Source organism: Lycorma delicatula, chromosome 6, assembly GCF_047948215.1.
Source record: "Lycorma delicatula isolate Av1 chromosome 6, ASM4794821v1, whole genome shotgun sequence".
In the NCBI taxonomy this organism is placed as follows: domain Eukaryota; kingdom Metazoa; phylum Arthropoda; class Insecta; order Hemiptera; family Fulgoridae; genus Lycorma; species Lycorma delicatula.
Genome location: NC_134460.1, coordinates 132009959 through 132154137, shown reverse-complemented (window position 1 = coordinate 132154137; position 144179 = coordinate 132009959). Strand labels below are relative to the sequence as shown.

The window sequence follows — 144179 nt, the reverse complement described above, 5'->3', positions numbered from 1 at the left end:
TCTTCGAACTTTTACTGGCGAAGTTCTAATGAATTTCTTGATAAATCACATCAGTAATATATAGGTGTGCTACACTACGATTAAAAAGAGGAATACCCCAGCAATTTGCTGAAAATGATCAAAATGAAATCGTAGGAAAATCTTGATCAGAGTAGAGTTATATAATATTCAGGATTAGTTACATGAAAAAAAGAAGTATGGTTATAGTTCATATAACAAATAAGGTAATATCTAACAACAGCAAACAAATTACAAACAAGGGATCGAGCGAATCGCTCAGGGAATACAATTGTTCTAGATTCAAATTAAGAAATTTTTACATTAATATTTTGCCATCGAATTTTAAAACTTTTTTTTACTATTCTTTGAACTCTTCTCATAACAATTAGAGAACTGATTGTGGTACAGAGCTTGGATCTACCGTTTTACGAATAGCATAAATAAATAAATAAACAAAACTCATACACTATTACAAACAGAATAAACTCTTAATTTATAGAAAAATAAAATAAAAAATTGGAGGGAGTTAATTGAAATAATCTGCTTTTATATTATTTTTACACTATAAATGAAACTACAAAAAATTAAATTTTTTACATTATTAGTATTATTTAAAAAACTCACCGAAAAGGTAAAATAATATTAATATTATAAGAAAATATTTTAATTAAATTGACGAGAAAATGATATAAAATGGGTTGGTGTAATTATAATTATTAAAATTATATAATACATCATTAAAATGATACTACTATTATTATTTTATGATTAAGTTAGATTATATTAGCAAAGATAATGTAATTATTAATATAAACACTTTAAAAATTTAATATTTTAAATTTATTACTAAATTAATACTTACGGACGGTAAACACTGTTTTGATGAAAGCTTATATTTGTATGCAAAAAGCCGTTAGAATACTACATTTTAAACGATAAATTGACATGATAATTAATTAATATTGATTATAATCTTACAGTTTTATTAAGACAATTCGAATTTAAACAGGATGATCAGACTTTGTTGTAGATCAAGCCAACTTGATCTTCTCACAAGAATTTATTACACAATTAAAAGCCATTTTTTTTTTTTTTTTTTTTTTTTTATGTTTTAAGTTATACATTATTATATAATTATTTATTGTATAATGGGAGTTCTACCTGCTAGCAGTGTTATGACTACCTGAGAAGCACATTATAATGATTTTATTCATATTTAAAATCATACATAATTCATACAATGAATAATTTTTTGAACGGGTAACGTATCATTTTTAAACCTGCCAAATAAATCTTTGAGTTAAAAAAGAGCAAGGGACCAAGCACTTGTTCAATATGACATCCTGCGTTCACGTCTTGACGTAAATATCAACGTTTAATATTGTTTTTTATTGAAAAATTAAGCTTTAAGCGTCTAAGACCTTATGATGTATGAATAATCAGCCGTTGAATTAAGATTATATTTTAGTCCAATATTTAACACAAAAAAGAAGTTTCAAGTAATGTAACACGATAAAGAAATTATTAATGTATTGAAATTTATGTAATGAAATAATATATAATATCCTAAAAATGATACTGTGTACAAATATACCCACTCGTGTGTTCATCTATTTATAACATATGTTTTAATTGTTGGTAATGTGAAGACAAGAAAATAGATTAATTTGAATTTCATTTATAAATTTCTCCTTATAAATTATTTAAATTAATTCTGTCTTTTAATATCATTCTTTGTTGTAGTAATATAAACCTTTTTTTTCCCCATCTACTAGCCCCAAGGATAAAAGAGGCGTGTGACTTCTTTAGTAGCAGTAACTTGTTAATTCACTGAATAAATAAACATTTTTATCAAGTAGATATAATTGTTTTATATCTTTATGTTCCGAATATATAAACCCAATTTTACAATTAAAAAAATAATAATAATAATAAGTAAATTGTACATATACATTTTAACGAGCAAATTATACAATTTTTTATTTTTATATTTAATGCAAAATCGTTTTTTATGTACCTCTTTGGCAGTTTAAATTCCCAATTTTATTTGATCTTATCAAATTTAATCTATCAGTCTTTGTTCGAGAATTTATTATGTACTGTACTTTTAAAACATCAATAAATTTCTTCATTATAAATCCGTTATAGTCACTACGACTTTTAATTCAGCATTCCGTTAACTCGCAATAAAGTTTCTCATTATATAGACTAAGCAACACGAAATTTATACGAGAACAATAAAAGGTATTACGTAAATCATCTCACCAAGAGATGTGTTGAATTTTTCCTGGAACATTTGCATGAAGCTTACAACTTGATTAGTTTCCTAGAAGTGTAAAATCTATTTCTATTCTTATGACCTTATGACCTAAACTAGAAAACATATTTAAAGACTAATATTTTTAATCAATTCAAATTTATATAAAATTTACAAATTAAGCCCTATAGGTAAATTCTGATTAGAATGTACCTACATTCTGCATAATGTTTCTATATTCTGTACATACGGTAAAGATAAATTCTGATTAGTTCACGTAGAATTAAAAAAACTTCAAAATATTATCTTCAACTATTTTAATAAAAATATAGTTGAAATTTGAATAAAGATGTTATAAATAGAGAATCCAAAATAAGGTGTTATACATACTATTATAATATCGTAATTTTTTGTATGGATTTCAGGTGTGGATATTAATATTAACAAAACTATAACACATGAAGAGATTATAAAGAGATTTCTACATGTAAAAATAACTGGAAAGAGATGTATTATGATGGACATGTGTAATATTGGGATTATTTAATGGTTACGATGAATGGAAGGATGCATGCAGTCTTAGATCGAGACAGAGAGAGGAGAATTATTACTTCGGTCAAGATTCCATACTGCTTGTGAACAATCGGATAAGTAAGTATGTATTATTTTCAATGGTACTTTAGATGAAAGTAAAAAAAAAAGCGTATGAGTAAAACTTTAATAAAGTCCAATTTCATTCAAGATAAATATTTCTCAATATTACATTTTAAATTTGATTTTCCCCGAAAATTTTTCTGTTTTTTTAAAACGATTTATGATGAATGGTATGTATATCATTAACATAACCCAACTAAACAGAGCCTACGTTTGCTTCACTCGCTAATCTAGTTTAATTAACTTTATTTTTTCCAAAATAATTTTATCTAATCATTAAAATACATGCATTTTTAATAAATGATGATATTTCACAATATTACAAGTATACATTTAAATAAAATTAAAAAAAATTGGGGGAAAATTCCGAAAGAAAGAGTGCCGAGTAACCGGTGAAGAAAAACATAAAAAAAGTGTTATGCAACAAATTATGTTTAACAAATTTCCTCAAGTAAAGTTTTCAATAAATCTAACACTCCCTTCAACAAAGGTTTAAATAAGAAAAAGAAAATTTTCAAAAAACTTTTCGCGTTTTAGGACCAAGGCCTACAATTTAAAAAGGCTGTAGTCATTTCTAGATAACCTTACATAGAGTGTATCACGAAGTTCTCCTGGGACTTTCATAACCTATTCTACTCGTAAAAATTACGGTAAAAATTCATATAAACGTATGTCCTAAAATGCTTTGTTTGGGACTTACGGCTAATGAAAGATTTCGCTTGGATTTTAGCTATCCCGTTAAAATGAGGTCGTAATGAAATTTTTAGGATGTTAATTAAAGGATAGAATTAGTGATTTCTTACCGTTTTTGACCTGAAAAATCGAATAAAGTAAGCTCCATATGTAAGAAGATCCAGAACCAGCGGGCCAACCTGCCATGCCGGACCTACTGCCGGCAGGCGGGGAGACCCGTTACAGTCACAAGGACACGCCCCTAAACAGAGTTATGCTTCACTGCAGATCCGGTCCTGGGGGTGTAGGAAAAAAAAGGTCTCATATCTCCATTAATTTTTGAGAAATCCGAATGAAAATCAATAAATTAGAGCAAAAAACCTTTTTTTTATGTTTGACGTACAATAATTTGTACGTTGAAAAATGTTGTATACAAAACAAAAATACATTTCCGTGAGAAATTAATTGTTCGCATTATGGATGCGCTGAGCAACTTAAGGATAGCCCTGAATGATTAAAAAGAGCAACAAAAGCTGTACAGAAACGTGCCAATGTATTGAAAATGGCGGGTTCATTTTTGAACATTTATTATAAACTGGTACGTATAACGCATTTTGGTCTAGTAAAATGTTTCTAAATAAAATTCGAAATTTTTTAACTTTTCTTTGTTTTATTCAACTCCCCTTACATGATTTTGTTCAGAATTAAATTCTCTATACATTTTGCTTAAAATTTTTACGTGTAAATTACTCATTTAACAAAGTTATTGTATGTCAAACATAAGAAACAAGAGTTTTTTAACCCCACTTTATTGATTTTCTCCCCAGATTTCTCAAAAACTACTGCAGACACCATTCTTATTCCATTTTTCAGATCATTTAAAAAGTATTGTTTATCATAATAAATATGTCGCTCAATATATCGATGATCTACAAAATAGAATTTGAGAATTAAATCACCACAAAATATCACAAGGGAATCATTGAATAACACAGTAGCATCCTTTTACAACAGACTGGTCCACTGTCAAACAACAGAAGGAGGAATGGTTTTTGAACATTTATTAAAATGAAATATAAGTAAACAAGCACACGTTATAGTTAATAAATAATATTTTTTTAAATAAATTTATTCGATAATATCCATTTAATCAAATTTTTAAAAAAATATTTATATGCGATAACACTTCCTTAATTTCTCAATGTAATTTTTTTCCAAGTCTATAATTTATACCGCAGCCATTTTGGGTACAAATATCGTATCAACGTTTTATTTATACAATTTTTCTTGGTTTAAAGAGACTTTTAAAATGATCTATCACACAAACGGTATTACCATTTAAAATATTTGAGTTACAACCCCTGGGCCACCACCAAGAAGGGATTGAAAATTCTAGTTCTCGCTAAAAAGTAAATTAATTGATCGATACCTTATCCAAAAAATTACAGTATTTTATCTGGAACTGTTTTTAAGTTGTTGAGGTGTTTTCATACTTTTGACTCGCTCTATATGCATTGTAGGTAACAAATTCGCTATAATAAAGCTTTCTATAAAATGTCTCTGAAGAAGTTTTCTCGCGATATCTCCCAACCCCTCTACGAGTTTTGAAAGTAAAATTAATATTATTCAGTGCCCCATACGTAGAAATATTTAAGCCAAATTAGAAGAAAATCGGTTCCGTCAATCCTAAGATATAAGGCCAAAAGAAGTACGACATCCATACGAACATATGTGCGCATATTCATATGTTTTTTCTTGGTTTGATGAATTAGTTGGACCCTAAAACCCTAAAAGTAAATGTTTCCAAAAAAACCCGATATCCCATTTTTGTCATGATCACAATACTTTCCCCTTTAATAGGTCCTATTCTAAACTAATATTCGTCGGGAAAGTAAAATATAAGATTAGAAAATTAAAAATCTAATTTTTATTAAAAGATGAGAAAGGTTTTCGAATTTCCCTCGTGTAGTACGAATATACCATGTTATAGGACACCTAAGGTTTATAAACATCATTAGAACCGTTCAAAAAATAAAAAAAGGTATCAGCTGTTAACACTCATCACTAATGAAAATAATAGGTGATGATTATACGACATAAACATATTATTTAGATGAAGTAAGAAGTAATAATTTATAGAAGATATGTATAACGAAAAGGAATAGACAATCATTTTAAAATACACTAAACTTATAATTACCACAAAGGTTCCTAAGGTTATGTAAAATACATTTGATTTCAAAAAAAAAAAATGAATCTGTCCATACTTGAAAATTTCGATTTTGAGGCAAGTTCAGATACACAAGTTTTTGAAAGTAAATAAATACTTTAGCTAAACTGGATTTATTTAAAGATTTTTCAACAGAAATTCACAAAAACTGTTGAAGAGCAGTTTTAAATTAAGTTTTATGTTCCACAAATTGTTTTAAAATTATTAATTATTGTTATTATATTATTATTATTAATTGTTTTAAATTAATAAAATATTTATTTACAGCGATTTTTTTCTGGATAATTATTTGCGAAACTATAAATACAAATTAATAAAAAATATCAAACTGTTCTAAAACGTTTTTATAATCATTTCATTTTTAACGTATGTGTGCATGCGTGCGTGAGCGCGCTGTTGTGTGCACATACATGTAGGTATACGAATTGTTATATATCTATAAAGAATTCGCTGCTCATTTTTTTAATATGGATTCAGGAATTTCTCGAGTTCAGTATACGTATATCTATATATTTGTACACCGGTGCATAATGGCATTTGTGTGGACTGAGAGGTTAGGTTTATTTACTATTGGCTCTAGAGACCATCTTCTAACCATATAACCCAAAACACTAGCTTTCCTTTATTAATATTCATGCTTAATTATAAGTTGTATGATATACACAGTTACCAGTTTATAAACAATACAATTACAGTATCTTATAAGAATATATTGATAATTTTACAAATATGTAATATCTGGATTCTATTTTTACTTCAACATCTGTTGTGCAATAGTTTATTATTTGCAATACACTAATGTATTAATAAAGTGTATTTCTATTAAGAGTAATTGAATAAAACAAAATCACCTATTATATAACATTTAAGTAAATAAAATATAATTTAAAAAGATCTTTTTCTTTTGTACTTTTGAAACTATTATTTTCATTATTTTATCTTTTATTTTCCATTATCTGCGTTACAAATTTACATCGGTACCTTCAAAGTAATACATATATTCGTAATATTAGTCTTGAAGTCTTATTGGTTTTTTTATTTTTTATTTTTAACTGAAGAATTAAGCTATAAAGGTTTATCAACAAAATGAAAAAAGGCAATCGATCTTTCAGTTTCTTAAGAAACCTGCATTTTTATTTTTTATATTTTTTTTAATAATTCGTTATTTTTATCATTATTGTTAGTCACAGAGTCGAAAAACGATACCCCTAAAATAGAATACAGTTTCTCAGTTGATTAATTCAGATATTAATGTAATTAAATTAATGATCCTATTTTCATATCAAGTTTTACCTATCCGTAGTCTGAAGATATATGAATATGATTGAAGTAAAAAAAATAGGCAAAATTAATACGTAATTTTGCTGCTGAAAATCAATTAGGATGTTGAACTGACAAGCTTGCCAGTTACAATAACACAAAAGCTTAAAAAATAAAAGAAGGAAATATACATATTATTTATATACCACCAAATTTAATACATCTTCCTAGTTATTTAAATTTTTATTTTTTTGTTTTACAAAGTCGTATAAGTAAAGGTTTTTAAAACCGGTTATTTGGCAATATATATAAAAAGAAAGAAAGTTATATACATATATTTTTAATTTTATAAATTAGTGAACGAAAAAATTAACGATGAAAAGGCAGGTTGTAAATATTGGAAGTCTCAATTATCGGAAAAGCATCATTAATATTTTTAATCGATTCATATATTCTGCACATTTTTAATAATAAAAAAAACCGGTCTCAATTCATAAAACATTATTAATTTTTTCTATCTAATAAATTATCAGAATTTCTAAAAAGTAATAATCTTCAAAATTTCACCGTTGACTATATTTATGCAACTGATACTGTGCGGAGTGATTGGTAATTATGAATTGTTTATTATGGGTTCATTTAATAATAGTATTTATTATTTTAAGTAATTTGATGCTCTTTTTGTGTGGTTGTAAGTATTTTTGCCCACTAAAAACAGGTCCTAACTTCAAAATAAGTAATGTGAAAAGAGATTAAATAAAGAAAAATCTTTTTAAAACAGTCTGATTTATCGGTGTAAAGGACTGATTCAACTGGTGTGTAATTCTTTATATGAGATACTCCTTTAAGTAAAACTAGAATATTTGCCCAGAAGAGAAAGTCGAGATTGTTGAGAAAATATAAATGAGCAAGTGCTTAAAAATTTAATTTCGGTTGTAGAAGAAACTGTTCTATTATATTCCATTTATTATTTATTTAATTGTATTATAATCCACTCGCATTCTTCCTAACTTATGTTTTCACGCGAAGAAGGTAATTTAAAGGTTGATGACATATAAAAAACAACAAAACGTTTGTGAATTATTAATATTTACATCTAATACACAACTTTACGACATTATAATATAAAATATATTTTATAATGTAATAACAGTATGATGTTATATAACAAAAAAAAAAACGAATGTAAAAATACTGGATGTTTACATGAATAACATATTATAGACAATGTAACTGAGCTAAAGAAACACCGTGTTTTTTCTTATTGTTTACTTTTGTTAGAAAGATAATTTTATAAAGATTGATACAGTCACGTTCCTGAATGTGTATGATTTGGTTATACCGAATTTTTGTTTTCTAGAAAAACAAATTTATTCCCACCTTACTATCACGTAATTTTTAATTCATGTTTAATAAAAATGTTCCTTGGACTAATTCATTAAACACGCACAAAATACTGATTTTTATTATAAAAAAAATTAATAATAATAATGCCCTGAGATAAATAATCCCCACGTCCGGAACATAACATCTACGTTCCACTTCCAGGGCGGAAACATCTGTTCTATTCATAATGCTGGCTAACGTGGCTCCGAGTGTTTTCCCTTGAAGATGGAATTTTTTTCGGCCCGATTCCACCTAGGGCCGTAATACAAGGACTGGATTTTCGGCCACCTGCAGATATGAAGAACTTTAATGATTAAGGAAACGCATTTACACCATCTTTAGAGCTGGCGATGTGGCGGCTAGGGTCAAAATGATTGCAGGTGTAACATAGGCCCTTCCGCTGTCCATATGCCCCCCGCCATGGAAAGCATGTAATTAAGGTGCCCATGTATATCGGTACATGGGAGCCCTGAAAACTTCGGTATTTAGGGACCTGGAGTCAGTGCAGAGACTGCGCCTCCGCTCTCTGCCAGGACATATGCCGGTTCCGCTAGAGTACCGGACTGAACCTCCAGGGTTGGTACCGCTGGAGTGGGGGTGTTACCCGGCGACTAGCCTTGCTACAGAAAGGGCCAGAAAATCATGCAAGTTGAACAATCTGCAAACGTGACGGAGGGTTCACATAAACAACCTCATCCTGAACCACCCGTTTCGCCTGAAGTAAAACGGAGGAAGAGTTTTGAGACCGCAAGGTTAGAGAAAGAGGCTAAAAGTATCCCGACTGCTTTGTACAAGAGTAGTTTTTGTAAACCAGAATATCTGGTTATTAGTAAAGAGGGTGGTCATTTTTCGGGATAAGCTCGTTCCTTATCGCTCGAGAGATAAATAATTGTGCTGGAGGCCCAGTAAAGGAAGTCCGTAAAACTTACAACGGACTCCATGTAGAGACAACTAATGATAACCAGGAGCACAAGATACTTGGGCTAAAGAAGATAGGTGAGTTTATTTTATGGATCGATCCTCACAGTACCTTCAATACCTCAAAGGGTGTTGTGGTTTGTTGGGATCTACTCAAATGCACGGAGCAGGAGATTGTAGAAGAGTTGACACCTCAATGAGTCGTTGAATGACGAAGGCTAAACATGAGAAGGAACGCCGAAGTTCTTTCATCTCCCTCTCCTGTCCATACTTTTAACAAACCAACCCTATCGGAGAAAGTGCGTGCCGAGATACACAGATTAGATGTGCGGGCTTTTGTGTCGCAACCTATGAGACGGTTAAGGTGTCAACGTTTTGGCCACACCGCTGCTCGTTGCGAAAGGCCACAAATATGCATGTGTGGTGAGGAAATTCATGAAGGAGAACCATGCAAGGATAGCATTCTTGTATAAACTGCAAAGCATAGCATTCATGTAGATCGAGAAACTGTTCTACTTACAAAGATTACGTGGCTGTGCAAGAAGTTAAAACCCTGCAGAAGGTCAGCTACTTCAAAGCAAAGAAGATTGTAAGCGCACGCAAGACTAGAGCAACAAAAACTTATGCTCAGGCTGCGGTTGCAATTCCTGCTCCAACAGCTGTTGATACAGATCAGCTTCTACGCAAACTTGCGCTCAAATTGGTTACCATGATTGAGAGAATAATAGACAATAGAATGAAGTCTCTCACTCATAAGGAATTTACAAAACCTTTGATAAAAGAACAGCCTCCAGAGGATAAGTCAACAATGAGCAAACGCTACATTAGAACAGAAGAAGAAAGTGCTAAACCAGAGGTTCCAGTAAGTCTTCATAACATTTTGGATGACGGTGCGAGAAAGATGGTTGCTTCGAGTCTTCTATGGAAGCTTCCAAGACTTCTAAAACTGAGGTGGTCTCCAAGCCACAGAGACCACCAAAAACCACACAGGGGGGCCTGATTCCCTCCTGCCTAAGGCGGTGACTGGAGTGACTACTCTTGCGGGGGTCTCCCAGGTTCTCGCCTCTCAATCGACATCTAAATTAAGCGGACTAAGCGCCGATCCATCTCCGTCGTCGTCCGCGGCCTCGATGGTCTCCGATTCGGAGGCCAGTAGCTTCACGGACAATTACATACTTATCAAGCACGAAGCTGTTCGAAAAATGGAAAAGAAGAGGAAAAAAGGTTGTCCGAAAGGCAAACATAGAGATTAACTAGTATAAAAATTAGCGAGTCGATCCTTCAATGGAACATCAACGGATGTTTGTCAAACATCTATGAACTCCAAAGCTTGGTACATGATGTAGACCCAATTTGAACATGCCTGCAAGAAACAGATTTCTGCTGAAATGAAAACTTACAACTAAGAAAATACAATACATTTAGGCGCGATCAACCGCCAAATAGAACAGGTACAGGTGGAGTAGCTATATTAACATCGACTACAGCTACCACCGAAGCGGTTGAAATAAACACAAATCTGCAAGCGGTCGCAATCAGAATGAAGCGACCGCTGCAGATCACTATCTGCAGCATATACTTGCCGAATTTTGATTGGAAGGAGGATGACATAGCACGATTAACTGCTCAGCTTCCCCCCACCCATACTACTTGTGGGTGATTTCAATGCACATAATTCTCTTTGGGGGTCGGATCGAGTAGATTCCCGTGGAAGAGAATTGGAACGAATTCCAATTCCCGTGGAAGAGAATTGATTCCTATTGAGTTCTGATTTAATTACCTTAAATGATGGTTCAGGAAATTTTCTTTAGAGAGACGGCAGACAGGATAAGTAGGGAAGACACAATGAAGCTCTGGAACGAAACATGGAGCAACGGGAGAACAGGTAAATGTACAAAAACCTCCTCGGAACCCTGGATAAATCGAACACAGGAGGAATTTAATTATTGTACGACCCAATTCTTGATAGGACATGGGCTTTTTGGGAACTACCTGCATAAAATAAGTATAAGGTCGACTTCCTACTGAATATGGTGTACAGGAGAAAAAGGTGACGCAAATCATATGTTCTTAAATACTGCGACTGGAAAAACGAGAGGAAGAATCTGCAGGACCTTCTAGAAAAAATGCACCTGGGGGGGGGGGGGGGGGGAATTGTAGAAAAGATACTGGAAAGCAAGGAGAAATAGGATTTAGTAGCGAACTTCGTTCCAAAAATAATGAGGTAGAAGAAAGAAAAATGGAATGCAGTGGATCATAGCGGAAGAAAACCAAGCAGAATAATGGAAGAAATGGAATAAAACCGCTATAGGATAATTAAAGCCTGAAATCTTGTGGAAATAGTGCTGGAGTGGAATAAATTCCTGATGAGGAAATGGGGTTTTAGTGGGAATGCCAGCCGAGCCGGAGAGTCCCACACCGGGGAGAGCCAGTCCCCTAATGGTGCATAAAGCATTCCCCCCTCAAAAATATATCATCATTATTATTTTATTATTATTAATATTATTGTTGTAGGTAACTGAGTATATAAATAAATAACAATTAACAGTAAATAAACTATTACTGATTAAAAATAAAGGAATTTAATTTAATTTCATCTTACACTATGTACTCGTGTTATAATTCATTTGCATGCATCGTGAACAAATATGCAAATAAGGCGCTAACTATAGCTTAAATATGTTGTTAACAATAAAATGCAAAACAAGCTTTTATCATAGAGTATTTCATTATATATTTTTAAAATACCTGTTGCCATATTTAAATACTGAAATAATGTAATTACGAACTATTTATACAACGCAATCAAAATAGATTATAAAACGCGAATTATTCTGTGGAAATAACGATTATTATTTCTTAATGTAGAAGGAAGAATACCGTTTTGTTAACAAATGTTTCCAAAATAAAATTGTGAAGAAACTTTTTATTTCAATTATTGATTAATTTATTTTAAAAAGAATATCTTAATATAGCAAATTGTTCATAAATGAAGAAAGCTAAATTAGATAATTCTAAATATTATATTCTTTGGAGGCTTATTACAAAATAATTAAATATTAATCAAATACCTTACGTAATGTTTAAAATTTTTGATTAACATGTAATATATTCATAATGTAAAATAAGCGATGTGGAAGGTTGATGATAAGATTATATATGAAATTTTGGTAACCTAAATGTCACTTAAGTTTACTTAGTCTATGTTTTATGTATCTTACTTAACTTAAAAAAAAAAAAAAACAACCGCTACAGCTATTAAATAGAGAATATAATTAAATCAACATCAACAGCGGTTGACATTTTGAGGTTAAACCAGAATGAACAACAACAAATAATTTCCCTTAACGCAAACTCTTTCATATGCTAAACTATGAAACAATGTAAGACACACATATACACACACTCACATAGATTGATCATAAGAAAACAATCATGTCAAGATCCAATGATTAATGTTTAAACATCTAAACCTTTTTTCAGAAAAATTAAGAAAGCCTGTAAACAAGATATAAAACTGATATAATAAATTAATATTATTTAATCAATGACATATTTAATATTCTTTGGAACAATGACCCAATTTTCTATTATTATTAAACTCACGTTTACTGCATAATTTACTTGAAAGAAAATTTCCATTTATTAAACCGTGACATGTTTCAACTTCATTAACATGTAGCAGGTATTTTAAGATAACGCCTAATAATAATAATAATAATAATTTATTTATTTATTTTTATTCTGCTCTACAACAGCCGTAAGCCTTAGTATAGTGTACAAACAGAAAACTATCTTTTCTAGAATGCACACATACACCCACATCCCCCCCACACACACACACACGCACACTAAAATTTAATATTCCTTCTTTATCGTCATATACTAATAATCATATACAGTAATCCGTTCCTAGAAATGATTTCAAGTTGCAACCATTATTGAAAAACTAACAAAAAGTAGAAAACATGTAAAATATTAAGTAAAATAGATTTCTTTTATATTTTTCGAAAATTTTAAAAAAGGCTGAAAGAAATTAATTCCATTTCACAAACGAGACGCTTGATTTACACATTTATCATAAGGTGAGATGAAGTGGTTTTGCAAGATGTAGAGGCACATATTACGAGAAATCTAACGAGGAATCGCAAAGAGTAGTAGGTGAAGGAAATTGTCCATGAAGATGCTTTTAAAAGAAATGGAGATCAAAAATTCCCTTCAAGCTGTTGACTTTGGAAGACTGAATAGATGACGAAGTTTGGTGATATTTAAATCGAGAAGATTGAATTTAAAAAGTAGTCGGAAGAGAAAATTATTCTGAACTCTATCTATTTTTCAGATGTTTTACCTCGTTTTCTGTTCCAAATACAATTGTTGTATTCAAGAAGGCATGGAGCCTTCTTGAGGCTTCTTTAAGGCTTTGTTATGGACCAAAGCCTTATACAAAACCACACATGTACGGTCTTGCTAGCCATTTAATAAGGCAAAAATTACGTCTTGTTCTATCAACAATTTTGCCAATATGATCAGATAAATAAAGCTTGGAGTCCAACAAGATACCCAATTACATTATAGCATATTCTCTATGTATAATATGTTTACCCAAAGGGTATCCAAAAAACGAGATATTTGTCTTTCTCGATAAAGATACAAACTTAATTAATGAAAACTCAAAGGTCTAACATTTTATTGAGACCATTGGAGAACAGCGTCTACAATCCTCTACAGTAGGCGGTGGTCAGCAAGAAAAGATATACTCAGAAATATCATTAAATCGTCGACAAACATAGCGAAAACAACGGAAATGACATCAGAAACATCATTCATGAGTAGATGGAACCAAGATTATTAATAATTTTGTGTATTTCTTTTATTTAAGTCCTTAAACACACATAAATATTCAGTATTAAAATCAAAATTAATTCTATGAACCTAAGAACACAATAACGTATTACAATAAATTGAGGAGGAGACTGTATACTGGGGTAGACCGTCAAAAGTCATTCGAGATGATGATCACTGTGTGGCAGGTCAGGTGGGACGCCTCTCATAAGGGCTGGTGGACCCAATGACTCATTCTGTGCATCAGGACATCGTACTGGAGGAAATTCGGTGAGCAAAGTCATTGACTCACCCAATTTCTGGCCGGCCACGGAATATTTAGGATTTACCTGTACGGGTGGCGGAGAACGGAAGATGAGGGGTGCCCGTACTGTGGCGAGACGGAGACCTCTGAGCATGTAATTTTTAAGTGTGACAAGTGGGCTGGTGAACGGTAGGCATGCGAGTTGCTGGTGAGTCCGTTGAACACTGAGAAAATTGTCAGCAAGATGTTAAGAGAATAAATATTGGTTCTCTACTATCTCACGTTATGTCGCTGGGGTAGTGCAACAAAAGGACTGGTGAGCGAGGGGTTGAGGGACAGCCCTCTGTGGAGTCGCTGTTCGTCCAGGCTTGCACGGGTGGGCGGTGGCAAGAAAACAGGGGGATTCCTGATCCACGAGATGAAAAGATCGAGACCCGGCGGGGACGCCCTTGTTAGAGGCAATGACAATAAAGTATTGAGTCCCGGCTACTGTGGTGGGGCGGTTTGAAGCGGCATAGCCGGGCTTGGCACTGCTCCATCCTGGTAGTTAGAGGCGATGGCAACTCCCAGAGCCATGATAATGCTTAATTTTGGTCCGGCCCTGGGAGGAGGGGATGGTGAGGTAGGAGGTTTAGTCGGTAGGTCGCAGGTACACATACGCACATCTAATGACATCTTGCGGAACCTGTTAGCGAGTCCGATAATTCGCCCGTTAATGGGGTTCCTCCTACTCGCCAAAAGAAAAAAGTATTTATTACAATTAAAATCAATAATTATTTTGTATTTTTTGTCATATCAATCTAAAAACATTAAAACATATTATTTTAACAAAAGTTAAGATATCATGTCAAGATTGTTCGGAACATGACAATAGAATTAATTTATTGCTCGATATTTTCATTGTAGAATAATACAGAAGAAATCATTCTTATTTTTATTACTGGGTAAGTGATTTCGTTGTAAGGATTATAATTAAAATTTCCTCCGAAAACATTTTTATTTTATAATCTAAGCAGTGTGAATTGGGATCCTGCTAAAAATTCAGTGAGCTTAACATTTCTTAATAATAAAAAAAAAAAATTGTTAGATGAATTTACTTTTTGCTAAAGCTTAAATTAACTTAAAGGAGAAAACATTAAATTTTAAATGTGATTGGAAATTGTCGGTAAGGACAAGAAATCTTTAGCGAATTAATTTGGTGAATTAATCATAAGTAGATTACAAAATTACCTTAAAAGTAAATTTAATTAAAATTTATTTATAAGTAAATATAAAATTTTGGTAAATTAATCATAGAATCATAAGTAATATAATTCTGAGCATAATCAGTCAAAGAAACTACTTTATAAGCGAAATTGTTTTAAAAAAATCATTATTACTGGTGATTTGGATATATAATATTTGATGGATTTTTGATGAGATCAAGAATTAAGTCTATAATATGAATTTCTAAATTATGGTTTTTTTTAATTTTATTTACTTTCATGCCTTTATTTCTCAAAATTATAATCATTTATTGCAGTTAATTATAAGAAAAAATATCATTTAGATGTTACAATTTTGTTATATTTTCAAAATCAAGTTTAGGATACCTTACACCTCAAATGTGTACTCATTACAAAATCGATGCTCAGATCTCACTAAATCTAAATCAATTAACATATATTTACAACAAATAAAGACCACTCCAAAATTGACCTTTTTACTTAATAAAACCAGTAAGTAATATATAAAAATGGCGAAAAAATCTTCTATAAACATTGGCAAAAGTCAACGATGATTTCTGAATAAAGAAAGTAAGCAATAATTCAGCACCCACCCATTAACTGAGCGCATATTCACGGCTGTATTAGTAGAAAACAAGTCGAGTAGGTAGTGATATCTCCTCCTCGCTGTTGTTAAGACAGGCATTCAAAAGGATCTGACAGTTAGAAACAGGAAGATATAAATCTACTTGTGTAATGATGTGACCAGTCTTAGCATTGGCCAGAACTCAACAATACTAAGTTTCTTAATCGAATGTACCATTAAACGAGTTTATATTATTAAAGTTATTTATTATTAATTAAAAACCCCTGTTATACATATTTTAATAGAAATGAATTTAGTTTACATGGTAAATTAAACTGCAAAAAGAAATGATTAATTTCTGTGTCAGTAAAGAATTTCAGACTGTCAGAAAAGAATCAGATGCTAGAAAAAACACTACGAGTTTACTATGTATCTTAAAAAAGTTAGAATACTTAAAAAAAGGGATAAAAAAATGTCAAGTTTTTTAAAATTCAAATAAACTGATTTTTTTTTTAATAAAAATTAATTTTTATAATTATAAAAATTAATAATAATTATAAAAATTGTTATAATTTTTATAAAAATTTCCATTTTAATAGCAGCTTTTACTATGCTGCTATTAAAATGGAAGTTTTTATGAAAACACAATTGAAATTGCAGCTACTAAAGTGTCCAATGACCGTATTGGGAGTAATGTTTGAATACAAACAAACGTCTTTCCTAGTTATTTATTTTTTTAAAAGGAGTTTATATTTAAAAAATATATTTAGACGATATCAGACAACAATTCAATTCAACACATCTATTTAATATTTCATTACCATTAAAAAAAATTAAATATAAGTACTTTTAATACGTGTATATATATATATATATATATATTACTTTATTAATAAAAAGATAAAAAATACAAAACTTCGTTAAAATTATAAATATCTGTCAGTGACGGTATAATTAATTTTAATATCATATCATAATATATTTTAACATCATATTATTTATTTCGTATCGTCCATTTTGTACTGAATTTAATAAATTGTGTTGTTAACGATATTGAATTAATAAAATAAAGATTAAAATAAATTAAAAAAAATCCTGTAATCAAAGTTGATATTGGTTGGATTAGTTAGCGCAAAAAAAATGCCTTCTTTAGCTACATCATAAACATCGTTTCCAGGGACACCGGAAATTCCTAACTGCTGATTCTCGAGGAGGAGGAGGTACTTCTACATTCTTTGTGTGTATATATATATATATATATATATATATATATATATATATATATATATATATATATATATATACAGTTGTACTTTTTAACTTAGTTATTTTTATCACAAAAAAAGATAATAAAAATAAAATTTTCATTTATGATTAAATACTAAGTTATTATAACATAACATGTATAGTATTGATCCCAAAATATAATTAAACCTAACCTCAATAGGTTAGGTTTTGAACCTTGTTATTGAATAACCTAGTTAGTTTCAATAACCTAGTTATTGAACCTTGGTTCAATAACCAAGGCGGTATATTTTTCGACATTACAAAATCTGGTCGCTGAAGTCAAGAAAATATTTGCTGAATCGCTTGTAATTTGGACTGAAGATAAATATAACGATATATAAAATTGAAATACAAGCAGTACAAGTTGTATAGAGGTTGTTTATATATTAATTTAAATACCTATCTCTTCAGATGAACTAATATTTATAAAATACTGCCTAAATTAAATGAAGGTTCGTGCGGAATTTCAATGCAGCTGCATAATCATATGAGACCTTAACACCCCAAAAGAAAAGAAAAAAAAGACCAGAAAGAAGAAGTTAAAACAAAGATGAGAAGACGTCACGACTAGATAATTTGATAAAAATGATACCCGTATGCAGGCGGTTTGATGTAGTCTGCATTCGACATAATTCTGCACATCTTTTACTACATATTCGCATGTACAGAAACAACAAATATCTAGTCTCTGTAATACGCGTATTTTTTCAAGCACGCACGCATACCACACTCCTACCCACGCAAAAACGAACAAGTAAGCGGTTTTTAAAATTTTAAAAAATTCATAAAATGTGTTTTTAAAAAAAATTGTATTTAGTATTAAAGTGGATGTAATATTCATGATATTACGACGTATTTTATTTAATAAAAAATTTATTAAAAAGGTAGAATTTCATTTTAACTGAAACTAAAATTCTACGAGTATTAAGTTGCAAGTTTTTACTTCTAAACTCTTAATGCAGTCTTATGCATTACTTTAAAGAAAACTGTTGCAGATATTTGTTGCAGATTTTAATAAATTATTCATAGACTGACTGACTACCTTATCTTATTTATTTTTCTAATAATTTTACTGCAGCGATCAATTTACAAATTTAAATAAAGTATTTTAAATTATATAATATACATGTATGAAATCATGTACAATAAAATAATTTTAATTATTTTAAAATTACTAAAATTTTACAAGAAATTTAATGCTGCTAAAGCAGCATTAAATCTATAATGCTGCTTTACTTTTGACCAATATGAGGCTTTTTTTTAGTTCCTTGTACAAAGTAAAGGAAGTATTGTGATCGGGAAAAATTTTGATTTTCAGTTAACAACGGAAATATCCATTTTGAATATTCCTAAAGCCACTTTGACTAGTTTTGAGTAGTGAAGTTTGTAAATACGTACGTACACGTATGTATCTCGCATAACTCAAAAACGATTAGCAGTAGGATCTTGAAATTTTGGGTTTCGACATTCTACGGCTAAAAAAAAAATATGAAAAAAGTCAGAAGTTATTAGTGAAATAAAATTTTATGTACTTTTAAAGATGTGTATATGTAATTTAATAGGCGTACAAGGAAGTCATATGGTGTCCACATCAAATTTTTTATAAAATATCGTTAATGTTAATGTTTTATACTAAAATTTCGAGTAGATTTCAAGTTAAGATTTAATTTTTTTTTTTAATTTGATGTGTACACCACATGACTTCCTTGTACGCCTATTACATTATATATACATTTTTTTTTTTAAATGAAAAGTACATAAAATTTTATTTCATTAAAAATTTCTGATATTTTTTTTTATTATTATTTATTATAAAACTTTTTTTACAATCATAGGTATATTAATAAATTAATATATTTAAATTTAAAAAAAAAAATTTACAAAAAGGGATGAAGTCTGATTCTAACCGATGTGCATTCTCCTTATAAGATCCAAATATTTCATTAATTAAAATTTCATTTGGCTATAACTCCTGAATCAATGAGAATAAGTACCACTTATAATACATAGTTGAAAAGCTTTCAATGAGGGCTTGTTACTGCTGGTAAGAAAATTTTCAAAATCCAAATTATTTGGATTATGGGCTTTTTTGGGCACTCTTGGTCCAGTCGATTGCAATCAAAGGGGAAGGTGCACAACTAGGTGTTACAATAGTTCTAAATCCAAAATGTCCACATTCTGCGGCTAATCATTTTTGAGTTATGCAAGATACGTTCATACGTATGTACGTTTAGACGTCTCGCCGAAACTAGTCAAAATGGAGTCAGATACGGTCAAAATGGACATTTCCATTGAAATCTGATAACCGACATTTTTCACGATTACAAAGAAAGAAAGAATTAATAAATCGGTTTTTTAATAAACTAATCTAGTTATAAAAATATTGTAAAATTATTCTATGATGACATATTATAAAAAGAATTCATATGCTTTATTAAGAACTCCACATTGGGTAATGGAAAGGTGTACTTAATTATTTCAATAAATTGAAATAATTTAGCTTAATTTTAATAAAAAATAATCTAAAATAAAATCAGGTTGTCCAATTTCAAGCATAGGTTTCTTTACAAAAATAAAAAACTTAGAACTTTTAAATTATATGTGGATTTCTTCTAGTTAGCTCAGTTAATAACACGTTTACAATCTAGAATCTAGAAAGTAGTAAACGTGTTCTTCTACATCCGAAATCACCAAGAAAATTTAACGTAAACGGTAATTTGAAGTAGTTGTCTTAGCTTAAACTAAATAAATATAATTTTCGGCAACTTCTTTAAAAATGGCATAAAAATGGATTCTACATTATTAATCAATATGTTTATATATTTATGTAAAAACTTTCAAAAAATAATATTTTATAATATAAATTCTAATGCTACTTTTAATAATCTGTACACATAAGCAGACAGAAGGTAAATTATTTTTTTTTTTTAATTTTTATTAAGAGTTTTAGTAAATAAAACAGATAGTACAAAAGGTTTTTATTAATCTGTATCATAATACTTTCATTTTCTATGGAATACAGAAATTGAGATAAATAAAGCAAGAACTTGTTCATGCTTGTAGCGATAACACGTACAAGTAATTAAAAAACTAAAAAAATAAAGTAAAAATAAGTAAAAACTGTTAATTAACTAACAGAAGCAGTATAAGTAGTTCGTACGTGAAGGATACTTCCTTCACAATTTTCTTAATTATATGCGTTAGTGTAAAAGAATATAACTTTATTTCTTTGTTCCTTAATATCGCTAACAGAAGAAAATATCGAAGGAATTAATTCTATTGCTGTATTATTCAGATGATGGCGCTACCAGTCACTTTAAACTTAGACGTTTTCTCAAACGTTTTCATTAAAATTGATAAAACACTTTAAGGAAGTTCAATAAGTCTATATATTATTGAAATTATAAAACGATTAAAGAAATGAATAGAAACACTTAAAAATAAAAATAAAAATACTATCCGTAATGCAATAAAATCAATCTGAGAAATAATAATGTCATATAACTGCTCATTATTCAAATTGTATAAGTGATGTTATAACTTACTATCATTAATGAGTATTTGAGCACGCGCGTTATGTATTCAGACAAATGGATTCATAAACAGGAAGAAAACAACAAGCATCACACGTACAGATGTTGGCAGGAGGTGAAATAAGAAATAAGTCGAACTGATGAGTCAAAGATTTACTTAATCAGTTGATATTCGCCAATCTTATAGATTTTATAAAGTTAAATAAATAAATATTACAATGATTTATTCTTCTTCTATAAATGGAGGAAAAAATACAGCTTGGAGTGCCGCAGGGATCCATACTTGAACCTATTAATTGTTTTTACAGATGACACATCATTAGTGAAAGGTAAAGGATGCGATGGATTAAAAAACTGAAATTAAAGTTGCATAATTCAGGATTTTTAAAATAAATTAACGTTAAATGGCTAGAACTACATTGCTCTAAAACCGTGAAATAAGATACAGCTATTTAAAAGAAACAGAATTGCTAGCAATCATTTCAATTGATGAATCGTTTAATTCTGGCCAGATCATTTTTTACAATTGTAATTAAAAAAAAAAAAAAAAAAAAAAAAAAAAAAAACATTCAGTCTGAAAAGAATACATCATGTAATTTTTGTGATTAAGTATAAATAATTACGTAGTTAAGAAAGTAAGATTAAGCAAATCGTGAGAACCGTGTCCCAATAAAAGTATTGATATCAGACTTGATTTTCATTCTGCCACCCCAATTGATATCATTTTCTGAAGGGGGAAAGACTTAACAATTGTATGAATAATATTATTGTCTTGTAGAAACAAACCACGCGTATGTAGAATAGAAACAACATGAGTCAAATCAAAACCAGAGAAATGTATCTTTAAAAATGCAATTTTCAAGCTGCAACGCAAGTAAAAATATATTTTTTTAATTCCCATCCACTATACTACCGTAATTAGTTTTAATTACTTTTTTAAATAGGTTTTTGGAATTAAGTTGACGGCAAAAAATGAAATTGATTAGAGACAAAGAAGCGTAAAGTCCAATATGTTTATATACCTTTGTACTAACACTCACTAGCTTAGAAGCAGTCAATCGCCTCCAATCACCACATACATCTTTCTCTACAGTGGGTATATAACACTCACCACAAAACTAGAACCCCCAACAGGCACACTCCTATTAGACCGAAAGTTAGCAGCACTGAACGGCCTTCAGAGGACGGACTGAAAAGGAATGGAACTGGGAGAAGGTCGCATGTACTGCAAATCTCCCAAGGACTAACCCAAATAAATTCAACGTTCTATGATCTTTTATTATATTTTATATTTTATTTTCTACCAGTGAAGAAAATATGATGAAGGTTCAGAATCTTTTACTTATAAATGATAGATTAGGTAGCTAAATGAGCAACTGTAGTTAAAATAAATTACTTGACTATATTAAGGAATTGAGGTAGGTAAGTTTTCTATATAATTTTTATTATTTAAAAATATGAGGCACATTTATTATGAAGTATTTACAGCAGATTTTTCAGCTGTGATCTTGTAAGGTTACGGAAAATTAATTTATTTATTATCAATTTTACTGAACAGGCAGTTCGTAGAAAAAATTATATAATGAATTATTTGTTTCTTCGCTATATTTTATTTTTAAAAAAATTATCTGAGTAACAATGAATATATATCGTATTAATAATAATATTACTATTATTTTACTTCGCAAATTGAAATGACATGTTTCAGGAGCTATATTCTTTAGATGTAATTTTTGTTTGAGACGAATAAATAAACATATATATATATATATATTATATATATATAAATATTAGGTGGCTAGGAATTTTTATCAGGCTTCACATCTACAACAAAAAAAGATCACTTTACAGTTGCGTATGTAAAAAAAAATATTTTATTTGAGATCTTTTCCATTTAATAATTAAAATTGTCGGTATAGACTTGAGGAATAAAGAAAGAAAAGGCTTAAAAGTAGAAAATGATCCGCAGTTTAAAATTTAAGTATAAATTGGACTATGAAAAATAAATATAAATACGGTAGATTATCATTACGTAGGGCAAATTATATTCTGCAATTTTAATAACTGACAAAAAAAAATTCAGCATAAGGAACGTGAAAATTGTGTAAGAGCCTACATATTATATCAAAATTTATATCAATTTTAAAGTGAGCGTATGTATATTGCGCTTAAAAAGGAAAAGGACACTATTTTAGAAAGCGATTCTAATGCTGAAAATAAGAAAAACGTTATATAAATGAGTCTGGAAATGTTATGTACGGGGAACCCGAGTAACAGTATCCCAAACTACAGTTCGACGGACAAACTCTACAAGTACAGATAAATACTCTTCTCCAAAATAAAAATAAGATTTTAATGAAATTCTGGGGACCCAAATTAAGGAGAAATTTTAGTGATTTTGTACGTTATTGAGCTAAAAAATTGAAATCGTAAAAGAAATTTTTACGATTCTCGTAAATTAAATTGTAAATAAACGAACAATACTTTGCAATAAAATTTGTAAAAAAAATATATTTCTTAGAAAATTTATGTAAATAATCAATAGAAGAAAAATGTTTAAAAGAATAAATACAAACAAATTTAATTTAAATTAAAGCGTGGCAGAAAATTTTACCCTTCTAAATCAAACTAAAAATCAATATTATTAATTTTTTAGCATTTAAAAATGTTAAATTATTTCCGGTTGTAGTACTTTACACGTATTAAAACATAAACATTGGATTTGTAAAACTTATGAAAAAAAAATTGTATTTTTATGTTAAATTTTAATAGTTAATAAAAAACTGTTACGTTATTTCAATTTAAAAAAGCAATCATACAGGAAACAAAAAAAGTGCATATCAGAGACAATAAAGGATGCAATAGAGATGAAAATAAAGCTTACTGTAGTGCTAAAATCACTGTGATATGTCTCGTTAAAGAAAAAGAAACAGTCTTAACAATTAATTATTATTTTTAGAAAATTGACATAAAAATAAAAACAGAATGACTTAACTACCAGAATTCACGTGAACTAAAGCTATTATTTTCTTCTCGGTATAACTGTGGGAAAGACCTTCACCGTAATATAGTATCAAATATTAACAGCAGTATTCGAAAAGTCAGTTTTGCCGATGAATATAAAGAGTTATAAACAACACATTTTGATACGTAAGGTGTTTATCAAGTGTGAATTTTAATAGGTAACCTCGTAATATACTACAACGTATCGTATTTGATGTGGCACCGCGTTACGGGTGGGGTAATAGCTTGAAGTAGTTTGCGACGACGAACGAGCTGTGAAAAGGAAGAGGAGAACGGCCCGCGTTGTTCCCCTGACCTTGGTCGGTTTGCTCCAGACTGGAGTTGAAGGCTGCTTTATGAACTCATTCAGGGTTAAAGAGTGCCGTCTGCTTTTTTCAGTCGCCGCTCTGTTGTGTTGAGCTGTTCTTTAGTTAGTCGTTAGCTATGCAGTTGTCCTGTCTTAACTCACGCCGATTTAGGTTAGGATAGAATCTTTATTTATTTCTCTCTCAACTCATGTCGTAACGTTTGTCTTTCTTTTATCAATACTACCTTATCCGTACAATTCAGCATTATACAGCCAAATATCAGCTTCCTTTTTCTTTCTCTGTTCTCGCAAAATTACGGAAATAATTTTGTGTAATTTCCTATCTTTTTCTATTACAATTATAATTTTTTATTTCTTTAATTTTTTTTATAAATTTTTTTACAATTATTTATTTTTTGATTGTGTACAATTTAATAGCATGCAATTTAGTTTTATTATTATGACTGCCAAATGACAAATGTTTTTGTTAAAAATATAGTTTTCGAAATTTATTTTTTAGGAAAAACAGAATAAATTATTAAATAGAAAAAAATGTCTGATACTAGTAAAAAAATATATAATTTCAGAGGTTATAGAAGTAGCCTCTTTGTGGAAGCAATATTGGGAGGGAAAGTTACAAATTGCTTTTCTAGCAGAACTTATAATCAATTATTTTATTTTAGATTATATAATACTCTTCTGTAACTGTTTTGTTGTCTGTGTTTGTTTATATATATATATATATATAATAGTAAGAGAAATTATTAAAATGGTTCACAATTTTTCATGCTTGCTTTATTAATATGTCTTTATTAAAAAAATCTGATGTGGGCAGCACATGGACTTACTTGAACGCCTATTAAATTACATATACACATTTTTTGCTGCACTTAATTTAAAGTTGAGATACGATCCTCCAATTCATTAATAAAGAATTTTTTTTTGTTATTATTGAATTATTATTTATTGTAAATTTGTTTTTTACAATCACAGGTTAATAATTATTAATAAATCAATATAATTAAATCACAATAGAGTGAAAAAAAGGAAATGAAGTCGGATTTGAACACATCGGCCTTCCCCTTCTTAGACCCAAATATTTCATTAATTAAAATATTATTTGGCTATAACTCTAGAACCAATGAAAATAAGTACCACTTATGACATATCGCTGATAAGTAGCCGGGTTAATTTTCATATTAATATATAGTGTTATTCTCATATAAATCAAATATAGGTGGTTCATGACATCATGATAACAAGTAATATAAATATTTGCGCTAAGCTGCTGACCGACATTGATGGGCAGGATGGTGTTCCTAAGGCGTGGGTGTTCGACTTAAGGTTAAATGTAGGTCACCCTCGCCACTCCCGTGTTCAGAAGCAGGTAGCTTGGGGGCTGGAACGAAATGATAAACTTCAAGCGGGACGGGTGCTCATCGTAGAGTCGAGCACAGCTAATTTATCCGGTGAGGCTATTACTGTTAGGCGAACCGGTTATAGTACAGTCGTCGACTCGGTAAACGATGAAAATGGAGTGATCCGCAACCTTATGAAGGCGATCCCGGAAGTTGTGGCGGTAGACCGTGAGGTTTGTTTCTGAGGCCCCGCTGAGCGAGTCCGTCGATATTTGTATCGGTTAGTGGAACAGACCGCCAATAGGTGTGCTGGAAAGCTCCTGGTACATCTCAGTGATGGTGTGTTGGTGGATCAACAGGAGATGGGTCCCCCCCCACAGAAGAGGACGGTGGGACCTCCCACGCCCACGGTCGTGGTGAAGGCGGAGATAAGGTCGTATGCAGACCCCCTCCGCCATGTCAAAAGTAGTAGTAGCCGCCGGGGGAGACTCATGCCGCCGTGTCTGCGCGTCAAGGTCAGGGGGAGGGCCTCTACATCCGGGTGCGAGCCGAAGGGGGCGCCGCCGAAGAACTCAGAAAGTGATTTCGGAGAAGGTAGAGGGCATCACCATGATGTTAGCGGGAAGGGGTGGTTGGCGGATCCACATGCTGATAAAGGATGTGGATGCACTCACGACCAAAGAAGAATTTGTGAGCGATCTTCGCCAGGTGACGGACGAAGGCGATGTCGCTCGACGTTTTGTCCATGCGGCCGGCCTATGGGGCGAAACAAGTGGTAACGGTGGCCATGCCAGCCATCCTCGCCGGCAAGCTGTTGGCTGACGGTCGGGTGCGTATAGGATGGGTGGCCTGCAGGTGGTGCGGCGATCCCTGAAAGATCGCTGCTTCCCCTGCTGACGTCCGAGGTACCGGGCGAAATCATGTGATGTCTCGGACCGGAGCGGCCACTGTTTTAATTGTGGGAAAGCTGACCATGTCAGAAGGACTGTTGCCGGGAGGTTAGGTGTCCATCCCGTAAGGCGCACTGGCATCCCCCCATGGGCCGGGGGCATGAGGGATGGAATGTTCAGGCGCCTCACCTTCGGTGATCAGGGGTGGATTCCTTCTGGAACGGGGGGGGGGGGAAGTAAACACCGGAATGCCGGTGGGGATCCCTCCGGGGGTTCCTCATTTGAGCCAAGGCACTTGAAGACCATAATCTCGGTGAGGATCCTCTTAGGGATCCGCACTTAAAGTCAGGCACTGTAAGACCGTAGTCCTGATAGGGGGACCCCTTTATGGGGTCCCTTTATAGAGGCATGGCACAAAAGATCGAGTCCCGGCTGTCGGGAGGTAGGGGCCTTGGGAAGGCACAACCGGGTCCAGGGCTACTCCCAGGCAGTTTGAGTCGATGGCATTCCCGGAGCTGTGTTTATACTTAAATATGGGTCCGGCTCTGGGAGGCGGGATAAAAGAAAGAGGAGATAAAAAAACGTTACTATTAAAAGTAAATAATTACCTTTACTTCTCTAAGCACTATTTATTTTTTGAATAAATTATACTGTAATCTAAAAAAAGACGTAAAGTGCTTTCAAGGATTATCAGAGAGATTATCCTATATCAGGATTAGGATAGGAAAACTTATCCTCAGAAAGCTGTTTTGAAAATTTGTTGGGCATTTAAAAAAGTCCACAAAGTATTCTTTAATGGGAATATATCTCGGAGGCTTGGTGATTATCGAGAAAACAAACTTGTTTGAAAACTGTTGGGAATCGTACAAACTGGAAATGCTTAAGAGTATTTCGTCTAGCCAATACCTAGAACCTATAAATTATCTAACTAAAACATTTTACAACTTCCTGAACACCAGGATTGGCAAGAAAGTTGAGATAAGTGAGTGAGTAGTTAGTGGTAGTGGTACGTGGCACATATGTGTGAGTATATATATATATATATATATATATATATATACATATATTACTCACACATATACACATAAAATATATGTACACGTGTTGTAAACAACCTCGTTATTTATAATACAGTTAAATAAAAAGTCTACGTTATCCTTTTCTGGAGAATTATATATGAAAATGCAAATTCTTTACATTTCTGTAAATTAGATTATCGTAAAAGAGTATTAAAGATAATAAATAAGTAAAATAAATAGTCTCTAAACACGAATACTCTTTAAATGGTTTTCATTTACCTTACCTAATTATTTATTTTTTTTAAAAAATATATTCCCGCAATAATCGAATGAAATAGACTCATTAAAAATTAATTATATACATTTTGTTATAGATGATTAATTTCACCAGATAAGCTTAAAAAGCTTGGAATCATGAAAAGGATTTTTTTTAATAGCGATTTATTAAAAATGGCAAGCCTAACCGGAATTTGAACCCGGAAACTTCCCGATTAATGTGCGAGACTCTACCAACCAAGCCATAGAGTTCAGCAATTAAATAACTTACGTTCTGTTCACACATTATACAGTATTTTATTTATTACATACTCGTGTGTGTGTGTGTGTGTGTGTGTGTGTGTGTGTGTGCATGTGTGTGCGCGCGCGCGCGCACACGCATGCGAAGGATAAGATAGAATCCTAACAAAAAATATGAATGAGTAAAACTTTAAATAAAATTTAATTTCGCAATGATGCTACAAAAAGTGAAATTAAAAATAAAAATGCTACATTTTAAAAAAAATGTGATGTGGACACTACATGACTTCCTTGTACGCCTATTAAATTACATATACACATTTTTTTTTTACAATTCGAAGTTAAAAATTATAAAAAAAAGGAATGAAGTGGGATTCGAACCGATGTGCCTTCCGCTTGTATGATCCCAATATTTTATTAGCTAAAATTGTATTTGGCTATAACTCTGGAAATAATGAAAACAAGTACCACTTATGTTATATCGTTGAAAAAATCTCAATAAGAGCTGATTACTGCAGTTAAGAAAAAATCCAAAAGCAATTTTTTTTAGGAGATTTGGACACTTTTGGTCCAATTGATTGCAATCAAAATGGAAGGCGCACAACAAGGTGTTACAGTAGTCCTAAATCCAAGATTTCAATGTTCTACGACTAATCGTTTTTAAGCGAGATACATACGTACGTACAGATGTCACGCCGAAACTATCAAAATGGATTCAGGAAATTGATCACAATACTTCCTTTACTTCGTACAAAGAAGTAAAAAGTGGAATATTTTAAAATTTGTTTGAAAGAAAACAAATGCAGTAAATTTAAATTGAAATAAGTTGTTTCAAAGAAACAATTTTTTTCAAAAAGAAAAGTTTCAAAAAACAAGTCACTGAAAATCCTAATCGGATTATTTAATTTTCAATCTCTTGCCCTTTAAAATACTCATAAAGTTAACAATTTTTATAGATTGCTGGAATGATCTACTGATGAAAGATGACACTATATATAATACACAAATTCCCGCAGAATGTGGGAACAGTAGTTCGTACTTCAAATTACCTGCCTCAAGTCTTTCTTATCGTTATGATGCATGTAAATCATCTGAGCTATAAGTGTAATTAGTAATAGCTAGTTTCTCTGAGAGTAATGATGTTCATTATATAAACAGCTCTTTTGGAAAGCAGTGTGACAGTTTTAAACACATTTCTGGAATATCATCTCTGTTTCACTGGGCTTGTAATGACGATAAACTACAATAAATCAGATTCAGTATTGATAATGAGAAACCACTTTACAAATCAATTTTCCAGCTATGCTGGTACGGAATAAATGTTATTGTTGGGATTGGTTATGCCATTTTTATGAGTGGTATGTGTTTCGTGTTAGGCTGCCTAAAACAATTAGCTTATGTCACACGACATGCTTACATGGAAATTTATGTAAAATGTAGATATTTATAAATTTAAAAAATGTGTTAGCAAAAATTCCAATCATGTGCTAATTATTTTTTGTTCTGATCTTAATAGTAGTTAACTTAATGTGTATCTTCATGCGGCATAAGAGATTTTTTGTAACGGTTAAAAGAATTCTATTAACTAACCAATTATAAGATTATTTGAACGAAATCTTAAATAACAATTTTTAAATCAATTTATCTACTTAAAATCTGATAGTAACAAAAAATACACTCTAGGCATTGTATACAGTAACTGGAGATATATTATTACTATTTGACTACGGTAAAATACTGCAGTTGTTATTTAACAAATTTTAATTGCAACAGAAGAGAAACTAAAATATATAATTTCTATTGATAGTATTCTTAAACCGATAATAACTACCAGATTTCACGAATATTAAATAATGATTTAAAAAATTATCTTGTATCCGGTATCAGTATCACGATTTAGTTGAGGGAGTAATATCTTATTTATGTGAATCGGTACAGCCATTCTCAAGAGTTACCCTGCCATTTATGTACATACATACAAAATAGGATTATTAAAGTCAATATTCTCTACTTTTGTAGTAGAGGAAAAACGAGTTTAACAAGAAATGGAAAAAGATCAAATTTAAAAAAGGAATAAGCTTTATTCGTTTATTATAAGTTTTATTGTTAATTACTTCGATGGCAAAAGGTTTTTTAATAAATTAAGATTAAATTATTTCAGTGATAACATTTATTTCGAGAAACAGTTTTTTGTTTATTTCCATGGCGAAGTGGTAGCGACCTATCATCCGCGGGTCCCGGGTTCAAATCCAGGTCATGCATGCCATCTTACATAGCTACAAAATTCCATTTCCATATTCGAATGCGTACAAGCTTCAATGCTTCTGTGGTGAGTTAATTTATCAAGCAAAAAAAACTACATATACTTATGCGTCTAGAAATAGAAATAATATAATAATTTCGTCTGGAGTAGTTTAAAAAAAAAAACACAATTAAAAAGTTAAACTTTAAACATGCGGGATTAATAAAAAAGAAATTACTTAAAATATAACTATAAAATTGTGTGTTTGTGTACAGGAAATATAATAACACGGCTTACAGAATAAATAACTATAGAAAAATCGATGGCTTTGCTTTTTTATACAATGTAATACCGGATTCAATCTATTATGGTGTGGGAAAAACACTAGGGAACGTTTTTTTTTGACAAATAAATTTGCATTTATTTTCGAGGGTTTTCAGTTCACTTTCTATAGCATAGTTTACTATTGTATTTTACATTCTTTTTTTTTATATAACAATCCGTTATAATGGTAGTGTATTTTGGTAAACGAGTTTTTCTAATACGAGTTGCAATTGAGTCATCTAGTTGTGGCTAGCGGGTTGTTCACATTCAGAATCAGCGGCGAGTGCAACGGTTTATCAGTGTAATACTAATACTACTAATATTGTAGGCTATATAATATATGCATACGCGCGCGCACATACACATACCTACACACGAACGTGAATGATTCGGCAATTTTTTTTTATATATAACTTACATGATTCGAAACACTTTTGTTCTGCTTCATTAACACGTAGGTAAGTTGTCAAATAACAACGAAAACACCCTTTAGGCAAAACTTTAAGAGTTAAACAATAATAAAAAAAAAGACAGATTGAATTAGAAAGTATATTCTATAGTTTTATAGGTCACGCGTTAATACTTTAGTTACATTCAGTTAAACTAGAGTAATTTTCCTTTTAATTTATCGAAAACTTCTCATAATATTTTGTAGAAATTGTTTGGAAATTATAGAAATAAACTTAATTAAACGTTTCTGCTCAGAGATTATTAGATAATTACTAATGAAAAATTAAAGAATGATTTGCAATTCTTAACATCAAAGGTTTGAATCTCTTGGCAAAAGGTTTTTTTTAACAATCAAATAATTTCAGAAGGAATCTGGCCCGATTCGTTCTTCAGATCTAAACCCACTATATTCTTAATTTTAAAGAAGATTTTAAAAAATTTAACAAGAAAATGCTCATAAACTTTAGAAATTTTAAAATTCTTTCCCAATTTCACGAGGAAGTATTACATGTGAAAAACTAATGAAAGTTTTCGAAAATGAAAAAATTCACTGAACCTCGTTAATAAATAAAATAAATTGTTCGTGGAGACCTTTGCACAATTACGGTAATATAAGATAATGTTAATTTTATTTCTATTATAATGAGTTTGATAATTGTATAGTTATTTTCCGAATGTCGTATAATGTATATTATCTGCACGAGAATAACACTTCTATATGAAGGAAATAAGGAACTGTATCATTTGTTTAACTAAGAAAATTTGTAAAAATATCATTTTTTGTTAAAACCTCGATGTATATACGTACATAAATAACCACTATTTAATTTAGCTAGAAAAAATAAAAAATTGTTAAAAGTGAAATAATTTTACTCTTAACTCTAAAACATTAATATAGAACAAAATAAATCACATTAAATTAAAGAAATATGTATCTTTTCATCCTTTTAAGAGGATAAAAATAAAAAAATAAAAAATAAAATGTCCAATTCCGTAATTAAGAAATTCTGAATTCATAGCCCAAGAAACATTTTTTTTCCGATGTACTTATAGAAAAAAAAAGAAATTTCTAACCAGCTAATAGATGTTAGATACGTGTAATGAATTTAGAAACTAATTAAAAAGTAATTTAGAAACTTCAAGTAAAAACTCATTTATTCTTTTATCTTTTATTGTTCATAGATGTTTTTCTTATAAAAAAAAACAACATTGCAGCTGCTCGATTGAAAATATATTGTACTACTGAAATTGAGATTAAAGAATTTTATTCAAACAGGGTTTGATATTATTAAAAGATAATTAAAAAAAAAGATTTTATATATATATATATATACAATAATTATAATAATAAAATCATCATATATGCTGAATAGAAAAGGAACATTATATTAGATATATATTTTGAATAATATTTCTTCTCTGACACAATTTTAGTGTCATAATGTAAAAATACAATTATGTCTAAAAGATTTAATTCGTTTTACGATAAATCAGTACTCCCGAAATCACAGACACGAATATTACAGAGACTGGTTAATTGAAAATAAGTTCGTATTTCACGCAGGAATACTTTAGAATTCCTTAAAGCTTCATTTAAAAGAGAAGTTTTTATGGATTTAGATATGTACGTATATTTTATTAATATGAAAGATCTGAACACTTGTGAAATTAAAAAAAAAAAATTTATTACAACATGAAATAAATACTTGTATTTGATGAATATTTGTATTCATATTAAAATAAATTTACATTTGATGAAACTTAACGAACGGTATCGGCGGATGCGGCGGGAGTCCTGGCCCGGGTACCGCCAACCAGTTACGGGCTGAACGCAGAAATATGTGGAGTCACTTTGGCTGCTGAATTATCATACAAAACAACTGTATTTTAAAACTAAACTTAAACAATCGATACTATTGGTCAGATTCAAAAATCGTTTTATCACGGTTAACATCATTTACCACCAGATGGAATGTGTTTGTAGTAAACCGCATTGGAAAGATTCAAAAGATTTCAGACCCTGATGAATGGAATCATGTGAGAGGTGACAACATTCTCGCTGATACGGCTTCACGAGGAGTTTCAGCGAAACAGTTGTTAAAGTTAACATTATGGTGGCTAGAGTCATCGTGGTTGTCAGATCCTTCCACATGGCAGCAACCATTGGATTCTGAGTTCTATGAAGAAGACGTATTTGAACGAAGGTCTACATGTCCAGTTAATGAGATCACTTGAAATGATGATCTGACTTGCAGATATTTGTCTCTTGTTACGCTTAAGCACGTAACAGAATATATTCTTCGTTTCATAAATAATGCTAAACTGAAATATCACAGTTTAAGAACATATGAATTATTACATCGAACGAAATAGATCAATCAATGAATAAATGATAAATGAACACTCTTGTCAAGACAGTTTAAAAAAGGGCATTCAGTGATGAAAAATGAAAATCAGCTAAAAAATGGCAAGGAATTGAGCACACATAGCAAGCTCTTATTCCCGTGCCGATTTATTGACTAAGATGATGTTAGAGTTGGTGGTCAAATACATAATTCAGATTCAAGCTACTATCAAAAGCATCCTGCTGTTCTTCCATATAATCCTCACTTCATAAAACCGGTTACAAAACATGAGCACATTAAACAGTTACATTCGGGACCACAAGCATTACTTGCTTCACTTCGGCAACACTTCTGGCCTGTTAACGGACGAAAACTTGTAAAACAAATAGTTCATGAACGCGTTATATGCTTCACAGTAAAACCAAGGTACAAAGAATGGGAGATTTGCCTGCCGAAACAGTGAAACCGTCTAGACCTATCGTCGGAGTGGACCACTGTAGACCAATTGAAATTGTGACATCACATAGACGAGAATTTAAAACAACCAAGGGATACATTTCATTATTTGTTTTTATGGCTACGAAAGCTATTCACTTGGAGGGGTTGTTCAAGAATTAACCACCAAATCCTTCTAGGCAGCGTTACAACGCATTACATCACAGAGAGGAAAATGCTCCAAAATATTCAGTGAAAACCCAAAGAATTTCGTTGGAACCTCAAACGAATTAAACCAACTTTTATCATCAAGAGCACATCTTGAAACAATACATGACACCCTCGCTGAAGACAATAATATTACATGGAAATTCATTCCTCCCAGATCTCCTCATTACGGAGGACTATAGGAAGCCGGAGTAAAATCTGTAAAACATCTCTTGCTAATAATAACAATTAGTAAGGCATCACTGACATATGACGAATTATACACTACTTTATGTACAATAGAAAGTTTTTTTGATTTTCCATCCATTAACTTTTTCTGATCCTTCACACTTTTCCCCTTTAACCCCCTGAACATTTTATAATAGGTCAGCCACTCACCACGTTTCCAGAAGCACATATTCCGGAGATCAGCATTAACCGCCTCAATAGATGGCAACCCATCAATCCACTAACCATGCAATTCTGGGAACGATGGCGTAATGATTACAGCAGTGAACTGCAGCAACGGGTTAAATGGAATACTAGATCAAAAAATATTCATGTTGCTACTGTAGTTAACATTCATGAGGATAACGCTACTCCTCTATATTGGAGGCTAGGTCGTGTAATAGAAACGGTGAAAGGTTCAAATGGTAACATTAGAGTCGTCGTGGTAAAGACTCAAACAAAAAAACATTAAAAAGAAGTATTACCAGGAAGAATTATTTCTGAAAATCTTTAGTAATTATAAAAAATACGTCACACGTAACTTTTTTACATTAATTCAACAGATAACGCCTATTTTTTATTTTCTTCTAGATGTAACCAAAAAACAAGTGTTAAAGAAATATCCATTAAAATAACTTTTAAATAAAAATCGAAACAAAGTTTTTACGATTTTGTTTTAATTGGGAGCTCCCTCATCAGAGGAATGATGTTAAGTTATTTTAGTGATTTTATTGTTAAAAAAAATTACGTTTTGAGCATTCAACATTTGAAATTATGAAAAACATTTTTTTCATTTGGGCTCCCACACGCATTCAGGTAAATTTATTTTTTAAGGAAATAATCCGTAATGGAGATAAATTTAAAAAAATCTGATTTAGACACCACATGACTCTCCTGTATGCCCATCAAAAGTACATAAAATTTACTCCATTAACTTCTGATATCTTTTCATATATTTTTTTTTATAGTTATTATTGAATTATAATTTATTTTAAAACTTTTTTCAATCAGAGGCTAACAATTACTAACAAATTAACGCATTTAAATTAAAAAAAAAAAATAGATAATAAAAAGAGGCTATGAAGTTCGACACGAACCGATGCGCCTTCCCCTTGTAAGATCCAAACACTTCACCAATAAAAATTCCGCTCGGCTATAACTCTGGAGCCAATGAAAATAAGCACCACCATGATACATCGTTGAAAAGCTTTCAATAAGGGCCCATTATTGCAGTCAAGAAAGAGTTCAAAATCCAAATCTTCCGGACTTTGGGGCTTTTTGTCACCTCTGGTCCAGTTGATAGTAATCAAAAGGATAGGTGCAAAACTAGACGTCACAACAGTCTCAAATCCAAAATATCAACATTCTACCCTAATAGTTTCTGAGTTATGCGAGATACACACGTATGTACAGATGTCACGCCGAAACCAGTCAAAATGGATTAAGGGGTGGTCAAAATGGATACTTCCGTTGAAATCCGAAAACCGAAATCCTTCGCGATCATGATACTACTAAAAAGAAACGAAAATTGTAGGATTAACAAAATAAAACAAAATCGGGATAATCAATAACAATCCCAAAATATAAAAACAGAAATATTTTTAGATTCGATAAGAAAGAAAGGATTAATGTTTTAGGGCATGTTTTAAGAATGGAGGAAAATTTATTAACAAAGAAAATACTGGAATTCTATAAAATCGAAAAAAATGTATCGACTTGGTTCTCAGAAGTCTATTTCTTTCTTTATCGGCGAAAAAAAGACCTCTGAAGAGAAAAACCCACGTTAGAGAAATTTTTAGGAAAACTTGGAAGAAGATTTAGTATTCTGGAGAATGAAGAAACAATATACTACGAAATTTTGAAGAAATATTGAAAGAAAAAAGAAAATAAGCGAAATAAAAGTTGCAACAAGGTTCATAAAGATCAAATCGAAAAAAAAACACTCGTCTGTTTTTCCTTGAATTAGAGAAAACTGCATTGTTTCATTTATATTAGTTTGTAGTATTTTCTTTAATTTCTTTAATTCAATAGTTTCGCTAAAACTATAAAGAACAATTCGAAATTCAGACGAAAACTAACGTTAAAAAATTAAATTATTTATTAAAAAAAGGGGTAATGAAATATTATCTTACAGTTACAACAATTAATAATAATAATAATATTATAATAATAGATATTTACTTATTTCATTGATTTTGGAACATGAAATAGCTGCAATACCTTGATATATTTGTCTTAAAATAGTAAAAACCAAATCAATTCCTTAAAATATTATTATAATTCTATATTTATTATATATTTCATGCAACGAAGAATCCGGCAGATTTTTGTTTAAAATCGTTCCATTTATTTATTTATTTTTTCACAGAAATTAAACAATAATTAGTTCCATTAAAAATAGATTAAAATAAGATGAAAAACACTGATCTAATGCTTTATTTTAAAGATATTTAAGTTCACGAAAGATTATCTGCTAAGATTCATTGTATGGAAGCGGTTCTGTAATTAGTGCAGGTTTTGTTGAAAGAAAAAATAGCTTAAATAAAAAAAAGTTCTTTTTATTATGTAACAACAATTATATATCACAAAAAAATCTGCATTATCACAGAAACAGATTTTTATAATGAATTTTTTTGCTGAATATTTTTCGGTAACCCAATAGATTTTAAAACGAAGTACGCGAATATGGAATTTTTTAAAGCTTTTCATAAAGATGTTTTTATATTTTTTTTAAACATCATAAAAAAGATCGATTTATAAATAAGAGGGTTTCCGATTAAAAAAATATATATATTTCTATAAATAATATTTTTTATAGATAAAAAATTGTTATATTTATTGTAACAGAAAAATTGTACAACATTATTTGTATAAAAATAACAATTTTTTATTTTATTAATGTATTAATTTTATTGTAAATATTTAATAAATAGAATTATATTCAAAAAAATTATTATCTGGAAACTCATAATTGTTTTAACGAAAAAAATTGGAAAAAATGGAAACGAACTTTTTTAAATTTGTAATTACATAATATTATTTCTAATGATTTGTATAGCAGGCTTTTAAAAAAAAAAGCCATTGCAATTAGAAATAAACCTAGCAACTGCTAGACTTACTTAACCCTTGAAAATAAAGAACATTATGTAAATATACTAATAAACAAAGTAAATAAAAAATATATTATGGGAAAAAAGAGAAAAATCATATCATTTTTAAGAGTAGATTTGAAAAAAATTCTTTGTAAGAGACTTCAAAGCAATTAAAAAAAAGTAGACCATTTCAATCGAATTTTAAGTAGCCTATCAGGATTGAAGTGTCAAACAACCCCCTAATCATTTAATCTAAATTAGGTACATACCGACTACCCACGTGGTTGGTCTAGTGGTGAACTCGTCATTTCCAATCAGCTGATTTTGAAGTTGAGAGTTCTAAGCTTCAAATCCTGGTAAATGCAGTTTCTTTTATACTGATTTGAATACTAGATCGTAAATACCGGTGTCTTTTGGTAGTTGGGTTTCAATTAACCATACATCTCAGGAATGGCCGACCTGAGACTGTACAAGAAGACATTTCATTTACATTCATATATATCATCCTCAACCTTTGAAGTAATACCTTACGGTAGTTTCGGAAACTAAACAGAAAAATGAGAAGATTCTCTACTTAAAACATTAATGTTTTTAAAGCAAATAGTTTAATAAATTTTTTACTTCCGTGTACGAAGTAAAGGAAGCATTGCGATCGCGAAAGATTTAGGGTTTCAGACCTCAACGGAGACATCCAATCCGACCACCCCCGAATCCACCTTGACAAGTCACGGCATGACGTCTATAAGTACGTACGTATGTATGTATGTATGTACGTACGAATTTATCTCGCATTAGTCAAAAACGATTAGCCGTAGGATGCCGAAATCTTGGATGTAGGACTGCTGCAACATCTAACCGTGCACTTCCCTCCCTGCAATCGACTGGACCAAAGTGTCCAAAAAAGCCCAAAATCCAAAACATTTGGACCTTGGACCCTTTCCCAACCGCAGCAACAAGACTTCATCGAGAGCTTTTCAACGATGTAAGTGGTAGTCACCTTCATTGCTTCCAGAGTTACAGCCAAAAGAAATTCCAATCATGAAATATTTGGATCTTGGAAGGGAAAAAGGGAAAGACACACCGGGTCGAACCAGACTTCATCTCCTTCTCTTTTTAACTTCATTGTTTTTTTTTTTTAATTAAATACATTAATTTATCAATAATTATCAACCTCTGATTGTAAAAAAAGGTTTTATGATAAATAATAATTCTGTAATAATAGAAAAAAAAATACGAAAAAATATCAAAAGTTATCAATGAAATAAAATTTTACGTACTTTTCATTTCAAAAAAAATGCGTATATGTAATTCAATAGGCGCACAAGGATGTCATGTGATGCCCTCATCAGATTTTTGTTTCATCGATTTGGTGAGGATTTTTCCTAGAAGCTGAATTAGATTTGAACTGTTTTTTTTTTTTTTTGGAAATAATTACAATTATTAATGATTTTCGATGAAAGTTAGTTTTTATATACACATACAGAGTCAAAGTATAACACCGGAACTATTAAATAAACCCTTTCAATAGTTAAACGTAGGAAAATTGATTAACCAAATTCTCTTATCTAAAGCTATCCATTTTTTTATACGAGAAACGACTTCTCAGGATGTACGTTGTACTATAGTCTATTGTTTTTAAATATGGCTTCTTCTTATTTGGTGAATAGTGAATATATAATATTTTTCTTTTCTGTTTTTACGAAAAAAATATTCACACGTACATAAAATCCTTAATTTATCTTTGTTTTGCAGAATAACCACATACAGACGCGCCTATAGTTACTCTCATTTTAAATGTTCATCTTCTTACTACTTTTTAAGTGTTTCCTTTTACCGAAAGTCTGTTATTTGTGACTGTTGATTTTAAGACCCCAGAATTGATCAATAACTAATTTAGTGATTGTTAAAAGAGATGAATAAAATTATTTAACTAATTTCTAGGTTACTTTCAAAATTGACTTCTATTTTAATCGTTATTGAACACAAAAGCCCAATGTTGTATTACTACTGTTGTAAACATCGACAAACAATTAAAATCATTTTGGGAAATTGAAGAAATAAACCATCGTAAAGATAAGGAAACGCTCATTAAAGGTGACGAACACTACTCCAACCAAGACTGTGATGAGAAATCAAGAAGGACGTTTTGTAGTAATTTTACCTTTAAAATCTAAAATTAGAGATCTGGGAAATTCGAGAGACGGAGCACTCAGACGATTTTATAAACTTGAAAAAAGATTGCAGAAGGATGTAACGCTCAAGAATCAATATGTAGACTTTATGGAAAAACACATAAGACTTGGGCATATTGAAAGATTTAGCGAAAATACAATTACAAATCCTTTATATCTTATTCCACATCTCTCGGTTACAAAAAACGAGAGTACAACAACAAAACTTCGCGTGGTATTTGATGCGTCCTGCAAAACTGATACCCAGTTACGGGCTGCCAAAATAAAACGGATGTATGAGGGCAAGGACAGGGAAGATGCCACTAATCTCTTGCTACAGCAATGGCAAGAGAAGTGGAACGCCGCTACAATTGGGGCGTGGACAAAGAAGCTTATTCCTGAGGTATGACCGTGGCTGAGGAGGAAACAGAGCGACCTAGAATACTACCTGTCACAATTCCTCTCCGGTCACAGAGAGGATTTGGTCTACATTTACACAGGTTTAAAAGAAGGAGCTCCCAAATTGTGTGTACTGCGGTCAAGAGGACTCCCTGCCACACCTTTTTTGAATGTGCATGTTGGGAGGAATCTAAAAGCCAGATATAACACAAGAGATTACCCCGGAAACTACAACAAAGTATATACTGAGAGGTAAACAGGAATGGCTGACAATGGAGGGATTCGCGGCTCACGTTATACGAGCAAAGGATGAAGATTACAAGAAGTGGGAGGAGTTATTTAAAAAAAAAAAACATAACGACCGAGATCCGGCTGCTGGGGCAGGGCCGGGGAACGGCAAAGTTAGGGTCGGTATCCCTGGCCATAGTGGATACAGGCAGAGGCAAGATGAAAATACAGAAAAGATCCGGAACCGGTGAGCCGATCTGGCATGCCGGACGTACTTCTGGTAGGCGGGGAGGCTCATTAAAGTCGCAAGGCCACTCCCCTGAGTAATACTTGATTGTTGAGCACGTTCAGGGGAGCAGAACAAACAAAAAAAAATTCCCTAAAGAAATTTGTTATTCTTTTGTGCCAGAGGAGCATAATAATGTTCTGTAAATATGTCGATAAGTTATTTATCGACAAGATATTTTTTACACACTTTTATACAGGCTGACTAAAAAAATCAAACAAGTTATGAAAATATGATATTCTTTTAATTTTATGACTGGATTAAATAATAATTTTAATAGAAAATATCAAATTTACATTAAAAATTATTTTTAAAAAAATTTCCGAAGAGTATCGATGCGCTTTAAATTTTAATAAAGTTTAAGTTGAGGTATGTTTTTTGGATGATGACTATATAAGCTTGAGAAAAGCTTTTACATGGGAATTATGAAATGGAAATTTTGTAGCGTATGAAAAATGCCCTGCCTGACCGGTACTTGAACCCCGGACATCCGGATGAAAAGCCAGCCCAGACACTATCACTCCGCCATTGATGGTGGTCGGCTACAATTACAGATTTTTAAATACTACTTTAATTAACGAAATGTTACAAAAAGAAAAAGTAGCTTAAAAACCGAATTTTTTTTAGAAAAAAAACGTACTCTGAAATCTAAAGGTCCAGAACATTGGATTGAAAATTATATATTAAACTTTACATAGTTGGTAATTTTCTAAATAAAAGCCAAATAAAAGATATTTTTTCTGTAGTTTAGTTAAGTATTAGTTTTAGTACTACAATATGTAAAAGTAAAATAATTAATTAATTAATTAAAAATGATATTAATACAAATCATAATTATTATTTTTTTTTTTTTGTGAAAGATCGGGCATCATTCAACAGTTGTAGTAATTAGCCCGGTGGAAATTGGTATGAAACGATGCCATGCTTGACCGGGATTCAAAACCCGGGATCTCCGCACGAAATGCCGAGACGCTACCTACTCAGTCACGGGGGCCGGCTTTTAAAATATTTTTATTTATTTTTCAAATAAATACAAAATAGTAAGAATAAATTTTTTTAATTTTTAAAATTTAATTAAAGTAGGATTTTTATTAATTAATTTAATTATTTGTTCTGGCTGTCTAGCCAGAATCTGGAACCTCGAGGCTCAGGTCAGCCCAGGCGAATCCCGAGCCCTGTTTAATAAGCAATTTGAAATAAAATATTTTAGATTTTTTTTTTTGCTTGATGAATTATTCAGCACAGAAGCTTTGTAGCTTGTATGTGGGAATATAGAAATGGAATCTTGTAGCGTATTAAATATACTATGCCTGACCAACAAGGCATAGAACAAGGGATCCCCAGATGAAAAGCCGAGCTGCTACCCCTCCGCTACGGAGATCTGTGGAACGGTATTTTAATTTATTTATATTTTTTTAATTTAAAAAATACATACATTATTGGATATGACCGAGCTCTGTGTATCTAGAAGCTGAATATTAGCCGAACTGATTTCGGTCCACAAATACATAAAACCTTATTGGATTCTTTAACGTTTTAGAACAACTTTACCGACCCAGAACGTAAAAACATACTCGTAAACACCAACAAAAATTATTTTTAATTAATTTGGACTAGCACTAATTTCTTTTAAATAAATCATTTACTACATTATGTTAAAATAATGGGAGTATAAACAGTCAAAACAGGGGACATGAAACTGGTCACAATATATTTTTAGGTAGATTTCATAAGAAAGCTACCTATTATAATGGGTGCCATGATTCTACTTCCGGAAAATTTCGACATATCTTCGCGTTTCACATCTCCCAGACCCCAAAACCACTGTCAGTTCAAAATATTATATATATATATATATATACATATATTTCACTTTCTTGAGGACACGATAACTGCCGTAATTTTAGCCAGTCACTTTTAAATTGATACATAAAATATGACGACCCAAAATCTCGGTCAAGTTTGTTAATAGGCAAATGACCATGGGGGTGTAAATGGGATGGGGGGGCTTTTTCGAAAAAAGCAAAATATCGCTGTAACTTTCTCATTAAATAAAATATATCAAATTCATTTAAAATTCCTACTATTCTTTGGATGAGGGCCTAAAACTTATTTAAGTAAATTTTTTTTATATCACCAACTATTGGCCCAGGGGTGGAAAAAGTGGAGTTTCGAAGACAAAAAAAATCATACCTCCCTTAATAGACACAGTATCGATTCGGTTTAAAGTGGTTACTGGTGCTCTAAACATTACCAAAAACTTTTATCTGAAATAGTTTTTTATACGACCAACCCTTACGGCAAGGGATGACCAAAATGTTGCTGGAATTATAAGACGATGGGGCTTGTCGTATGCTAAACATGTAAAACTTTTTTCACATGCAACCAGTGTCTTATTGAGTAAATTTAAAGTTTCCCTTAACTTTAAGGTGGAAATCTTTTTTATCCCCTATTTAGCACCGGTGAAATCTACCTCCGCCTTCCGGCGTGCCGAAAGGGATTTTTTTTATAGTAATGGTTAATCAATTTTTTTTTAACTTAGAAAAAATCTAGACAATCTTATTAATATTTTTCTTATCAGAAATTTGCTAATCATTTAATAAATAAAGATTAAGTTTAAAGATCAAAGGAAGCAATTATATTCTTTTGAGTTCTTTTGTTTTTTAATTAATGTTTGCTTAAACTAATATTATTTGTTTTAATGATAATCTGATTTATAATTTCGTACTTTCGCGTTTATTTTTGAAGTAGGTAGGTTATCAAATCGAAGCGATTTTTTACACCTGTATTTCGTTCCGAGTGAAATATACACCAGAATATTTTTTTTGTAATTTTCTTTCAATGTAAAATGCGCTGATAGTAAAAAATCCTAAAATCCTATGTTTTTTTGAACACACATAAGCTAAAGTGAGAAATTATTATTAAAAGAAACTAAGAAACATTGTTAATATTTTTCTAGGGAATGTTTACACCACGACTTTAGTATTATTTATTTAAATTATTATGAAGCTGAAGAATGTTTTGTAGAAGATATGATGATTGATCAGTCCTCCAATGGATGGTTAGTTGAATTCACAGACTATCTGATAGGTAACTATATTATACAACCCATGATACACTTTCCTCATGGGTAGCTTATAATGAAGATGCATCGTGAATTACCAATACTTTGAAAGCTTTTATGTACATTTAAAAGAGATTTAAGTGCGTTTTCATAGAGAATTTTACTCACTTCAGCCTCATACATGCCATTTCTTACTGTTCACCTCAACTTACATTTAATCCAGAGTGCTAAACCGGATAACCAAATAAATTCATGAGTAAGAAAAAAGTAAAATAAATAAGACAACAAATTGTCGCTTACGAGCGTGAGAACATTGACTGGAATACGTTTGTGAAACGCGTTAGCTACCACTTCAATTGTCTAACCACTGATCCAACCAAATTTTAAACTATAGAATCTAATACAATTATTATTATTATTATTATTACGATATTCTATAAAATATCAGTGTAAAAGTATAATAGATTTAGCATAGAAATGAAAAAAGCTGAGAAAGTAGTGTATGATTTTCCCGGCTACAATAACATGCACAGCTTTTCATTGCAAAATCTTTCAAACATTAAGGATCTAACTTATTTTTATAATAAAATAACAAAAATGTACTAACACAGTTAAAAAACGTTTGTTGTAATCAAATTCTTTAATATTCTTAATAAGATATTATAATGATAAATACACAATTGAAAATTTACACTTATAACAAAAATAAAATACACAAAAACCAAAGTAATTTAATCATTAAATAAAAAAACAAATACCGAATATATACTTTTTAGAGTTGGGAAATAGAATTTTAGAAAGATTTTTCAAACCCACCGGGTTGGTCTAGTGGTTAACGCGTCTTCCCAAATCAGCTGATTTGGAAGTCAAGAGTTACAGCGTTCAAGTCCTAGTAAAGTCAGATATTTTTACATGGATTTGAATACTAGATCTTGGATACCGGTGTTCTTTGGTGGTTGGGTTTCAATTAACCACACATCTCAGGAATGGTCGAACTGAGAATATACAAGACAACACTTCATTTACACTCATACATATAGTCCTCATTCACCCTCTGAAGAATTATCTAAACGGTAGTTATCGGAGGCTAAACAGGAAAAAGAAAGAAAAGAAAGATTTTTCAAAAAAGGTTTTATAAAGAGATTAAGCTTAACAAATTTGCTTAAGTTTTTTCTAAATCTATCACCTTCAATAAAGATTAAAAAAAAATTCAATAACCTTTTCAGCATTTTAGGTCCGGGGTATATAATTTAAGAAAATTGTAAGCATTTCTTGATAGCTTTATATATGGAGTATAAACTTTCAAAAAATGTTTGGAATATATTTAAACCGAAGGCAGATAAAGCAAAAGAACTAAGAAAAAAATATTTCAATTTTAAAAAGTGGGGGTTAATTAAATTTTTTTATTATTTACATACGCATTGTAGGCAAAAAATTTGCCTTCAGAAAGTTTTCTTTAAAACTCTTCTGAAGAAATCGAAATTGTTTTTTTTCGCGATATCCCCCATTCCCTTACCAAATTGAAAAAAAATATATATATATATATTTATATTAATATGATCAATGCCCCGTATATAGAAATATTTTACCCAGATTTGAAGAAAATTGGTTTGGTCAATACTGAGATACAAACCATAAGCAAATTGACACACTTTATACGAACGCACTTACATAAAACTCATGTACAGAAATGTATTCTTTATACATTAACTTCTTGTATACATACATAAATACAATATTTTTTTTTATCTAGCCCCTATAAAACTTTTTTAACTACTTGGATCTTTATACGTAAAGATTTGCTAAAATGAAGATACCCCATTTTTTATATAATCACCACACTTTCCGCTATAACATAGCTCTCTAGCTATATTCGTCGTTAAGTATAATTTTAAAAGTTACTTTAGTTTAAGAAAAGGCTATACATTTAGAATGAGAGGTATTATCCATTTCAAAAAAATTAGATAATAATTTATTTTAATAAACAAACTGATTTTCTGGCGCAAATTATACGCATTAAATAATGTTATGATAAATTTATCGACATACATTACGTATTCCCATCTAAGTTACCCGGAAGCAATATTGGCATTTTGTTTTTATTTTTCCATTTTACAAATGATATCAAATTTTATTATTTAATTAGATGACTAGAAATGTTAATTTTTTATTTTTTGGATTCTTAAAACTAAGATTATATTATACGTGTTATACATATTTACATTATAATTTAATCGTAATGATATGAAACATGTTATTCTTAACATTAGAATGGGATTTAAATAATTCTGAGTTACTAAAGAACACGTCTTAATATACTATTACTGAATAAAACGGCAGTACTAAACAAGATACGACAATAGAAATGTTCACTCAATAATCAGCCGAGTTCTCCATCCTAGTACTTCAGTTTATTCTATTTATACTCTGTATAAAGTTGTTAGTGAGCTACCTTTAGATTTAAATAGACATTATGTAACAGGATAAAGTGTTAGAATATGCCAAATACATTCTGCGATATTATTTCAATCAATCGTAAACTTAATAAATAAATTTATAAATTTATCGATTAGTCTTCTACTTTTAATTTTATTAAATTCAAGTGATAAACGGTATTTTTGTTCAATTATGTAAAAATCGTATTAATATTTATTTATTCAACCAAATATTACATTTACATGTAATTCACCGGAGTTAATAAATAACTTGTGCGTGTTAGTTTTTACAACAAAAAATAACAAAAAGAAAATTAAAATATAAATATATCACTTCCCAATAAGAATTATGTATATGTAACAACATATTATTTTGTAGGAATCATTTTTATTATACATTTAATTTGACCCACATTTTTAGTTTTTGTTTGAAAGCAAGTTTTTTTATTAGATATTATTTGACAGACTATTAAACAGTTTAACTGCTACAATAAAACTATTTTTTACCACAAACAGTTTTAGTTTTTGGCATCAAATTATTCTTGTTTCTAGTTATTACATCTTTCGTATATCTTTTTGAGATCAGTGTAGTGCTTTTCTAATGCTTCTAAATAACTGTACTAGATTCATCGGATAATGTAAATTTATTTTTGAATATTATTTTTAATATTCTATTCTGCAATTTGTAGGAAATCCAAACTATTTCTAAAAGTATTGCCCTAAGCAATTATCCCTTACTTTATACTAAAAAAAAATATAAAAGATCAACATTAATGTCGTGGTCAGTATAATATTGGCAAATTTATACAACATAAACAAAAAAAATTGGTTTTGTCAATTACGTATGAAATTTGCTCTTTCGATCTAATATTGTAGTCAAAAATTACTCCCGAGTATAATCAATTTCCTACTCTTTTAAGCACTTGACCTAACAATTTTGTTTCTCTAAATTGTCCGTCTCAAGCGATACGGACTAAAACACATCATTGACATACAGAACAAACAACAAAAGACCAAGTATTGTTCCTTGGGGAACTTCCGTTTTCATGTCGCAAAATTCAATTAAGCATCCATTTAGTTTCACCTTCTGTTTTCTACTCATAAGTTTAAGTCAACACCTCGTCCCATGAATTAATTAGATTTATTAAAAAAGTTCATAATGGGCTACTTGTATAAATGCATGTTAGGGATGCTGTATATTATAAAATATATATTATAATATAGATAATATATATTATAAAAAATTATTACACATTTAAATAATATGACCACTATTTATTAACGGAAATATTTTCTTAAAAAGTATTTACTTGGAACTGATTTAATAAATAAATTATAAATGAATGTATCGTACATAGATATATATCGTGTAATTTTAATCATAAAAATGTCAGCGTGGACTTGACATTCGAATATTTATCGAAAAAACAAAATATAATTTAATAATTGTTTTATTTAGAAAAAAGCTACGAGTAATGAACTTATAAAGAAGAAAAAAACTTAAAAAATATTTTACAGTAATAGTCAATAAACTCTACAAGTTGTTATACTTTCCTAGTATTGGTTATTCATTCTTGTACAGCAGTAAAATAACGATCATGAAAAAAGTTTAAAAAATTGAAAAACATTTTTCTGTTACCTTTTTTCTACTCCCCCACCCATAAAATCACATCCCAAGAATCTTTTTTTTTTATTTACCTATGTTTACTATGTTAAATGGATAAAACTAAAAAAAATTCCACTGAAAAATGTACAACCAATAAAAAGTTACCTAAGTTTTCTTTTTTTGGAACTTTGAGTGTATTATGATGAAATTTTATTGTAATATTATTATTAAAAGAATTACCTCCCTATAATTGTTAAGTCAACCCAATTGAGTTAATTTGGAGCAAATCAAAAGTTACGTAGCGTCAGAAAATACTAAAATATTTTATGTTAAAAATTGATGCTTAAAAACCATCGATAAAACGGACCAGCAGGAATGGACAAACTATATAAAACATGTAACGGATACTGTTGAACCAGATAACTGGGAATTTGATAAAATAATAGAAAACAAAATTGAGCCTATCATTGTCCCTTAATAACAGTACTACGGATTTTTTTTGCAATCAGATGATGAAAACTGAACTGAATTTATTGTTGTTTAATTACCTGAATTTATCAGGAAAATTTAATCTAAAATGTTAGTGAACTTTTACTGTTAATGGACAATTGACAATTTCATAACTCTTAAAAAATTCAAGAAACTATTTAATAAATAATTTTAATGAATAAAATAATCGTGGGTTATCTAATGTGTCAAACCAGTAAGAAATACTTATTATCAGTTAGCATGTCTTAATTTATTTAAATCTAAAATAAACGTATCATTTTTGTAAAATTTATTAACGCGTGGTTACATAATATTAACGTCGCGTAGTTTCTTTTAAATCAATCAGGATTTACAGGAGAGGCTTGAGAATCGGCTGCCTGAACAGCCTTACACACAGTCTATTTACTTGAACTCTACAAGCTGACTGAATTAGGTATAGTTTATTATATCAATGGATCGTTAGACAGAATGTGCTGTTAATTAGATCCCAACAGTATAATAGTGGCCGGGGGCAATGTTGAGGAATTAGTATTTAAATACTACTGGTTACCATCCTCAAGTACAGGAAGGCTGACGCCAATTACCGGCGCCGTCTGACATACGAACAAACACGTATTTTAACAATAATAATGCCAATAATAATTTGCTTGGTACTTTTCCGTTAAAAGACAGCATTTTAATTACTTTATAGAAAGTGTAAACTCCTCTGCTTAACTATAATCGCTCGCACAAGGTAATTCCCACAATTTTTAATTCTGCCCTTCCCACAATTTTTAATTCCTCTTTGCCATAAATTATATTTACTTTTATTATTCAGTCACTAACCACAATGTTTTGAAATTATATACTCGTATAATGCAAGACGAAGTAACACACGCCGACAAATTATTAATTCCTTACCGGACTGAAATGTTGCGGCGATAACGATGCAATAAGACTGATATTATAATCCTTGTACGAAGTAAAGAAAGTATTGTGATCGCAAAAAATTTAGGTTTTCAGATTTCAACGGAAATATTCATTTTGACCATCCCTGAATCGATTTTGACTAGAGGTCTGACGTCAAAAATGTCTGAAATGTTTGCCTGTCAAACATTTTTGACGGGCTGACGTCTGTACGTATGTATGTATCTCGCATAACTCAAAAATGATTAGCCGTATGATGTTGAAATTTTGGATTTAAGACCTTGCAACGACTGAGTCCAAAAAAATCGAAATTCCAAAAAAATTGAATTTTTACTTTTTCTTAACTGCAATAATAAGCCCTCATTGAGAGCTTTTCAACGATATATCATAATTGGTACTTATTTTCATTGGTTCCATAGTTATAGTCAAATAAAATTTTAAATAATGAAATATTTGGATCTTACAAGGGGAAGTCATGTCGGTTCCAAACCGACTTTTTTTTAAATTAAATATATTGATTTATGAACAATTATTAACCTGTAATTGTAAAAATAAATACAATGAATAGTTCAATAATAACAATTTAAAAAAAATACGAAAAAATATCAAAAGTTATTAATGAAATACAATTTTATGTACTTTTCATCTTAAAAAAATGTGTATATGTAATTTAATAGGCGTACATAGAAGTCATGTGATGTCTACATCAGAATTTTTTAATAAATAACAAGCTGTGGCATTACGGTAAAATTCATACCTTTTCAGTAAATTACTGCAAATCAAGACTTTAGGATTAGTGAAAGTGAAATATTTTTACCGGAAGTAAATTAATCAGTGAACTAATCAATAATTTTAAGAAATGCAAGGAAATTAAACAAAACTTAGAGAAGTTAATATTAAACAGTTAAACTTTAAAACCTTAGTCCAGCCAATCCGTTATTAATCTGCCAAAAAAAACAAAACACTATCATAAGCGCGCCCCCCCCCCCCCCCACACACACACACACAAAGAGAAAATGTCATTTTTGTCGTAATTATCAAAGTTCCCCTTGTTATAAAATATATTATTTTGTATTATTATCAAATAACATAATAACGAGAAAAAAATAAAATCATAAAATAAATGTTAAATGCTACTGATTATTTGCTGAATATTTACTTTGAAATTACAGATATGTTAAAGAAAATTTAGAAGCAGTTAATTAATTACTTAAAATAAATAAAAATTAAATTGCGAAACAGAAGATTTTTATGCAAATTCTTGAAGGTAATAATAAGTTGTTTAAGATTTCTGCGCACCGGGTAGTTTCATGTTGTAAAATGTTTTGATACAATCTACAGTCTGGCTAGATTATATAATAAATTGAAAAAAACTTGAATCTTTGCTACAATGTTGCTACTGACTCGATCTGTTTCTCAGTCGTTGCATGCTTACACAAAACACGACTTGATCCCATGTAATGTCATTCTATACAACAGCAGTAGGTAATGATATGCTTAATTAACAGGCGCCGGAACGTACCGATTATACAGGGAAAATTCCGATTACTACCAGTATAAATCTTGTGATGGGTAGGTACGAACTTGTTTTACTTAACTAATTAACTAACACCTAACCTTAATTGACCTCGTCAATTTTGTGAGTTAGATGAATTTCTAATTATAGATTTTTTTTTAATAGCTTTTTAATATTTCAAAAAATATTGATGGGTTCTTTAGGATATATTAAAATAGGCTGAAATCAGTAAAAAATAAACACAGTATTTCTTATAACAGATAAAAATATACACGTTACAGTAGTATTAAAACATGAACAATAAAAAACAAAACGTAATGAACTCGATCGGTCGGTTGAAAAATACGAGAGATAAAGTGGTGGTAGTATAATCAATAATATATTTTTCTTATCAAAAATTTCTTAATTTTATTACTCCCTGATACTATGTTTTTATAAGCTACAGAATAATACAACTACAGTAGTGTTAGATTCATGAAGTAAAATTTCCATGACTTCAATAACGTGCAATTTATCAAATAGCTTTTCAAAACTTTAATATCGATTATTATAACAAAACTGCTGCCACAACACGTTTCACTACTATAGGCTAAACCATTCGTTCTCAGTGGGTGATAACGCCACCTTGTGGGCGTTGGAGGCTTTCAGGGAGGGAGGTAGAAGGCCCACAAAAAATTGAGGGCGTTCAGACGGTCTTGGAAGGCAACGGTTGATTAAAAAAAAGCAAAAATTATGTTTTCCTGATATTTAAAAATATAAAGTAAAATGTAAGTTTCGACTCAGAAATAGGATATCCCACGTTTAAAAAAAAATTACAATTGTTTTTTAAGCGCACCTTAAAAACAATAATTGCAATTTAATTTTTAACAGATGGTTAGTTTAAACATTTTTGGGGCGCTAGAAAATTGTTGATTCTCAATGTGGACTGAGGGCGAAAATGGGCAAAACCCTTCTTGAGATAAAAGACAAATAAACGCCAACACAAATAAATATATAAACACACGGCTGAATCATATAGGCATTTCAAATGTGTGAAAAAAATAAAAATGAATTCCTTACTTCCACCGAGTGATGGGAGACACCAAACCTTTTTTTGCAATCATAGCTGTATTACGCATTATTGCACAAATGCGTTAACCGCATAGTATAAAGGTTAATAACATACATTAAAATCATTAATTAAATTGCTACAGTGCATGTTGATTATAATTACATTACGCACACAATAAACAAAACTACATTTTATATTTCATAATAAGAAAATTAATTGAGTATTATTTCATTATAAACTTTTTCACTTTATGCTAACAATTTTTAGTTGTAAATTTTTTATTTTTATAATACAAGGTCACCAAAATAATTATAATTTTGCCTACTGGAAAACATAAATTCAAATTTCACTCTTGCCGGGAATCGAACTCGATACCACGCAATCTAGGATCCAGTTGGCTAGTCGTGTTAAATACTAATCGTACAATTTCATGAAATAAATATTGGAAAGATTTCTTTACAATTAGAATGAAATTATTTAAAATCTATTGTTAAATTTTATTAATTCAAATATCATAAAAACAAAAAAAAATAATTAACATTTGCTTTAAACATCATGGAACCTCAAAATATCTTTTTTTACAGAATGATCATTTCAAAAACAGAGATTAAGTCCCTAAGTGCTTCAGTTCGTATTATATTTAAAACTAAAGGGAAAATAAACTAGTACAAATACAAATTCTAAATAACGATGAAATAAATATTACATTAATATGATGTTAAGAATATAAAATGTATTACCTGATAACAAACTATTCTAAAATTCATTTCATTCCAACAGAAATTAAAGCACGATTAAATAACATAAAGTTTATTGCAACAGTTTTACTCAAGTTACAATGCAACACAAAGAGTATACTAATAGAACGTTTCGTACCTGTTGAAACAGGTCCGTGAACACAGCGAGCCGACGGAGAGTCAACAGCGACGATGCGCAAACGCAGCGTTAATAATTCTCCTATTGGCGTTTATTCATCTCTACCAACAAAACATTCCGTTTCTTACGTTTAAATACAAGCGTATGCGGTTATAAGCCTTAATGAGCAGCCGAGCTTCCTTGTATTTATTTCACTGAATTTGTTTTGTTACTATTTTTTTATCTCTATCTATTGTTTAGTAATTTTATGGATTCCTTTTTTGGTCAGTTTTTATATTAGACTTTTGTGATCTTCTGTATCTTTGTATTCCAATAAATGCGAGTGTGTTTATTTATACAGACTCTCGCATTTATGAAACTTAGTAAATGAAACTTATTAAATGTATTAAATTTAATAAAAATGTGATACATTTTTATTACTTAGTATCGATATTTAAAAATACTCGACATGTAGATTTAACCCATATCAGCTATTTACCCTTTAGATTTATAAACTCTAAAATTTTACGTCAATACCTTATACATTTAAATTATGTGCCTTGTTGTAATAAAAATCAACGAATGTAAAGGAAATTAAAAATTTCGGCTAAAAGAATTATTTTTTTTTATTTTAGAAAAAAATTTACTAGATCTACTTTTTAAAAAATTCAAAATTTATACAACTAAATGTTCATTAAGTCTAGCCCCAAACTAAATGATCCCTGACCCTCATCTGTTTCCATTCATTTGAAATCACGACTCCAAACTTATCTAAATTTTTAGTCCTGCTAATCTCGAGTTATTAATTCAGATAGACGCCAACACATACATACACACACACACACACACACACACACACACACACACACACACACACACACACACACACACACACACACACACACACACACACACACACACACACACACACACACACACACACACACACACACACACACACACACACACACACACACACACACACACACACACACACACACACACACACACACACACACACACACACACACACACACACACACACACACACACACACACACACACACACACACACACACACACACACACACACATTTGTAGTATACATTACATTATAATAAGTATTGGGGAAAGTAAGATGAACCATTAAAATATTTTAAAAATGTAAGAAATAAATTAAATTGTGGTAGAAGGTGATTTGTGCGATCGAACTCGATTAAGCGAAGTAAAAATAACATTTATCAAACCGTGCACCTGTTTTGCGCTTCAGTCACGATAATTGGCTATCAGTATCGTGCATCTATAGCAAGACAATTTAAATCAAGAAGGAAACTATAAGAGCGAATTGATGCTGAAATTCAAAAACTCAAAAATAATTCAAATTGGAAAAATTTGATGTGGACACCACATGACTTTCTTGTATGCCTATTAAAATTACACAGACACATTTAAAATAAATGAAAAGTACATGTAATTTTGTTTCACTAATAACTTCTGATTTTTTCATTTTTTTAATTTTTATTATCGAATTATTATTTATTGTGCAATTTTTTTAAAAATAATTTATTATAAATATTTAAATTTATTAGTAATAAATTAATATATTTAAATTAAAAAAAAAGGAAATGAAGTAGGATTAGAACCGATGTGCCTTCCTCTTGTAAGATCCAAATATTTCATTAATTAAAATTTCATTTGGATATAACTCTGGAACCAATGGAAATAAGTGCCAGTTATGATATATCGTTGAAAAGCTCTCAATGAGACCTTATTACTACAGTTAAGAGAAAGTCCAAAATCCAATTTGTTTTAGATTTTGGGCTTTTTTGGACATTTCGGTGAAGTCTATTGGAATCAAAAGAGGAGATGCACTACTAGATGTTACAACAGTTCTAAATCAAAAGTTTCAACATCCTACGGCTAATCGTTTTTGAGTTATGCGTGTTACATACGTACGTACAGACGTCACGCTGAAAATAATCAAAATGGATTTAGGGGTGGTCAAAATGGATATTTCGGTTGAAATCAGAAATCCGAAATTTTTCGGAATCACAATACATTCTTTACCTCGTACAAGAAAGTAAAAACAGTTTTCCAGATTTTTAAACTTTCTTTTTTATCTCAAAGATCGAGTATTTACAAATGGTTCCGAGTAACGAACCGTAAGTAAATCGCATTATCAGGTACTGCCAAGGCCCCTTTCCAGCGAACACCCTCAATATAATAGATATACATATATAAATAAAGATATCTATAAATAAACTACATATAAACAATAAAATCCATATAAATAAACACACTCGCATTTATTGGAATACAAAGATACAGAGATCACAAAAGTCTAATATAAAAATAGACCAAACAAATAATCCATAAAATTATCAAGCAATAGATATAGATAAACAAAAATAGTAACAAAACAAATTCAGGGAAATAAATACAAGGGAGCTCGGCTGGTCATTAAGGCTTAGTAAAGATGAACATCACATATATCTAATACCGACCCAAATGCAGCAAATTTACGCGTTTCAGCGGCCGGACAACTTCATTGTTATCTAGAAGATTCATTGTTGTCTAAAAAGCTCAGATTATTTTCTAATAGGTGTCTGTAATTGAACCGAACCGTTTGATTCCTTCGCGAACATAAGGCAATCCAAGTTAGTCCTGAATTTTCTCCTTCCGAACGAACCAGCAATGGATCTCGCTAACTTATTCTGAAAACCTTGTATAATGTCAACGTTACTTTTGTTCGTCGTACCCCGTAGCCGTATAGCATACGTGCAAACCGGGTTTAAAATCGCCTTGATATCAAACGTTTGTTGGACAGCAACAGGTGCGAGTTCCTACGTAACAACCAATAAAGTCTCTTATAAATTGTTTCCTTTTCTCCTTCACGTGTTACATCCACGTTAAACGACGATCAAAGAGGAGCCCAAGATATCGAACCCGGTCAGTTAGCGGATGAAGACGCCCTCCAGGTAGACTTAGGGACAGTCACCCCTCCTCATCTTTCGTAACATGATTTGACTTATTCAGATTTACTTTATCCTCCATTTTGCTAGTCATACGTCGATCTGGACTAGCACCAACTCTAGCTTTGTTGAGGCCAAGTCCGGATCCTCATCAACGGCTAAAATTGCTGTATCGTCAGCAAACGACTATGTCCTATGACATAGTCCGGAGATGGAAGGTCTGATTTTAAAACTTAAACAATTAACGTTATCACGAGTTCGATATTTAAAATGTATATTTCTGTACTATGTATGTACTTCTTAGACAACTTCGGTATAAATTTGCATACCAAATTTTACTATATTTGTAATTTTTTTCTAAGAAAACCAAAAGATAACGAAATCTATAAGAATCTATATTTTTGTGAACTATTTTGATTTTGATGCGAAGTACAAGTTACCGAAATATTGCACCTTTTTTTATTCTGTAATGTATGTATGAATGAGCAAAGAAAGTAGTAAATCTTACAATTTCGCATATTGGGTTTAGTGTAATTTGAGTATTAAGAGTAAAATGTTTCAATGTTAGTATCATATGAAGCCTTTTTTTTCCTGTTTAGCCTCCGGTAATTACCGTTCAGATAATACTTCAGACGATGGAAGTGTAGTCTTGTACAGTCTCAGTTCGACCATTCCTAAGATGTGTGGTTAATTGAAACCCAACCATCAAAGAACACCGGTATCCGCGATCTAGTATTCAGATCCGTGTAAAAATAACTGACTTTACTAGGACTTGAACGCTGGAACTCTCGACTTCCAAATCAGCTGATTTGGGATGACGCGTTCACCACTAGACCAACCCGGTGGATTATCATATGAAGCATAAGAATAACAAAATATTACTATATATTGAATGTTGTCTTGGATGCTAGTATGAGATAAATAACAGTAATGATCATGTAAGAAAATCAACACCATGATTGGTAACTTTGAACTTAATCAATTGTAATGCATAAGGTAATTCAACTTAAATAGAAAAAAAGAGAAGTATAAGTAAGTGTGAAAATAAACATAGCAGAAAAAATTGTTACTGTTGCATTGCATTAAATGAATTGATGAGACTAATGAACTGCCAAGCATTGGTAGATAATGCTGTTAAACTCAACCTAAGAATCAATGGCCTGCAGGTCCAGTGACCTCGTGATCGTCGTTTTATAGAGGGCACATAGAGTTGATTTTACCGTGCCAGGCAGGTGAGCGCTGTTTTATTTATTTATTTTTATTTTTTTATGAAAGGAGTATGATAAAACTGTTGTCACCAGTATTTCTAATTATAAAAAACCATTTTACACTTGTAAGATTCTGTTCTGCGGGCTCAATTTTTGTAGCAGACTATTATTGCCTACACGCTAAGAATTATCTCTATTACAGCTCGATCAATCCGAACTGCATATACTCGTATATCGCAATTACCCAGAAAATGGCAGAATATGTTATATTGTACTATTCTTGATATTACAGACTATGTTAACTTAAAAATATATCTATTAAACATTATCTTACTTTGAATAGACTTGTAGGGAAAATGGAATAATTGTCTGTACCCGCAAACTTTTTATTGCTCCCAAATCTTCCCATTAATTAAAGATTACGTGGCATTATTTTTTTGATCTTAAATATTTATTCCTAAAATAAGTTACTTACACACGCGCGCACACACACACACACACACACACACACACACACACACACACAGAGAGAGAGAGAGAAAGAGAGAAATATGTTTAAATTATTTATACTTACAGCATTCATTTCCAGGAGGCAACAATGACATTTCGAAGACTATAACAGATACGAGAAATTGTAAATGGGTAACGTTCCCTATTTTTTTGAAGGTATGATACTCGCATTTCTGATGCCTCTACATTTTCAGTATGACCGAAAATATCATTTTTGAAACATCAACGCTTATATTTTGTGACACTTTAGAGTAAAAAATATAATTTTACGACTTTATACTTCAAACCTTTTTTTCCAAATCTAACCCTTAAAGCTGTACAACCAATTTAAAGAAAACCTAATACCTGGCATTTTAGAAAAGAAAATAATTCCCATTTTTTATTGAATGAAATATTAAAATGTTTATTGTACAATTTTTTTTTCGATAATGGCAAACACATTATTTTTTTTAGACTGTCTTTAGTTCTTTAAGGGTTAAGTTAAGAAAAAAATTCCAAGAATAAAATAATTTTCTTAAAATTATTATTTTTTATACTGTGTTCAGCGTAAAAGGTATCCTAACTGTTGTTTGTAGTAGTGAGAATTTACTGTAGCGTGTGTAGTTATGTTAGTGCAGTAATGTACCGTGTGACTCGGTTTGTTAATCCTCACCAGCATTTATATAATATTTTATCGTCTACCGTGTTTTTGTCAACAGTGGTCTTAAATGTAGCTGCCATGTAATTAATTCGAAAAAACTTGATTCTGCCAAATGAAGTTATTTTCCAAATAAAAACATCAAAACATATACAGTACTCGTAACTTTCGAGGCAGTCTATTACAACGCTAAGCGGTTTGTTTACAACAGAATAGCTCTTAAAGTGAATCTAAGTATACTAAAGGATGCCATAAAAAATATGGGAAATCTCGCTAAAAAAATGATGTTTGCTCTTTATTGGATGAATTGGTTGCTCATCAAAAAAAAATATATATGTATATATTTATGTAGTCGCTTTTATTTATCCAACTCAAGACAATTAGTCGCGCTTACTTTTTTACCTTCCCATTTAATTAATAGTGTCTAGAAAATTATATTCAATGTTTTCAGTATGACGTGTAATACGGTATTGTTACTCATCCTTTCCCCTTCCATTAACAGATTAGACACGGTTCACATACTGCATCAACTTGTGGCTTTATAACATACTGATGAGGTCATATTTTCTCATAAATACTATTATTATTAAGATTAACATTAGGTAACTAAATGTTAATTAATAAAGCAAGATAATTTGATCAGCAATATTAACTTTTATAAAATTTTGTTATGGAACTCTCCAATATATTCATATAATTATTAGCTTGATGGGCGGGAGGGGGTAATTAATTTTACATCTTTTTAATGTTCATAAGAAATTTATATTCAGCATAATGTTTTTATACTTTTACTCATCTCAACCATGGTATTATGAAAATATTTTAGTTGGAAGTTATTCATTGTTAACAACAACAAAAATAATACAAATATTATTATTGAAACTGTTTATTAAGAAAATTAAATAAGGAAAATTAAACATAACATTACGTATTATTAACATACATATACTCAAGGGTATATTATTATAATGATATTACTATTTTTGGGACTTCAGCCCAAGGGCATATATTTATTATATTTTAGATTGTCTGTAAAAATATAGTACTTCTATCTCTTTTTTTTACAGTTAGTTTATCACATAAGCTTGAAGCTTGTGCGTGAGAATGTGGTATAGAATTATATTTAAATAAAATAAAATAGATAAAATATATAGAAAAAATTAATTTTACCCATATACGACGGCTTTCTCAGTAAGTTCCTTCAAAACTTCTATTTGTTTCACATCCATTACTATATAGTCTCCATATTACTATAGTGAAATTATGCTTCCATATTTATTTCAAGTACATAATAGTCCCTTTCCATATAATATCTCCTTCCAGAACGTCTTAACCATCTTAGCTCCTCATCTATTCTCTCAACATGTCCTACCCAACTTATTCTTTGAGTCTTCATGAATCAAACAATATTTCTATCACTTATCAACAACAATAAAACCGTTTTCTGTTTTCCAGTTACTTCATTTTTCATATTCTTCAATAAAAGTATTCTTCAAAAACGTTTTCTTAATCTTTTTCCTAAATCTTTTATTTGAATTTTTTCTCATTTATATAATAATTTTTTGAAGTATCTAATTAATATCAATAGAAATCAAGGTCACGTACAATATGTTTTTTTTTAATATTAAAATGATTACTGGATTAACAACTTTTTACCACATTTTCTATTTCCTTATAGATATTTGTATCTAATAGCAAGAATATCCCTTGCTATTGTTGTCAATGTGATCAGCGTATGAGTAGAATCTGTACGGATGTTTAAAAATATATTTCCTTTTGATTTTATTTTTGAAATAGCCTTATTTAAAGCGGGGTTAAATAAAGAATATAATAGCCAGAACTTTTGTTTAACTATAAAAAATATATAAACGGCTTAATAATATTATTTTTTAATTAAGTTTTTTCTATTTTTATCAATCGTAATTTTAAGATATGTTAATAATTTTATCACTTATAGAGTAAATTTTCCAATAGTAAAAACTAGTAAGTTGTGTTGAATTTAAGTCTCAGCCCTTTTTGATAACGTCAAGTATATTTTCACCGATATTAAATATGAAGTGTACAAATTTACAGTAAGCGATTTATTATTGGAAGAAACTTAGGAAATTTATGTTAGACTATAGTGAAAAATAATATATATTATATATGGAAAAGAATTTGTCAAATTATAGCCAAATTTAAAATCGTTTACAAACCAAATAAGATGAATATCTTAAATTCTGTCATTTATGTATTATAATAATTGCACACAGTGACAATTCCGTGCTGTATTATTACAGTAATTATCTAGTAGGCCTAATCAACGTTTCTTATTTGGCTTACAGAAAATTTACAGGTTTTATTTTTTCTTTATAAAATTTTAGTTGTTTACGTGATTTTTTCATACTTCATATTTACGCAGTTATAACATATTTTTTAAAGCAAGACCACTCTCCACAGTTAATTCATAAAGCAAGGTCAAATTTCTGTTATAAAAAAAATTATGTTTATGCTCAATCCTGATTTATGCGTAAATCTCAGAAATGCCACTACACGTAATTATCACAAAAATCAGCATTTATTATAATCTAATCAAAGGCTATAATCAGTATATGACGTCACAACTTTTGTTTTGCTTATAGATTCTTATATTTTTAATTTGTTTTATAATAGAAAACCAGATCGATAGAGATTTAAAAAGGTTTAAAATGACTTAATTTCGAAAATCAGTTGTTATATTAGCTTTTAATATAATGAATATGTTTGTCGGCTTTTATTGAATAAAAGAAAGTCCTATTATGTTGCTGGCCCCATAACATTGGTCTGGAAACGGCTTAAAGGCATAATAATAAAATCTGTATCACTTGACTCCCACACTCCCGTCAGAGAAAGCAGCTGCCTACAAACACACATATATTATACGGTGGAATAGTGCACACGTTCACAAGATTTGTTGTAGTATACGGTTTACCGTTAGCCTATAATACTATTAAATTAGCGCAGCAAATTTTATGCTATTTTTTCTTCTTTCTTAATTATTTAATTTTATTTATTGTTTGTTAATGTTTTTTATATGCTTCAGTATATTATGAGTTAAAATAGATAACAAAAAAATTCGCTACTAGTGATACAAAAACATTGTTGATTTATATTACAGGTTTATTCAACTTAAAAACTAAACATAATATGGTAATGATTTTTTAAATATATTAATAAAAAAAGCTTTTTAATGTTTTAGTTTTGAATTAGTTTGGACCCGGTAGGTGGCGCTGGGGTTGAGATATTTTGAAAAATTGTATTTATGGTCCGATTTGGAACATATTCAGACGTGAAAACAAATATTTTTCAAAAAAGTGGACCACTAGGTAGCACTGGAGTCGAGATATTTAGAAAAATTGTATTTATGGACCGATTTGGCTCATTCAGAATATATAATGATTACGTGAAAAAAAATTGTAAAAACCATACTCGCTAGGTGGCGCTGGTGAAAAAACTTTCTTTTTCTATATATATATATATATATATATATATATATATATATATATATATATATAAAAGGCAATGTTCGTTTCTGTATCCGCTATAAACTAAAAAACTACTAGACTGATTTACACGCGGGTTTTTACAAAATGGTTCGCGTTTTTCGGAGAAGGTTTAAATCTATTGAAATCCTCGATCTGACCAGTAGAAAGAAAGTTAGGGGTATTTTGAACCGACTACTGTGTTTAGAGAATAGTTTGAATTAAATCCGACAGTTCCTTATGTTCAGTAATAATTGTGATGATTTTGCAGCCACATCTATTTTCGGTAAAAAGTTATTTTCCACCGATTACTGCATTTAGAGAGTGGTTTGAATTAAATCCGATAGGTAGTGCTGTTGTTTTGCCAGTTATCTTTATTTACGTTCTAACTTTTATAAAGTGAAAGGTTACATTTTGTGAAGTTCCGTAATGTTCAGTTTTTTAATGTTTTATAAAAACTTTCAATTGACGTTCATTTAATCTGTATATATATATATATATATATATATATATATCAAAATGCCGGCCCAGGAATGGGACAGAGATATCATACCCACGACAGCCATCACAACACTGGTTTTTTCACTGCGGCTACGCGGCCTCCCCAACCCCTTCCCGGACACACAACGGGGTACCATGATTCGCGATCGCGGTTTGGGAGCGGCGATCGGCTTTTGTCAAAGTTGTAAGAGCGGATTAATCAAATGCATAATAATTAATCTTCCAGACACCCCATTGTAAGTTTTCTATTTCCTTTCCTTTGAAGAAAGAAGAAGAGAGGGAACGAACCAAGCAGTCACCGGCCAAGCAGCCACCAACAGCATACAGAAGAACGAAGAAAGAAGACACCTGCACTTTCCTCCGTTCAGCCCTTCAGGGCCACGGTAACACCAAGGTTATTGGCATGTAATTTCGATTACTGCCGAGTCTCGGAAAGTGTAGGCCAAAGAAAAATGAAGAGGTCATCGGAAGAAGAAAAAGAAGAAAGAAGACCCACTACGCGACCCGCCGTCACGGACTGGAGTCCGGAAGAAGAGCCCAGCAGAGAAGCAACGTGAAGGACAGCCATCGAAAAAGAAGATGAAGATCTTTTTATCCACACCTTACAATTAATTAATTAAATACTTACAATTAATTAAATCAGCAACTCCCTCCGGAGTAGGGGGACACATTGCTCCCTCCAAACAACTAGGGCCCCGTTGTGGCGTATTCCTGTTAGCCTATGAAGTGCTAGCAGCGAAAGCAGCGGACGGTCTGAAGGGGAATTACGTCGGGAGCACCAGGTTCAAAAGCCTAGTCTCCCGCGGTCGGACTCAGTAATGGGATGAGGACGCTGGTCCAAAACGGATAGGAATGCTAATCACAAATCTGTCCGTAAATATAACAAAAATTAAAACTTATAACCGACAGTAAAATTAAACCCCCTGAAACACGCCCGATTATAGAATCATACAGCAGCAAGGGACATTGTCCAGGCTCTACGATTAGAAGGGAGAATTGTGATACTCCCGCCACTTTTGCATTCCATTCCATTTATATATATATATATATATATATATATATATATATATATATATATATATACACTCAAATCCAGCAATAGTGAAGCAGTGCCGAGTCTGCTAGTGATTTATATATATATATATTTTATTATTGTGTTTTATAAGCAGGGAGGTGAGAGCATATATTTTACACTTTTTGTTAAAGTCCTAACTGTAAAACTTAATATTTTATTCCACAATTTTTTTGAATTGTAGTCTTTAAATGTAGGTCTTAAATCTTACTCTTGCAAGAGAAATTAAATTTACTAGTAACAGGACATTTATTACTACTTATACCGAAACGAAAGTAACTTGGCTTACCACATCTCTATTTCGTTTCTTTATTTTCCCATTTATTTATGCTCATTAAAGTTTTACAACAAATTACACCCGTACCTAAGATGTACAGAATACCATAAATTTCTTTGTTTTATGTGCATTCTAGTCATTTTAATCGTCGACGAGAAGGAAACGTACACAGTTAAAGAAAGAATCCTACCTTCTAATAACAATAGTTCTCATATGCGCATAGGCGCGATTAGGAATGGAATTCTTATGACTCAACGTGAGATCTGTTTCATAAAGGATAGATTCCATACCCTAAAAAACAATTACATTTCGTTTGTTTGTGGTAACTGGTTTTTTTTATACCTAACTTTATTATAATCGCTAAAAATTTTTAATTTTTAAAATTAATTTAAATTATGTTTATCGTTCATTATCTCATATTATATTATTATTAGTGTAAATATGAATCAGTAATAAATAAAGTTCCATAAAATTAAAACTCAGAAACTGAAAATTATAACAGTTATGTGGAAATTTCGGTTTTCAAAAGGAACAAAGATTGTTACACTAAACAAAAAAATTAATGATTCAAGAAAAAAAAATGTTATTATATACTAATGCAAGTGGTAAAACGAGACATGAATTATGGGATGTAAAAAAAAATTAAGGTAGATATGCGTACTATCTTACAAGCATATTCTTCTCAAAAGAAAACTTCTAAATTCTTTTGCTATTATTCCTACAACTGATTTTTTTTGTGAATTTATAAAATACAACAAAATATGAGAAATAAATCAAAACGACAAAAAAATTCAAATCTTAATTAGTAAAAAAAAAGCATATAAATTTAAAAACTGTAACCTGTAATGTACTAGAGAGATTTCTGTATTTAATACTTTCAATTTTTTTATATTTTATTTTCATTTAAAAAATGTTAACTGAAATACCTTTGTAATGTCAAAAGACAATGACAGGCCTTGATTCTAGTTACTGGTTGTTTAAAATAAAATAAAAAAATATATTTACAATGGGAATCAACTGTAGATGTTGAATAAATTAAGCAATAAATGTAAAATATACAGTAATAGTACAGTTAATTAGGCAGTTTATATTACATTTAAGTTAAACAGAAGAGATGAATTAGCAGTACGTAAATGTACGATTTAGATAGCCTATATATGTATTAAGTTATATAAGGTCATCAGGTTTTGAAGGATAAAAATACAAAATAAATCTTCTATACTCCGTAAGATATTGTCACCTTATAATACAAATGATCACGGGTCGACAAATTCAGTATCTTCAAGGTTATATGAGGTACAATTTGGCCACACGCGCCATAATATCGCCAATCACACCAATCATTGAAGACAACGACCGTTAAAATACTTTATCGCCGGCGTCTTATAAAAATTAAAAAATGCGTCTGATTTTACTTTAAATAAAAACAACGAAATTCATGTTTGATTATTATAATACGTAATAGTATAAAATAAAAAAATAAAAGTTTAATATTTTATTCAACTTTTATCTTTTTCTTTTACTTGAAGAATTTTATTATACAAAATAATAATAAAAAATTATATAAGGAATCCTTGAATAACGAAGAATCTTTTTTTGTAATCAGAATTTTAACTTGCATTACAGAATTAATTTTATTTATAAAATAAATAATAAAAATATATTCAATTACAAAATATTTGAAAAAAAAAATTGACAAAATATGTACATTATGTGTTAGTGATGCAAACAAATTCGTAGTGATTAAGGTTTAGCTATTCTACGTAGAAGATAAAACAAGCAAGTGGGTGAAAACTTATCTTTAACACTAACAACTCTCCGGGTATTACCTTCTTATATAGCTTCAAATTGACGTAAAATTTTGGCATTCCCATCAATAGTAAGCGACAGGTACGATTACTGCACGATACGCCTACAGATTCCGAAACAAGGAAGCTGCACCAGATGTATGGATACTTCCGGAAGTATTATATGAATAATTACCATCTTCATATCGCATGCATAAGCTGATTTAGTACTATACTGATGATGGTATTAGGTTTTATTGTAAATTAAGCTTAGATAAATTGGCTCAATGTAAACTACAAAAATCAATGAAACACCACCGGTAACTGTAACTATCTGCGTCAACACATAATGTCACATTTTTCGTCTATATATTTTGTACTTGAATGTACTTTTTATTTTATAAATAGAATTAATTCCGTAGTATAACATAACGAAAGGAACATTTTATAGAAAATCGGTGGAAGATCGATTCTTTTTTATTCGGAGACATAAATCACTAATTAATAATTTAAACAATTTTAAATGAAATAAGTAGTAAAATGATCAAAACTGTATTATTTGCAATTTTTCAGTACTTAACTTGTTCAATAACTACATATTTTATGCAGTGCACCAATATAACGGAGATAAATTGAATTATGTCCAATCTAAGAGTTTTCTATTACGATTTAAAATCGATTTCATTATTTAACGTAGTGAATAAATTCTTAATATTTCTGCTTGAAATATTTTCTCAGTTATATTCTATTAACTGGACACTTTTTCTTATCTACTAGCTGCAAAATAAGATAATTGTATGTTTTTCCAACTGAAAAGAAGAGGTGGAGAGTCTAGTCGATAGACGGAAGAAGGTAATAAGAGTTGTGGTATCGAGTGGGATGAACTTCCACTCAAGATGTTTTAATGAAAATAGACTAGGAAGAATTTATATGTCTGAGTAGTATTTAGAATTAATTTTTTTAACTGACATTTCCAGTAGATTTATGAATAAATAGTCAGTGATTTTGTTGTTTTTTTTTTGCAAAATGGTAGCCATATTATTTTTTTAAAATTATCATTATATTGGTAGTTTTTAATTCTATCCAACCTACATTTTATTGCAAGTAGTATCATAATCACCATCTGTTTGGATACAATGTCAAACAATCTCGTTTTAGTCCAAAACGTTACCATATATATATATATAAATAACTTTTATTTTTAATAAATAAACATTAAAGAGAAATATGTTGCTATAAAGTATAAAAATTGCGGGAATTAATTTTATATACCGAGTTATTGTATCAAATTCAAAAACTTAGTCTATAATGACATTTTCACCTACTTTAACGTAACAAAATGTTCTTATTAACTAGAATGTTTTGTTATGAGGAACAATTTAAAGTAATGAAAATTGAATACCGGCAGTCTCAAAAATAACAGAAAAAGTATTGTTTTATTTTAAAGGAAAAGGATTATATTACTTTAAAACAATCATTTTACAAATTAGATGTTTATCGCTTTTTCTTCCTTTAAACAAAAGTTTGCTACAGTACGTTTGCAAAATCATTTTAAAAAGCTATCAGAACATCGGCATTTCACTAATGACTTCTCGTATGTTGAAATACCTGTCGTAAAATAGAATAAAAAAAGATAAGAAGAATTTACCGAAATTGTATTAATTACTTTCGGGATTATGAAATAAATAATTTTAACAATTTGGTAATTGTTGTCCACTGCCGATATCAGTGTTAGAACCTTTAAGATGCACATTCATAGCTAAGATATTGTAAGAGAACCAGTATAACGGACCAGGGTATCGAATTTCTTCCAATTAAGAAGAAAGAAAGAGAAAATAATAATGAAAAGAAAAATCCAGAAGGAACTAATTGGGAAACTTTTTTCAGAGTAATAGGTCCGTTTTACAATCTGTCTTTTGTAAAACAGTAATGGAATCTCCAGTAGTTGTTGTTTGACCAGAAGGGTTATCGGCTGCCACATTTTTCCGTGTTTCTCGCTGCTGTTGTGTGAGATTTTTGGGGACCATTTTTGCACAAATCTTTCTCATACCAAGATCTTCAGTTAATATTAGACGAACCGTTTCTCGATTGATGTTCTGCAATCATTTTCACGGATAATTTTCGATCAGATCGTACGATTTCACGCACCCCGGTCAAGTTGACATCTGTCCGTGAGATCGTCCACTGCGGTCTTCATCTTCAACATTTGTTCTGCCTTCACCAAAAATTTTATGCCACCGAAAAACTTGAGCTTTTGATATAACCTCCTCTCCAAAGCCTTCTGAAGCTTACCGTCGTCGCGTTTTCACCCAATTTAACGCAAAAAGAAATGGCATACCGTTGCGCAATATTTTGCGGTTTCATTTGTGTGACGAGAGACACAACACGTGTTCACTTATTACAGCACAACTCACGACTGAGCAGTTGCAAAAATGTGCCGCTTGGACTAGAAGTAGCTTATAGACCAAGGTCAAAGATGGTGTGTCTACGCAAGCTGCAGGGTTGCCACATCTTGCAAAGAAAAATCAGTCTCATTACTTTATTGTCGCACCTCGTATATATATATATATATATATTTCTTTAGGATAATAAATTGTATTTGTAAGAAATCTATAGTTTGTTAAGCTCTCAATATCCTGATCGAACCGCTAACACACTACAATATATTAAAATTTTATTGAAATATCTAGCCTTCTTGATATCTAAAGTCATCTTCCTTCTGTTTAAATGTTTACTGCGGGCTTCAGATATTATATACTAAGAATAATCACTAATAAATCTATAAAAACTATGTCATAACGCTGTCAAACAGCAGAAATGGCATGAAATCATTGAACACATGCTTTCTGAACAAGAGTCAAGAATTGAATATATGGACTTTCCTGGTGACTGCACTATAACTTAAAAATCATTCTTGGTCAGACAGTCTCTGAGAATAACTTGGTGACTTCAGGAACCTTACGTAAAGAGATATTCAGGAATTCCAACATAAGATCCAACATAAGAAAATGATGTCTTAATATCAATGACAACTTAACGAATGACACTGATTTTGAAAAAGTGTCCGTGTTCTGCACCTTTCCTCAAAATCTAAACAAAAGGTTGATTGGTATTCGACTTCCAATTTCAACGAATTTATAGAAGTAACCTAACAAAGACTATCTTTTACCAACTCTGACCGGTGCAAGCGTGGTAAAAGTTTTTGCCTCCGGGCCGAATTGTAAAGAAAACTTTTTTCACGGGGCGAACAAAATATTAAAATTAAAAAATGTTAAATACAAAAACGATTCATTTAAGTAAACATAATTTTATTATGGAATTTGTTGTACTTTATTTAGATTCATTAAAGAAAAAGTTTGTTCACAGATATAACTAAATATTTCTTGGCAAGTTTTCTAAATTTCCGTATTTTCGATTATTCAATTGCTTATAAAAAAACAGCTAACATTGAAAGATTTTTCGCAGGCCGCATAAATTCATTACGCGGGTCGTTTGTTAGCCATGACTAGACCAGTGCATAAAATGGTTCCTTAATGGTTGAACAAAGCGTATTCTTAAATGTAAATAGCTTTTCGAGAAACCTGTAATTTCTTTATTTATTCTTTTTATAAAGCAGGAGAGCTTATCAAAAAATTTTATTTTGGTATCCAAGTAAATGACTTTCAAACAATTTCAGTATTTTAAATTTGAGATGACGGCATCTATCATCCGCAATTTATTTCATCAAAATGCTTTACAGCCATTGTCACTTAGTTAACCGAGACGAAACATTTTTGAAAACTATGTCAAGACAATCTGTCTATACGTTCCGGGATTATAGAATATTAACAAACAAACATAACACTCTAGCACATTATCTGCCATCTGAAAATATCACAAAAACGGTCGCCAATAATATATAATCACATTAATAGAAAAAAAAGGAAAATTTATTTTTATAATTTCTGGTCATGAAATAATACATCTCCATGGCAAAAACAAATGAAAATGAATATTTGTTATATTTTGTAAGCACTTCGAATAATTGTTCCGGTAATAAACTCTGTGAGCCTAGGCGTGAACATATTGATAATTCCTATATAAGTGTTCCGAGAGTTGTCGAAATCCTAAGAGATTCCTAAGAGGTCTGCCCTTCGCATTTTGAAAGTCCCCTACAATGTCCAAATCCCTACAATGTTTCAAATCTTGAAAGCGTGAGTAGAGGCTGCTGTCAAATAGTCGTCAGATGAGGTGAATGAAGTATCCGCCCTCTTTTCGATGACCTCCTTAGTACCGCGTTTGGGCTTTTTCCTTACCTCAACCAAATCGTCGAATATAACCGAAGATTCCCTAAAGACATAAAAACTAATTAACAGCTCGCTATATTCCTACCTACCAACTAGAATGTGCAAACCCACAAATGTAACAAATACTCGCATCGAACTACGGGCATCCGGAGGCCTGAGCCCTCCCGTTAATCTTACACTTCTTAACGCTACTGGATCGGGTTGGTGAAAAAAATTTACAAACACGCAACTACAGGTTACCGCCCTCACTCTAAAAAGAGTACCATCAAGTCTACGATTTTTTGCTTGTTACAGGAGCTTTCGATTAAGAATCGATGTCAACGCTACTCCACCTTGCAAAACATGTTCTTTGCAAAACTGTCTTTCCCGAGTCGAATTCTCACTCAAATAATTAACTAATGCTTGCCGTCTTGAAAAAGAGGAAAATGAGTCTAATTAATCTATTGGCATAATGACGCTAAAGCTTCTCACGGTAAACATCCAACATTGGGGAAGATAAACATTGGACTACCGGATTAAAACAGTAACTGGATAAGACACATAGCACATATTTGGATGTATCAACGAAGAAGTGGGTTTTTGGTTTTAGTATTTTGGGTCCTTACCTAGGTTCTAAAATATCACAGGATATTTTTCTACATCCTCGGCAAATTGGGAGTTTCTTTAAACCTCTCTTCTGATAGATTATAGATTTAAATCCTGATAAGGCTTGCTAAAAAAAAATTGTTTTGTTAAGTTATTGTCTGTTAAAATGATGTTACCACAGAAAATAAACAACATAAGATCTGCAACGATAAAATAAAAAATAATTTAATACAGGTTGATTTGAAGATAAGTTATCTTTGAAATATCAAAAGGTTTCACGTTGTTTTGCAGAGTTATTTAACTCTGTCGGATAAATTTATGTTTACATGCGGATTTTTTCTTTTGAAAAAAAAATATTTTACCATAGCATAACATTTGATTCTCCTACTTCCTTTTCGGTTGATATATTAAAAAAAGATAATAGTAGGCCTACTTTAAAAAAAAATATATATACACACCCCTTACTTTTCTTTTCTAAAGATGTACCTGCAAAACAAATTAACCCATCATTTGACAGCCGATCGAAGAAATAAGACTCCTATCTTCTATCCAGTCCCATTTTTCTTGAACTACTGTTCAAAGCAATAGGTATAGTTTAAATTACTACTGTTACTACTACTACTACTATTACTGTCAACCTTTAAATATATAATAATAATAATATAAATTCAGATTACAAACATAGAAACTACTCTGGGATTAAAATTTGAGAAGGGTTGTCTACTTACAGGAAATGGGCGTGAAAATCTTAATGATAATTTGATTATAAGTAAACCGTATATCTGTATAGGGTTATGGGAAAAAAAATCGTGATTATAGGAAGTGTACACCATAGGAAACGAGTTCTATATTTTACCATCATCTTTTGCATACCTACACAATATACCTGTACTCCTTTGTTTTAATTAACGCTTCGTCTATTAATCCATGAATAAAATTAAAATTTTGTGAACTATAATTATTATAATTTATTTTTTAATTAGTTAGAATTATATACATTCTTATTTTTGTAAAAATTGTACGCTATCGATTTTTTCATATAAATATAAACATATCAATCATAAACATATATATATATATATATATATATATATATATATATATATTTATGAAACAAATATATATGTATATTTTATATTTGTATATATAAAAACAAAAAAAAAAACTTTTTTTGCAATATTAGGATTACGATGATATTAGGATTAATATTACCTTTTTGCAATATTTAAAAAAGAAACACGTGATAATAAAAATTGAATGGATTTATTTATTTTCAGTTGCCATCAGTATTTTTGACTGGTTTGATGCTATTCTCCATTCCTTTCCGTTCCGTTCCAATCTTTTTCATTTTACATTCGTTTACAATATCTAAAAATTTTCAATTTCATCTTTAATATATTTCATTCTTTGTATTCCTTTAGTCATTATTTCGTACACATCTCTCCATCACCAAATTAACTAAATCTTGGTATTTTAATACATGGCCCACAAGATTGCTGGGCCAAATTTCTATTACTTTTCAACAATCTCTTGTAACCCAAACTTCGAGTCTAATAAAATTTGAAAATCTAAGCCAGATTTTTTTTTTGTCTTCATACGCTTCTATATAAAGCTACGCTCCAAACAAATACTTTCAAAAATCTTTTCCTGACGTTTAAATTAATTTTTGATATAAGCAAATTATATTTCTGACTGAAGGCTCGTTTCGTTTGTACTGTTCGGCATTTTATGTCGTTCCTGCTTCGTCCATCTTTAGTAATTCTACTTCTGAAGGTAGAAGAATTTTAACAAAATTCTTCTACCTTCATAATCTATTATCTTCCTATTTTTATATTCAGTGGTCCATCTTCGTTATTTCTACTACATTTCATTACTTTCGTCTTGTTCTTGTTTATTTTCGTGCGGTAGTTCTTGCGTAGGACTTCATCCATGCCGTTCATTGTTCCTTCGCAATCCTTTTTACTCTCGGCTAGAATTACTATATCATCAGCAAATCGTAGAATCTTTATCTTTTCACGTTGTACTGTTACTCCAAATCTAAATTGTTCTTTAACATCATTAACTGCTAGTTCTATGCAAATATTAAAAAGTAACGAGGATAGGGAACATCCTTGTCAGACTCCCTTTCTTATTTCGACTTCTTTCTTATGTTCTTCAATTATTACTGTTGCTATTTGGTTCCTGTAAATGTTAGCAATTGTTCTTCTATTTCTGTATTCGAACCCTAATTTTTTTTAAAATGCTGAACATTTTATTCCAGTCTACGTTATCGAATGGCTTTTCTAGGTCTATAAATGACAATTATATTGATTTGTTATTCTTTAGTCTTCCTTCTAATATTAATCTGACCCCTGAAATTGTTTTCCTTGTCCCTATACTTTTCCTGAAACCAATTTGATCTTCTAACACTTCTTCCACTCTCCTCTAAATTCTTCTGTACAAAATTCTAGTTAAGATTTTTTATGCATCGCTAGTTAAGCTAATTATTCTGTATTTTTCACATTTATCTACACCTGCTTTCTTTGGAATCATGACTATCACTCATTTTGAAGTCTGACGGAACTTCCCTTTTTTCATAAATATTCCACACCTGTTTGTATATAAATCGCTCCCTCACCTGCACTGCGCTAGTTCTACAGGTATTCCGTCTATTCCAGGAGCCATTCTGCCATTCAAATCTTCCAGATATATGGAAGAAACTTTTTATTTTTATCGTAAAGTCGTTTAGAAATGTATATTTGTATTAATATCAATGTAAAGTTATTTTCATACATTTTGTCAAAAATTTCCTTATATAATTTTTACAAGAATGAGATATTGTTAAGATTTTTTGAAGGAAAACATCTTAATAAAAGTACTCATTAAGGGTAAAAATCCTATATAGAAAGAAGTATTATTTTCTTGTTATCTAAACGCGGCGTCCAGAAACACTGTCAGATAATTAATTTCGGTGTAACTTATTTAATGTTACATTAGCATCCTCAGCCAAAGCAAAGTTATAAGATCTGGTTGAATAGCTTTTTAACACCACATACATACTTTATTTGGAATATGAAAGTATTATTGTGGTACTTCCATTTACTAAACACTTTTGAAGATACCTGGAGGAAAAACAAACTGTTACAGCATTTATTAGATTCGTTCAATGTAAATTAAGTACTGATGTGCTGTCCATATCTTTATCAAAAATGATATGTCTTCTTCTAAGAAATTTTAGCCACCTATTTCTAAAGCACTCTTTAGAATGGATTTATTTATCCCGTCTGTTGGTATCCATGAACGCATCTCTTTCTTTTTTCATATCTTACTTTTATTAATCCCTTCTTCCTCGAGTTGATTTTTAAGTTTTAGCTGGACTATCCCTGGATCCCCGTCAAGGGTGTGAGATTTTACAGATATAGAATCCTTAATATACGTGTGGTAGGGCCTAATGAACATTTGGAAATCTTAAGATGTACAAAATACACGACCTAGTGATGAAGCTTTCATGAGATTTTTACGAAGTTCCAAATCTCTCCCGATAGATTTGTACATACATTAGCATTTATACATTTTCCTTTTCCCTACCATCTTAATATCAGTTGTATTTTCTATTTATGTTTTTACACTGAATGCAAAAGATTGAACTTAGATAAACTGAAAACCAAAATAACATTTTAATTTTAATTTACGAATAACATATTGGGTTTTATCCCACTTATTACAGAATATAAATTTGTCAAAAGTAATATTTTCTTATATAAAATTAGAATTTTGAATTGTGTTTGTTATTAAAATTTAAAACCTGCTGAAAAAATTATCTTAACATTAATAAATAGAAGGATTCAATCAGCATTATAAATGATGCTGATGCTTGGAAATCGATATACAAAAAAAAATTGTAAAAAATCTGACTTTTCTATATAAATGGTATATATTACCTGTTACTATATAAATTCTTAAAAAAAATAATGAACTACTAATTTGATAAATAAAATTATAATAACCAGAACTAAGAGGTGTTTTTCATTATACAAATATTTTATTGTTCGTTCATACAAAATGTTTATTAGTTTCATCATGAATTAGTACGGTTTACTATAAAAAGTATTGAAAAGATTTACGAGACATATATCCATCAGTTTATTATGAAAAGATTTTCTGCAAATTAACTTGTTTGTTAATTCCAGTATTCTTACAGTTAGGTACACAGTTTTGGGATAACTAAAAATGAAAGAATGAAAAATTCTGACGGAAATAAAAAAAATAAAATGAGAAAGATAAACAGTATAAATGAAAAGAGATAAAAAGATATGCCTCCAGCAAAACAAAAACTAAAAAAAGAAAGTAATATTAAAATTGAAAAAATTCATATACCCTATGGCATTATGATAACAATCTTGGCAGATTATTTGACTTTTCATTTAAAATTACTAAGAGCCGAGAAAATATTGATTGAATTTACACTATGATAAAATCCGGATTTTTTTTTAGTTTTACGTAAATTTATTAACAAAATACAAAAGTAATTTAGAAAGTAATATAAAAATTCTGAGTTGCACGATTCTGAGTTTCATGTGAAAGATTCTGAGGTCGAATCCCAGCCAGATCTTTTCTCACGGATATAAGATTGATTTTTCATCCCATGACAAAAAGAAAAAATGTAATTATATATGGGAGTAATCCTGTTGAAATTATACGTAAATAAATATATTTCCAGATTCACATCTAACGCAAAATTTAGCCTATCTATCCACTGTATATTAAGTTTCTCTGAACCTATCGTACAAAAATAATTCCATAAATGTAATAAAAAATGTATTTTTATTTAAACTTTTCTACTTTTTTTTACTCTTACACCCCTGAATCGGATCTGCAGTCAAGCATGACTCGGTCCGGGGCGTGTCCTGACAAGCTGTAACAGTAAAGTTACCGTACCGAATTAAGGAAAATACGTATATTATAAATAAATAATCAGTAATTAAGTCCTAAAATAATGCAGATTCAAATTATTTTCAGGCTCTACAATCGGCAGTACCAGAATTAAGAAACCCCTGTGTATGTTGGAGGTCAGAAAGAGACTTAACAGGTATTTATATATTTATTGTTACTGAGGAGAACATATTTACGGTAAAATACTGTACATTATTTTTGACTAGAAGTACACATTACAAACAGATGTAAGATGCTACTTTCTTAAATTTCTCATCATAAACCCGGAACACAGAATACATATAAAAAAGCAGGCAAAAGATTACATAACCTTCCCGGCTTTGCCCTTCATAAATTTCTGTTTCAAAGTCGATCTTCGTGGCGGAGTGGTAGCGTCTCGGCCTTTCATCCGGAGGTCCCGGGTCAAATCCTGATCGGGCAAAGAGTTTTTCATATGCTAAAAAATTCCACTTCCATATCTCAGCATAACATTCATGCTTATGTAGCAATATTAGCGAGCAAAAAAATCTCCATAGAATTTTTTAAAAATGAATGAAAATCATGCAACATTTAGAGTACATTAACGAAAAAGATAAAAAATATTCGTAAAAAATTTAGATCCGATTTCACAACCTTCATATCAAGCGACGTTTTTACTTTAAAAATTATTCAGTATTAAAAGTATAATAGAGAAAAAATAAAATTGTTAAATAAAACAATGTTGGCTCCCAGGTGATCCCCTTGACCAAATGACGTTTTTATCATGAAAATTATACTTTTATCTACAGTATAGCAGTAAAAAAAAAAATTACAAAAAACTTATAGTAAATAAATTTGAATCCCATTGACCCCTTTTCGCAACAACTATATCATATAACAGTAACAAACAATTTAACAACAGTTAACAAACAAACAAACTATTTAATAACAACAAAAAACTGAAAAACAAATAGTATCAGAAATTATAAAATTTCAAAAAGCTTTAAAATATTTAAGTTGGGTACCGTAGGACCACTTTTTATTTAAAAACAAGTTCTAATGTTTCGACATTAATAGTAAATATATTAGTTGGATTTTCAATCTTACTTAAAAGTTTATTTTTTGGAATAATTATTTATTTTAGAAAGTTGGACCGATTTGGTGCAATATTATTCAGCAAGGATAAAAAAATTATAGTTTAGCAAAACAAAAAAAGAAATACGGGTATTGCGTGATACTCCGTCGTTCGATGGTGTCGAATATCAAACCAAACCTGGGATATATATTTGTGTTTTTGAGGTATCTGATAAAAACTATTTAGAAGTAATACTGAATATTCCCCACATGAAATAAAGTCCAGAAATGTTGATCAGAATTCAGGCCAATTATACGTACGAACATTTTCTGGAAATTTCTATAACACTTCTTTTTTTTTTTAATGAGGGAATTTTGAAGCACCGACATATTTACAAAAATCCCGATATCCAAAATGTTGGCCGATCGCTTTATTTTCTGTCTGTAGCTCTGCTCCAACAATTGGGCTATAATCGGAAAAGTACATATTAAGCTTAAATTAAAAAATAAATCGCTAAACGATTTTTAAAAAAAATTAACTGTTTAAAAACTAATGTTTATTAGTATTTTTGTTTAAAAGGTGAATGTGAGTGTTATAAATAAATTATAATCGTAAACATTGTTATATAAATTTATGAATTATTTTGTTTCTTTGAGCTGAAAAACCGTCTAAAAAATCCTTTCTTTTTAACTGTTCCTGAACAATACGGAATCGGTACGTTATGTCCTGATTCCTGAGAAGACGGCATGCCTTGATTCTGTTCTGTTTGAACTTGTACCGTGCATTCCGTTGCCGTTGATGGCAATGTTAATGATTCGTCAACAATAGTTTTTGTTACGTGCACTTCCTCTGTCCTCGGTTCAAATATTGATGGTTCAGTTTTGGTTTGGGGTTTCGGCAATGAAGGTTCTACTGCATCATGTTCTTCTGCCTCACCGGTTGATCCAACAGTTTCCAATGAAGAACCGGAAGAACCGCTTTCCATAAAACGTTTATTAACTTCTTGTTCTTAAAACAAAAAAACAGAATGTTTTGTTATAATTCTAAATATACACCTAAACAAAAAACTTTGAGATCTAAAATTTTGATTGTAATTAGAATAGATTAGCGGTATTGAAATTAGAATTATTTTTTAATCGGCAAATATTTCACTAAATGTAAAAGTGTTAAAACTATTTTTAGGTTACTTTTTATTTACAGATAATTATTACCGATTAGGAATTATTAAAAAAAACTATTTTCTCACTGTGCAACACATTGTGTATTTTGTCCTTATTACACTTCTTTTAGATGTTTAATATTGCTTGTACGCTACATGATGGAGCCTTGGGAATTTCTTAAAGACTGTGCGAAGGAATGAAAAATACTAGAAGTGTCAGAGGAGGGTATTTGAATTGTACGCATTAAATAATGAATTAGTGGATTTTTTATGAGAGTTATTCATTAAAGGTCTCATGAAGGGCTTATTGTACTCTCACTCTCTGTATTTCTATATATATATAGATATCTCACTCTATATAAAGACAGATAGTGAGAGAAATTGAAAAATTGAAATAAGACAGTATATATATATATATATATATATATATATATATATATATATATACTGTCTTATTTTTTCTTGTTAAAAATGCTTTATTAGGACTCAATGAAGATAAAATTCTACAAAATTTTTAGTTTAAATAATTGCAAACCAGTAATATAAATAAAAATTCAATTAAAAATATTGTTATTAAGTAAAAGCTTCTCTTTAAAAAAAAAAATCTTATGAAATACCTGGTGGAAAATAAATTGAGTTTTATATTAAATTAAAACTTTTTTTGAGTTACCTTTTATATTGAACTGCAGTTATTTGAAGAAAAATTAAAGCAATTACACAAAAAAGATTCTGTTTTTTATTCCGAAAGTACAATTTCAACGTCTGTTTTTATCATTAACAAAAATTATAAAATATTTAAGTAAACGTATTTTTACGAAGAAGGTTTTATCTGTCGTTTTAAGTGTTTAAAATACTTTTTTCAATATGGCGGCCATTTAAAAAATAACTTTTCAGTTGATTGTGTAATTTAAAATTGTTACAGTCAATAGGCCGTATAGTAGGGAAGATTGGAATAAGGCTGAAAGGCCACTGAAATGGGGACCCTGTTCCCTTTGAGTAATAAACTGCAGTAAATATATTTACATGTATTAATTAAATTTTGCGTTAAATGAGAGAAAATAATTTCATTTAACATTTGGATAGAAAAAGAGCTATGAAAAAATGAAGACTGATAAAGATGGGTGTATGAATCTTGACCGTCAGTTAGAAAAAAAGTACAGTCACTTCAGATGGGCGTATATGAGAACTCTATTGTACTTGTTTACCTTCATATTGACACAATTATCTTTTCTAATAGAAGATTGAGATTCCCACCCGTTTTTCGAAAAATTGGTTTCTTTCAGAATCGTTTTCCGTACCGTATTAATGTCACTACAATGGAAAATATTTAATTTTGATAAGTCGGGATTTTTCTAATCCCAGATACGGACACTATGTGGGTTAACGTTTTTTACTAAGATGAAATGTTAATTCATCACTAAACACAATACGATCAAGAAAGTTGTCTCTTCATTCCACAACATTTCGATCAAATTCGGCACGAACAGCTTAATCCTTAACAGCCGTAAACGGTATGGACGAATATGTAAAGGTTTCCTTAAAACATTCCACGGCTTACGGCTATCAAGTGATAAGATAGGGAATCTTTCCTGTATTTAGTTGTACGGCCATTCACACAACTAAAACTGTCCTTTTTAATCTTTATTCTAGCCTTAAATCAGCACTGTAAACCTCATCAAAAATAAATTACACAAACTAAAATCCAGATATCCTTTTTTGCACTCCCGGTAAAAAAAAAGGTTCATTTCATTTTTTTTAAATTGAAATTGATGAGGGAAAATTAAAAAACTTAAGTCTCTTCTCAGATAATGTTAAATAGTAATCTCTTTTTACAATCTCTTAATGAGGTTGTAGTAATGCTAAAATTTCACTGCTTAGGAACCACTGCCAAGAAGTAAAACAGAATCCATTCATACAAGCAATTTTCCATAAGTCTTGTACAGGTTTCTTCATCAAATAGATTACGACTCATAATAATAATAATAATAATGAAAAAAAAACTTGTTACAATACAAAATCTTCATTTTTTCAATCAAGTAGTTTATATGATTTATAATTTTCCTTAAAAGAGAAGCGATTTTTTAATGCTACATACTTTAATAATATTTTTATTTAAATTAAAAAAAAATCTAAACGTCTACCAATTTAATCTAGATAAAATTAGTGTTACTTTTAAATTCTTTTGAGCCCAAGCTTACTGGTAAAATTTGACTATCATTGAATTTCAAATAAAAACTTCTACCTCACGAGGTTTTGTCTATAACCAGAAATAAATCAACTGCTAAATTACAATTATGGGCTTATAACTTGCTGGAATTCAATATATTTTCGAAATAAGAGTTGAAAATCTTTTAATTTTTTAAAAAATTACTTATTTCAGAAATGATGTATTATTTAAACAAAGTTTATGATGCTGATACAATTTAAAACAAATTAGCTCAACTAACCTACGTGTGTATGTATCCTGGCGCTACGCCCGGCGTGGGCTTTGGCCTCCTTCACAATTCGCCTACAATCTTCCCTATCTCTCGCCGTTTCTCTCCATCATCTCACCCCTATCGCTGTCAGATCCCTTGTTACATTCTGGAGCCAGCGCTTACATTCAAGGATACAGTATTTAAAGTATGTTTCAATTAAATTATGGTAGGATTAAATGTTTTCATCGTAAGACTAAAATTTTGTAATTATAATTTTCTGAATAAAAATTCATCCTTCCTAAAAGAAAATACTTTTTATCTTTCTCACAATAAGTAGAAATTATTAATTTATAAATTATTAATTTAATCGTAAAGGATAAATTATTTAGCGGTTTTACTATTTCAGGCAATACGAAAGTTCTATGAAAATCTTTACAAATCTATAGAGACATAAGATTTTATTAATGTTAAAATCACTGATAAACGTATTGCTTTAATTTAGTTATTAATTCAAAAAGATTTTAGAAAAAAAATTACCTTGCTGTTCACGAATAGCGCGTCTAAGAGTATTATTTAATGTTGAATCTGAATCTATACTATAAGTTTGATTTCTATACTCTTCTTCAGAAAAAGATCTTGCTGGCGGTTCATCGTAGTTAAATAAAATTGTGCCGTCCGATTCGTTAGTTGGTGTACCAAGCACGAATCCGAAATCACGTGCCTGAGACATTTGCCGCCGTTTACTTTCTCTTTCGGATTCATCTTCTAACATTTTTTCGAACGGACTTTTTTCGTTTCCTTGGTCAGAATCTGAAGTTCCCAGTTTAGTAGTTGCAAAAGGAAGAGTCCCAGGACGATACCTTATATCCGTCTGTGCAGGCCTCTCTTTCACTAAATTTATTAAAAAAAAAATTATATTAAAATAATAATCGTAAAAATGTACCGACTTAATTTAAATTAAGGGTAACAGACCACCAAAGATTTCTGTTAGAAATCTCGGAAAACCTAATCAGAGACTTTTCATAAACAAATTATACCGCAAATTAAAGTAAATAAACCGATTTTCTTAGCAACGATTTAAAATAAATTTTTTAATGATCGTAAAAATATTTCCTCTTTGTACTAAGTTTTTATTTATACATTTGCGTTTGTATTTCTTTTTTTTAACATAGATTAGGAAAAGTGATGTTCAAGTGAAGTATTTTAGAGGAAATAAATAAGAGTAAAGAATGTTATATTGGCATAAAAGTTGTGATCGGGTAGTTTGCTATCCAATCCCAAAGAATTGGAAGATCAAAACTGCGGTTGTTTAGATACGTGACTGGAATGGATCTGAAAAGGTTGCCGATAAAAAGGCTATTGTTAAATGAATAAGACAGAAGGTATCAGAAGTAACGAAACGAACCCGTTGATGGGAGAAGTGAAGAGAGATTCTATATAATGAGAGCAACAAGTGGTTTTTGAACTGAGAGTAGTAGAAAACAGAAATCGAAAAGGCTCGATTCAAGGAAACTTAAATTTTTTAAATTTTTAAAAGCGATTCATTAAATTTTTTACATAATTGAACTGAAATCTTGATCTAATTAAAAATCTATGTTAAATATATCTTTATTGTAAAATATTTTGTTGTTTTTATACGACAAAGAAGAAGCTGAAATAATGAGCTGAATTTGCGATAATGATCACAAATTTTAAAACAGAAAAAAGAAAACAATTTTTTCAATTGATTTTTTGCTTTCTTGTACGAAATAAAGGAAGTATTTTGATCGCGGAAATATCCATTTTGACCATCCTTGAATCCATTTTTACTAGTTTCTACCTGACGTCATCATTACGTACGTACGGATGTACGTATGCATCTCGCATAACACAAAAACGATTAGCCGTAGGATGTTAAATTTTGGATTTAGGACTGTTGTAACATCTAGTTGAGCACCTCCCCTTTTGATTGCAATCGACTGATCCAAAAGTGTCCAAAAAAGCCAAAATAAAAAAAAAATTAATTTTGGACTTTTTCTTAACTGAAGTAATAATCCCTCATTGAGAGCTTTTCAATCATAAGTGGTACTTATTTTCATTGGTTCCAGAGTTACAGCAAAATAAAATTTTAATTAATGAAATATTTTGATCTTACAAGCACATCGGTTCGAATCACGACTTCATCGGTTTTTTAAAAATTTAAATATATTTATTTTACATTTAATTATTAACCTCTGATCGTAAAAAAAACTGTTACAATACATAATAATTCAATAAAACAATAAAAAAAATATATATGAAAAAATATCAGAAGTTATTAATGAAATAAAATTTTATGTACTTTTAATTTTAGAAAAATGTGTATTAATAGGTGTACAAGAAAGTCATGTGGTATTCATATCGGATTTATTGATAATCTGAAAAACCCAAACAAAAATTTATAGCAATAAAAGAAATCATACAAAAGCTTTTTACCCTGTTTATTTATTTGTATCTGTACATGTTAAGTATTGTTCCCATTTATTTACATACCTTCAATTTATTCTGTTTGTTTTTATGCTTATTTGGATTGGAATACCAGTGGGAGAAAACTTTATAAAATTTAAAATCAATAAATTTCTTATTGAATTTTATATATGGAAAAAAATTGGTTGAAAAAACATTATTTAATTATATAAGGGAGCGAAACAAAGTTAATTAAAGTTTAAAAAATAAATAAAACGACAAAACGGGTAAATAATGAAGTGTATAAATGAATTATATAGGAATTAAAGAAATATAATAGATAAGAATAAAAAATATGTATATAAGATAAAGATATACTGTGACTAACTTATCTGTATTACAAACATGTAAAAATGTTCTAGAGATGAATTAAGTAAAAAAAATTATTTGGTTGTACTAATTAAGGAAATTATGAGATTAAGCATTATGTATCTAATCCGATGATTTACGCAAATACTGAATCGTTTAATTTCTTGGTTAATTAATGAAAATAATATTACAGAATTACCAAAGACGAAAAAAAAACAGCAACATTATATACAAAATCAAAAGCAGAAGAAATATTACACCTACTATTAAAAGACTAAAATTATATAAAGACAATTTATATGAAATAAAATTATTTGCTTAAAATCCAGAAAAGGAAAAACCCACACAAAATAAGTAAAGCAATAAAAAATATTAAGGTCACCTAATAAGGACACTACTAAACCACCCATAATATAAATACTTTTTCTACACAACAAAAACATCTTTCTACATTTAAATTTATTCTGAGCATTTAACTGAACATTTAAATTTTTAATTTATCCTGCAAATACGAGTAGATATGTAATAAAAAAATAGAAAATACATACATACATTTACATACATACATACATTTACTAATGTAAAAGATAAATTTAACAATATTTATAATACAATTAGTAATATTAATTATAATAAATAAATCTCAAAACAAAACGGATTTAATGAATAAAACAATTCTTGAAAATATATTATTATTACATTAACTGTATATCAAGTAGATAAAGCGATTTATTTAAGTAATTTAACAACTTAATTAAGCTCAAATAGGTGAAAAGCTTAAAAAAATTACATTTTTTTAAGAAAAATTTATTTCTGCAGGACCATCAAAAAAAATTATTGCGCAGTTCTGTGCAAGATCGACTTTTCGTTATTTTTATTTTATATAATATTTTAATATTATATAAATATTTAATATTTTATTTTAATTATTGTCTGCTGCCGACCTGAAATTGAGCACAACTGAAGAACAGCAACCAATCTTCATCAATATTTTATATGAACAACTTCAGATCCATCCACAACTACAGAACATTTAAATATCAATGAAATTTTATCTAGTTTTGGAGATTTTCGAGCCACAAAATTTTATTCATAATTTTATAAATAAATATATGTATATATGTATAAGGAAACCCCAATTTAAGTTAATGGTATTTTCGTACTACTCTTCTCAAAACGTAATGAAAATTCATTTTAACTGCCCACTCTCACCATACGACCGAAAGTAATACCGTACTTTTCTTCGAAAAATCGGTAAAAAAGAATCAATAGTTCATAAGTAACCTTAATCGCTAAGATATGACTCTTCCCAACTGGATTGAAGGTTTCTTGAATAATGCAGAATGCGGGTAGAAAACGCAAAAATAAAAGAAAAGATAAAAATAAAATAAAATTCTTTCCGAGAAAGAATTTTAAAAGTGAACATTGAACATTGCGTTTATTCCAATAATCATCATTAGCAGTGTAGTAAATATGTATCTATGTTGCGAATCTTTATCTTGTTCGTTAATAATACATAAAACGAATAAAAGCAGTTTCATCAACCCTTATTATTCATATTCATATAGACGAAATGATATAAGTGAATAATTTGGGACGTTTCATCAACCGATTTCAGGAACGGATTGCGTGCAGCAGGAAGTTGAAACAACTCAGGTAATACAATTCATATGAGATACAAATGTACACGTCACGTCATTTCAACTGCTTTAACACTTATAACGTCATTCAAGTATAATTTTTAATGTTCTAAAGTAAAAAAAATTGAATGTGGTAAAATAAAAATAAAAAATTGAATGTGATAAAATATCATTAACGTAAGTAATTTTGTAATGATGCTATTATAGAAACAGGCGATTTCCTCATTATTTAATTTATAATAAATAATAAACAATCAATCGCATTACGATGAAATCAGTTTTAGAAATATCAAAAAATTATTAGTAAAATGGATGGATTCATGCCGGTGAAAAAGTTTCTAAAAATGTAAAGCATATTAGGAAAGATGATGTATATGATATTTTTAAAAAATACTTTTGTTTATAAAATAATGAATAGTCTGTTTTTTACTTCCTTGAACGAAGTAAAGGAAGTATTGTGATCGCGAAAAATTTCGGTTTTTAGATTTCAACGGAAATATTCATTTTGACCATCCCTAAATCCATTTTGACTAGTTTCGGCGTGACGTCTGTACGTACGTATGTATCTCGTATAGACTAACTCAAAAACGATTAGCTGTAGGATGTTGAAATTTTGGATTTAGGACTGTAATCTAGTTGCACACCTCTCCTTTTGATTGCAATCGTCTGAACCACCTCCTAATGTTGTCTAAGTTTTAAAACACCAGCTGATGGTAACGCATGAATAATCTAATCTTTGACCTAATGACAAGACATACATAAATACGAATTACACAACTGTACTTTTTTTTAATTTATTATTATTCGAAGTGTTAATACCACTTGAAAAATTCATAAATTATTAATCTACATAAATATAAGTTACTATTTTAGCCTTAAATTGGCCTAAATCATCGTCATAATTTTTATATTTAAAAAGGAAATGATATTGTTTGCGTCTTCTTAATGAGAAATTTCTTGTAATATAATAAATTAAAAAACCTTTTTAATACAACAGGCTGTAGAACTAAAAATTATATTTTATTGTTGTTTTACCACCTCGGACGTTCTGCAGATGTATTTTAACAAGAAGAAAGACACATCGGCTCGGCGGCCAGGACAGGCTATCGTTTTACCGGTTTTAGCAGCTGCGGGTTTCGCAGATGGTAGCGGCCTTGAGGAGGACTTCCCGTCTCTTCCAGTAAGGTCTGATAATGATATGGAAGTGGGGCAGGGAATTCCGAAGGCATCTGGGAAACGGAGATTGCCTCTGTTCGTATCATGAAGATGTTCCAAAATGTTCTTGAAATAATCGCAGAGCTTCAGGAGGGACAATCAACTCGGCCGGATACGGTGAAAGAGGCCACCCAGACATATTTCATTGTCATGGAGATGGCTCGCTGACTCCAGCCACGGGTCTTGACCTGACTGCGTCCTGGTCAGGTGCGAAGCTTCGTCGAATGATTGATGATGGTGCTGCTGACGAAGACCTTGAGAGACTGGTCCTTCGGGGCTTGCCTGAGAATGTTATCCAATCTTCAGTCCTGGTGGAGGGTACCTCTGCGGTAGGAGGGTACTGGATTTGGATGGATAATTGATTTAGCGGATGGGATCGACCACCCAAATCACACTCCGGTATTTCGTAAAGCAACATGGATTGGGGACCTGGGTCGTTCGGGTAAATTGATGGCGGGCCAAGTCCTTGTTGTACAGCGAGACCTGTTCGGGGACAGTAGTGGTTTCAAAATGGAGGCCACCTCACGGTTAATGAGAGCCTCGGCCAGCCGCCGAGTTAATTATTAATTCGCGTAATCAGTTCGACCAAGGCCAATTGTGAGCTCCATTGTCTGCCGGTCGGTACCTCAGGTGATAAAGGATGGGCACAGTCTGACGGTGTATTTTTCAGGACCATCGGGGCAAATTGGGCAACATTTGCGCCGCACAGTTGAATATTTCAGTCGACGGGTCGGGAAGAAAAACTTTGTGCACTTGTTAGTGTCGATGCAGAAGAATCTCGGCAGGAAACGGCCGGTAGGCCCGCCGACGACAATAGTGGAAGTCAAAGCGGAGGGAAAAACTTACGCTGACCTCCTCCGCTCAGTGAAAGGAGCTGTGTCACCAGGTGGTCCTCTCCACGCCTAAGGGATAAGGTAACAAACTCTACTTCCTGGCGCGGGCTGATAGTGGTACTGCTGAATGGATAAGATACGATATTTCTGCGACGGTCGAGAGCCCCACTACATCTGTGATAGGGAGGGGGAAAGGAGGGTTCATCCTTATTAAGGATGTGGATACACTCACCACTCGGGATGAGTTCATTACCGAGTTTCAGAAAATCACGGGGGAATCAGTGTTGATTAAGTTATGTCCATGCGACTGGCCTAAGGTACGACGCAGGTGGTCACTGAGGCTGTGCGCCCATCCTTGCGGATAAATTACTAGCTGATGAGCGTATCGTATTGGATGGGTGGCTTGTAGGGATGAGATGTTCATTTGATGACCTTTAGTTTCGCTGCTGGAATCCAGGCTACAGGGTCAATTCGTGTACCTGCCACTGTTTCACCTGTGGTGAGGCCGGTCATCTACGGAAGGACTGCCGGAGAGAGGCTCGGTGTCCTTCCTGTCGGTTGCATGGACATGCACCCGTGGGTAGGGGATGCAAGGCTTCACTTACGATATGAAGATGCGGCGGCTGCTTAGTGCTGATGCGTGTCTGTGGGGGACAGCCCAGTCCAGGAAGGGTGGTGGCTCCGGGGTCCCACCATCAATGATTGGACGGGGACTGCTTCGCAGCATCTCTGTGGGAGTGAATGTAAGACCGTCCCGGTTAGGGTCCCCTTGGATATTTCCCATTAGAGGCAGGGCATTAAGACCGGAGTGCCGGTGAGGGGACCTCTTTGGGAACAGGACCTCCTGTTCTGCCGAGGAATTTTAAGACGAAGGCATCCCCCGGAGCTCAGTTATGTTTAAATGCTGTTCCGGCTCTGGGGTGGCGGGGTAAATGAAGGTGAACAAAAAAAACACACAAGAAAAGTAGGGTTGATAATATGTATTTAATAACTACAATTGAAAAATAAGAAACTAATATACGTGTGTAGTTCGACAAAAATATTCGTATTATTTTTTTTTTAATTTTATATTTTTTCCGAATAATTTTATGAACTAGATACGACTGTTTTCTTTTTTTTTTAGCATAGTGCTCTATTTTATATTAAGTTGTATGATATATTAGTTACAGGTAAAGGTGTGGCTTCATAAAATTTAAAGAGAAAGTAATTTATTATTATACTGAACCATTATTGTGTTTAAAACTAAGCAATGTAAAGTTTTAGTTTTGCTTTCTCCTACAATTTTTCAATTAAATTTTTTTTTATTGTAAGCTGTTTAAATACACGTATTCAGAAGGATACACATACAAACGTATGAAGAATACTGTCCAATTTATTTGTGCATCGCTCTTACTCCTAATCCTTCAGATAATTAAAATATTCTAATAAATAAGACAGCCCTAACAAATATATTTAATTATGTAGAATATTATTATAAATTTAGTAATTATTAAGTTACACTTCCATGTGTTTCTAATTAATATTTGATTTACTTACTTTATTATGTTAACAAATTAATAATATAATCTATTCGTAGCTTTATAATTAATTCATACAAAATATGATTTAATCTGGGTTAAATAAAAAACGTTAATAATTAATAACGATTAATATTTTTAAAAAACTATGCAAGTGGATAAATATTTAATTATTTCTAATAGAATGGATCTTAATAATTATTCTAAGTTTTTTTTTTTTTTTTAATATAGGCTATGTACAGTAACAGCAGTAAGAAAAAAGATTTTCTTTGTAGCTTGTTTCTTTAACATGTCTTTATTCTTTTATCTATCCAATCTATAGAGATTATTACTACTGACATAACGTACATCTCAATTAAAGCGCTCCGGATAAATAAACAAAGAAGTTAAAAAATTCCTTCGAGGTACTTGCTATTTATTGTAAATCGTAGACTTACCAGACTATATTAATTTTTTATTACATCCTTTTATTGCAAGTAAGAATACATTTATTAAGAAGAAAATATAATATAGGACAAATATAAAATTAAAAAATAAAATAGAGTTATTCAGTGTTCAGATAATTTTTAAACGACTGCAGCAAGTTACAAATATACTAATGCATTCACTGGTTTACGTTTGTACCTGCCTTCAGCTTACGCAGCTGTACATATCATATTCAAAAGAAATAAAATCCTTGAACGTCAAGATCAATCTTTTCTAAGGTCGCAAAAAAATAAAAGAATCCTTTTTGTTAGAAATTAAAAAAAAATCCCTAATAAATTATCGTCTAACGAAGTCAGTCATCAAAGCACAAAGAACATACTGATCAAAGTACAATCATCATATTGATGCTAAATGAATAGATTTCCAACTTACATATGATTTTATAAATCATACTATCAAAGGGAAAGTTTAAAAGGAAATGAAGTAATTCTGAAGTTGTAGCTGTTGATATACTTGTATATGGATGGAAGTCAATAAAGAAAAGATATATAGCTCGAATCCAAAAACGTTTTTCCAAGAAAGCCAAGAATTGCAGAGAAAACTAGGACCTTGGCAATAGAAAAATGTAACAAATAATTAATATTAATGAGATAATAAAACGAGAATATTGGAATCTACAAGGGAAAGAATGGATAATACTAAATTTGTGAAATCAACACAAATTCAAAGCCATGTTAGAAAAAGACATTTAGAACGACCATGAAAAAGATAGAATATCCATGAAATGATAATTTGAGTACTTGGTAGTTTGATAGGGGCGTTCCAGGGCCCTGTTCCTATCCACTGGGATTCTGTTTCCTGTGCGGTAACTTTAAAAAATCCAGTACGGGGACCTTAGTTAAAGTCAGCTCTCCTAATCCTCTCTAATGCAATATAACACAAATACCCAGAAAGAATAATACTAGAAAATACTTTAAATGAGATTTTTTTTTGTAATTAGAAATTAGTTATAAATGTTCGTGGAAAAGTAAAACATTTTTGGGAATGTTTTTTTTTTTTTTGTTACAGTCGAGAAGATTAAGCATAGGAAGTGTAAATCGCGCAAATAAAAATCGCGCCTTTATTTTAGCTATATGTAAGGTCATTAACCGCAACTGACCTATTCATTGCTGCCAAATGCTTCTACAAAAAAAAACCTATGTAGTACTAGAAAGATATCTCGGCTAGGAGTGAATGAGTCAGTTCCTTTCTAACTATGTCCTACCGTTATTGTATCAACCAAATAAAAGTATTCGTTAAGAAATTAATACATCTACATTATAATCGGATTGACATTTTACAAATTACATAAAAAGCCTAAATGGTCAGACAGTTGAAAATCATAATTAATTCGATTAAATATTTTTTATAAAATTCGACGTGTTGCGTTTCAAAAGCATTGTTACAAATCATTATCATTACAATTTTTTTTTTTTATTACATGAATAAGCTAATTTTTTTCCTTGAACTGGAATTTTAATTTTATTTTAAATATAGTTAATCAAAGTGTTAATACAATGCAATGTGCTAAAAATGATAACATTTAGACTATTAATAATACTTAGATTAGAGTTCATACGGGTTATTTATAGCTTACAATGTCAGGTCACTCAGATAAAATATTATCAAAAGATAAACTTAATTTTTGTATAGAACTAACTGATTTAATTAAAAATATTAATATGTCGATATATATATATATATATATATATATATATATAGAGAGAGAGAGAGAGAGAGAGCACATGCGTGTTGTATATTAAGTACTACACTTACAGTCGGGTCTCGGTTTCGAAATATTACTAAGATTTTAGGAACTAAACCAAAACCTATTATAACACACAACAGTATGTCATTCAACTACGCTAGATAAAATTATTTGTAAAATATGTAATATTTAAAAAACAGAATAAGAAATCCACGAAGATATTTATTTACGTGATAAATAGTTAAGATATAAGTTATAGCTTAAATTTTTTCTTCGGCAAATTATCAATTTTGTAATTAAAGAGTTTAGTTTAAGAATTCAAAAAATATTTATGTAAAAGGAATTTTTTACGGCCTTAACCACTGTGTTACTCCTAAGAACGAATAGAAGGTAATTACAACACTTCTATTTTCTTTCTCGATTGTGATAACCAAATCTTCCAAATAGTATTATTTTTTTTTAATACAATTAAAATTTATTTATTTTTGAATGTAAATAGTAATACAATATTCATATTGTCTTCAATTATTAACACTGCAAAAAATAACCACCTAAAATGTACAAACCTTGGGCGGAAACCTTTCTACTCATTTTCTATTTTTTTATTGAGGATACTCAGTCTAATCTTATAAGAGAAATTCTGGTATTCATCAAAGACATAAGAAAATTGGACACCCTATGCTAGATTTCTGTGAATTCACAATAATCCTTACGAATAGTGGCTTGTAGTATATCCCAACAACAACAATAACATCATTGAAAACCTGAATAGTTTTAAAATCCTCCTCAAAAATAATAATAAATAAAAAAATAAGAAGAAATATTTTACGTTAGGTTATTACACACTATTGCCATCTGTTTTTATAAAATTCCTTTTTAAAAATAAAAAAAACTGTAATAAACTATAATGAATTTTATATTTTTTAAAATCTTATTGTAAATGTTTCTATTCACAGCTGTACTAATTCTTTTAGAATTGATTTTAAATATCTTGATTAAATATATGTTAATTGTTTTTTTTTTTTTTTAATGAAATAAATGTTTAAAAAGGCGATTTTACTTTTAGCTACATTTATTTACTCACGGATTTTTCTATTTAGAAAGTTCTACTGTTATAAAATAAGAGCTTATAAAATATTTTATCCAACTTCAATTTTTTCATTCATTAGACACCTTAAATTTCATGTACAGTAACACATTTCAGTTGGATTTTTTGCGCCGCTCTTTGCTGTTTTTGAGATATTTAGTACATTAATTTTCCTAATGTGAATATCAGACTATGACACGAATATGCACTCTAATCTTTACATAAATGCGTGTACATTATGCTATTCATTTATAATACAACTGTACAATGCAGTTATTCATCTGCTATTAACCCTGTCAAACTCGCAGTAACTTGATCATCTCGTTTATATGTAAAACATTTTCACATTATGTATTTTACTTTATAACGCATTATATTCTGTAAAAAAAAAAGTTCCAGTATATTTATATATTCAAGAGGCGATATTCACTGTCGAACTACTCATTTTTTCTTTACTATTATTAATAATCGATAGGGTTGAAATCAATAAAATTATTAGTTACGAAATTAACAATTTATTAAAACGTCTTTTTAAATTTTGTTACTATTTTTATATTTTCAAATCACAAAACCTACTTCTTAACCTACGGTATTATATACGATGTGTAAAATCGTGTTACAAATTTATAAACTGTTTTCTTTAATTAACTCTAGAATTAGCGTAAGTTAGGGAGGTGTTTGCCATCTAAATTAATATCTAACATCTATCTAATGAAAAGGAAATACATAATAATATTGTTGTTTACTATCGAATAGTACCTTGAAAATATTAATTTTCAAGAGCCAGAAATTTTCTTAAAATAACAAAGCTATTATCTTGAATTTGCGTTTGCATTACTAATATGTTATGTTCGACGCACCGAAAGGAAAACCATTGCACCAAGACATTAGTAATGTAATTCCTTCAATTATAGAAAAAGTCATAATTTTTTAGATCTATTAAAAAAAACATTATTTTACATTTTACGTTTTTATTAATTTCTATTTTTACCTGTTTCATTATCATCTGAATCCATTCCGTTGTAAAGTTATTTTATCTGCTTTTTAAAAGAAACAAAAATAATTCGTTGTGTGAAATGTTACAGTATTTTTTGTTTAATGTAAATTTAATTAAATTAATAATGTTTCTACATGTTTGTGTATATGTGAGTACTTGTATATAATTTTAATAAAAAACACGATTAAACATCAAGTTACCATGGAAACGTTATATTAATAAACAACAATAAATATCTTGTTTTTAACCTCAGGGAGCACCGTTAGGTATTACTTCATAGGATGTATTACTTCAATGATAATTTTTGTAGCGTGTGAAAATGCCATGTCTGACCGGGATTCAAACCCGGGTCCTCCCGATGAAAGGCCGATACGCTACCACTCGCGCCCCAGAGACCGGCAACAATAAATATCTGTAAAATATTGATGAATACGTCTATTACGAACGACGATTAGAATTTAATTAATTTATAAATTCATTAACTGTAAAGAAATGGGGAATTTTGTAACGATAACAATAAATATTATTGCGTTTGTATTTTTTAAGGAAATTATTTTCTGTAGAGGAAAGAATATTTTTCATATTTTTAATATTCTGCAACCTTATATTCAGAAATAGTTAAACTTAAAATTGTAATAAATACAACGAAATGTTTTTTTCATAAATATAAAAATTCTATTAAGTTATAATAAATCTTTAAACTAAACAAACTTAAGATCTAAAATAACTTTTTTCTCGTGACATTCTCCTAACTCTATAAACGCTACCCTTCTCCTCTTTCTTATGTACAGAGAAATGGCAAAACGACTAAAGAAGTTAAGTCGTTGACAATCCATGATTCTTTTATCTGCTTTCATAAATATTTAGTCATTTTATCTTCTAAGTTCATTGCACAACTTATGAAGAAAAGAAATGTCTGGTCACGGCGGTTCGCCTGCGTGATGAACAGAGCCACCACCCGAATGCTTTATTTATATTTTTGTATTTCTTTAATTATAGTAAATAAATGCAAGGCTTACATTTATTTAATAATAGATGATTCCAGGTTTAAGAAATAAATAACCGACCACATTTTGACGACATCGGACCGATCTACTTAGGCTGGTGAAGAAAGGGACGTAGACGGATAATATTCAATATCGTCTTGTAGATAATCTTCGGTTCACGTTATTCTTACGATGTTTAACGTGATCCACTTACTTTTTTCAGTTTTTGGTAGTTATAAGATGCTTTGGTACTTTTCGCGTATCACTAATCTAACGTCAACATTACTGAAAGTCCACAGTGATACATAAACAGTTTTTTAATAGCTTCAAATCATTTCAGTGGGATTAAGTACGCAGTGGCAAGTATTCCAACTATCCCCTTTTTCTTTGGAAATTTCATTGATTTTATATTTTTTTGTACTTATTTTCTTTAAGTAGAATGTTTCCAAAAATCCCTGCACTTCATCTTTTTTCATTAAAAAAAAAAATCCTTTATTTTCAAGTTATTTGTGTTATTTATATTATCTCATTATGTGAACTTTTAGGCACAGTTTCGGCTTTCTTATATCTGATAAATCTAATAACTGAATATTTTGAGCAAATTGATAACAGCTTTTCTTCAAATCATTCTTCATACTTTTCTCCGTTAATTTAATCATTCTTATCTGCTGTAAAATGTAAGTTTAGCATTTTTTATAAAAGCATCATCAACCACATTAACCTCTCGTAAACCTGTATAAGAAAAGGACCACGCGGAGTAAGTCTCAAATCCCTATGCTTAAATCCTTTACATCGACCTTGCCAAGCAATAATTTTATACTTAATATTTTTTTACTAAAATTCTTAGTTTAATCTCAAATCGCCATGTGGATACTACATTACAATTTTATTTTCTTACCTTTCTACTTGATTTTACCTTGGTATACCACTTCGCTTTATGAGAAAAATTGTACCCTAATATTAGGAAATAAACGCATTTTCTTGAGAGTCTGTGGAGAGTGATACCAATTATTTTTAGAAAATCATTAACACCGAACATGAAATTCTTTATCGGATTCAGAAAGAAAACAAGGAAGAATTTATTTAAAATTAAAACACTTTTGATGAATTATTAAATAATATTAATTAAATCTGATTTTTCCTTATTCTCCTGTAAAATCTACAAATTACTTACTCAGTTTCAACTATTTTCATCCAGATTATTGTACTAATTTATATTAATTTTATTTATTTATTATCTTCACAAAATTATTTATTAATATATAAATGATATTTAATAATAATAATATAACAGTTTTTTTATACATTTATATGGACTTCAACCAATACTTTTTTTCTTTATTAATCATGTACTTTGAGGCTGAGAAAAATGTGATTTTATATTAATGTGATATATATTAATATTTAAGAGTAAATTTAATAGTACAAGTTAAAAAAAAAATGGTAAAAAAATGTTTTATTATCCGCTCAATGAAACTCCTCCCCGACGACGAATGACTGCTAAGCAATGTATTTAACTAATATAATTTTATAATCATTGGAACGACAGGGTTTTTTGACATTATAATTGATATCATTTTATATTAATATTAAAATATTAATCAGCAAAAATACATTTCTCAGTATAGAATTCTACACAATATTATCTATCATATTACAAAAACATTGTATTGATACAATATTGATTGTCTTATACAACGAAAAAACATCAAAATCTGTCTAAAAGAAATGTTAAACAAGTAAACACATTAAAGGACTTAACTTTTAATAAACAACGGAAACTCTTAATAAAAAAAAAAATGATTTTCATGACTTTCTGAAATTACCGAATTTAAAAAACAGTACTATTTTGTTGATTCCTTTATTATGATATTCATTCTTCCTTCTTAAATAATGACAATGGTTTTGCCTAATTACTAGAAATAAGAAATGATTAGGGCGAAATACTTCTAAATTATTTGAAAAATTAGTATTATAAATGTTATATGATTGAAAATTAATAGAAACAATTTTCTTGTTTCAGAAGAAAAACGGTTTTACTACTTAAAAAAATAGTAAAGCATAAAACTAGAGGTAAAATTTAGAGGACATTCTTCATTTATACGTTTTTAAAAACTTCTTTTTTCATAACTACGTGCTTTACCTTAGTTTTTTATTAGACATAAGTTAGTTTTTAAAATAATGTAGTGCAAAAAAATTTTGGTTGTTTATTAGGAAAAACTTTTATTTCAGCCTTATTATTTTACACCCTTGGTTAATGCTAACCTTTAAACCTGAATTTTCTATAAGTAATATGCATTACATTTTAGATTATTTAGACATTGCTTCAATTGTAATCACGTTTCGATTTTTACTCTGATTAATCGAAAGTAGAATGTATTAACAACAAAAATAACTAACGCTGCGATAACTCTTGTGGGTGGAGGGGCAGGCGACCATTGATGACATATCTAAAGGTCATAAGTTTTCATTTAAAATGTTTTTGCCAATTATTTTAAACAAATAGATAACTGAAAGAGTCAAAGCTTATAGTTAAATAATATTTATATCTTTGTACATTTAGAACCTACATTTATTGCTGTAACTTTTAATCTTTAATCCAAGAAAAAAAATACTTTTTATTAACAATAGTCCAACTTTATAAAATAGTCCCTAATGAGAAGTTTTTTGTAAATAAATCAGTTTGTAAGAGTTGCCGTAAATTACATTTACGTATACAAGACTTAATTTAAAAACTATAACAGTTATCAATTTAATTTTTTTTTTTAAATGAAGACATACGGTGATAATTTTATGTACGCAGAATTAATAACTTTCATCGTTTTTCGATAAATCTAACACGGAATCTCGTGTAATTAAAATAAAAAGGAAATAAAACTCATCTAAATCGTTGTTTAAAATACTAGAACAATATAATATCTCCTATAATTAAATGTAATAGCATAAACTGTCGATATTTATCAATTTCTACGTGGAATAATGCGACATATCTCGAGCGATCGACTTACCCGGATGCTGTACAGCTCTGAGGTCGTTGTACGTTAAGGTGGGCGTGGGAGGTCCGCAACATTCCATCGGCTCGCCAAAATGCACCGACCTGACCTGTTCCAAATGAAATAGTAGTTGCTGCCGGGTGAGAAACATGGAGAGAGAGAGAGAGAGAAGATAATAGGAAAGGAAATAAGAAAGAACGAGAAGGACGAGGTCGGGGGAAAGATTTGGGCCACTTGTCCTACCGCCGTGCCATGTGTCGACCGACCAACGCCGGCCGATCTTGTTTTTACTACGTCCTCACGTATTGCACTATTTATTGCATTACCTGTTTTTTCTCTCTTCCTCTCCCTCACCCTAAATCACTACCGCACACTCGTTCGCTTTATGTTCCTCTGTTATTCTCTCTCTGCTTCCATTATCAATTGCATTAACTGTATAAAGTTTCTTCACCTTTGACCTTTAAGCAACAAAGTAAGCAGAATGTACTCTTTACTGGTTTTTTTAAAAAATAAAACATACACGATACATTTAACGTAACAGTTCTTAAGAAATTGTTTAATATCACCACTGTAAAGTTCTTAGAAACATACACTGAATAATTTGTCAAAAGAACACTGCATGAACATAGAAAATAATCGGTATGTTAATATAGTAATCGAACAGATTTATAAGCGACGTATTCTAATAAAACGTTTACAAACGCTCAGGAAATTCTTTTTCTTTTAAGAGTTTAATTCTGTTTAAGAATTACTTACATTGAATTCTATTGCAAAATTATTGTTCAAATGATACTAGAACAGAATTTAATTATTAAACTAATTGACTGATCCTTTACTAGTTTTTCCATTAAAAAATTACTTCAGGCCTAGGTTAAAAGAATAATTATGTAGCAAGAATTCCGTAGAAATCGACTTCCTCTTTTCAAAATTATCTTAAGGCATACGTGTAAAATATTAAGAAAATCAAACTTTTCCGTAGCTCTTGATCAGTAATTGAAAGAGAATCTTTTTTTTATTAACATATATAATCAATATATTAGTGACAATAACTTATCACTGAATCCCAAATGTAAACAAAAAATTTCTACAGATGTAACTTATTATTCAATCATACGTTTAACAATGTATGACGAAATTAAATAAGAAATAGTTCACAAATAATTTAACTATAGAATTTACATTAAAATAAAGATTAAGGAAAAACATACATACTGGCTAGTTGCTTATTAAGACAAAGTTAGAATTAAGTAAGCTGTTTCTCCTATTTACCTTCAAAAACAAAATAATTAAGTTTATTTTAAATAATCAAATTAAAGAATGATATTAACACAGAAGATTCGGGACCATCGCTTCTCTTCTTCGCCATTGGTGTGGCGCGCGTGTCATTGTAGCACATACATACACACACACACACACACACACACAAGTATCATAAGTCATACAAATGTGTGGTATACTTGGACTCCCGCGCGCGAGGAAGTATGAATAAAAAGAGCCAAATTACAACTAATTTTTTACTTTCTTAATTACCAGGCATGTGTTGACGGAAATGAATATAATACGTTCCCAAACAGACTTATTAAGATTACTTATAAGTGGTTTAAAATTAGCATGGAGTGTACATATTAGAATAAAATATAAGTAGCCAATTCTGATTGTTACGTCTGGCTTAGAATGTATGATCTAAGAAGGTCTAATTAATTAATAACGGTTCAAAGCTCGGAAGATTGTAACGGCAAACAATGCAGTATTATTTTACCGAATTTTCCATAAAAAGTGTAAAAATTTTCACCGTTATCACTTAATGTTTTAATGTGATTCTAATATAAAACTTTCCGGTTGAAAAGCGGAGACGCTCTTCCACTGAAATTTAAAGTTGTTTTAATTACCTGCAATTATGTTGCAAAACGTTCTTTTTTTCTATCTTAACCATTAATCTGTTGTCGACCTCCGTGGCGCGAGTGGTAGCCTGTCATCCGGAGGTCCCGAGGGCCCGGTCAAACATGGCATTTTCACACACGCTACAAATCATTAAAAAAAAAAAATATATATATTTTACTTTCCGAGTAATTTACACTAGAGAATGGCATCATGTTACACTTAAAGTGAAGAAATAATAAGGAAAATACTTTTCAGAAACTACAGCATAAGCTTTCTGTAGTTTAGCCGTACAGTTCTAAAATTATAACTTATATTAACATTCAAGATTCCGTTGTTCAGACCAAATTAAAAAAAAAAAAACAAGTTGGCGCTCTCAACGATTCTTAAAAAATGTATAACCAGTTTTAGGAATTATATTCCCTAATTTGGCCTAACAACTAATACCCACCAATTTTAGTAACACTGTTTCTTAAAAGCTTTTCCATAATAACATGGTTTTACAACATTTATGATAATAAATTTCATTCAACATTAAAGAAAAACCAATAATATATATATATATATATATATATACACCTTTTGAAAAATTATGATTAAATTTGCTTCATTAAAAAAAATTTTTCAACATATTTATTCTCATTCGTATATATATATATGTTCGTCCAAATATTGATAAAAGGGCTTTTAGTTTTAACCTGAATCAGAAGGTTCTGAATTCAACCTGTACACGAAAATATTTTATAAATGTTGAAGTTCAACCCTTACTTTTTACTAAATGCAACGATCCTAATAGTTATTTGTAATTTTGTGAGCATGTATTTTTGGTATTCCCGCAGTAAATTTTTCGAGATATTTAAGCCGTAGACGATTTTTTATTGTTTTCAAAAACAAATTAATTTTTTTTCGTTGATCTCACAATTAATTAGTTGGAACTGGATTTTTATTGTATTATGGCATATATGTTTTCATATTTTTATTGTTAGAGATATATTCACGTGAAGACTTAAGAAAACTATTTTGTAAAACTTGAAGTGAAATAAAATATAACCCACATCCAGAAAGAGTCTTCGATGAGATCATAATCTGTTTCTTTGTATTTAAAAAAAAATTCACATTTATTAAGACATAAGTTTCTTGTCTTTTCATATCTTATAAATGGTTCTACTTTTTGATACGGGCATCATTTTTGTAGGTCTACCTATATTTTAAATAAAAATATATAATTATAAATTACCTAATAGACTAGATTTAAAAACCCAATAAAAAGCAAAATTAATAATCTTTTTTTACAAATTTCGACTTTTAGAAGTTGGTGCCAAATTAAGCGTTTAAGTTTTTGCAACAATTTTAAATAATCAAAATTTTGTAATTTTGTAGAAGAATTGAAAAATAATAAAAATTACTTATTTTTTTACTTTTTATGACATTATTTCTATTTGTATTGTAATATTTATTTTTTTAAATGTATTTTATTCTATCGGAAGCGTAAACGTACAAAGAAGTATTCTGCGATTTATTTTTGCATTTTTTAAACGTCAGATATAAATGTTGTTTTTATTTAATTAGATATGGAATCACGGTTGTAAATATAAAATAATGAATTAATCACAATACGAGTATATATAAAAGGTTTAATTACATATCTTTAAATTACACAAAATGAATCATTTAATTCTGATAAAAACTTAGTATAAATAGAATGACAGATATAACCTAATTATATATATATATATATAAACAACCGAATATTTAAAAAATGTAATTAACAGTTAATTAAAAGATAATTAATTTATTCCGTGGGGAGTGAAGAAAAATAGAGAGAGAGAGAGAGAGAGATAATAAATATATATATATTTATAACGTTAATGAAAGATTGCCAATTAAATAAATTGACTTTAAACATGTTAGGTAAAATTATATTAATTTAAATTGTAAAGAAAGAAAAGTAAATATATAAGTATATAAAAGAAAAGAAAGTTGCTTTTACCACCACCACCAACAACATGACTTAATAGAAAATCTAATGGAAATTTTATGAAATAATTTAACCAAAAATGGTGGGAACGGACTAAATGAGTAAGTAAAAATGTTTGAAAGTTGTTTTATATATCATTTAATATTATTGGTTTAGTTCTTCTAATTAATATCGACCAAGACATACGAGTATATACATATATATATATATATCAGCTGCATATAGCTGTAGTACATCCTGTAGCCTATAATAAGAATTTCCATCATTTAAACCAGATGACATTCTCCAGGAACGGTCTACAGATGACAACTGCCAGTTTAAAAGTCATACCTAATCTCAGATACTAATATATATTTCTTACAGAATCAAGTAATTACAATTGTTGCTCTTGTATTTTTTCCTAAACAAGCTATTCAAGTTATCCGTCATTATCAACCTACAATAAATTAACTGTAATAATTTGACCGTAGGTGGATTTATTTTAATCTATAACTACGTGAATATTATGACAGTTGAATACCGTTTCACGCGAGTTATTAGTTCATCTTAAAATGATTGCTATGTTGTATTTATTAAATTGGATTTACCGTGCAAACACGCACGCACACGCACACACTATATATATATATATATATATATATATATATATATTGTGTGTATGAATATTTTTCCCCGTTAAATGAATAAAATAATATTAAATAACCTACTAATTATAAGATAATAAACAAGTCATTCAGTGCAATATTTACAATCTGCAACTTAATAAAATATCAAGATAATGTTTGATATGGTTCACGTTCCATTTCATTTATTATTAGTATTAAGGGTAACATTATACATTAATGAACTGTATCAGTTTATGCTTACTATTACTTATTCTATTGCCTATCCGTTATGTATGTTACCTAGAAAGTTTTATTATACCTAGAAAGATTTATTATACATTTCAGAGCTTATGAGCGCTGAAGGAGGACGTAGTATCCAGCCGGTTTATTCCTTTCAAACAGTTTCAATATGACGCTGTCATTCTTTGTTTCTTGTTTTGCCCCGCGACTCTGCATCTATTACGGTTATTCTCTAGACGTTGAATTTTTTAAATTCTTTTCGGACTCTATCTATCGGACTCAGATAGATATTTTATTTTCATGAGATTCATTTTTAATAAATTCTATTTACATGCATTTCAATGAAAAATTTGATATATTATATGAGGGAGGGTTTCAAAATGAATATCGGGGATTTAAAGCTTTAATATTTATCAAGTTTCACGTACATTGATCGGTTATATATGAAATGACATTGCAACTCAAACAATTTTAGCTGTGCGTAAGCTTATTAACTGTTTCCTGTATTTTCCGCTTGAAAGCGCTAGTAGCCAAGATGGCGACCCCCAACGGAAAGCGTTCTGTTTTGCAGTTTACAAAGTTTGCATCAGTAATTACCGTTCATCGTGCGTTCCGTTGTGTTCCCTCGAGTGACAATAATTCGTAGATGGTATGAACGATTTTGAAACCACTGGCTGTATTTGTAAAGGGAAGAGTACAGGACGACCGAGTGAGTATGTTCGAAGACAATGTTGAACGTGTAAGAGAATCTTTTGTGCGTAGTCCTAGGAAATCTTTTCTCAACTGTAATACGAACTTCAGAGCTTTATTTGGCTACAAGATGGTGCGCCTCCTCACCGGTGTAACGCTGTATGTGATTGATTGAATAAGATTCTCCTCGACCATTGGATTGGTCACCGGGGACCATATAACAGGGCTTGTTTGCCGTGGCCTTCACGTTCTCCCGATCTGACCCCGTGCGATTATCTTCTTTGGGAGTTTATAAAGGATCAAGTGTATGTGCCACCATTACCGGCTGACCTACTCAACTTGAGGCACAGGATTGCAGCAGTTGTCGCTTGCTTCTTGCAAGCGACAACTGCAAGATTAAAGTTCGGGATGAGCTTTCCTATCGGCTGTATATGTGCCGTGTGACAAGTGGTGCTCACATTGAACACTTTAAGAAAAACTGCTTGAGTTGCCCTTTCGTTATCATTATAAATTTCATTTATAATTTATCAGTGTAAATAAACATAATAGATATTTCATAACTTTAAAAACCCCGATATTCATTTTGGAACACACGGTATATATGCGAGGTGTGTGAGAAAAGTAATGAGACTGACTTTTTACTTACCAAAGTTTTTATTTTTTTCAAACAACAATATTATCCCCTTCAAGGTAGTTCCCTTGGGCAGCTATACACCGGTAGAGTCGTTGTTCCCACTCCTGGTAGCAGCGCTGGAAGGCTTCAACTGGTAGGGCTTTTAACCGGTCCATCATAGTCTTTTGAATGTTCTTCAGAGTTCCAAAATGACGTCCTTTTAAGACATGTTTCAATTTCGGGATAAGGAAAAGTCACAAGAACTCAAATCAAGTGAATAGGAGGGTTGTGGAACCGTAGAAATGCGTTTTGAGGTAAAAAATTCTGTGATGGAAATGGCCGTGTGACTCGGGGTATTGTCATGATGAAGCATCCACTTGTCTGCAATGTCTAGTCTCACGCAAATCACTCTTTTCCTGAGCCTTTCAAGGACACCTTTGTAAAACACTTGGTTGACAATTTGTCCTGGAAGAACAAATTCTTTATGCGCAATACCCCTACTGTCAAAAAAACAAATCAGCATGGTTTTGATCTTTGATTTTCTCATTCATCATTTTTTCGGTCAAGGAGATGACGGAGTGTGCCACTCTTCGCTTTGTTTCAGGATCGTACTCAAATATTCAGGATTCATCACCTGTTATCACACGATTGAAGAATTCTTGTTCATTGTCAATCCTCTTAAGAAGATCAACGCACACGTTTCTTCGATTGTCCTTCTGTCCCGTTGTGAAATTTTTCACCAATTTCGCACAAACCTTTCGCATGTCCAAATCGTCTATCAAAATTTGATGTACGGTGAAAGTGTTTAAATTTAACTGTTCACTCATCATCCTTATTGTTAAAAGACGGTCTAACCTCACAAGAATCCTCACACGCTCAACGTTTTCGTCAGATTTTGAAGTTGAAGATCTCCCTGAGCGAGGTTGATCTTCAACGTGTTCTCGGCCTTCCAAATCGATTTGTGCCAGCGGAAAACGTGTGCTCTTGATAAGCAATGTTCCCCATAGACCTGTTTCAACTATTCAAAGGTCACACTCGCGGATTCCCCAAGTTTTAACACAAAACTTGATTGCACAACGTTGCTCTAAATTCCGATGCTCCATTTTCGTAACACAACTTCACTGATGACGCTGTCAAAAACAATGTGTTGGCTGAACGGAGTTGAAACTCGTACTGAGCATGAGGGAGGGATGAACAAACCGGTCTAGCACAGACCGGTAGACACAGCGTTGCCAGATCGCTCACAGTGTTACCAATCTCATTACTTTTCTCACACACCTCGTGTATATATATATATATATATATATATATATATATATATATATATATATTATAAAGTATGAAATAAAGCGAATTATTAAAGCAGAAGGTTAGAACCTAATGTTTCACTTGAATAGTTCCAGTAAGTTATAAATATTTCAAATACATAATAATAATTATTTTAATTTATATCATCTAAAATGATGAAAACATCTGAACTTTGTTATTATTAAACTTTGCTGATTTGTTTATAAATTTATTTAGTAAATTATTATTTCAGTGGATTTTTTATAAGGAGTAAAATTTATCGATCTTTATTAGTTTGCTTAAAAGCAACTTCGGTTTTAAAGTAACTGTTGCTTTAGTTACTGAGCACTTGAACAACAAGTCAACAGAAATTATACTTTTTGTTATGTAACCAGAAGTTATATAATAAACCAAGATCAAGAATCAAGAGGCCACAACACGTATTAAATTTAAAAATAAAAGTAATTCATTAGAATAAAAATATTATGACCTAATTATAGATAAATTATTAATAAAATATGATTCTATTAAAGATATTTTTTTTTTAAATAAATTAAAAAAATAAATTTAAAATGATTAAGTAATTACCTTTTTTAATTTATTCCGGAAGTTTTAATATCCTTCATTCTAAAAGATTACGAAGCTTTTTCTCCTTCTTTTATTACCATATAAAACCATTTCTACTACATAAATAATTTTTAATTTGTTACATTTATCAATTTAAAAAAAAGTAATTAAATTTTTTATATACTAATACTAAATAATAATAATACGAATAAAAATAAATAAATAAATAAATAAATAAAAATGAACATTTTGAACAGGTATTATCTCTTCAAAATTACAAAACATTTGACAGGAGGCGAAATTTAAACAATGCTTTATGTATCGGGAGCAGTTAAATGTTAGTTCGCTACGGAAGTATCTCATTGGCTGGCTGTCAGAGGTCATAAGCTCTGATATATATGGTTAGTACACTGTTATCTCTTTCATTTTATCTTCTGAATTATATTTCTAGTATTTGTTTGACAATTTTTCGGAAATTAATGAAACCATAAAAATGAAAACAAATAATAGCTGATTTTGGAATTATACCTGGCTAGACTAACAATAATTTTTTTTCTTTTTAGTGGTTGGTCTGGTTTCACTCCTTATAGCCATCCTTCGCCTTCATAAACATACCTAATCTACAAACCGAGAAAAAGGGAATCGAGGAAGACCTAACTAAGTGCAAGAAGAAGTGCAGCAGAACAATGTGAAAATAAATGTGCAGTAATGTGATAAAATGTGCAGAATAATGTGAAAAACCTAAATGTGCAGGACTATTTTATCGTCAGTTAGGGAACTGAATGAAAACTAACTCGCTTCCGCAAAATTTAAAATAAATGAAATGCAGACAACGAAAAAAACAATATATGGATAATTTACCTAGCCTAAATTAAACATAAAATGAAAAAATACAGAAAATACCTAGTCAAACTTAATCGTAAAATAACTATCCACTAATATAAATGAAATACGAATGTCAAGCTTAATAATTTATAGCGAAATTAATCATTACCAACACACATTATACTTAAATAACTAGAAAATAAATTAGTGTAACTAGAAAAAAGGCGATTATAAATATTTCACACATCAGCAATCATCCAAAAATATCTAATTTTCATTTTAAACGAAGTTAAATACTCATGGAATACATCTGATTTGCTGTCATTAACGATGTTAAGGCTTTCAACAAATTTATTTGAGATAAATTTAAACAAATTCGATTGGAGATAAAATGGTTCGGTTAATCAGACCATTATTAATAAACTAATAATAATAATAAAATAATAATAGTCTATCGCGTTTCAGCGATCCTCGCTTATTTTTCTAAACGCTCTTAAATTGACACTGCATCAAGTTTCTCAAAGGTAAGTAAAAATGAAGTATCATATCAAAATATAAGCTGATTTTAGAGCGGGGATTAAAAATAAGGAAATCCGAAGCGAAAAATATGAAAGAAAACAGTAGAGAAATCAGTGAACAAGCCAATAATAATAGATTTATTTCAGCAGGTGATGATTTAAAAATACAGGGAGCATTTTACTCAAAAACCTCAAAATGTTTCAGTATTTTCATTTTAAATCGCTTTAAGTTTTCATTCGATTTTAATTTACTTTCAAAAAATAACAAGCGAATTTAAGAGTGTATCAAGAAGTTAGTGCTTACAAAATGTTTTCCTTTTGTAAAACATAAGCAAATAACTATTATTTTCCATGGACTTTAAAGTAATAGAGAGGGTTAGAGACTTTCTGCTCCTGTGAAATGTAGACATTAGAAATTGGAAAAATAACGCTAAGGTCTCTCCTCATCTTTTCTCCTGGCAATCACTTTGTTATTGAGTTACAATTAACTACACATTCTTGCCAGTATATCAGATAATTTGTGACTATAAACACATTCACTACATAAATAAACACAGGCTAAGATGCTGCGGGCTTTAAAATACTTATTAACTTGCGGAATATCTGATAAGTAGACTTATACAATCATTCTTAATAACGTTTACGGAAAGAAAATTAAACGTAAGTTTTAATTAATTTTAAGAATCAGAAAAAAATTTTAAAATTACTTTTACAAAAATTACCTTGTAGGGACTAAAATATTCCACAAATTGAGTACTGCATAAAAAACCAAATAAATTAAAATCTATAAAAAGTTTCATGAGCCATTCAGGAGAAATTTCTTATTGATCGTTTTTAATACACTAAAATACCTCTCTTCGTAATTCGCCATATATGTCGCGCATTGAAACAGTATTATTATTATTATTATGCTGACGTGGATAGATAGGCTTAAATTGAACAGGTAAATTATATTTTAATAATTTTCTTAAAGCTTTCTCTAACAAAAAGAAAGATTTATCGGTACAGACTTAACGTTAATACAGGTACACCCGCTTTTATCTCTACATTCCCCAGTAAAAAAAAAAACTGGTTTAACTTAATTCATGCTATTCAGCCTGTTGAAGTGACACGTAACTTAGAACCTGTTCCAAAGCTGTCTTTTAAAAAGTGCGACATACTGAATCAACCGTTCTTGAACTGTGAAGTCACTAATATTTCTACAAACACAGGGATTAAATCTCAATACTAGATCCACTTCGATTAATTCGGTAAGTTTATATTTCTTCCTTCTAATGACTAATTAGCCGCGAGCTATGCATGAGAAATTCCTTTTCTGGTATTAAAAAACAAAAATTGCAGTGTTAAAAAAATGAATAGAATCAGATGAATAATGAAAAATTCCAAGTATTGTCGATGTTTGTTAAATATGACAACACATCTATTTAAATTATAAATAAATCAAGTAAAACATATTTCATTTTTTATAGCGGAATTCTCAGCACAGAAATGGCTATTTGGACTCTTTAATACTAAATACTGTTTTAAAAAAAAAAGTTATGATACTTTCCTGGAATTGGTTAGTTATTCTTATATAGTGGAAAAATAATTATTACACATGAAAAACGTTAACTGAGATTTCTTTTTTGGGGTAGGAGTAATTGATGATGAAGTTTTGTTATTTTATTATAAAATTATCATTGTATGTTTATATAAACCAAAAAAAGTTTAAAAAATTCGTTATTGTTTTATGTTTTCTGCCCCCTCATCGCCTTCAAACTCATCTTCCAAGAAAATTTATTGATTTTTTCTGTTTACTATGTTAAATGGAATAAATTTTTTTTTAAATCCTCTAAAAATGTACAACCAATAAAAAGTAACCTATTTTTTTTTGTGAGGGTGAATTACGATGAAATGTTATTGTAATATTATTACTAAAAGTTTATTCTTTAAACCTTTAATAGCAATATAAATTTAAATATACCAAAAAATGCTTTGAAAAAATTAAAAGACTATGATCGGCTCCCGCACCGACAATATTGCTCCAAAGTATTGTTTTTTTTTTGGGGGGGGGTCTGTTGCATAACTACGATGCCTAGGAAAGTATGAAAAAAAAATCGGTTAAAAAATATGAAATAAATAAAAAGATAGCTTCTTCAATTTTTGGAGAAGGAGGAATTTTGGAGCAATTACTTATTTTTTTTAATAAGCATACCCACATGTACTCAGCTTAATATAAAGTGGTATTATGTTAAAAAACTTTTGTGAAAATTGTCTCCAAAGAACTATTACCCCCTCCCAGGAGATATTGGCCTAAATATTTTACCCCCAAATTGCCTAATATATACAAGTCTCTGTAGAAAATTTCATCAAAATCGGTTTATCCAGTCAAAAATTATTAAGCTACAAATCGCTGACATGTACATGCGTACGTATGGACATTATACCCACTTTTTTTTATTTTTTGGTGTCTCTGGATCATGAAACGTCCAGAAATGCAAAAAAAAATCACACCCCATATATTAACTGATTACCATACTTTCCTTTTTGTAGCATAGCTCTAGAGTTATTATACCAGGAAAGAAAGAATTCAAATTAACGTATCCCATATCATTCATATCGAAGACATAAAGAAAGAAATTAAATACTTATTCATGAAAATTCAGAATTTAAACAATTTATACAATCAAGTGTATTTTAAATTTGAGCTGGAGTGGTAGAGTTTCGTTCTTTCATCCGAGGGCCTCGGGTTCGAATTCCGGTCAGGCTTGGAATTATTTCATACGCTACAAAACTCCATTTCTATAATCCCACATACTATATTCTCTGTAAGCTTCTGCGGTGAATTTCAACAATTTTTAAATTTTTATAGTTTCTATAAAAAATAAATTTCCAGTAATTCAACATTTAAATACAGTAATATTTTCAAATTATTTATTCAATAATACATATGAAAATTAATGATCCTAAAATTTGTGTGTGGGCGAACACGTTTGTATTTACATTAGAAAAAGCTTACGACTTTAGCAAAGCATCATGCATGCTTTTTGTTCGATTTACTATTTTTTTTATATACTGTAATTACATATTTTGTACTGTATCTTATACGACCGATAAACTAAAGAAATAATATTAAATACTAAAAACGTTCGCCTTGATTTTAATTTTTGTATATATTAAACCCAATCAAAACATTTCAACTTCCCTGTTTATTATACTTTTTTTGGTGAAATTTACGGTGTATAATAATAATATTAGTAAAATAAATTGGACTTACGAAAAAACAATATTTTTTAATATTATTGTGTCCGAAATTTGAATTCAAAAAAGTGGTATTTCATTACATAATTTTACACTCCTATTTTCTACCATTTTACTGCTTTGCAAACTAAAAACATTCACATTTTCATCAGAATACTGATAGATATAAAACATTAAAAAAAGGTTTTCAAACTATATTTCAATTAAAATTTTTCTGTATAGCATTTTTTTTTCATACTTATTTATGTATATTATTTTATCTTTAACAAAAATCTGATGTGGACGCCACATGACTTCCTTGTACGCCTACTAAATTACATATACACGTTTCTTTGCTGCGCTTCATTTAAACTTATTTGTTTTGAAAGTGAGATACGATTCTCCATTTCTTTAATAAAGTGGGCAGTTACACAATTTTTTATTAACATCAAATATTTATACAATTATTAATTCAAAAATCTTACATAAAATATTAGGATAGAGTAAAAACCCTTTATTACTCGTATTAGTAGATCAGTATCTTCGTGAGTTGCTGATTAACAAAAGTTTCAGATTTCTGGTGTGTCGTATAAATAAAAGTTAATAATAATTAAACTATTCCCTTTGGTAAACTCCTTTATACTGGTTACAATTTTTAATTTCGACCTTACAGTAAAACATTCAGTTTTTGTTATTGGATTATTTGGTGAATAATCAAGAATGAAAAAGAAACAATCATAATGAAAAAAGAAAGATAATACATGAAAAAACACATCTAGAAAACTAGAAGCTTAATATGAAGAGGAAGAAATGTTAAGAACAAGGGAAGAATAAAAGAATTAAGAGAAGATAAACATAAAGAGGAGGAAAATGTTAAAACCAAAGAAAGAATAAAAACATTAAGCCACTTTTGACTTATAACACTTTACACTTGACATTAACACTTTTGGTTCAGCCGATTGTTATCAAAAGGTGAGGTGTGCAACTAGGTGTTACTACAGTCCTAATCCAAAATTTCAACATTCTACTGCACATCGTTTTTGAGTCATGTGAGATGCATACATACGATCATACGTACGTACATACATATGTACGTTCAGTCGTCACGCCGAAACTAGTCAAAATGGACTCAGGAATGGTAAAAATGGATATTTCCGTAGAAATCTGAAAACCGAAATTTTTCGCGATCACAATACTTTCTTTACTTTTTTCAAGGAAGTAAAAAGGAAAAGAAGTGTTGATAAATTTATGGCAAAAAACAAACCCATTCAAAATTAAATAAAAGTAAGTGAACAGAAACAAATTTTCCATTAAGATTTCGAAAAGGGGGTGTATATATATTCGTACGAAACGTGAGAAATAATAAGCTCATAAAAAAAAAATAAAAAAAAAAAAGTATTTATAGTTCCCTATCAGCTGTTAATTATCCCTCTGGATGCTATGTCTGTTCACAAGGTTAATGGAGAAACAACATTTGCAATTTGAAAAATAATGACCTCCAATTAAAAAAAAAAAAAAAAAAAAAAAACGATAATTAACCATGAACAATTAAATTATTAAATAAATAACGTAATTATATTGAACAACATGTGTTAAATGTGTTATATTATTAGGTCACTGTAAACTCAGATGTTGAGTTAATTTTTTATAAAAATTTATAAATAATTTTTTTTGGCTGAATTTCTTTATTTACTCACAATCAACTTCTACAATGGACCTATAAGTAAGTCGTACGACTGACCAAGAGATTGGCAGCCGCTTGAATTTCCTCGTCACCCTCCACAAAGAATGATCGTCCCTCCTCAGAAGAGATAGACTCTCAACATACTCCTTGAACGACTCATTGTTGTGCACACGCAATACTACGTTCAATCTGCGGGCCGGCCTGTTCATCGCCTCCCGTCTCAGGTCTCCCGAACCGCTGCCATCTCCTTCTAAACGTTCTCTTTGTTCTAACTAAGTCCATAACCTCCCTGAGATAGTCCCTACCTCGTTGTATTCCGTCCACCTCCAACAAAGTAGAGCGCCACGCTGTCCCCTGCATGACAGCGGTTAAGCACTGGTAGCTACGTCCACGTCATCAGCGCCACATCGAAAGGAGAAAGGAGATGAATGATTTAATTCGTAGCGTGTGTGAAAATGCCATCCCTGACCAGGATTCGAATCTGAAACCTCCGGAAGAAAGGCAGAGACGCTACACTCGCGCCAGTAGGCCGAAGTTGTTTACTGTTTATTATTCTCACGGTGTATTCCGCCTTGTTCGCAACCAACTCCAACTTATTCAGCTTCGTGATATCTGAAATACCATGCAGTACTATCGGAGGCGCCTTAACCTCTTCATTTGTGGAGCAGCACCGTCAGTCTCCTCCACCGGCAAACGATCAAATCTACTCGAGAGAGGTATGTCAATCCCAGAAGTCGTGTCAGCTAACGGCAACGTGCGTAAAACCGGCACCGTTTGCCATGGCGGAGGGACCGGAATCGAGTCCGTAACATCAGAGTCACTGCTATTACCCGAAGAACCACTCATAATTTCAACGATCTTATCCTTTATTAATTTCTTCCTCGACGACTTCCGTGGATCTCGGTTGGAGTAATTGAATAAGCCAGGTTTTCTATTCACCTGCGTGTTGTTGTTTACCGCCTCTCAACTGCCGTTCGCTGAGTGGCTGCTACGCGGAACAGCCGGAAACTGGTCCATAGCAACGCCGCGACCGCTAGGTTAGGTAGCCTAGCCTAGGCCAATAATTAAAAAAAACTACTACATAAAGAAAAACATAAACCTGAGGAAAACAAACACTTAACACAACTAACAGAACAAAGTAAACTTAAATTAATACACAACAGAAAAAAAAATTTTAAATAATTGACTCTAATGAGGATGAAAGGAAAACTTGTTTTTCGCAAAGGAATATACTGACTTTTTAAGTTTAATGATTTTTTTTATAACCTTTAAGTATTAGAATAATGTTTCTTCTTTTCCTAAATTCACCTTTAGTAATAACAATGCAAAGATTCAACTTTCCACTTTATTCAGGAAATGGGACAATTAGTGATGCATTTCCATCTATAAATAGAATTCTGTAGCTCATATTTACAAATGTGTAAAATAATATATTTATAATCTATAAATACGATTTAAGGGGAATTAATTCCCTTGTAATTAACTAGAAAATTTAATAAAAATTATTTTTTCCTAAGTTTCCCAAACATCTCATAATAAATGATCAATTTCAACTTAGTAGCTAGTTGGGAAATTCCAGAATTAGCATTAATTAATACTAATTCTTGAATTAATAATTCAAGGTTTCCTCATTTAAAAATCATTTAAGAACTCAGCTGTACGTCAGTCCGAAGTTAAATAGTTTTAGCTCTTTCCGAATACAAACTATACGAAACTTCCCTATCCAGTTTTATCCTCTTAAGAATGATTTAAAGAGGAATTCTGATATATTTTCTCTTCAAATATGGTTTTAGTTATCTATACTAAATTTACAACAAAATTATAATTAATTTAATACCTGTAACTTCGGTAGCATAATCAGAAAAGTAAAATAGAATGTTCAAAAAATATTATTAATTAGGATTTATTTTTTATATCGATCTTCACTTCGATTATATTTCATAAGTAAAAAATATTTGCTCTTAGATAAACGACTGATTTTGTAATTTAAGTTATAGTATTTCATTGTCTTAATATTCGCTGTTGTTGAAAGCCAATTCGGCTTTAACGTAAATTCTATGTACGCTATTTTCATGAAATTGCAATCAAACAAAAATTACACCATATATATACAGTACATAATGATTAATTTGAGATTTATTAAATACTCTGGAAGCCGGTCTCTGTGGCACGAATGGTAGCGTCTCGGACTTTACCCAGAGGTCCCCCGGTCAGGCATGACATTTTCACACGCTACAGAATTGCCATTTCATCTCATCCTCCTAATCAATTCCTCACTATAGTCCCTTATGATAAAAAAGAATTCATCTAGAAAAAGAAAAATTTAAATAAGGAAGAGTAATGTAACTGATATAATAATGACAGAACTGATTTGTTTTTATAAGATGGACAAGGGAAAAATACAATAAACTAATAAATATAAATTTTTTACTTGTATTATATTATATCAAAATTAATTATCGTAAAAAACATTCTGAAAGGAAGATTTTTCCTACAGAATATTTAAAAAAATTATTATTTAAGGATTTTTTTTTTAAAGAATTAAGAGCAGAATCATGATAAGCCTTTTTAAAGGCAATATTACAAGCGTGTCATCGAGAATAAAATCACTAAGGATGGAGCAAATAAAATAAGAAGACGGTAAGAGAGGGTTAAGGCGCCACATGAAGTCACCCTGAACGATGTAAACACTCCTTAGAAGCACTGCAGTATTAAGAACAGGGTGCGGTGTGTGCGTGACCCGGTATTCAATTCATCCCTCTAACCCCCAAATAGCTCTTCTATTTCCAGCAACCCCAACCAGCGAAGTATTAAAAAAAAAAAGCACGGAAAAGTTTACGACAACCGTAATTTTGATAAGTTACTGACAGTCTGTGCAATAAACGACTTTATGGTAAGTGAAAATGAATTCTTGAAAAAAAAAAACAGGAGGGGTGTTTTTATTAAGAAAGAAAATATGTTAACTTATTGATTACTTACGCTAAATTATAATCATATATTTTTAATCCATGAATATTAATAGATTTCTATAAAAAAAATTTCTATTATTTCATTAAACAAAGGAACGTACAAACTAATTTTAATTTCAATTAACAATTTACACAGATTAAATAAAAATTAATTCATACGGTATATTACGACTAATAAAAATTCTTTTTAATTAATTTTAAATTAGTATTAGAATAGATCAAAGATTAAAGCCACTCAAGGTTAAAATATAATTACTGCGTTCTGTAAAAGGAGATTTTTTTTAAAAACTTGATATCAAAATTTGTGTATCGAGACCATTGACTAAAATTGATCAGTGTTCATTCAAAAGATTTTTTCCTCGCCACATTATCAGAACTTTATTATTTAAAAAACATGTATATTCTCTCAAAATATATTTATTAAGGTTGACATTTTTTCAATTATAATACTTATATATTGTATATATATATATATAGGTTATAGATACGTATAATATATATAAAACATTTTATGCGTTAAATGGGTATATATTTTTCTACTCGTTATTCTATATTTATAATATATAATAACCGCCATTTTCCGGTTCTATTTTCAGTACCAATCTCCAAGTACTTTTTTCTTACAAACCTTGCTGCCAGCAGTGGAATCTAACCAATAATACGTGTGCTACACCTTTCAAATGATAATCGACTGAGAAACATACATATATACCGTGTATGATTCCCAATTTTCTTTCATTCCCCCTTCCTTTCACACCACTTCCTTTCCCATACCGCTTCCAACAAGCAGACCTGGTAATTTTGTCTGTTAGACAGATTATACTTCTTACATAATCGGATAAAAAACGTGCGGAAATATAATAATATATTAATAACGCAGAAATATTGATGAAAGTATTATTTGTATGTTCATAGAATGACCCATAAAATATTTAAAGATACAATATTTAAATAAAAGATTGAATATTTAAATATTTTATCTCGTAACGCAATTTATTTTGTTAGAAATGAACTTGTAATTGGTAATTTTTAGATTTTAATAATGATCAATCAAGTTCCATGAATTCATAACGATTACATTATAACGAAGTACTAAGCAATAATAATAATTGTAACAGGTATAATACCGCGTGAGAAATTTAGAACCAATCCTCTACAAACCATAAACATTTGCGACATGTAACATTTTATTGGTGAAATGAAATTAAATTCTGTATTTACCTTAGTAAAAGTTTACATGTTTATCTTCTTTTTTTTTTTTTTGACAAAAGATATTCGAAGTGACCAACCTGGAAGCGACGCACTTTTGTGCTAGACTGATCAAATTGTGAGTTACCTGACGTAAAATAATCTTGTCAATCCTTCGATTTCTTGTTGAATGTTCATTTCTGGCATCATAGGTGTGGGGATTTAATCTATAAACTATAGCCTTCAAATAGCCCGAAAGGAAAAAGTTGCAACTAGACGAATGTGGGTTACGTAAGGGCAACTCTCTGTACTGACATTTCGTTCTTCTGTAAAAACCGCATGAACCGTAAGTGAATCGTTTAAATGTGACAGTTTTCTTTTTTATAACCAGTTAACCGAGCGTAAAATTATTCAAAAATTGTCCTGTTCACGCCTATGTTGACAGTCAGACAAAAAATAATGGCCCAGTAATACGATTACCAAAAACAGCTCATCATATACCGATTTTCTCATGGTGATGTGGAGGTTCAAACATCTTGTGAAAATTTCCAGTCACTAAATAACTGATGTTATGCGAATTAATATGCCCAGATAAACTAAACCGTGTTTTGTTTGACGTAAAATATAGCATCGGGCTTACTTGTCCACCGACAATGTTTTTGAGAAAATAATCGCAGTAATTAAAATGTTTCGGTTTGTCTGTTATCTTATGTTATTGTACAGTTGTTAAACGATATGGATTCGAATTTAAATCGTTAAGAATCTTAGGACAAAATGTGTACTTTACACTACGTCCTGATAACTTACGTAAAGTTTTTTCGGACCGGTAGAAATTCTTTAACTATTGACTACGATTTTTGGAGTCGTAACGAAAGGTTACCTATTATTTTTGCATTGAAACCGACCCCGTTTCTCGCAATATTTTAATCAAATATGTGTGCTACTCTTTGTTAGGATACGGTAGCATTCGTTAAATCTTTCTCGAATATTTGCTTCGTTTCTTAAAACGATTAAGAAAGCGCATAACCTACCACTGCAGCAACCCTTACTTCAATCGAATAAGGCGTTTTTGAGAAATACAACAGCAAAGAACGAAACTATACTGTACTGAAGCATGAAGAGTTTATAACTGACAATAGTAGACGAAAGTAGTAACATAAACAACCAATAGAAGCGCTAGTAGTAGCAGCAGGAGCGTTAAAGGTAATACTCAAATAACTGCAGTTCGATCCAGCTCGGTTCGGCTTTAAGTTGCTCAGTCTGCAAAATACTTGATGGATAGGTAGGTAATAAAACGTTTAAATTAGAATATATTATCAACACATAAGTTTCTTTATGGCGCAATGCGACGCTGACATCTAATATTAACTCCTAGAAAACAACAAGTTTACTTGTGATAATCACTAAATTCGAGTAGCTGAAAAAATTTGAAGTTTAAATGTCTACGAATGGAATCAAAAGTAAACAAAAAGTATAGAAAATACTTATTCTTTTCTTAGACACATCCTCATATAAACAAAATTATGAATTCATGGCGGTTCTAGTCATACTGAAAGTGAATCAATCTCAAAACACAATAGACGTGTTTATGTAACATTCCTTTTTACGATGAATTTTACGGCATTAGTCCCGGAATATGTACTCTACTGTTTGATGAGCCAGTTAGAAAACTTTTATGACTTCACTACGTTTACATCAGGTCATAACAACGAATAAAGTTTAATCTGTTTGTTATCAGTTCAAGTTTTGCAATTAGCCACTAATTTAAAAATTTCCGTTAATCATAGATTGGTTACACTTTTTTTACTGGTTTGACGCACTTACGTATTTCACTGTTTAATAATTTTTACTATGGCGTACTAAATTAACAAATGTCCCACCATAAATAGCCCACCAATATATTTAAATTTTTTAAAAATGTCTGCCTATAAATGTTGATTTCCTTTCATTTATAATAAAAGCTCGTCGTTTAAATTCTATCAACCAATCCATATATTATAACTACAGCCACATATTCTTCTAAGTACTTTGTTCTAGTACGTTCTTTAATATGAAACAAAGAAGGAAAAAACTAGTTTTTTACTGAGTTCATTGTCGTAGATAAATTATTCCTTCAGCTCTTCCAATTCTTTCCAAATCTGATTATTCCAGCCTAGAAATTTGTATACAAATATTTCCTACCGTCGTTAAATTGTCTTGAATCCGACTAAATTAGTATTTATTGAGTTTCTTGAACTAGCAAGACATCACCCTACCTTTATAACATTTCCAATTTTTAATGATCCTATCTATGATCCTTTAATCTTCTGCTCAAAAAATCCTATTTTTCTTTTTATCTTATCTTCTCATCAATTCCTACTCTATCTATAAGTTCCTTGTTTAAAATTATCTAGCCAACCTTAATATTTATACTTCTAACAATCCATGATCCAACAATAAATGGCATAATTTTTATATTTTTGGATGATCACCTCATGGTTAGTTCTTATTTTCCATCCTAAGATCCTATTAGCGACACATTTTACCTCAACTTACCCAAGATGATTACTAAATAGAATCAGTAGTAGAAAGAATGTCACAAAAACTTTTAAAAGCTTGCTTTATACTTATTAGTCTAATTAAATTATCATGCATTGCATGGTTGTAATTAGTAGGTTAATTTGGATTTGCATATATATATATATATGAGTGATGACGAAATGTTGTCAATTCGAAACCACAAAAACTCCCGTACCAATTTTGTCATTTTTTTATGTCAAACGGCTATCGGATTTGTCATCTGCGATCCCCAAAAACCCCCCTAAGCCGTTTTGCAGATTTTGCAACTTTTTACACCCGCACCCTTAATTTATCCCCTTACGGGGGAATGTTTGCAGAAGTAATGGTGGAATATTGTACTGTCACCCGACCTTAATAACTGTGCAAAATTTCATCAATGTCAGGAAGTATGTTAAATTAGGAATGCAAGATTTGAAGACAAACATGAAAAAAAATCATTGTGAATTAAAGAAAAGCAAGTAAAAATAGATTTTCTTGGAAAATATGGCCTTAATTTCTAACTATTTTCGGCTGCTTAATGTTAAAACTTATGAATGGCTATTTCTTTCTCCAAAATACGACTCACTAAGATCTTAGATAAACTATCTTAGGTATCGTGATAAAGAGAACAGCTTTATAATTTCATTTATTTTAGAGCTGAAATAATGTATGTTGGGGACGGTACTGATCATTTCAAACTTTTTTCACATATAAAGCAAAAATAAAAATATTAGGCTAAATAAAATAATGTCTTGTCATACATACCTTACTCATACGTTCAGTGGATATTAATTTTACAATCATTAATGAACGATATTAACAAATCGATACTTGCATTATGAAATTTTTAAACCGTTGGAGAAAGTAAAGAAAACCTCAAAATGTTCCAAAAGTAAGACAACCTTCAAAAATTACTATTTAATTCGAACGTATTGTACCACTATTTATTGGCTTATCGGGATTTTTTAACTGCTCAGCAATTCTGCGACACAGAAATGAAATGAAATTGATATTTTATATTGTTTTTATCAATTAATTTTACGTAAGATTTTCACCAACAAGCGTTTTCCCGTATTAAGCGAATAGATCTTTTACAGCTAGGCTTATTATTATTAATTATTTAATATTACTTTTTCTATTTTTTTATAAATTAATATTTTAAATATAAAAATTAAAATAGCATACTCCAACATAATTTTGTAAAACTTACTTTTATTCTGTTTTATAATAAATGAAATGGCACCTGTCGAATAACTTGTTTTTATCAGTTTTCTTATCTTCCATTTCCCACCTTTCCTATCGTATCTTGTTTCTTTGTTGTTTGCACGCGCACTGTACCACTCCCACTATTCGTTTACATTCTTATCAAAGTCGAAACTTCTTCTTATTCCCCTTTCTTCTTAACATCGTACATCTTCCTCCCCTAACTTTACTTATGACGCTCCCTCTATTTCCATCACATGTGAAAAAAAAAATATATATATACACATTCTCATTGGCATATCGACTATATACTCTCGACCGAAATCATATACAGTAACAGTATTATAGGATGGGTATAAATTTTTTTGTTTTACTCATTTTACCCTAATACACTATTTTTCTTTTCAATTTTTTTTTTACACACAAAAATTCACTTATTTTATAATTTTAAAACATACAAATCCTTCTTTTATACCTTATAAAATAAACTGTTTTTTCTTACCCGTTTCCTTAAAAAATATTACTCCCAAATTTAAAACAATGAACTTTTAACAAAATATTATTTTAATTAATTTCTACTCGGGCAAACTACTCATTTCATTTCATTACATTACGATTATATTAAAGTTCTAACATGTCATCCCCAGCCTCTTGTTTCCCAGATTTTATCTACGCTTTAAGTTCTTGTTTTATCAGTCGGTTATTTAGAATGATGCTCGTATTACTCATATTACTCATATTATAATTCGGCTATGCATTCGTTTGGAGCGCTTTTTGTCGTTGGGATAGCGATTTTGATTTATTACATTTACAGTTATCGTTCTTTATTAACTCAGACTTTGGTATTAAAGTACTTTTTATATTACAATACAAGAAAAATGAAGGTGCATCATGACGTTATTTAAGATGGATTTCTTGTTACATTTTAATTGATACGAAAACTATGATAAAAGGCGGAAAAATATTTCAAATTAACACGTCACATCAGTTGAAACTAGCGTCCCAATTAGAAGTCCGTGCAATGACTCGTTTTCTGTGAGCAAGGAATTACAACCCTTCCGAAATTTATCGGCATTTTAGTCAGTTAATCAGTCAAGTATTACCGGTTTCAAACAATTGTCAAACCAGACAGAGATGTTGGAAAATGGACGCACACAAATTGTGGATGATACTGGAACAGATCAACTTAGTCGGACGACAATGTTGAACGCGTTCACAAGTTATTGTTTATAAACAGGGTCATCGAAAAAGTTTGTAGCAATTCAAAAAAGTAGTATCAGAAACTACTAGAGATAATCAAACAAGTATTTTTTTTTTTTAAATTCACAAACTCAAAAGGTTTTTTACATATCTTAGAACGTTTCAATATGAGCTCCGTTGGTCACTCTACAAACATCTAGCTAATAATCGACTTCGGTTCAGGTCTTTTGGATCATTGCAGGCGTAACTGTGGCAATAGCAGCGGTGATCTGTTGTCTTAAACATCCCTGATTTTTTCACTAAACAATTTTTTTAACATATCCCCATAAAAAACGTCTAAGGGTGTCCTGTGCTTTGGCCTTCTCGAAGGCCAAAGCACAGGATCGGCCCAACAATCCCACGATTAGGGAATCTTTCATTGATTACGCATCGGTTTAGGCCTACGAAAACGTGTGGGGGCGCACCATCTTGTTGAAACATTACAACATTACTTTCTTGTTCAACTTGATCAACGTGCGGGGAAACGTATATTTGTAGCGTGTTTAAATAAACATTCCATGTGATAGTAGGATCATGAAAAAAAAAATGGGCTGATCACACGGTTAGCAAACCGCACCACACGTTTATTTTTAGGGAATCTCCGGCATATTCAATAATTTCATTGGGTTGCTGAGATCCCCATATCCTACAATTATGTCGGATGACACATCCACTGACATGGAAATTCGCTTCATCCGTAAACATAACACGTTTTATATGTTTCATCAACGCAGTATTGATTTCATAAAAAAAAGTTTAGATCTCTGTTTACCTTCGGCTTATGTTGTCTATGGAGTCGAATTTTATTTAAATTATTTTTTTTTGTAACGTGTGTATATTACTTGATATATATTTGGATTATAATTAACTGATGTGGCAGTAATTAACTGATATACTACAGTGTCAAGGCGGAGGGGCGGACCTTTGCAGATCTTCTCCGCTCGGTGAAAGGGACAGTTTCACCGGCGGAAACCGGAGTCCTTTCCGTCCGGCAGGGCCAAGTAGAGGTTTCCACCTACGGGTTCGGGCGGACAGTGGTGAGGCGGACCAACTCAGCAAGGATCTTGACGAAAACGTGGTGAGTGATACAACAGCCCTGGCTGGTAGGGCGGCAGAAGAGCTCACGTTCTGGTTAAGAACGTGGATGCCCTCCCGTCACAGGACGAGTTTCTTCGGGAGCTTTGCAAGACGATAGGTGAGTCGGTCACTATTGACGTCCTGTCAATGCGGCCGGCTTACGGTTTCACTCAGATGGTTACACTGACAGTGCCGCCTGTCCTGGCGGACAAACTGCTGTCTGATGGAAGAGTTCGGATTAGGTGGGTGGCCTGTCGAGTGATGCGGCATTCATCCGATGACCTTTGCTTCAGAAGTTGGAATCTAGACCACAGGGCCAAGTTCTTTTCTGGCACAGACAGAAGCGGCTACTGTTTTACATGTGGCAAGGCTGTCCAATTAAGCAAGGACTGCAAACAAGACTCTAGGTGCTTATCCTGCAAATCACATGGTCATGCTCCCGACCATGGGCGCATTGGAAATGTAAAATGGCTCCATCAACGTCTGGAACATCATGGTATCCATTCGTAGGAACATCATTGTATCTCTGAGGGACAGCCCCATCCGAGGAGTGGAAGGCCTCGGTCTCCCGCTTACGAAGGTCGGGTGGGGATTTCCTTGTAGTACCATTGGGGAGAAAATAAGACCTAGTCCCGGTGCGGGAACCTTTCGGGGGTTCCCCACCGGGAACCTAGTCGGGGGGTTCTTTATGCCGTGCAGACCGACTCCCGGTGGCGGGTTCCTTTGGCTTCCCTTCATTAGAGGCATGGCGCCCAAAAGGTCGAGTCCCGGCTATCTGACGGTAACTTTGTTCCCGACGAGGTAGTTAGAGGCTACGGCACTCCTCGGAGCCGAGTTTATGTTTATAGGCGGATCCGACTACAGGGAGCGGAGAAAAAATGTTTCTTCATCGTCAATGTTATTAAGCATTTTACTTGCGAATTCAGCACGTTTAGGACCATCTGTAGATTTTGATGTTTAATTTGAATTTTGTAAGTGTGAAGGCGTAAATGCTTGTGCAATACATTTTGAATAGTTGTCGGTGGAATTCCTAACTGTAGATTTGCCTAAAAATTGATTTTTTAGGGCTTCTTAAACAATTCTGACGTACACGCTCAACTGCTTCGTCACTCGTTTTGGGCCATCCGGAGACTTTTTTTCACTTCCACGTTGCCAGATTCCTTAAATTGCTCTTACCACTGTGTAATACTGTTTGCTTGAGGGGGTATCACTGCCATGTACACGCCGGAAAGTCCGTGAAGCAGTTATAACTGATTTATATTCTGCTAACCACAAAACGCACTGTGCTTTCTGCTGAACTGAAGCCATTGCACTGACTGACAGTGTCGCAGAGACGTGGTGCGTTGTGGGCATTGGCTCAAGGTCACGGCCGATCACATCTAAAAAATCTTGATATCCCGATTGTTTTGCAGTACCAATTAATACTTTATCTCAATTACGTAGGAAGATATGATTTTTTTTATTCTTGCTACTATTTTCGATGATCCCTAGATGAATCACAGTTACATCATCTCTATACGAAAAAACTGTGAAAAATTCACGGTTTGTTTATTGATAGAACAGTACCAGAGGAAACGTTTTCAAACAGATCTCGGATTTTTTTATCCTTATGAGAACAAAAGTAATGACGCATTGGATAAAATTGGGACCGGATTCGGATTTTATATTTATTATTTTTCACCAGAAACTGGAAGGTAGTTCACTTGAGAGCAGTCAACGTGTGCGTCGTCTCAGAATATAAAAAAACCTACCTATGTCTTCGTAGATAAAAAAGAACATAACTAGTGAAAACTAAGAAAAAAGTGATTATTTTTCTTAAAATTTAGTTGTAAATCATGGTTATTCTATATCCCGTGGGAAAAGTTCAAGCTGTTCGGAGTGTATATTGCAACAAAATATTTGTTTATTCAGATACCTTTCAAAAATTGTATACTCTAACAAACCAACCGAAAAATATTACCAAAGAATACTTCTTTATTATTTTTATATCATCATTGTACTGAACATCTCAGTCTCTATTTCTATAAAAGGTAAGAATTTCCATGGATAGGAGTAGAAAGAAGGAGTAGAAGAAGCTTTCCGATCTTTTCCCAATTTTTTTTTTTTTGAGAATAAAAGTGTTGTGCGTTGTAAATTCATGACGAATCGTTAATGCAGAATCATGCTAAAAAAACATTGAGGAAGCCGAGAAAGATGGTCAAAGATTGCAGCGACTCAAAAAATAAAAAATAAATATATTATTCTTCATGAAAAGAAACATCCCATCTGTTATGTTTCACGAAGGCGATTCTGAAAAAATTTATGCCGGGAAGTGAGGGAACAAACCTGTCCTCTTCCTTACAAACTTGACCTTACGGCGTATGATTTTTACATATTCGAACCCAAGAAAGAGGCCTTTGGTAAGTGGAGATTAACATGGATGAAGTGCATAACACGATGCCGGAATGAGATAGAAATTTTTCAATAAAGAAAAACGAAAATTACATTACAGTAAGGTTTTAAATAAACTTAGTGATTATGAAAATTAGATTTTCAGTACTACTTTCACGTGATTAAAATATTTTTTTTAAATGTTCCATACATGGGTTTTTTGCAAAATTTAGGTAGCGCAGTTTCGTGCATTTTTGAATGACTCTTTTATCTTAATAATAATAAAAATACAGCAATTTATATTTCAATTTTTTTAATCTACAAATGAATCTGAAATAAAGACACGAGGCGGGAGCTTTATTTTCTTATATTAAATTAATCTATCATATTTTAAGCGTTTTAAGATTTTCGTTGGTTTGTACAATTGAGAATACATCCTTTTAAATAAATATTTCTAATGATCGTTAAATTAATGAAATATAATTTTTTTTATTATTATTTATCGTTTTGAACTGTAAAAATTTGTTTAGCGAGTATAGTTTTATCTAAGTTGGTATTCAATTTGTTTAACAGATTAATTTGCCTTAGATTAATTCTCTACAATGATTTATCATTTTTTCATTATTTATTGAATTTTTATATTCCCATTCATCTAATTGTTCCTTGGTAAAATATTCTCTCGCATATAAAACCATTTTCAAGATCGTAACAGTTTTATATAAATATAAAATTTCATCATTTTGAATTTTAATCATTAATTTCATTATGAATCGGTTGGATGAGAATTCATTCGGTTAATACAAAATATGAAATTAAACTGTAACGTGTGCGTCGTCTCAAAATATAAAAAAAATCCTATGTCTTCATAGATAAAAAAGAACATAACTAGTGAAAACTAAGAAAAAAGTGATTATTTTTCTTAAAGTTTAGTTGTAAACCATGGTTATTCTATATCCCGTGGGAAAATTTCAAGCTGTTCGGAGTGTATATTGCAACAAAACATTTGTTTATTCAGATACCATTCAAAAATTGTATACTCTAACAACCATCCGAAAAATATTACCAAAGAATACTTCTTTGTTATTTTTCTATCATCATTGTACTTGTTTGTTCAAACATTTAAAATCCTTACACCTTTACCGTTTTTAACAAATACCCTAGATGGAACATTTTACCAAAATAATATTCTGTGTATTATAATGGAAATTTTTAATAAAATCTTTATTACAAACTTAATATGATGTATTCACACTGAAGACACACAAAAAAGACTGCCATAGACAAGAAAAAAACAAAATAACAACAATAAAGTTCATATATTATCATTACATTAACGATAAACCGAATGGTTTAATGCAGATTGAATAATCCAAATTAAAGTTAGACAAAGTTGTGAGTAACAACAAATAGCAGCGTTATAAAACGATTCAAAAAAGCTAATATAAAAAAAGCACAAAAGGAAATTATATAACATAAGCGTAAAGTGCTGCTTTAAATACAGTACATTAAGTCCCCATTTAACGAAGTTATAAATGCGTTACGAAAAACACCGACGTTAACTGAAACGTAGCAAATGTATTCGTATCAGGTTTCTCCGTTATAGTAAAATACAAGTAATTTTGATAGGTTAAGTTCTGTTACTGTGGAAATAGCATAATATAGATTAAAGAGTAATTAACTGAAAAGTATACTGTTCTTAAGGTTTCGTCTTCATTATCTATCTGTAAATTACACTATAGAGAGGGTTACTTCTTAATTGCTACATAAAGAAAAAGTTAAAAGCTAATTTTTAAAGTAACTTTGCAGTGTTGTCTATTGGTAATTTTCTTAACTTTTTCTTTATAAAGTTCATAGTATTCTAAGTTGTCTCTTAACATCCTTTTTGCTTTAAGCTTCATTGTCGATTAATATTTAATTTAAAAACGACTCATCAATTATTGAGAAAATAAATAGAGACTGAGCTTTTTTATTTAAAGTTGTTTACTTTTTCACCTGGATTTTATTCTTGTAAATTCTCCATTTCCTAGTTTCTAGATCTTCTTGAAACGATATCGTCGGAAAAGCTTACATATTACTAAAATTACAATTACAGTTAATCGCAAAAAAAAAAGTTAAATGCTACATGATGTCAAAATAGAATGGTGTAAAACCTAATGACGATAAATGAGAACCACCATGCAATAAATTTTTACATTCCTTATTAAAAATTAAGGTTATATTTTAATTTTTGATTGATTTCGATATTATTTTTGTTGTCTGTCTATTCTGTTTGAATAATTTATTCGTTATTACAAAACTTCTAAATTAAATATGAAGTCTTAATTATTAAGAAAAATCCAAATTGTAATAAATGTTAATACAATAAAATGGTATTCTATCTTAATTGATGTGCACCTGAATCTGTCCCATTTATTCTGTTCTAAAATGCTAATATAACTTTCGAATACTACACGTTATATACGATATTTCTTTATATATTTTAACTGAAAAAATATTCCTACTTGTTTAATATTTATAAATGATCGATTCTGTGTATATTAGCAAAATAACAAGAATTTAATAGTATTATCTCTTTATATATTTCCCAGTAAAATTTAAAAAAAGTTTGTTTTAGATCCATCAACGTAAGATATTTTTTTATTTTTAAACATGACAACATGTACGTTAAATCACTTTATGTAAGCTATTTAGCAAACCCACCGGGTTGGTCTAGTGGTTAACGCGTCTTCCCAAATCAGCTGAATGGGAAGTCGAGAGTTACAGCGTTCAAGTCCTAGTAAAGCCAGTTATTTTTACATGGATTTGAATACTAGATCGTGGATACCGGTGTTCTTTGGTGGTTGGGTTTCAATTAACCACACATCTCAGGATTGGTCCAACTGAAAATGTACAAGACTACACTTCATTTACACTCATACAATATCATCCTCTGAAGAATTATCTAAACGGTAGTTACCGGAGGCTAAACAGGAAAGAAAGAAAGAAAGCTATTTAGCAAACACTTAACGAGTGAGAAGTGACCAAATACTGAAAGTTAAAACATTGATAATCAGCTCTTTTAAAGATGTTTGTATGCTTTCGAATAAATTTTATTCATCACATACAATATCACACGCCTATAATATATAATCATCAATTAAAACAAAATAGGAGGACAATGGAAACTAAAAAAGTCTTAGAAATTCTAAAAATTGTCAAAAAACTCATAAAATTCTTAAAAATGAATCTTTTATATTAAAAACTGCCCGCATATCATTTGCTTATTCCATTTTTTTTTTTTTTTTTTTGGCAATTACTACTACTTAAATTTTTTATTCTATTATTTTCAACATTGATAATTTTTTCTCATCATTATTTCTGTTTTTACACGACTGCCAAAAAGGAATGTGATGTATTTAGGGTGTATGTATATATGTATTTGCTGCTGTAGCTCCTCTACGGCGAAAGTGATTTAGATGTATGTCCCGCGTTTGAATCGTCACGTTACCGAAAATGGCATAGTCTGTATATATATATACACGTTTGAATAAATTTAAAAAAAATTGAAAAAACATTATACTACATACAAAATTGTCACCCGCGCGCTTTTTAATTATCCTACATTAGTAATTATCATATAATAAAGAGCAATGTTTATCACCCGCACACCTAACGAGCCAGAATGCGCTCATTTAAAAATCGAATAATTCGAATTTCAAAAACCGTGCCCAGAAGTTTCTGATTTCAACCACTAGGTGGCGAACTCTATTTGCGTCGACGCTAATAAAATAAAAAAGGTGCTTGCATAACAATTACTTGTATGCTAATGTGCAAGTAGATTTCGAGATGAACAGTGACATAATAAACGAAGCGATCTTAAAATCAGTCACCACGCATCAAAATAAATACGTCGAACGAAATGAACAATGTCATTTCCAAGATATATGCGATGGGAAGTTTTAGTACGCGGTCAATTTAACCAAGGTAGCGATCGGTTTGGAGTAGAATCACGAGGTAGCCGGTGTACGACTAATGCTGCGATCGCTATTGCATATTCGGCATTGAAGACTCTGCCCAAATGGTCGTCATCAGGAATGAACAGAGTTTTGCTAGGTGGTGACAGTTAGTTTTTGCAATGTTTGGTGCACTTGGTAGGTAGGCCAGACTACTTGAATATCGAAGAATTGTTATCCCGTGTAACTGTCAGTGAACGTGTATTTGGCATGCAAGTTCAGTCGTATGTACTTGATGGATTTATCAAGCCAACTGCGTCTGAAGAATTACCTGGGGACTACTTTAGAAATATAGAAACAGGCGTCGAGCATTTCTACCAGAGTCATGATCACGGGATCGTGATCTGTTAAAGCCAGTACTCAGCCGCTATGTTTAAGGATAATGCTCATTTTTATATCTTTGACTCCCATCTGAGCAGGCCAAAAGATGTTACCGACGACCGTCCGATGCCTATTTATCAGTTGAAGCGTAAGACAGCTCCTTCTATCAGCGTTATAAGAGAAAAAAGAACAGAGGAATTGGGATGGATCAAACTGTTTCCGGAAGATAGCGCGGGTAGAAATGAGTCGGAGAATACCGGTCAGTAGCCATAACTCCATTTGACTACTTTCAATCAAGGGTAATGGGTAACGAAAGGTGATTATAAACCAGCGAAAATCTTTTCGTCCTCCCAATTGTAGAGTTACATAAAGCTCAACAAAATGTTTCTGTTTGTGGTCGCTCAAAATGAAGTTAAGCCTAATAATTTTATTCAAAACGTTCACCTTGTGATGCATAATATTCGACTGATTGTCATATTGGCATAAAGCTTTTACGGATCTAATTGCAATGGTCCAAAATTTAGGGGCTGCGCACTTCTGCATTATACCGTAGTGTAATGTTCTGCAGTGGCTGGACATGCTATTTTTTTTTTTTAGTTTTTTTTGGCAGTCGTGTTTTTGAATATTTAACAGATTTACAACTTGTTAACATATCATTTTACTTTTATTGCTTTTGATTAATCGTTTTTATGGATTTATCAACTTTTATATATTTAAAATTTAATACATAGGAAATCCTATAATTCTTAAAACGAATCTTATTTACTCAGTTAAAAGGCTGTAGATTACAGGTAATTACAATTACTCTGAATTAAAAAAGGAGAAAGGTTGTAGTTACCTTCATGAACATTACTTTTAATTAATAAATAATTATAATAATTAAATTATTATTATTATGTTTAATTAGAAGATTGTTCAATCTTCCCCGTAAGTGTAGACAGTATATATAATGGTTCGTTTTTTCAACTAAAGGAGTAAATTTTCTGACTGTAATTCATTCAAAAAATCTGAATTAGAATAGGTACTAGACAGAATCGCTTTCTCTGAAAATAATGATGCCGGTCAGTCCATCTGGTGAATAGAGTAAGGAAATATTTCTCTATTAAAATCTTATCGATAAGCTACTATTAAACAATAAAAATAATGGTTGATGGATACTAAAATGTTAATTTGTACATTATATTGTATTTATGTTGCCCGTAAAGAGGATTTTTATTAGATGACAAATTATCGTGGATTATCAAATTTATTTTCTTTGTATCGAAATCAATTTGTACTGTTTTGCTCTGAAGAGCCTACGTAAAACGGTAAGTTTTTTTTAAAAGAGGTGTTGGAACCCCATTTACAGGCGCCTAAGCAGTGTCGGGCTTGCTAACAGGTTCCGTCAGTAGCTTGTCATCATTATTAAATATTTATTTTGATCGCATATATTGCCGTATAAAGTACAATGTCAACTCTTGGAGCTCCCTCAAAAAGTCAAAACGAGTTTTTTAGATACAAAAATGGGTTGTCAGATCATTATCTGACGCCCGTAAGTATGAATCATGTAGACCAAAATTTAGAAAATGAAATGTGTTAAAATATCACCTTGTATTATTTAATAAAACAACGTTGTATTTATATTCATTAAAGTGCAATCTTTGCTAAAACGAATGGTCACTTATTCTTAAAGAATAACGCATTCACTTTTACCAAACTAATCAACGGGTTTTCGTATATCTCGGATTACGAAAAACGGCCTTATTACGCTTCCATTGCCATTTTTAATAACTTGCCGAACCGATTGAAAAACTTCTCGCCAATTAAATTAAAACATAAGAGGATTTTGTTTTACGAAAACAATATTTATTACTTTGCTGAATTTTTAAATAATACTAATTAAAAAAATACACACAAACAAAAAACCACGATTTATCTGTATCCCGTTCAACGTATACATAAATATGTGCTCAAAATAATTTTTAATAATCGCTTCTTAATGGTAAATTATTTTGTATTTTTTATATTTAATATGTATATATACATAATTAAACGCATCTGTTTTTACTTCCTCGTACGAATTAAAGGAATGTGATCGCAAAAAATTTGGGTGTTCAGATTTAGTGGAAATATCCATTTTGAACATCTCTGAATCCATTTTTTTCTAGTTTCTACGTGATGTCTGTGCGTACATATGTATCTCGCACAACTTAAAGTGTCCAAAAAAGCCAAAATCAAAAACATTCGGATTTTTTATTTTTTCTTAACTGCAGTAAACATTGCAGTAAACATAACTTATTTTCATTGATTCCAGAATGCAAATAAAATTTTAATTAATGAAATATTTGGTCTTACAAGGGGAAGGCACATCGGTTCGAATCCGACTTACTTTTTACTTTTTTTTTAAATTTAAATATATTGATTTATTAATAATTATTAACCTGTAGTTGTAAAAAAAAATTACAATAAATAATAATTCAATAATTAAAAAAAAATATGAAAAAAATTCTTTATTAAAGAACTGGAGGATCGTATCTTACTTTCAAACAAAATAAGTTTAAATAAGTCCAGCAATAAATGTGTATATGTAATTTAATAGGCGTACAAGGAAGTCATATAGTGTCCACACCAGAATTTTATCTTATTTGTTTCTATATTTATAATTTATCTTATATACTGACAAGATGTTTTTTATATATTATATTCCGATCAGAATAAAAATTTATTTATTATTAGCATTATATATAAAGCAGGTCGCGATTATTTCATCAGTAGGTTGTTTACTAAGTTGTGAATACCGTACAATTAAGTTATTTAATGAGTATTTTAATAATATATAAAAGTTAATTGTTTATCTCAGCTACTTGATAATTCCAATCGTCTAAAACACCAGTTATTTTACGTTCCCGCTAATTCTTTTAATTTTTATTTAGTAAGATCCTTTAGTCATACAACTGTTGTCATCAATTAACTGATATAATTATAAAATAATGTCGTTCCACAAGCCTATTTTTGCTACAATAAATGGTTTTATACTTATTAAATATGTGGAATGTTGTATACAACACACAGAATGCAGCAATGTTATGACATAAAATTGTAACGGTTCTGATGATGTCATAATGTCACGAAGTCTATCTGGTAAGACTGTGGTTACTACTTCTTTTTAAAGAAATAAAAAGAAAGAAAAAACTCAACCAGTCATCGGTATGGAGTGAAGGTTCAGAGGAAGGACATCTGAGGCCTTTTGCAGCGTCTACGCTTTATACTACATTCACGCAACTCTTTAACTTGTACTGACACAGACAGATTAACTTTAAACTTGACTCGATGAACTCTTAGACCTAATTCATATATTCTTAAAATAGATCAACTGAAAAAAAAATTAAGTCATTAAAATTATCATCGTAACAATAATAATAATAATAATAATAACAACACAGAATTTATTAATTACTTCAAAGTCATTAATTAAGTCGTGTGAATTAAAACAAAAAACTTTCATTCATAAATTTCTATATGTGTAAAATGTTTTCTTTTTGAGTTCTCTTATAAATAACACTTAAGCGACCGTGGGATCTATATTTCTCAGAAGCCCACGAGTGTAAAGCGGTATACATCCGGACAGGAAAGCCCCCCTACGGGGGTGCTTCGAGTACACGATGACACACGAAGACTTTCAACGAATAGTGTTCTAAAATTTTATAACGTAGTCTATTTTTTATTCGCTAACTATAGTACTCAAAAATGTAAAACATTATTTTTATGGAATCTGTTGAATACGGAAGAAAAATTAAGGCCAAGTTTACACTGAAAGTTTAGCTCTGCTAACTTTTAGAGAAATAATAGGACGTATATTTAAATCTTTTGGCTTACATAGGAAGCTATTAGTTACGTAGCATTAATTTTTTTTCTGAATTTTTGCCTGGTTTATTTCCATTTATTACTTTTGTTATCTATTAATATGAATCATGCAGCTAGGATCACTTGTCGATTAGATATAATGCTGAATAGTGAACGTATCCGTAGTAGAAGTATTGAGACTGTTTTTTATTTGTTTTACTTATTTAAAATAATATTTAATTTTTGGTATTAAATTTCAATCACTGTTTTCATGTGTCAGTAAAACCGTCAACGGAAAGAGTGTAATACTATTCATTTACTTGGAATATAAATTCAGCAAATTGAAGAGACGAAACTCTGAAGGCAATATTTTCTTTCCAAAAATAAGTCGTTGTTGAGAACGCCTCAATCAAATCGCAGTAGAGCAGAAGAGAAACGTATCGTTTTTCAGTTATGCGAGATACAAATGTACGTACAGACGTCAAGCCGAAACTAGTCAAAATGGATATTTCCGTTGAAATCTGACAACCGAAATTTTTCGCGATCGCGATACTTTCTTTACTGCTACAAGAAAGGAAAAAGCAAAAAATCTATATTTTAATCCACGATTCAAAGAATTCAGTTAAAAATGTGCAATAAATAAAAGGATTTCTTTTACAATTTTTAGGAAAGGGGAAGAATTTGGAGGTAATTTTTTTTTTTTAAGTGGTGAGATAAGGATGTACCCATGTAGTGAGGTTATCTTTGCAAACTTTTGAGAAAATTAACCTCAAAAAATAATCTATCCATCCCCTGGAAATATTTACCGAACTATTACCAACAAATTGCCTCATATAAACGGGTCTGTGACAGATTTCATCAAAATCGGTTTATCCAGTCAAAGGTTATTAAGCTTCAAACACTCCAACACACGTACTTAAATACGTAAGTACGTACAAACATTACCCCATTTTTGTTTTGCTCTTTGGGGTTCCTGGATCATAAAACATTGAAAAATACAAAACAAAAACCATACTCCATTTTTTTACGACTGATTACCATTGATAACCAGTCAGTCAGTGGTAGTTATGTTATTCCTTGCAGCATAGCTATGATGCCAGGAAAGAAAAAAAATAAACTTAAAGTAAATAAATAAAGTAGTATAATTTAATAAGTTTTTTATTTATTATTATTTTTTTACATGAAATATTACGGGAGAAAAGAAACTGTTATAATTTATGTAGAAATTATTCTAATTACGTATATCATTATTTTTATAATACATGGTAAAAAATCGTATTAATGAGCAAAGCTTTATATCATACAAGCAATAAATCTGCACATGTGTAGATGCATTCCCTGAATCCCGGTGCGCGCACGCAAACACACACATACTCAAAATGGCAACGTTATAACGAAAGTAAAACAATAATATGAAAAAAATCAGAAACAAGCATACAGGGACAAATTTTCAGAAAAAAAATTGTGAAGATTTCAAAATAGTCACTAAAGAATAAAGCCATTCCAGCTTTAAATCATCTGAGATAATTTTTAATAAAGCATTTTCTTATCGGTTAGAGATTTTATTGTTTGAGGTCTAATATTTAGTTCTAGTATAAACAACCCCTCAAAAAAAAGAATTTACTTTGAGATTATCCCAAAAAAATTACAACTAATAATAATAATAAATATTTTTGTATTACTAATATAAAGCCAATCCTTTGGTGAAGAGAATAAATGTGTCATTTTTTAATAATAAATGTAAAATGTATTTCGATGAATACCATCGAATACTGGTTATTAAACATTATATACGGTACGTGAAAATTGACACTGTCAGGATACCTAGAATCTCACAGGATTACACCATCTAACAGGTAATATATATTTAAAAATTAATTCATTATTTTTATTATTACTATTAGAACAAAAATTTTAAATAGTAAAATTGAAAATATGTGAAAACATTTAACTATAATAAGAAAGTTAAATGAAATGTGTAAAGTATAAAATAATTTGTAATGATGAAATGACATGAGGAAAAGACAAGTATGTGAAAAAGAAATTATAGGAAACCAAGTGTCGGGTCGATTTAAGTATTTTTTTTTCAAATGAAAGGTAGTATTTAAAGTAAATAATGTAAGGGAATAATGATATGCAATATAATAACACAACCCCGATAATCTTGAGTAATAGAGATTTAGTTCTTTTACTGATGAGTAAAAACTCCTGATAAAAAAAATAATCAGAAATCTAAAATGATGATAATGATTTCAATAGATTTAAACGTTCAAAGACTTAAGTTGAGAAACAAGAAATAGAAAAAGTAAAAGTTGTAACAGGTAAAAGAACAATTTCTTGGATCAAAGACTGGACAAAAACTTAATACGATATAGATGTCTACGAGGAGATTTCATGTTTCAAGTGATTATATTATGCTGTACATTTTAACTTTATTAATAAGTTTGAAGTTAATAAGTTTGAATGTCTAAAAGTCTAGTCTGATTCCAATTTTATTATATAGTGGTCAGTCAAGGATCTTAAAAAGTGGTCAGATTACAAGCTTAGAGATGTCATTTTTCGAAAAGTAGAAAAAAGCTAGAAGAGAAAGAGTTCAAATTCATACGATCTGAAAGTATTTAAACACCAAACCCGTCCTTTATAATTTAAATAGTAAATGTTTGTGTATTTGTACAAGTGTTCGCTTAAGATTTAACACCTTCATCGATCTAAATAACTCTTATATGGTTGCATTTATTGCAATATGAGGAAAGTCATGTAAATTCATTAAGATTACTTATAAAATTATGTTATAGATGAGTAGTAAGGATCTAGTTGTATTATTTTAAGTTCATTACGATATGAAATATTAAGAGTTATGGTACTTGAGAAAGAAATTCATATTTCTCGTGGTATTTTATTATCGAATAAAAAATTTACCAGATATCATGATTTTACTACTTTCAAAATATTTTTAACGACACTAAACGAACAAATTTAGATTTCTTAGAGGAAGTTTTAGACATATTTTTTTCAAGAAAACTTCATAATTGATTAAATAGTGTAATCTAAATCAAGGAATGAGGGCTTTTAAAGCATCATTTTTATAGAGATTTTTGAGTCGCCGGGTAAATGTTAATAATAATAATAAATAAATAAAATATTTTCAGTTAGTTCTATTACAGGTATATAAGTTATGTATTTACATAGTTTCCCGAGAATAGATCTTCTTCAGATTTTTTTAATTATCATAATCGGGCAATTCGTTCATAAATATCAGATTTTATACAAAATGTTATTATTTTACGTTTTTCTTAGTTAACGAATGAAGTAATTATCCTTACCGATCATTCTTTGCATAATATGAAAACTGAATTATAGTCTCAATTTTTATTTATTTACTTAATGGTTTTTACCGGTTAATACATCTGTTATTAAATTATAATTATCTGTTACATTACTACATATTTAAATTAAACACGCAGTATGATTTTACTTTAACTAGACTTAGGAATTTTATATGACTGAAGTTTTAGCTAAATTTTTAACTGAAAGATTTTCGCCGTTTGACGAAAGTACATTGGTATTTTCTCTTCCTTGGATACATTTAAAAACAATAAACAAAATGAAAATTATTTCCTATTAATGATCTTTTTTACTTCCTTATACGAAGTAAAGGAAGTATTGTGATCGCGAAAAATTTCGCTTTCCAGATTTCAACGCAAATATCCATTTTGACAAGTTTCGGCGGAACGTCTGTACGTACGTATGTATGTACGTACGTATGTATCTCGCATAACTAAAAAACGATGTTAAAATATTGGATTTAGGACTGCTGTAATACCTAGTTGTGCACTTACATTTTTGATTGCAATCGACTGAACCAAAAGTGTCCAAAAAAGCCCAAAATCATAAAACATTTAGATTTTGGACTTTTTCTTAACTGCAGAAATAAGCTCTCATTTTCAGCTTTTCGACGGTATATCATAAGTGGTACTTATTTTCATTGGTTGCAGAGTTATAGCAAAATAAAATTTTAATTAATGAAATATGTGGACTTAGAGGAAGGCCCATAGATTCGAATCAAACTTCATCTCCTGTTTTTCTTAACTTTATTTTTAAATTTAAATACATTGATTTATTAATAATTATTAACCTCTCATTGTAAAAAAAATTTTGTGATGAATATTAATTCAATACCAAAAAAAAAATTAAAAATATCAAATTTCTTAATGAAATAAAATTTTATGTACTTATCATTTAAAAAAAAATTCGTAAATGTAATTTAATAGGCGTACAAGGAAGTCATGTGTTGTCTACATCAGATTTCTTTTATTTACACATTCAGAAAAAATTTTAACTCAATTTTAAAGAATGCAAATAAAATTTCTAATAAGTTTTCAAAAGTTTTATTTTCCATTTCAGGCGAGAATCGGGGCGTTCTGATGTTTTTTTTAAAAACTGTTAAAAATTTCCTACTTAGTTATTATTTCCTTTGTGTTATTTATTTGATAGTTGAGGATATTAGCGAAAAATGTCAGAAAATGAAAATAAAGCTAGCCTATATTTAAAGTTTTCATAGAAGCTTTTTTTTATTAGTTTTAAACATGTATTTCTTCCTCTATATTACAAAAACAGGAATTTACAGATCTTTATCGTTGTGGAAATATATAGCTGAGATATTCGTCGTTAGGATGAGATGGATTTGTGTAGAACTCTGTGATGGAGCTGTGGTGTAGTTGAGTGTAAGCATTGACCTCGGTCCTGAAAGCGGTCCAGAGCAGAAAGAGATAAGGTATGTTTTCATTAGAAGGTTATTAAATTTGTGAATATGTTTATTGATTTTTAAGTAAGTCAAGAGGTCTTTGATTAAATTGAATTGCAGGAAAAAAGTTTCGTATTTGCGATAAACACTTGTTTTTTTTAGTGTGACAATAGAAGTTTTGATGTTTAAAGACCCAATCAAGTAATGATTTGAGTGCATAGTCTAATTGAACTTAAATTAGGAAGAGTTTTTATGTGAAACCTTCAGTGCTAGAGAAAAGTGCGGGGATCGCGCTTCCACGAATCGGTTAATTTGATAGCTGAGGATTGTAAGTTATAGTTGGTAGTCATAGGTAGTCATAGTTGGAAGAGGCCATACGAAGGCGATAGTAGATTTTGTAAATTCACTGATGGAAATGTCTGCTGAGGAATTTGTATCGGTGGCAACCTGACAGAGGCTAAGTTGATGACTGTGTTGTATTATCAAGTTTAGAGGGTCTAAAATACGACCTCAATAAAGCCCACAAGGGCTAGGAACGAAGGGGATAGTGTGGCAACTGGTATCGCCACAAGTCGGGATGTCCTCCCCTACGGGGGTCAAGATGAGGAAATATATAAGTAAAAAAATTATGGGGAAAAGAATTAAACAAAATACAACGAGAATTTTTTTTTTAATTTTTGACTAAGGATTATATACCGGGTAACAGATAAGAACTGATGTCTGAAGAAATGCAGGCATCAATTTCTTTATTAAGATCAGGACTGTACAATTGTCCTGCTGAAAATAATCATGAAAGATTTGAAAAGCCACATAAGAAGAAACAAAAGTTAAAAGAAAATCCATGCACCACATGGGAAGAAAATTTCAGGATATTAGTTTAGGAGAAAGAGTTGATTGGGAAAGAATTGAGGATAATTAGGAATCCAGCTCAGGACCGGAAGGTACATCATATCCTACATGTAAACCTCGTTACTTCAAGGGAGAAGAGATCCGATAAGTAATTTGATATTACATAATCGTGCAATATAACATTTTACATGTTAAAAGTAAATTAAAAAAAATTTAATCTGTAAAACACATTGGATATTATATATGATCCTAACTTTACTCATTCATTATACATGTCCTAACATATTACACATTACGTATGTTCTAACTTTTAATCTAAAATGTTTCGAGTTCGAATTTGAACCCTATTAAATCTTACTATTACTTACATGTTGCAAAATTTATTCATAATCTTCATTATTATATAAAAGAAAAAAATATTAATTGTTGGATAGTTGTTTTCTGGTTTTCACTCCGAATATTTTATCTTCTTTAATTGAAATTTTTATTTTGGTTCATAAAAAGAAGAAAAGGAAAATTTATTTGCATTGTTTGATACTTTTATAGACGCTTTTCATTTACAAATGACCGCATCATTTAATGACAGGGTTTGTTACCACTGACAGCATTTTTAAATAAAATATTATATAAAATGAAAAAATACATAATTTATATAAAATAAATAACATTATACATAATATTTCCAGTTTAGTGACAAAAACAATTTGTTTCGCTTAGCGTAGTTATATAATATTTAATAGTTATAAAAACGAATACTATTCTATGACGAAAATAATAATAATAATTTAATAATAATTTGAGAACAAAAAGATTAATGCTTAACAGAAACTAATAGTAAACTGCGTGCAATTAACCAAGAGAATAAATGACGAAAAAAAAGGTTTCATTCATACACGAGTACGTTATCTAATAATTATTCTTTTTGTTAGTAAATACTAAAACGTGATTAAAGAAATAAATAGTAATTAAGTGTAATTAAAAAAATAATGGTCAACGAAACGAATAGAATTTAAATGTACAAAATTATTTAAGCATTCATTCATTGTTCATCTCACATTGTTAACAGGTGTTCAGCTGCCTTGTAATCACATGTTTTTGACATACTGTCAATCATATCTGTTTGAAACAACAGGAAGAATATGGAGCACAATTGATAATAACAATATGTCACTTCTGTTAACATTAAATAATACGGTTTTCTACAAATTTTTAACTATATATATATTTACAAAGATATATATATATATATATATATATATATATATATATATATATATATTTAACACATTTACAAAGATAACATAACTATAATAATACATGAATTATCTCAATAATTAGCGTACACTTAGTGTGGACTAAATTACATTTTTTTTGCCGGCCTCCGTGGCGGAAGTGGTAGCGTCTCGGCCTTTCATCCGGAGGTCCCGGGTTCGAATCCCGGTCAGGCATGCCATTTTCACACACGCTACAATTCATTCATCTCATCCTCTGAAGTAATACCTAACGGTGGACCCGGTGGCTAAACCGGAAAAAACAATTTTTTAAAAAAATATTTTCACTTTTTGACTCAAATATTTATATAGTTAGAATTTAACGGAGACAACCAAGTATAAAAGCGTTATAGGGAAGTTTGCTGCTCATATCTTCTAAGATACGAATTTTTAAACCCATATTAAAATTAATTTACTTTGAGACTCGTTCCAACAGTAAACTTAATTAATGAAAGGAACGTTAAAAAACTAGATAAAAAGGAAACTTAACAGATATGATTTATTACATAAAATGAGTAAAATAAATGATTATTATTTAATGGAATATTTTCTTTGAAAAATTAAAATTTCTCTATACTTAACGAAATTCAAGACAAAAGAATAAAACTTCATTCGAGAATGAAAAAATGATAACTATTCGTATAAACAGAAACGTATATTATTAATAATTTTTTTTTTTACTTCTTAAATTTTCAAATAGCCAGGTAGTGTACTTACTGTATGATACTGGAAATATATGATATAAAAAAGATGTTATAAAGAAATTTATTTTAAGAAAAGCCTCAAAATGATTCAAATAGGTTTTAAAATAATTAAACAGAGTAATGTATTCATCTTTACAAGATATAAAAGTTTTTTAAATTAAAAATCATTTTTGTTTGTATTTAATTGTAATTCTTTATCATTTAAATTTCCCTTGTTTTATAAAAATGTAATTAAAATGAAAAGATATAAAAACAAAACAATCATGTTGAAAATAGTGTTACTGCAACACTTTTATTGTAAGAGTAGTGTAAAAAAACATAACAAAAGGATATAAAAGAAAAAGGCGTTATCTTTGTTCTACGTAACAAATTTATATTATTAAATGCAGTTTTGCAAAAGAACGGGGGTAAAAATACTTTCCTACGCAACCTTACAATTTAAAAGCTTGCAGTTAATAGGTAGGCAAGAAAGAGGGGCTAAGAATTCTACTGTACAGTCCGTCCGGCATCCCTACCATATATTGCTTTGTCTGGCGGGAAACTACCAGTTTTGGCGGGAACTGAGCCAGTTGCCCTTGACAACAAACGCCTACATCGATCGTTCCCGCGCGCGTCCCATTACGTCACAAATATTGCATCACCGTAAACTACTAACAAAACATTAAGAGCGAGCGAGAGAGAATAACTTTTGGCGGTAAACTGTGAGTCAAATTATTCATGCTATCATGGTCCGGAAACCACTATCTTGGAACCGACAACTGAACTCCTTTGTTTGGTCGGTTTGTCTTTGTCCACACGATCGCAAGCCACAGCCACCGTCTGTCTGTTTGCAAGACTACATACACTAGGTCTATCTTAAACACCCTATTTAACTATCGGCCTCTCTCTGTCTTACGCTTATATTAACTCGTTCATTTTTTTACTCGCTGTCTTTTTTCTTGCCAGCTGTAATTTCAACTTATTGTGCCATTCTAAGCTAGTACAATAACCACGCGCGACTGTCCTTCAATCGATGCTCCCCCACCGCTTCTTTTACGACTACTTGAAAATTAGCGATACATTAGTTCGATGTAACCTCCGAAGGTCACCTTCAATTATCCGTAAACCTTTGTGTTGTATTCTAGAATCTTACCCATATTATTAAAGTTTAACTGCAAAATTTGACCTTGTTAGCGATATCAATGCCAAATTACGGCACGTGTAAATGTCACTGGATTGATTAATAAACAACAAGTAAAAATTCACATCCTATACAAACTTATGAGTGAATTACCTGTAGTACATTCTTAAGTACGATAGGGCTCAAATTATTTTTTTCTTTTTCGAGTAATTTTGAATTTTACGCTAATACAATAAAAATAAATGAAATCATATCGATGTGATATCTATGACAAACATTAAAATAACGTAGAATGATAGGGACAGTTTTATTGCAAGTCCATGTTTCTGTTCAGTCTATGAGAAAAAAAAATAATGATATTCTTATTTAACTAATAAGGAAATGTTATCTTCAGGGTCAGTGAGCTAATAACAGGATGGTTGCATATAATGATACAAAAAATTATTACTTAAACATATAATTCTTATATTCCTGTAACCCTCTTACATCTTTTTTGTTAAACCAAATGAAATAATTATCGCCAAATTGAGTAATAAAATTGAGTTACAGTAATGAAATTACATTTCATTAAATATAATTCTTGTTTGAGTTATACTAAATAAATAATTTACGTTTTCCTCGTTCCTCTTATTAGTGAATATTTATCATGTATTTCAATTTTTTTCCTCTTCCTTCATTTCTTTTCTTAAAATAGTCTTTATATATATCATTTTTTTATCAAAATTAAATTCTCTATACTTTCAGCTCAAAAGCATATGAAGTCATTAAATTTACCCCATATTTCAAGTTCCAAGAATTTCAATACAGTTTCATTTTGCCCTTATGCAGAAATCAGGACGAAAGTTTTCGCAACATATAACTGGAAAAATAAATATTTCAGACTCAAGTTAATACGAACGTTTTTCTTTATTTTCACTTTGTAAAAGATGTCCTGAAATTTTTTCCGTTTATTAACGACTGGTAAGACACTCGTGTATGTGTGTATATATATATATATATATAGCTCATTATTTTGTTGTTGTTTTTTTTTTATTTTGATATAGAATTCAGTCATTGATCTAGTTAGACGGACTTCTCTATTCCTCATCGTTTGTCTTCATACCTTTCTTCACTTCAAACATTTCAATGTTTATTTTCTACATTTTTACATAACACAATTCCTAGTCATATATTCTTCGTCCTTTATATTATATTCTATATTCTTCGTCCTTTTTTACTTCGCTATGCTACATACATCACTGTTATTCAACGCTACATTTCATACAAATATGTAAAGATTTTTTTAAATTCTTATTTCTAAATCTAAAGTATTTTCTATAAAAAGGCTCTCTTTCTTCGGTTTTAATTTCTTTACTGTATAGTTTATCCTTTGTATTCTTACTGAATGAAATAATTGAACCATTTCTATTTTTGTATAATTTTCATCTAACTTAATATTTATAGATGAAATATTTTTATTATTTTTACTGTTATTCTTCATTACGTTTGGTTTATTCCTTTCATTATCAAATAAAATTTCTTTCCTACCAATAAATTAATAATTTTCAGTATTTCCTACTTATTTAACTTTGAGATCTTTTATCATCTTTTTTTCTACATAATCTATACAAATATTGGCAATATTCTAATTTCAGCCAAGTGATTTTTATATTGATTAAAATAATAAAATAAATTCATTACTTTTCAAGTCATTGAGTGAATAAATTACAATGGTTATAAACAATAGTAATTCACACGACTTTATAAAATGCCTTGAAGATCTACAACTACCAGTTTTTTCTTCAGGAATATTGCTTCTAATTAGATTACGTGTATATAGTCATAAATAAAGTTTCAATATTAACCTTAAGTTACAACCATATAAAGTACAATGTAAAAAATTCACAAACAGAAAAAAATTAAAATGACATAATAGCTGATAAACTACGTAAAAATTGGTTAAAATTAAATAGCCTACATGACGCCTTATCCAAAATTTTAAGCTTTTTCAAGTGTAAAACAGTCGCACTTTCAAGTGTAAAACAGAATGCTCTTTTGGGTGTTCTCGTTTGAGGCAGAACACCCAAAAGAGCATTCTCGCCGGGACTACGGTCTTTTCTATAAAAGGACGAGAGAGTCCCCGTGCCTCATCACCGCTACCCATCTGTGCATGCACAATCGAATAGCAGCTCAGCAGGGAGCTATCCCTCATCCCCTCGTTGTCCTAGCAGCCCTATCCTTCTGTCGAAGGACCCGTGTGATAAAAATCAGATATAGCACGGAATTGTATCTCATTCGCCAACATACGGTCCACGATACACTCCGCCGTAATTGGTCCAGTAATTAACTCGCATTGCAAGCGCTCCCTGTCACAGGTCCGACAGGCAAACACGACATGCTCCGGAGTATCGAGCTCCCCGCAGAATAAACAAATGGGGTCATCAACCCGCTGTCGTGCATTCAAATATACTCTGAACACGAAGTGACCAGACAGGAACTGGGTCAACCAATCGGAGATCTTGCCTAACCTACGGCTGACCCACAGCTTCACCTGCAGAATCAGGTGGTGAGTCCACCTGTGAAGGTGGACTCATTCGTGAAGGAACGATCCCAACGAGCCTGCCAAGCTTGGAACATGCGATCTTGCATCTCAGCCTTACCAGCACCTTGGAGAAGTCCAATCCGCATGGCGGCAAGCTGCTGAAATGGGGGTACATAAATAGTTTGGATACAAGTATCCTTCCAGACTGAAACTCTGAAAGTATACCTGAATATCTCTAGCAAATTTCTTCTAATTCCGAAGGATTTTTTTTTATTTCTTCTTTTTTCTGTTATTCTTTATAATTATTTTATTTTATCATAGGTAATTATTGTTAACGAGGAACTTTAAAAAAAAAAAACAGGTTAGGTGGTCGATCTTAGAGATAGAAAGAAACTTTAAATACATAGTTTAATTTAGTTTTTTTATAAACAGAATTGGTACATCTGAAATTTATTTTTTAGTTAAAATTAGCAACAATCTATTGCAGAATGGTTGTTTTTTTATGTATGATATTTCTTACTTTTCAAAAATTCAATGTTAGAAAGTTGAGAACATCTGAGAAAGAAAAATCCTATATTTTATTTCTACGCTATAATTTTTTTTCCAAAAATAGACGTTTAATATTTTTCTTTTCTCTATTAATAATAAAAAATGTAATCTTTTATTTGTCATTTTAATAAATGACTATTCCATTTAAAAGATTTCCGACCAACTTATTTTTTAAAAAATTGTAATAATGAAAACCTCAGTACCAACTTACGTTGAGTTTTATAGTAATGTTAAGTAAAAAGCATAAATTCTACATCTTCCTTTTAAGGAATATAAAAAATATTGGGGAAAAAAATTTCCGTTTAGACCTTCTACTAGTCTTTTCTTTTTATATAATTATTTTATTTATTTTTTATCTTCATTTATTAATACTACTTCATACATTCAATATTTTTATGCATTAATTTTCACTTTAACCTCATCTATATACTTCCTTTTAATAATTAAATATATACACTTATGATGTTAGTATGATTACAAATATAGTTTTAATATAATTTCCTTTAATCCGTTCGGGGAAACAATGAGCAATTCTTTACATGTCTAAAGTAGTATAATTAATCATTACTGACATGATCTATAATTATTTATAGATCTGAAAAAAATGTATAATTGGTAAAACATTGTTATTACTATTAAATACCTCTACGTATAATGACGTCATTTGAAATAATATATTTCAAGATATGCCGAATCATTAAAGGTTATGAACTGAGTAGAATAAAATTAAAACGTAGTTTTAGTACGGAAGTAAACAAGGCTACACACACATGGAATTCCGTATTTAAATTGTAAATTGCAAAAATCTTTAACGATCTAAAAAATTATTTTTTGAACAGTTTTAACCGTTTATAATTTTATTTATTCATCTTAACAAGGGATTTTAATTTTTTTTGAAAGATAATGTATTAATTTTTTTAAGTTCAAGAAAATTTTCCTGGTATACCATCCTTTTTCTTTTCTATCTACATTTTTCCGTAATTTATTTTTTCTTTTATAGTACAATGAAAACATTGAAATGAATAAATTACAATGGTTATAAGCAATAGTAAATTTAATCAAAATAGCATACTTTAAAATAAAACAACATTACTGTAAAAAGAACTGGTCTTTTACGAGTATATACTGTACACAATCAAGAGCAGAGGTTCCCAAACTTTCTGTACCCTAAAATACTGGTTCTAATTCTAAAATACTGGTAGGATGGCAAACACATATATTTTTCCATTGCAAATTTATGTTGGATACAGTTATTAATACATATACCAAAAAAACCTCTTATTTCTATCTGAATTTTAAGTATTAAATTCATGAAAATCATTGTTTAGGTTCTAGTCTTAATTAGATATATGAAGAGTTTACATAATATAAAAAAAATATCAATCTCAAAGTCAGTGTGATCTTTACCATTGAATTTCGTTGGCCAGTGCCTCATAATTAGGACAATATGTGATATTCTTATTCGTAAACAATCAAGATACTCATTCATCAATGGGTCAAGATCTATACTTTGATTTTATGATATTCATGACTGAAAACAGGTATGTATGACATGGGAATTTGTCTCAAATAGCCTTTCCCATGTAATAGTCAACCTCATCTTCTCAAGTTGAAACTAAGGTATATTGCACGTACACTCTGACAAGGCTCCAACAAGGCTCGGACGACCAAGTAACTCCTGGTATAAGGAGTTCCCTCTACCAAGTGCCAAGGTCCCTTTGGAGAGTAGATGAGTGGATAGAGGTACACGGCACCCTCTTGTCCTTGAGTAGGAAACTACCTCCAAAGGCAGAATAACCACCTAGGTGGTCATCATAGGATGGGAAAGGGAACGGAAAACCACCCCATTAAAGATCCCATTGAATATCCCTAGTTTCGGCAGCTCATGACAGAAGCATCTTTAGCTAAATGGTCTGGAGGTAAAATAGTCCCCCAATCGGATCTCCAGAGGGGAACAACTAGAGAGGCTTTTGCTTCGATAAAGTACAAACA

The 144179-nt window shown here is 30.5% G+C and overlaps 1 protein-coding gene across 1 annotated transcript; it reads right to left on the bottom strand.

Moving 5' to 3' along the window:
• Window positions 1-76404: 76404 nt before the first annotated feature.
• On the bottom strand, window positions 76405-141690 carry LOC142326934 (uncharacterized). The gene is made up of 3 exons (XM_075369665.1): window positions 141636-141690; window positions 79910-80263; window positions 76405-76804 (listed from the first exon to the last, which is right to left on the bottom strand). Exons 1-3 carry the CDS (start codon window positions 141688-141690, stop codon window positions 76428-76430), a joined length of 786 nt encoding a protein of 261 aa, XP_075225780.1. The 3' UTR covers window positions 76405-76427.
• Between the last annotated feature and the right edge of the window lie 2489 nt (window positions 141691-144179).

Excerpts from the sequence above, each read along its gene's own strand:
- LOC142326934 (XM_075369665.1), bottom strand. The coding sequence starts at position 141,690 with ATGAGTCCACCTTCACAGGTGGACTCACCACCTGATTCTGCAGGTGAA. Across the intron at positions 80,264-141,635 it reads TTCTGCAGGTGAAGCTGTGG|TGAAAGAGAGGCCTGCACAG; the intron begins GTCAGCCGTAGG and ends TAATAAATTTAG. Across the intron at positions 76,805-79,909 it reads CGCTATTCGTGAACAGCAAG|AACAAGAAGTTAATAAACGT; the intron begins GTAATTTTTTTT and ends TTTTGTTTTAAG.